This window comes from Phocoena sinus, chromosome 4, assembly GCF_008692025.1.
Source record: "Phocoena sinus isolate mPhoSin1 chromosome 4, mPhoSin1.pri, whole genome shotgun sequence".
Classification (NCBI taxonomy): domain Eukaryota; kingdom Metazoa; phylum Chordata; class Mammalia; order Artiodactyla; family Phocoenidae; genus Phocoena; species Phocoena sinus.
Genome location: NC_045766.1, coordinates 143,598,318 through 143,739,803, shown reverse-complemented (window position 1 = coordinate 143,739,803; position 141,486 = coordinate 143,598,318). Strand labels below are relative to the sequence as shown.

Genomic DNA, 141,486 nt, shown 5'->3' with positions numbered 1-141,486 from the left:
ATGTGGGGTGAGGGCTGCAGGGTGTGTGACTTCCTTCTGACTGGTTGGCGGCGAGGTAAGGGGGGTTGGTGGTGGGGGTGATCCAGGGATCTTGTGCTCAGCCTGAAGTTACCATCCTCCACCTGGGTTGGGGCCTTCGTTCCCGCAGAAGAACTCAAAGGTACTGTCCCTTGAGGAGAAACCAGGATCCTGCTTCAATCCTGCACTATAGTTTCTTGATTTTCCTCCTTTGTCTCTGTATTCATTACTTCCCTGATTAGCAACTGTCTGAATCTGCTCTTTGAGATTCAGGAAGGTCTAGGAGGCCGAACGAAGCCTATTTCCTACAAACCAGAAATGGGGGACACAGAAAAGATTTGTGCCTGGGAGGACCCCACAGGGTCCTGCTGGGTTTCAAGCGCCGTGGTCATGACCCTGCCCTTTATCTCTCACTCCCAACCTGTTGCCTCTGGGGTTTCACCCTTGCAGACACAGTGAATTCTGTCACTCTGGTGACCCAAGTCAGCAAGTTTAAACCTCTCTAGCCTGGTGAGAACAGTGGATGCAGTGACCCGGCTTCTGCCTGGGACAGTGAGGAAGGGGGCAGGGTCTTAGCCATCCAGATTTTAAAGAGGAAGCACATCATAGTTAATAATAATTAATTGTTGATTAATAATAGCTAAGGGGATTCCCTGGCGGTCCAGTGGTTAGGACACGGCACTTTCACTGCCAAGGGCCCGGGTTCGATCCCTGGTTGGGGAACAAAGATCCCACAGGCTGCGCAGCAGCGTGGTCAAAACATAAAAATAATAACTTTTAAAAAGATCAAGGGACTTCCCTGGTGGCGCCGTGGTTAAGAATCCGCCCGCCAATGCAGGGGACACAGGTTCGATCCCTGGTCCGGGAAGATCCCCACATGCCACGGACCATCTAAGCCTGAGCACCACAAGTACTGAGCCTGTTCTCTAGAGCCCGCAAGCCACAACTACCGAGCTCGCGTGCCTAGAGCCCGTGCTCCACAACAAAAGAAGCCACCGCAATGAGAAGGCTGTGCACCGCAACGAAGAGTAGCCCCCGCTCACCGCAGCTAGAGAAAGCCTGTGAGCTGCAACAAAGACCCAAAGCAGCCCAAAAAAAAAGTAGGCTGTATTATTATTCAGATAGGGTGAGGTCGACAGATCAGGAGACACTTGCCACTAAAGACAGTTTGTTACTCACGGTTCCTAAGAGGTGGGGGCATACTGTAAGCAGGCGGGGCGGGGGGGGGGGTTCCCCAGAGAAAGAGAATCAGGCACAGCTTTCTGGACACCAGAGAAGCCATTTTTGGTCTAAACCATTTCGTAACAAAAGCCTGGTCAGAGTGCTTGCCCTTGAACAGGTCTCAGCAAGTAATGATCTTAATGGAACAAAAGAATGCAGGAACAAACCATTATTAAGCAAGAGACGTAACAGTAGCAAAGGTAACAAATCAGTTGTACCTTTTCTGACCCCCGTGACTTTAATCAGCTAAAGCTTGGACTCTGTCAGCCTTGACCCCAGTTCTAAGCTGAACTCCTCTACCCAAGCCCCTTCATGAATATGCATGTACCCTTAGCTTAAAACGTCCCCAGTTTTGCCGTTCAGGGATACAGTGCTTTGGGGAGATCCGCTGTGTTCTCCTTACTTGCTGCAAGTCATAATAAATCCTTCCTTCTCTCTAGCTCTGCCTTGGTTGTGTCTTTTGACTCCACACGTTCCAAGAGGTGAACCCAGTTTTTCGGGTGACAATGCCACACCAGGCAGGGCCACGTGGGGAAGCACCGGGTTGGGTCAGGAAGCAGAAGGGGGCGGGGGGGAAACCCCAGGCAGGAATCTTCATTGCTGTTTCTATGAGAAAGCCAAGGCGAGGCAGGTAAGCAGGCTGAATATTGACTCGTTTGAATGACTGTGGCCAGCTCTGGGGCATCGGGGCTGTGTCTGGTTGTGCGGTTCCTGGCCCTGGGACGGTCACAGCAGAGAGACAGTGCCTCCCACCATGTAAGCCAGGCAGAGGAGTGGTTTGGAGCCTGGGCTCTGGATTGGTGAGTTAGCAGGTGGAAGGCACGTTTGCCATCTCTAAGAATGGGCTGGCACTGGGAGGAGGGTCTCTCCCCCATTCAGCGAGGCCCAGATGCTGCAGCATCAAGAATACAGAACCTGGGCTTCCCTGGTGGCACAGTGGTTAAGAATTCGCCTGCCAATGCAGGGGACACAGGTTCGAGCCCTGGTCGGGGAAGATCCCACATGCCGTGGAGCAACGAAGCCCGTTCGCCACAACTACTGAGCCTGCGCTCCAGAGCCCGCGAGCCACATCTGCTGAGCCCACACACCGCAACTACTGAAGCCCGCGTGCCTAGAGCCCGTGCTCCACAAGGAGAGAAGCCACCGTGATGAGAAGCCCGCACACGCACAGAAGAGCAGCCCCCGCTCTTCGCAACTAGAGAAAGCCCACGTGCAGCAATGAAGACCCAAAGCAGCCAAAAAAAAAAAAAAGAAGAAGAATACAGAACCTAAGAAAGCGTAGTTAATACACTAGGGTGAGCTCTGGACTCTGGAGCTGAAACAGGAGGGAAGGGGGCAGGGCACAACCTCTAAAAGAATGACATAGCCCTTGAGGTTCGACATAACCCGTCTAGAACCAACTAGGTCCAAGACGGCGGAAGATTTGACTTCCAGTAGACCTTGAGCCTCATCTTAAACTGACTGTAATGCGTTAGCGTATGCTAAATGACACAACTACAGGCACCACGATAGGTCCGAGGCCAACCATAAAAGGTCAAAAAGTGGGCGGTGGCCCAATTCCTGGAAATCTCCACCCATTCCCCCAAATAGTTGGAATAATCCTCCCACTCGTTAGCCTATGAAATTATCCAACCCATAAAAACTAACCACCCCATATTTCAGGGTCTGTCGACTTCTGAGATGGCCCACCCTCCGTCTGTCGAGAGTGTTTCTCCCAGGGCTGCTCTCACTTGCCAGATGACCCCATGCCCAGGCATCACTCTTGCCTTTTGAGACAGACTGCATTCTGTCTATGCATTGTGTATCTCTCTAAATAAAACCACTTCTTACCTATCACTTTGTCTCTCACCGAATTCTTTCTGTGACCAGACATAAAGACCCTGAGCTTCATTAAGTCCTGAGACCAGGTGTGTGATCTCAATTAAAAGACAGTGGGTTCGAGGTCCAATCTGGATTGTGGGTTTCAGGACCACACATCCGGGTTGGATCCCAGCACCTCTGATGGGCGTATCACCTCAGAGTGACAAGTTAGATCAACCCTTGGATTCAGTTTTCCCCATTTCCTCAGGCAGAGCTGTGATCATAGTAACCATGTCCAAGTGATGTTATGGGGAGTCAGCAAATTGGCCCACATGGAGCTGAGAACAGGGCCTGGCGTGCGTGAGTGTTCACTAAGAATTTCCTCTTTGATACTTATCCAGGATTCCCCTGGCCCTGCTGGAACAGAAGCTGGTGGAAAAGTCCGCTTGCTCTCATGACTAATGGACTCCGGGAGCCATTTTTATGGGATGAAGAATCTAGTTTGAAATCCTTCCGTATTTACAAAATTGCTCCATCCTTTTGGGAACAGTCTTTGGGATGTTTCCCAGTTTCAGAATGTCTTAAGAGACAACAGCTGAACTGAAGCCTAGATTACAAGTTTTGTTTTTTTTTGTTTTCTTTTCATTAGAGTAGGTTATTTACTTATTTTTTGCTTAATCTTGGGAATAGCCAAGATTTTCTGAACCTTTAAAACACTTCGGGCTAGTGTCTTCAAAACACTAGAAAATCCCCTAGATTCTTTCCTGGGCTGTCCGGGTGTCGTCGTCTTCGGGTCACTGAGCTGACCCCTCTGACAGCCTCTCAGGCTCCACCTGAGACAGCTGCAGGCCACCTGGACAGTCCTCCCCCAGGAGATCATGGATGTGTGTGCTAAGTTTCAGTGCTAGTCTGGGAGGGGTTATCACGGTTCAGCGTCCCCACCCACAGAAATAACTTCAAGCCTTACCCTCTTCCCAGCCAGCCTTCATGGGAAGTATTTCCTCTCTCTCCCTAGTGATACTCTAATTAAGAAAAGATTCAAAATCTGGGCCAAAACCCAAGAATTTTAGATCCTCAAGGGGCCTCTTGGGGCAAATGGTTCACCAAGAAAGAAAAGAGAGAGAGCAAGGGGATTCTCTCTTCTACTGTGAATTCATCTTGCACGGGCGTTTGGATTTTCCTGCCATCTAACTGGAAGCAAAGTTTGCTGTCCTAGATGGTTTAGGATTAACTTTGCTGCAACGGCTGCTTTTCTTTCTATGCACTGTGCCCCACAGAGTTTCTTAAACATCATTCACTGTGTCTCTAGTTATAAGAGAAACTTGTGTTGTAGAAAGCTGGGGGAGATTACACACACTACAAAGAAGAAACCCCAAACTCCTCAGAGCCCCATTCTCTTGAGGGTGTGTAGCTTTCTGCCTATTTCTATGCATATCTGCCTGGTTTACACGATACCTGGTAAGTATCTGATACATGGTAAGTGCTCAAGAAACATATTGATGTTAGATATTTTAATCATTGGGACTGTAATGTACTATGTGTATATGTAATATTATCTTTTCTTTTTCTTTTTTTCTTTTAATAGATCTTTATTGAGTATAATTGCTTCACATGACTCTGTTAGTTTCTTTTGCACAGCCAAGTGAATCAGCCATATTTCATGCTATCAGTGGTGTCCTCCAATATTTCTCCGTAGTCTTTCATGGCTACGTTATTTCCATCATATGGAGTTACAAGAATTTCTTTAATCCTCTATTATTTGATAGGTTGTCTCCAGCTTTTCAGTATTATAAATATTTCATTGGACTTACTTGTAAGTAAATCTTTGTGTGAATTTCTGGTTACTTTTTAAAAAAGATTTATCAATTTATTATTTTTTAAATTTTATTGAAGTATAGTTGATTTACAACGTTGTGCTAATTTCCGCTGTACAGTAAAGTTACTCAGTTATACATATTCTTTTTCAGATTCTTTTCCATTACGGTTTATCACAGGATATTGAATATAGTTCCCTGTCCTGTGCAGTAGGACCTTGTTGTCTCATTACTTTCTTAGCATAGATTCCTTGAAGTGGAATGACAGGTAAAAGGGTAGCTTTTCTCAGATTACTAATATATATTGCCAAATTATACTCTAGGAAGGTGTGTAATTGACACTCCTGTCAGCAGCTGATGATAATTAGCACAGACTCGTCAGGACTAGGCATCTGTATTTTTCAAGAATCCTTGAAAATTGGAAAATAAAAAACACGTGAGACATTTTTAGATAAGAACTTGTGTAACGTCTCCCTAGAGTTTTATAGAAGTTATATATGCAAGTAAAAGGGATTGATCTAATTGTAGAAGCTGGATTTTTAGAGTGCTAACCAAGAATTCCAAGAATGGAGACATGGTTGAAAATAAAGAGGCGTTTATTTGGGCTTTGCTAGGACTGCAGCCCGGGAGACACCAGATTCAAGAAGCGCTTGAACTGCACTCTGCAGGACTACAAAACGGGTGAGGCTTGTAAGGTCCCCAAACCGCAAGGTTACAAAACTTGTTTGCCAAGAACTAGGACTGGCATCTGGCTAGAAGTAAGGGTGCTTGTTAAACAGTAATTGGTTGGGGGGCTTCCCTGGTGGCACAGTGGTTAAGAATCCATATGCCGATGCAGGGCACACGGGTTCGAGCCCTGGTCCGGGAAGATCCCACGTGCCGCAGAACAACTAAGCCCTGTACCGCAACTACTGAGCCTGCGCTCTAGAGCCCGCGAGCTACAACTACTGAGCCCACGTGCCACAACTACTGAAACCCATGCTCCTAGAGCCCGTGCTCTGCAACAAGAGAAGCCACTGCAACGAGAAGCCTGAGCACCGCAACAAAGAGTAGCCCCCGCTCGCCACAACTAGAGAAAGTCCCGCGCGCAGCAACGAATGACCCAGCGCAGCCATAAATAAATAAATAGATCACTAGGTAAAAAACTCAAATCATCTTAAAAAAATAATTGGCTGGGGTTCCAGACGATCGCACAGTTGAGGAATGGGGGACTTTTAACGACAAGGTTGCCGGTGGCAGCTGCCGGCAGCTTTTGTTTTGGAAATGGTTTGTGGTGTGCTTGAGTTTCATAGAGTTCGAAAATTCAAGTTCTCAGTGATGCAGGAATGTTTCTGAAGCCACACCCCACAATGGCCAACCAGCTCCATTTTGGTTGCCTGAACCATAGTTACTCCATTTAAATTTATTTTATTTATTATGGCTGCATTGGGTCTTCATTGCTGCACACAGGCTTTCTCTAGTTGTGGCAAGCGGGGGCTACTCTTTGTTGCGGTGCGTGGGCTTCTCATTGCAGTGGCTTCTCTTGCTGCGGAGCACGGGCTCTAGGCAGGCAGGCTTCAGTAGTTGTGGCACACGGGCTCAGTAGTTGTGGCTCACGGGCTCTACAGCACAGGCTCAGTAGTTGTGGCACACGGGCTTAGCCATTCCATGGCATGTGGGATCTTCCCGGACCAGGGCTCGAACCCGTGTCTCCTGCATTGTCAGCCAGATTCTTAACCACTGCACCACCAGGGAAGTCCCAGCAGTCTTTTTCTTTCTTTCTTCCTTCTTACTGCACTGGCTTCTCTTGTTGTGGAGCACGGACTCTAGGCACGCGGGATCAGTAGTTGTGGCACACGGGCTTAGCCATTCCGTGCATGTGGGATCTTCCGGACCAGGGCTCGAACCCGTGTCTCCTGCATTGCCAGCCAGATTCTTAACCACTGCACCACCAGGGAAGTCCCAGCAGTCTTTTTCTTTCTTTCTTCCTTCTTACTGCACTGGCTTCTCTTGTTGTGGAGCACGGACTCTAGGCACGCGGGATCAGTAGTTGTGGCACACGGGCTTAGCCATTCCGTGGCATGTGGGATCTTCCCGGACCAGGGCTCGAACCCGTGTCTCCTGCATTGCCAGCCAGATTCTTAACCACTGCGTCACCAGAGAAGTCCAGTTACTCCATTTAAATGGATTTTTAAATGATCTTAAATGTGTCATCAAAACGTACAGGGTCTTCTGTTTGCTTCTGAGATTGTGCCCAACAGGCCAGTCCTCCTCAGCCCAGGGCTGACCCAGACCTGGTCACGCAGCATCAGAGCCCACTAGAGCCACTGGCTCACACAACTGCCGTCCTTTATTAAGGTCTGCTCTGGCCAAGGTACACCCTCAGCTCTGTAGTACCTCATCTGGAAAACTGGGGTAATAACAGCATCTCTCACACATATTTCCTGGGGAATCACATGGGGGCACACGATAAAGGCTGGTGGTTAATAAAATCAGCTTCCCCCACTTGACTGTTAACTCCATTAAGGCAGGGGCCAGTGCTGTCTTACACCACAACATCCATACTGTGCGTGGCCGGTGGTAGTCAATAAACGTTGGATGCAGGGAGCGAAGGAGGGAGGAGTGGAAGGGTGGATGGATAAATCAACCAACTGGTAATAAAAAAGGCAAGTCTCAAAAAATTAAATATAAAATTACCATACAACCAGCAATCCCATGTCTGGGTATATGCCCCAAAGAACTGAAAGCAGAGACTCACACAGATATTTGCACATCCATGTTCCATAACAGCATTATTTACAAAGCCAAACAGTGGAAACAACTCAGATATCCATCAAGCCATGAATGGGTAAACTAAATGTGGTGTATCCATAGAATGGAATACTATTCAGCCTTAAAAAAGAAGGAAATCCTGACGTACGCAGCATGGATGAAACTTGAGGACATTATGCTCGGTGACATAAACCAGTCACAAGACGACAAATACTGTATGATTCCTCGTACGTGAGGTACTCTACAGAAAGTAGAGTGGTGGGTGCCGGGGTGGGTGGGAATGGGGAGGGAGCGTGTAATGGGTTTAGGAGATGAAAAGAGTTACAGAGGAGCAGTGGCCATGGTTGTGCAACATTATGACTCTATTTAATATCACCGAACTGTATGCTTAAAAATGGTTAAAGTGGTAAATCTACTTTCTGTATACTTTACTGCAAAATAAAAGGAAAAGGCAAGCAAGCTCACTGCGTTATCAAACGTCATGAAAGCAAATTCTCCACTCTAGGAGCTGACACATCAAAATTAAGCAGAACAAACCCAGGGACAAGCCAAGGGTGGTAAAACATAACGTTCATTTAGAACAAAACACAAAGCTAGAGGTGTGGCCGGGGGTTCTGATTCATTCCAGACACTGGGAAGCTGAGGCGGGGCCTGGACACCTCCCGCCAAGCAGTGGGCCCCCGAGCGCCTGGGGTGGCCTGGTGCTCAGACCTGTGCTCCCTCCTCTTGGGCAGCCAGTCTCCAGAGGGTCTCCCCAGCCGTGAGGCCCCCGATGCAGGGGGACCCAGGATGCTGTCTCTGGTGCTGCATCCTCAGCCTCCCTCCCCTTCGTCTTCCCCAGCCTCTTCCCAGTGACTTTCCTCCTTTCTCGGAAGCTCCAGCCTGGCCTCCTTCCTCCTCTGACCCGTGCTGACTCTCCTGCTGTCCAGCTCCCGGGGCACCAACACAGGGCGCCCGTCGGACAAGAGGCAGGCGCGGCCCCCCGGGCGGGGCATCCGCACTGGCCCGCAGGCTCCTCGACACGGGAACAGCACCCGGCAGCACCCCCGTGGCCCACGCGTCTGTGACTGGGGCTCTCAGGCTCCGTGGGACGCTGCCCAGGCCCCGCCCTTCGGAGCAGACGGGAGGGGAGGAGGTAGAGGAGTTTTTTCCCCAGACGACACTGGTGCCCGTCACAAGGTCACAGACTGTAGGCTGCGTTTCTACGAAACGTCCAGAATAGGCAACTCTACAGACCCACAGAGACAGAAAGCAGATCGGTGGTTGCTCACGGCTGAGGTTTGGACAGAGAATGGGAGTGATGGCTAAATATGGACACGATTGTGAAGGGTTATGCCGAAAATGTTCTAAAATTAGATTATTCTACGGATGCACAATTCTGTCAATATACTAAAAATCATCAAAATGTACATTTTTTAAATTTATAAACATTTATTTATTTTTGGCTGCGTTGGGTCTTTGTTGCTGCGTGCGGGCTTTCTCTAGTAGCAGCGAGCAGGGGCTACTCTTCGGTGCGGTGCGCGGGCTTCTCATTGCGGTGGCTTCTCTTGTTGCGGAGCACGGACTCTAGGTGTGCGGGCTTCAGTAGTTGTGACACGTGGGCTCAGTAGTTGCGGCTCGTGGGCTCTAGGGCGCAGGCTCAGCAGTTGTGGCGCACGGGCTTAGTTGCTCCGCAGCACGTGGGATCTTCCCGGACCAGGGCTCGAACCCGGTCCGCTGCATTGGCAGGCGGATTCTTAACCACTGCACCACCAGGGCAGTCCCAAAATGTACATTTTCAATGGTTGAACTCTGTCATTTGAATTATATTTCAATAAAGCTGTTTTTAAATTTTTTAAGAAAAGGACATTCAAAGCAAAACAAAAAGAAAAAAGAAAACTGAATTCTTCAAGGAAAAATCCAAACTTAGAAAAGAGATGCACAGGGAGGTCATTCTTTCAAAACTGTTTCTTTCTTTTTCCTCCCTCCCTCCCTCCCTTTCTTGTTTTCTTTCCTCCCTCCTTCCTTCCCTCCCCACTTCCTTCCTCTTTCTTTCTTCCTTTCTTTCTTTGTCCCTTTCTTCCTCTTTCTTTCTCTTTCTTTCTTTCTTTCTTTCTTCTTTCTTTCTTTCTTTCTTTCTTCCTCCCTCCCTCCCGTCTTCCTACCTTCCCTCCTTCCTTCCTTCCTTCCTCTCTCTCTCTGTCTCTCTTTCTCTCTCTCTCTCTCCTTCCTTCCCTGATCCTGCCTGACCAAGGGGGAGGGCAGCCCCCAGCTTGCTGTCCCAAGTGAGGGGAGGAAGAAAAGACCCAGAAGTGCTTCTGAGTGGATACCCAGAGAACTCCTCTTAACACTTCTTGCAAGGCAGATCTACCAGCAACAAATGCCCTCAGGTTTTGTTTGTCAGAGAAAGTCTTTATTCCTCCTTCACTTTTGAAGGAAGAGTTCACTGGATACGGAATCTCGTTGGTGGTTTTATCTTTGAGCACATTGGATGTTTCACTCCACCCTCTTGCTTGCGTGGTTTCTGAGGACACGTCAGATGTAATCCCTATCCTTGTGCCTCTGTAGGTAGGGTGGTTTTTCCCTCTGACCTCTTCTAACGTTTTCTCTGTCTTTGATTCCCTGCAGTTTGAATATGATATGCCTGGGTGTCGTTTTTTTCTGGCATTTATCCTGTTTGGTGTTCTCTCAGCTTCCTGGATCTGTGGTTTGGTGTCTGTTATTGATTTTGGAAAAGTATCAGCCATCGTTACTTCAGTTATTTCATCTGTTCCTTTCTTTTGTCTCCTGGTGTTTCCACTGTGTGTGTGCTACAGCTTTTGCAATTGTCCCACGGTTCTTGGATCTTCTGTTCAATGTTTTTCATTCCTTTTTCTCTCTGCATTTGAGTTGGTTTCTACTGACATATCTTCAAGCTCACTGAGTCTTTCCTTGGTCACGTCAGTCTACTGATGTCCCCAGGTGCAACCTCTGTGTGGCCCTGTGTGGCAGCCTACTCCTCTTTGGACCACTAAGTAATGGAGAATCCTGCCTTTCATCTGCCTGAGTGTCAGCGTGTTGTGTCCCAGCATCAAAGAAAATCTTTAAATCTTACAAAACACTGATAAAGGACCAGTGTCCAAAATACACAAAGAATTCTTAAAACTCAATAATAAGAAAACAAACACTCCAATTAAAAATAAGCAAGGGAATTCTCTGGCGGTCCAGTGGTTAGGACTCCACACTTCCACTGCAAGGCGCGCAGGTCTGATCCCTGGTCAGGGAACTGGGATCGTGGTGTGGCCAGTAAATAAGTAAATAAAATACAATGGGCAAAAGATCTGAACAGAAACCTCACCCAAGAAGGTACGCGTGTGAAAATTTCTCAACATTGTATGTCATCAGGGAAATGCAAATTAAAACAACGATATCACCTTTTAGAATCGTTGAAGTCCAGAACCCTGACAACACCAAATACTGACGAGGGTGTAGAGCAACAGGAACTCTCATTCATTGCTGGTGGGAATCTAAAATGGTACAGCCACTTTGGAACACTGTTTGTCTAATAAAGCTTAATAAAGCTACACATAGTTTTACCATACAATCTAGCAATTGTGTTCCTTGATATTTACCTAATAAGTTGAAGATTTATGTCCACACAGAAACCTGTACACAGACTTTATAGCCACCTTTTTTTCTCTGGCCATGCCACACAGCATGTGGGATCCCAGTTCCCCGACCAGGGATCAGACCCAGACCCTCTGCATTGGAAGTGTAGAGTCTTAATCACCAGACCACCAGGGAAGTCCCTATAGCAGCTTTATTCACAATTGCCAGGAATGGAAACAACCAAGACACCCCTCAGTAGACGAGTGGATAAAAAAACCAAGGTATGTCTACAGAGTGGACTGTTATTTAGAAGTTAAATAAATAAGCTATCAAAACACGAAAAGACAAGACATGCAGGAAACTTGAATGCATGGCTGAGTGGCAAAAGCCAATCTGAGAAGTCTACAGACTGTATGATTCCAACTGTGTGACATCTGGAGAGGGTAAGACTACACAGGTAGTAAAAGAGAATCAGTGGTTGCCAACGGGGAGGGCAGGGAGGGATGAATAGGCAGAGTGCAGAGGAATTTTAGGGCAGAGAAACTACTCTATGTGAGACTGTAAATGGTGGGTGTGTGTCATCACCCATTTGTCCAAATCCACAGAATGTACAACACCAAGAGTGAACCCTATTGTGACCTATGGACTTCACTTAAAAACAACGTTATAATGCTGGTTCGTTAATTGTAACAAATGTGCTACACTAATTCCAGAGGTTAATAATAGGGGAGACTGTGTACGTGAGAGGTGGTGGATCAAAATTCTCTGTACTATCTGCTCAATTCTTCTACAAACTTAGAGCTATTCTAAAAAAATAAGATCTATGAATTAAAACGATACAAGTTTATAAATAAAAATCGTGTGTAACTCTGTGACCCATCGGTAACATTTTGATTTAAATCTAGAAGTTTTATGTTTTTTTTAAGAGTTGAAGAGTCCGATCTCTCGTGCTGTTTTATAACCATTTTCATTAATGCATGATTGTGTGCATCTTTCCATGTCGATAATTTTTTTTTTTTTTTTTTTTTTTTTTGTGGTACGCGGGCCTCTCACTGCTGTGGCCCCTCCCGTTGCGGAGCACAGGCTCCGGACGCGCAGGCCCAACGGCCATGGCTCACGGGCCCAGCCGCTCCGCGGCATGTGGGATCCTCCCGGACCGGGGCACGAACCCGCGTCCCCTGCATCGGCAGGCGGACTCTCAACCACTGCGCCACCAGGGAAGCCCCGATAATTATTTTATATCATCATTTTTCATGACTGTATTTTACTCACATAGATGGTTTTTTCTTCAGCACATCCTTGTCTCAGTTAATGGATGTTTAGGTTGTCACTTCTTCACAAGAGTAGAGTCTCATTTAAGCTGCGTGAATTCAACTCCAAGTGCTCAGCCTAAGAAAAGAGAGCGAAACCACCTATTAAAGAAAGGAAAGGCAAGACACGGAAACAACCTAAATGTCCTTCAACAGATGAATGGATAAAGATGTGGTACAGGGACTTCCCTCGTGGTCCAGTGGTTAAGAGTCCTCCTTCCAATGCAGGGGACGCGTGTTTAACCCTTGGTCCAGGAACTAAGATCCCACATGCCTCAGGGCAACTAAACCCACGCGCTGCAACTAGAGAGCCCGCATACTGCTACTACTGAGCCTGTGGGCTCTCGCCACAACTAGAGAGGAGCCTGCGACGAAGAGCTCGCGCACCACAATGAAGACCCAGCATAGCCAAAATTAAAATAATAATAATAATAATAAAAAGAAGATGTGCTACATGCATGCAATGGAATATTACTCAACTATAAAAAAGAATGAAATAATGCCATTTACAGCATCGTGGATGGACCTAGGGATTATCATACTAAGTGAAGTAAGTCAGACAAAGACAAATATCATATGATGTCGCTCATGTGTGGAATCTAACAGAAAAAAATACAAATGAACTTATTTACAAAAGAGGAACAGACTCACGGACATAGAAAACAGACTTGTGGTTGCCAGGGCGAGTGCCGTGGGGGAGGAATGGAGTGGGAGTTTGGGATTAGCAGACGCAAACTCTTACGTATAGGATGGATAAACAACAAGGTCCTACTGTATAACACAGGGAGCTATAATCAATATCCTGGGATAAACCATAATGGAATGCACTATAGATAAACATGTATAATGGAATCGCTTTGCTGTACAGCATGAATTATCACAACATTGTAAATCAGCTATACTTCAGTTAAAAAAAAAAAAAGTAAAGGCAGTGGGTGTGGGTGTGGCTGGTAGTCTGGGCCAGGGCCGGTGTCCCTGTGAGAAGGGGGCCGCCTCCCCCCACCCCACCCCCAAGCTCCTCTCCCTTCCCCCGATTGCCCAGGGGGAGCGCAGGCCAGCTGAGCCGGTCTCTTGTGTCCTTTCTGAGCAGTGTGGCCTGGAAACACAAGTCAGACATTTCTTCTGGCCACTGAGCAGAGTGACAGTGCCCTGTCCCAACATTAGAGGGACAGCCTTCGTGGAACTCCCAGGCCAATTTCGGTTCCGCCCAAGTTTCGCCAGTGAGGTAACTATGGACTCAGCCCCTGAGTTGTGAACAGCTCTGGGAGTGCAAACTTGCACAGCCTTTGCACACACTCCTAAGTATTGCCTAATGTCAAATTCCAAACAGTGGAATTTGGGGGTTAAAAGGTGTGCACATGTGTGAGAATCTGCACGCATATTGCCACACCATACTTGTATAAATGTGTGCCAAGGAAATGACTACCAGCTGGGTATGAGAACCATGTGGGAAAGAGGCAACATCTGAAACGAAGTCAGCGGGGGATTTGATGGGAGATTGGACACGGGCATATGATGAACGAACGGGAAGCCAAGCACACAGAGAAAACAGAGCTTTTAAAAACCACAGGTGGGACTTCCCTGGTGGCGTGGTGGTTAGGAATCCGCCCGCCAATGCAGAGGACATGTGTTCGAGCCCTGGTCTGGGAAGATCCCACATGCCGTGGAGCAACTAAGCCCGTGAGCCACAGCTACTGAGCCTGCGCTCTAGAGCCCTCGAGCCACAACAACTGAAACCCGCATGCCCGGAGCCCGAGCTCCACAGCAAGAGAAGCCACCGCAATGAGAAGCCCGTGCACTGCAACGAAGAGTAGCCCCCGCTCGCCACAACTAGAGAAAGCCCGTGCACAGCAATGAAGACCCAAAGCAGCCAAAAATAAATAAATGAAATATACTTATAAAAACCAACCAACCAACCAAACAAACAAAAATCATAGGGGGACTTCCCTGGCAGTCCACTGGGCAAGACTCTGTGCTCCCAAGGCAGGGAGCTGGGCACAATCCCTGATGGGGGAACTAGATCCTGCATGCCGCAACTAAGACCCAGGGCAGCTTAAATAAATAAATATTAAAAAACAAAAAACAAAAAACCATAGAAGCTAATGAGAACCTACTGTATAGCACAGGGAACTCTACTCAGTGCTCTGTGGTGACCTAAGTGGGAAGGAAATTCAGAAAAGAGGGGATATGTGTATATGTATAGCTGATTCACTTTGCTGTACAGTAGAAACTAACACAACATTGTAAAGCAACTATATTCCAATAATATTTAATTATAAATAAATAAATAAAAACCATAGGAGGAGCTTAAACGACACGTGGAGGGTAGTGAGAAGGCCCAGTACATGAGTAAATAGTCCTACATGGACAGGAGAGAGAATGGGGTGGGAACAATTTTTGAAGCAACAGTAGCTGAGAAGCTCCCAAAAGACACCAACCCATTAACTGAAGAAACACGGTGATCCCCAGGCAGGACCAATAAAAAGAAAACTACCCCCATGTCCACCCTAGAAAAATCCTCCGCACCCCACGACCTCCCAACAGAAGGGTCTTCCGTGACTTCCTGTGGACGGTGGTGCTTGGTTGTGCGAACCCAGCTCGGGGTGCTTTCTACCCAGCAAAGTGCAGGGTGGTCTCACAGACACAAAAGATCCTGGCACATTTTCAAGTGTGCAAAATTTTTAAAATTATGAGCCTCATCTAGCTTCTAAGTGTGTTTTACATCTAAACACTGTATGGGCTGAACTGTGTCTCCCCAGATCCATATGTTGAGGTCCTGAAACTCCAGTGTGCTGTATTTGCACCAGGGAAATAGTTAAGGTTAAATGAGGTCATAAGGGTGGGGGCCCTGATCCTATGGGATTAGTGTCCTTATAACACTGGAGAGCTCTCCCCCCTCCCTCCACCATGTGAGGTCACAGTGAGAAGATGGCCATCCATAAGCCAGGAAGAGGGGCTTACAAAGAACCCATCTGTGCTGGCACCCAGATCCTGGACGTCCAGCCTCCAAAACCGTGAGAAATGAATGTCTGTGGTTTAAACTGCCCCGTGTGTGGTATTCTGTTCTGGCCGCCTGAGCTGACCAATATAAACACAAAGACATTTTTGCATGGCTTTACCATAATTTTCCAGGAGTACAAATGCCATGCAAATTGACAGATTACATTTTGTTTTGTTTTGACCTTTCCCTAGAGCTGCTCACCATTTCATGAAATCATGTTTCCAATGGCAACGTCAGATGGGACCTGAGTGGTCCATTCCGTGCATCTGTATCTGTGTCTGTGGTAATTGTTCGTTTTGATGGCTCTGTGTGTCAGCCCAAGCATGGCCCTCACCCATGCATGTACATGTCGAAATCAGTTGACGGAGATATAAATGTATTTCTCCTTTATATTATAGTCAGGACATAATATTGATTTTTAAAATATATGAATGTAGCAGGTTCATTTCAGGATGGAGGTGTTCAGTTTTTGTTATAAACGGGGACTTGGGTCTGACAGGAGGAAATATTTTATTCGGGAATGACCTCCTCCCCTCAGACACAGGATCCTGAGAAGCTCACCTCCCAAACCTGGCTCCATCCCTGCGCTCAAAACCAGCCTTACACGACCTTTCTCTGCCACAGTCTCCTCAGTTGTAAAATTGGGGTCTATAGTTCTGAGGGCTGCTATAACAAACTGGGTGGCTGAAACAACAGAGATTTGTTCTCTCTCAGTTTTGGAGGCTTGGAGCCTTTGGATCTTGGAAGTCCAAGATCGAGGTGTGGGCAGGGCTGGTTCCTTCTGAGGCCTCTGAGGGAGAATTTGTTCCAGGCTTCTCCCCCAGCTTCTGGTGGTGTGCTGGCAATCTCGGGGTTTTTTGGCTTGTGGAAGCATCACTCTGATCTCTGCCTGTGTTTTTTTTTTTTTAATTTAATTTTTTATTTTTGGCCGCATTGGGTCTGTGTTGCTGCGTGCAGGCTTTCTCTAGTGGCGGCGAGCAGGGGCTACCCTTCATTGCGGTGCACGGGCTTCTCATTATGGTGGCTTCTCTTGTTGCAGAGCACGGGCTCTAGGCACGCGGGCTTCAGTGGTTGCAGCGGGCAGGCTCAGTAGTTGTGGCGCACGGGCTTAGTTGCTCTGCGGCACGTGGGATCTTCCCAGACCAGGGATCGAACCCGTGTCCCCTGCATCGGCAGGTAGATTCTTAACCACTGCGCCACCAGGGAAGTCCCTCTGCCTTTGTTTTTACATGGCGGTCTCCCTGTGTGCCTTGTCTGTGTCCACAGGTTCCCTTTGTATAAGGACACGGTCGTGATGGAGTAGGGCCCTCCCTAATGATCTCATCTTACCTTGATCATCTGCAAAGACCCTGTCTCCACATAAGGTCACAAACACAGGTGCTGGGGGTTAGGACTTCAGCATTATTTTGAGGACACGATTCAATGCATAACATGGGTTTAATAATACGGGGGATGAAAGCTATTCGTGACGTGTATCACAGCTTGCTTTCAGTCTACCGCTGAAAGCACACATACAATGTTTGTGTGATAACTGGCTATGATTGATAATGTGTATAGCCTATAAAATTCTTCCTTGACGACATACACAACTGTGTTTGTCAACTACCTCAATCAATTACCCCAAACAAGGCTAACTAGGCAAATCTGTTCCTATTAAAAAAAAAAAAAAGGAAGGAAGAAAGAAAGAGAGAGAGAGAAAGGAAGAAGATAGAAAGAAGCAGTCATAACATCAAGGGACATCATGGAGCAGGTCAGGCTACAACCGCCCTAGCATCAGGGGACAAATATAATTATCAATGCTTTCTATCAAAAGATTTATGCCCCAAGGGGGGAAATGATAGAAGGAATGTTCACACATAGATGTATGGGAAGTCACTCTGCCTTATACATGAGTTGACTTGAAGTTTATGCTAACTAGAATAGCCTATTTGTGGCCTAAAACATATATTGTACATCTGCTTTAATCATTAAAGAAAAGGGCACAGTGCCCAGGAGTAAAGACTATCCGTATTAAAAAATAAAGATTCAATGCCTTCCTTCCTGGAAAGCCAAAGCCGGTCCTCCTTCCATGATAAGATTCCCTTCCCAGGTGCCAAGGCGATACTGACTCGCTGTGTACGTGCTGATGACCTACTTTTTTTTTGAAGACTTCAAGGAACGTATCCCTGACTCATTTGATGTTCTGTGCTCTGAGAGGAAACCATGCTTCTCCAGAGCAGTTCCTCAGCGTTATCCGAGAGACTGTCTTCTGGGCTAGAGTCCTCACTTTGGCTCAGATGAAACTTTTCTATTCCTAAACAACAACAACAGCAATAATAATAATTAATAATATGGGGGATGAAATGCGATGATTTGAGGTTGATTTCATGGACTCACTGGGCTTCCAGAAGTCATCTCAGATGCACCTATTCAAACAGTTCACGGAAGCTGGAGGCAAGGGTGGGGGTCTTCACTCATCTGGGAGGTGCCCATGGAACCCACAGCACATTCCCAAGTGGTCCCAGGATTCAGAACTGGCCAGGAAGAGCGGGAAAGCCTTCCAGCCACGGGATCCCCAGGAACCCGGTGGGTAAAGAGCACAGCGTGTTTGGGGAACAGAAGGTGAGCTGTGTAGTTAAAACGGGGTAGGGGAGGCTGTGGTTGAGCGTGGGGAGCTCGATGGCTCCGAAGGCAAAGAAGGGGGACTCTGTCCAGCACCTTAGGAAAAAAACTGTGGCATAACACACCTGAGTGCCATCCGCTCTCATCCCCATTCTTTGCAGCGTTTTCACTGGCAGATTTCACGACGTATTTATGCAACCATCATTTATGATAAAGCTGCCAACTTAACTGTGTTAAAAGTAAGTAGCGTTGGGACTTCCCTGGTGGCGCAGTGGTTAAGAATCCGCCTGCCAATGCAGGGGGCACGGGTTTGAGCCCTGGTCCGGGAAGATCCTGCAGAGCAGCTGAGCCCGTGTGCCACAACTACTGAGCCCTCGCACTACAACTACTGAAGCCCGCGTGCCTAGGGCCCATGTTCCGCAACAAGAGAAGCCCGCGCACCGCAACAAAGAGTAGCCTCCACTTGCTGCAACTAGAGAAAGCCCGTGCACAGCAACAAAGACCCAATGCAACCAAAAATAAATAAATTAAAAAAAAAAAGTAAATAGCATTGGCAGAATTCCTCCTGGGGAAGAAAGAGCAATGTCTCCTCTCACGGACAGGAAGCCAGTTATTGGGGGAAAGTCTGAGCGTAGAATCTGCTATCGTTTCGGAGTCACTGTCAGTGTGAGCCACGGGCCAGGCTACCAGTTGCGCCCGAGGGAAGGTGCCTATAAAACAGGCTTCAAACCCGTGAGCTGCCAGCTGAGTATATTGTCAACTTTTATTCTTAAAACCCTAGGTTGAGAAGTACTAATAGGATTTCAAGATTGACGGCCTTGGAGAGGGTGTGGAGAAAAGGGAACCCTCTTGCACTGTTGGTGGGAATGTAAATTGATGATACAGCCACTATGGAGAACAGTATGGAGGTTCCTTAAAAAACTAAAAATAGAACTGCCATATGACCCAGCAATCCCACTACTGGGCGTATACCCTGAGAAAACCATAATTCAAAAAGGGTCATGTACCACAATGTTCACTGCAGCTCTATTTACAATAGCCAGGACATGGAAGCAAAACTAAGTGTCCATCAAAAGATGAATGGATAAAGGAGATTTGGCACATATATACAATGGAATATTACTCAGCCATAAAAAGAAACGAAATTGAGTTATTTGTAGTGAGGTGGATGGACCTAGAGTCTGTCATACAGAGTGAAGTAAGTCAGAAAGAGAAAAACAAATACCATGTGCTAACACATATATATGGAATCAAAAAAATCGTTCTGAAGAACCTGGGGGCAGGACAGGAATAAAGATGCAGACGTAGAGAATGGACTTGAGGACGCGGGGAGGGGGAAGGGTAAGCTGGGACGAAGTGAGAGAGTGGCACGGACATATATACACTACCAAATGTAAAACAGATAGCTAGTGGGAAGCAGCCACATAGCACAGGGAGATCAGCTCGGTGCTCTGTGACCACCTAGAGGGGTGGGATAGGGAGGGTGGGAGGGAGATGCAAGCGGGAGGGGATATGGGGACATATGTATATGTATAGCCGACTCACTTTGTTATACAGCAGAAACTAACACACCATTGTAAAGCAATTATACTCCAATAAAGATGTTTAAAAAAAAAAAAAAGATTGATGGCCTGAAGCCTTAGTCAGCAGGCAGTGACTAATGCCAGGAAGAATCGCAGTCGTTTTTAGATGGGGCCTCAGAGGCCATGAGTCCTGGGAACAAAGGGTTGTCCAGGCATCTGATGGACACGAGGCTGAACTGAGTCAAAACGCAGGCGGCCCCGTCCCCCTGCCACTTGCTTCCATGGGCTGAGTTTGGGGCTCAGTGCGAGCTGCTTCCCCAAAGGGAAACGTACCGTCAGATCCCGCAGAGGGGGGGCGGCTGAGTCAACCAGAGTCTCGCCCACCTGCAGCCCCTGCCGTCGGGACTAGAGCAAGCCCCCCTGCCACGCACACAGCAGGCCCCGGCTCCTGCCCTCGCCAGCCCCCGGCAGCCACGCCCGTCCTCGTGGGCAGTGTGCGGACAGCCCTCTTCGGGCAGCTGTTCCCAGAGAAAGGTCAGAGGGCACCAAGGTGCGTACACCCGCTGGTCCTGAAGGGGATCCCCCTCCGGAAGCCCCTCACCTCTCACCTCCCCCCAAATCCTGCCGCCAAAAAAGTTAATCAGTCGATCTAAGAAAGACATGGAAAGTTTTGAGCCAAATTTGAGGATTCTAACCCGGGAAGAGCATCTCAGAAAGCTCTGAGGACTGTTCCGCCCATTAGAAGTCAAGACACAGATATGTAAGGTTTTTGAGACAGAGGGATTATTGACAGTTTACATAACCCAGGTCTAAGTGGCATCGTGGTGGGTCACGCGGTCCCTTACAAGACCAAGAAGGAACGTTATCTTTAAGGGGTTGTCCTGTAGATGCTGGGAAAATGTTGCTCTTCTTGGCTGAGCAGGAATTTCTGTCGACGGGGAGCTTTGGTCGACTCCCAACGTGGATACACGAGGCACGGTGCGGGGGAGAGGACGCCAAAGGGCAGAATTTTTTGTTTAAATTTTTCTTGTCTTACCATAAAATATGAGTTTGATCTAACAAGCCCCACAGGGAGTGGCCTCGGGCCTGCTCCTCGACCAGGCTGGGAGCCGACGTGCCGGTTGAAAGGCCAGTCCGTTTTGTAAGTCAAGTAAGGACGAGGCCCGCCTGCCGCCTGGCTCCCAGCTCTTGCGGAAGGAAGGGCGAGGTGGTCTTGGGGGAGACAGAGGGCCCTCCCCTCTTCCAGCCTCTGCGGGGCCCTTTCTTCCGCGAGGGAGCTCGGGGGCCATCTTGAGCTTCTGCACGTGGCCGGGGGTGGTGATGGCGCAGGGTGGAAGCTGGGCCTTCTCCCACCTTCCGAACCCCCAGCAGGGTCACCACCCGAGTGTGCAGACCCGGCTCCAGCAGGCTCTGCAGGCTCAGAAAACAGAGCTGAGCCTTGCCACTTCTCTGCGGTCCTGTTGTGCTTGTAAACAGAACTGACTTGGCTTATGTTTCATGTATTTAGTCAGGGTGCTGGTACAATAATCAAGTTTATTCCAGGGTTCCGTCGACTCCTTGCACAATCCGGCCACGTCCGGGCCTGCTGCCCCGTGTGCTAAGCCCAGATTTATCCGACGTCCTAGGTGGATCCACAGCTTAAAGATGAGAATCAGGTGATAATCTGTGCATGTGGAGGGAGGACCTCTTGGGGAGATGATGTTCTTTGGGGTCTGCCATGTCCCCACGGTGCCTGGTTCAGCGCCTGGCCAGGTGAGAACTGGCCTCCTCGTTGGGTTTGTTTCCCCAGAGATAGAGAACTGGGCCAGACCGTGCGCCAGTCCTGGGCTGCCCCTGGGCCCAGGTCTCAGAGAAAACCAGCCTGTGCTCCGGGGACCCAGTCCTGACTCTGGGCTGGGGGAACTCATCCTTTCCCAGAGTTGAAAATAAAGCCTTTCGCTGTATCAGCTTCCTGAGAAAGCTGGAAGGCTGATGTTGGAGATCACGGCAACCGGCCCATCCATCCAAGGCTTCACCTGGCCGGCGATGCCGGGGGCGTCAGACTGCTGGGCTTCCCACCCTGGGGTCCCGAGACCAAGCAGAGAGGTCACAACCCCTGCGAGACCATCCCCAGAGCAATCACAGTCTACCTGGGAGGTGTAGGGTCAAGGTTAGACACACTCTCCCCAAATGCAATGTCGTGAGAGAGAAGTAAGGGAGGAGATGCTGCAGCATAAGAACCTTCATGGCACGATGAGCAAGAGCCACGTGTGGTCCTTGATTTCCTGTTGGAAAAAGCATGTCTGGGGACAACTGGGGCGAAATTTGACCGTGGGCTTGTGAGAGAGGATGCTGGGGATCTCATTTGGGTTGGCGGGGACTGCGGTGATGTGGTTACAGAGAACGTCACTCCTCCGGTGGGGCAGGCTGGGGTGTTGGGGATATCATCCGAGAGGGTTCAGTCTAGAAGAGCATAAACAAAGCCCGTGGCCGATGTCAGCATCACTTCACTCCAAGACGGCGGCTCTCGGGGAGCTTGTGGGGTTATTTGTTCTGCTCTCATGTAGCTCAGAAACTTCAAGGCTGAGGGGAGGGCTGAGGCCCAGGGCTCTGGCGAGGTTTCCCTAGCTCGGACCTGGTGGATGCAGAGCAGAGCAAACCCCTCTGCTTCTGTGGGTTTGCAGCTGGGGTCGACTCAGGTCAGCGTGTTTGCCGAGGAGCCTCCTGCGTCGCGAGCCCTGCGCTGACACTGCTCTTGGCACCAGGGCTCCTCCCCACTGTGGTGTGCCCTAATCCCCCGGTACGGATTCACCGGGCCTGGGGGCGACTGACCCCTAACTGCCGGCTGGGGTCCACACGGAGGAGTCAGGGTTTGGCGGCGTGCGGGACAGGTGAGCTGGGATCAGAGCCCTGCTCTGCACGTGTGTCCCCAGGCCTCATTTCCTTGTCTGTGACGGGGACTCATCACAATGTACCTGCCGGGACGCTGAGGACCGGATGCAGGGATATCTGTAAGGCACAGAGCCTTGCAGGAAAGAGGGCCCCCTGGGAGAAGGTCCTACACCTCCTGGGGCCGGAGGGAGACCCAGGCTTTTGCCCCGAGTGGCAGAGTCCCCCTCTGTCCGAGGTTTAGAAGGTGCTACCCCGCAGAGCCCCTACAACCAGCACGCCAGCAGCCCTGGCCCTCCCTGTGCTCCCTGGAGCTGTGGAAGCAGCGAAGGTAAAGGTTACTCTCCAGCTGCCGAGTCTCCCAGGAAAAGCTCCTCCACCCCAGGGCGGCAGGGAGGTGGGAACTGCCAGGCGGCTGCCGACACACTGAAGCCATCCCTGTGAGGCGTGGGTACGGCCCCAGCTCCAGCGCCACGGCTTCCAGTGTTCTCACGAGCTTCTGTACGTATTATCAAACAAACGCTTCTCACTTTGTCCTAAGCCCTTTGATCAATCTCCAGGGACTCTGAATGGTTCTTTGCTAAGTGTGACCAGCTTGTCAGGTCTCTCCTGGGGGCGGCTTCCCCGAGCTCCTGGCATGACTGTTCTACAGGTCCCGGCTGTCCTGGCTGCTCTTTCAATTCCCTGCATGTGCACCTGCCCCGGGGCCTCTGTACGGGCTGTTCCTTCTGCTGGCTATACTTTCTTCACATACCACGGCTCACTTTTCAATCTCTTTTGGTCTCTGTTCAAATGTTTCCTTCTTCCTAGCAGAGTCAGGTAAATTAAGAAAAAGACGGTTTTATCTTTTTGGCTGTGTTGGGTCTTCATTGCTGTGCGTGGGCTTTCTCTAGTTGTGGCGAGCGGGGGCTACTCTTCGTTGCGGTGCACAGGCTTCTCTTGTTGCAGAGCACGGGCTCTAGGCGCATGGGCTTCAGTAGTTGTGTCACGCTGGCTCAGTAGTTGTGGCTCGCGGGCCCTAGAGCGCAGGCTCAGTAGTTGTGGCGCACGGGCTTAGTTGCTCCGCGGCGTGTGGGATCTTCGCGAAGCAGGGCTTGAACCTGCACTGGCAGGCGGATTCTCAACCACCGCGCCACCAGGGAAGTCCCACATGCTTTATTTTTATTCCCTGCTTTATTTTTTTCCACATGGAGCTCTTGTCCCCAGGTGACAGGCGTGCATTTTATCTGTTTGCTCACCCCCCTCACCCCGGCCCCTGGGTCAGCACCGTCAGGCGCCGACTTGGTCTGTGTTGACTGTTGCCGCTGTAGCATGTAGCACAGAACACGGCCTGGCACACGGCAGGCACTCAGCATTTGCTGAATGAATGAGTGATCTCTATAGAGGATACACACTGTTAGTACCGGAGGGAAAGATACCCATTTCGCGGTCTTCTTTTTTGGGCCGCGTTGCCTGACTCGCGGGATTCTAGTTCCCTGCCCAGGCGTCAAATCCTAACCACTGGACCGCCAGGGAACTTCCGAAGTCTGTCTTCTAAGGAGGGTGGCTCCTGCAAGGCTATCGTCTGCCACGTAGGAAAGGGGAGGGCACTGAGCATGCCCAGGGGGTGCTGAAAGGAGCTGAACAGATGGATGAGTCTGTGGGTGAGGGCATGGAAACGGTGAGAGATCCCCAGGAACCCCACTCTGAGAACTGCCGTGTTTCAAGGTGATTTTAGGTAGTGGTGGCTGAGTGACATAACCCTGCCCCTAACCCCGAACCTTCAGGAACAGGTTGGCCCCCTGGTGCCTGCAGCATCTCAGGAGGGGTGGGCCGGGCTCAGGTCCCTTGCCCACACTCAGGTAAAGGGATAGGGAACCAGACGCTGGCAGAGGCGGACAGCGGGTGTGGGCGCCCGAGGACACAGACCCTGCTGAGACTTCGCATTCACCTCGGGGAGGAGTCCCAGCTGGCACCAGGCAGACTGGAAAGCTTGGCTGACATCTGAGCTCCGCTTATATCAGCAAGAGCCTGGCACCAAACGCCCGTCGCTGGAGGAACAGGTGGATACAGGCATCTCGTGGTCCTGCTGCTGAGACGGGGGTCGGGGAGGACGTATGAGGGCGTGGGGGGTCTCACGGGTGTCCCAGGTGTTATCTTATGGGTTAAGTCACCCTCTGTGGACGTGTCTGGGATCCAAACCGCGAGCGAGGAGCGTCTGTTCGGGGAACACGTGTGTATCAAGGCCAAGAGCCGGTGGCGGTGCTCCGCTTGCCCGGCGAGACGGGGCCGTGTACCTTTCCCCTCGGGGAAGATGAACAGCGGCAGGCACCTCTCTGCGGTGCAGATGGGGGGCCCCGCCCAGGACACCGGCGCCCCCTGCAACCATCCTCACAGGCCGAGGCCTGAGGAGCAGGTGCTTCAGGCCTGGCAGTGGGGGTGTCCGTGAGCAGCCGCAGGGCGAGCCTCGCCACAAACCCCCTTGCCGGCTCCGGGCAGGGGACGCCCAACAGAAGGACGGGTGCCCAAAGACGCCTGTTCTCAAACACTTAACACTGTCCCCAACGTCAGCGAACCCCTGCTGCATTATAATAGCTCCCAAAGAGGCGTATTTTTACGTACGCTGACAGTCAAGATCAAGTACACATCTGAGGGCAAAGACTGACGTTTTATTGGATTTGGCTTTGACGAGCGCTGACAAACCCTGCAGACACGGGTACAAAACGATTGTAAATGAACAGGCCTTGCCAGCAGTCAGGAAAATTCAGAGAAAACGCACACACACCAGTCAAAAGACAGATTCACTTCCACATTCCTTCCAACACCGGCAACTGCTTCCCGATTTTCTTTATGCTTTTCTTTGTGCTTTCAGTTCAGCAAAAGTTAGAAAGGATAATACATTTGCAAAGTGTGATACCAAATTGTACAAAACTGATCAGTCCTATGGGGAAGAGGCAAGATGATCACTTTACAAAAGACCGTAAGATCACCAGCATTAATTTAAATTATTTCCCTTTCTGGACTTCCAAGTCCCCCTGGCAACTTTAGCTAAGAAAATAGCATGCATCCATAGAAAACTGGTATTGTAAAGACATTTTCCTTATGTGATACATTCTTGGAGTGTATGGAATGAGAATTTTAAAAAAACTGTATTTTTCTTTCTTTGTTGCCAACACTTAGGCGTTAGAAATAAGCCCCAGTAAACCTACTGAGCTTACCCACAAAATGGAGTAAGTCAGGACAGATTCAGAGAAGGAGAGATGGAATCCAAGACACACTGTCACTCCTGGGCTCCGGGCCCCAGGCAGGACGTGTCCAGGACACCCCACTGGGGCCTCAGGAGCGACAGATGACATATCAGAGCGAGGAAGAAAGCCCCCGCCCTCAACTGCAGGACAAACGAGCCATTTTTGCCGTTGGATGTCTTGCTAAGACATCTTAACATCGTTGGATTATACGGCCCATTGGGCTACATGACCCATCCTGAACGCTGAAATAAAAATTGTTAGAAAAATAATCTGACCAAGGATAACGAAACCATTTTTTTTAAAAAACAAAAAGTTAAAAATATCTGCGTATTCAAATCTAACCTTTTCACACTATCAGTTTTGGTTTCGATGGATTCTATCAAAGGCAGCACACTGAAAACCACGCAACCACCACAAGGGTACAACGACTACTTAACTGCATGGTGCTGATGCCTGCTTTGCTCGTGGCCTGATTACGATTTATTAGAGAGCGGGCCAGGAGCAAAGCTCGCACGCCCTCCTTCCTCACCAGGCCCCCCGCAGGCCGGCCCACCTGACCTGCAAGTTGTCAGCTGTGGTCTTTGCAGAGGACCCCACCCTGATCACGTGATTGAGGAAACCAAAGTCACATCAGCCCTGCAACACCAGTGAGGCCCTGTCAACCCAAGTCACAGCTGGGACCGCCAAGGCAATGCTGGGGTCCTGTGCTGGGGAGTAGCGAAGGGGGCTGGCTTGGGCTGTGGTGAGAAACTGGGGCTCCTGCACAGGGGGAGGGAGAAGGCCCGAGGTCCCCTGAGCCAAGAGCTGAAACTACGTTCCCCGCAAATTCTGCACCACCTTCTTAGGGCTGTAAACTCCAGACAGAGCCGGGAGGGGCCCCAGGGGCTTCTCTAAGGTTTCGGGGTCTGTGTCCCACCTGCCACTCAGGCTCGAGGGACAGACACACAGCTTCCCAAGACAGTCAATCACCTAGCCAGCACTGCTCTGAGCTGCATTTCTGTTTTTCCAACTGAAGTCTGAGCGCCTCCCACCCGATTGCTGTAATTAACCAAAATTAGAGCTTTATGAAAATCTGTAAGTGCAAGCTTCGACATTTGAAAAAAGGGAGCTACGAACAAATAAATAAGCAGAGACAATTCTTAAAGGCTGCTTCTTTTGCCTTCTAGCAGGAACCCACGTTTCAGACACGGCGGCCGCGCCTCTGAAGACGTGAGTTGGGAGTGAAGATGGGGAAGCTGCTCTTGGGGCCGCCAGCCATGGAGGGTGTCGGCTCACACAGCACGAGGACCCGGGCGCCCAGGGAGGACACCCTAGGCTGGCCCAGAGGTAGGAAACCAGGCCAAGGCAGAGGGAAGGAAGTGTCTGACCCCCGAGGGCAGAGGCTCTTCTCTCCCGCCCCAGCGCCCCCAACTCGCAGGGTCGCCCCGGCTGAGCACGCACCGCGAGCGCGTGGGAAAAGCGCGGTATTGCCGATGTGGTTACTAGTCACCTCTACCCCAAACTGCCGAGCACCCCCAGAACACGGGAACAAAGCCCTACATGCTTTGAAAGAGAAAAGAGACAGACTGTTAGACCCAAGACCAGCAGAAAACCAGCCTCGCTTGGCGGTTCCACACGCGCTGGGCGGGGCCGGCGAGGAACTGAGCCCCGGGATGCCACCGGGCAGCGTGCTCTCAGCCCATGGGCCTCGCCGCCACAGCCGGAGGCCCTGAGGTCACCCACAGCTGGGAACACCCGGGGAGCGGAGAGCTCGAGCATGAACGGCGTCTGCAGCAGAAGCTCAACGTCTGCCCGTGGCCCCGCGGCTCACCCAGAACCTCGTACACACAACTCACGGGAATTTATAAAACAATAAAAAGGCCCCACTTTCAAACGTTATAATTTATAGAATACTCTGTACAAAAGCAGTCTGTGAAAGGAATGACTACCCTAGAAGAAGTCTATAGCCGTCGGCCTCCTCTTTGGCGTGCTGGTCAGCGGCTTCTTGGTCCCCAGGGGCGTGCTGGCCGGCGAGCTGCTGGGGGTCTTCAGCACTCCGTGGAGGGGTCTCTGCTCAGGGTTGAAGGCCACCCGGGAGGGGCCCGTGGGACTGACCAAGATGCTCTTGTCCGTCTTCTTGAATTCTGCCCCGGATGAAAGCAAGGCCACAGGTTAACAGGGTGCACGCACCTCCCTCTGTGCTGCCGGCAGCGCGGGCTCCCGCAGGCCCCCGCGGGCCCCGAGCTGTGTGCTCACTCCCAGGCAGGGTGGCGCCCTCGCCAGGCCCGCAGAGAGGGCCCGAGAGCCCGGGAGGAAACGGAGTCACCAGTGAGGCTCCTTCCCTCGGACGACTTTCATCCTCCTCGGAAAACGCCCTGAGGCCGCCTGCACGGACGTGGGGGGAGCGCCAGGCGGGCCAGGTCGCGTGGGGGGGTTACGGAACATGGGCACTCGGTGAACCCCCGGTTTGGGTCTGGGATGAACCCCAGGTTTAGATAGTTGAAGGAGCCTTTCCTTCCTGGTGGATTTGTTCCCCCCATTTGCTCCAGCGCTGAAGATGAGAGCTTCACAGGTCCTCTCCAGACAGCCCCTCCCTTCTGCACGCGTGCGTGCGCACACACACACGTTTCCTTGTGGTCCTTAAAAACAGCCAGGACCTAAACTCATTGTGTACTTGTAAAAACCTTGGTTTCCTCCTTTGAAAGACAAAGCAAGGCAAGTGAATCACACCCGTATTGAAAGCGGTAAGACAAGTGTGCCCCTCTTCCCCTCTCCCCGGGCAGGCAGCCTGCAGACCTTCGCGAGACAGGACAGGCCGTCAGATGGCGGGCCGACAGGGCTTCAGAATCAGGGCAGGCAGGCCTGGAAGCCGAGGCCCTCCCGGCCGCCCCGGGAGCAGCCCAGCGACGAGCCCAGGCCCTCCCCGCCCCGCAGAGTGGACGCCAACTCACCCGCCGTCGTGTTCCTGTTCAGCCCGAACGTCACCTTCTTGGAGCTGGACGGCGTCCTGTGTGGCTGCAGAAGAAAACGACACTGAAAGGAGCAAAGGACCGGCCCAGCCGCCCCGAGAGCCCACGGTGGCCGTGTCGCAGGCCCAGCACTGGAGGGCCAGCCCCGCTCTGCAGTAACCGCCTGTTTCTGGGTTCCCAGGGAGGAGAGCAGAGCAAAATTACGGTGTTTGAAACCTCCCGGGAACAAGAGGAAGCTCACCATTAACTCCATCCACCTCGTCCCAGAGCCCCGCCGTGACCTCGTAAGGGGAGCGATGGGCCCGCTCCTGTCACGGAACCTCACTTCTGGGGGCAACGGACGGGCACTTCCCAACTTCTCGTGCAGGAGGACTCCAAGCGGATTGGATGTTCTAACAATTCATCAAAATTAAGTAACTGCTTCCTATCTGACAAATTCCTAGAAGCGTCCCCACTCTGCATTATGAAGCACTTTATCGAACCCTTCTTAGAATCCCAAATCTGTGTGAATCCCATGATTCTACTTTATACCATTTTTGCTTTAATAGCAACATTTTAAGAGAGGGACTTCGCTTGTGTGAGTCTTGAGTCATTGAACCAATATCCCTAAGATACCTTAAAAGAAACACAGGCAGCGGTCACCCTGCCAGTTTGAGTGGGTGCTATTTAAATGTGAGCTCGCCAGAGGTGTCCACAGCAGGCCAGCTCAGCCCGCCCGCCACAAGGGCTCCGCCAGGACCTCTGTCTCCTGGAGGTGGACTGGACGCACCCCCAGCAGCCCGGCCTGGGCACCCGGCACGGCTGGCCCTGCCTTCCTGAGCCCTGAAACAGTGACCACCCTCTCCCACCACCGCAACTCGCTCTGACCGCTCCCCTTGTGTCCCAGGCAGATCTGTGGACCCAGACTCCCCAGAGCTTCCGTCCCCCCCTTCGCTGCCTAGTCCTGCGATTTCTCGGACACGGCACCCCAGTCCCGCCGACGCGGAACGGTGTCACCTCAAGCTCCCCGCTGAGCCCTCGGGCTGCCCGGGGCCGGAATGGCTGCCTGAACAAGGCTGGCACGCCGCGAGAAGCGGCAGAGGCCAGAAGTGGGGCCCGAGGCCAGCGCGCAGAGCCCCTGTCTGCACCTCGGGTGGCTGTGGTGGGCCGGGGGCCAGAGGGACAGCGGGCGGCGGGGCGGGGGTCGGGTACCTGCAGCCCGGGGCCTGGCGAGGTGGCGGCCCCGCTGCCCTTGGCCTTCCTGAAGAACAGGGGCTTCGGGGAGGAGGAGGCGTCAAACTTCACGAAGTCCCTCTGGGTCCTCAGCTGCTTCCTCAAAGGGCTGAGCGCCCCACCGCTCCCCTGTGTGCAGAGGGGCGAGACGGGGGTCACATCCCCCCGTGAATGCAGGAAGCGAGCGGACACAAGGCGGGACCCACTTACCAGCTCACCCCAAGCCCCCCGTTTCCTGTTCCAGGTGTGCAAACACCTCGCTTCCTGAGCAGACGCCACACACACACGAATGTCCGCCTCCCCATGCTGGCACCATGCCGACGGCCAGATGTCTACCTTCTCAGCCACGAGAACCCATTTTTACCTTATGCCCATGTTCTGAAGATCTCTGCCTTTCAGAGACCATCTACTACGTGGTAATTCACTCTCTCATTTCTGATCAGACATCACTGCCCACGGACAGTTTGGCACGGGAGGGAGAGTGTGAGGCTACCAGGTTCTGTGGGTCTGTGACAGGCAGACGGGATGTCCCCTGGATGTTTCACACTGACAACCCCATGGCAGGCCCCGTTCTATTCCTGGGGTCTCAGGGGTCTGGGAAGCCCAAGGCAGCCCACTGGTGGTTTCGGCAAGTCCCTGGGGTTCCTGGTCCACGGTGCCGCACACATGGACAAGACACTCCACCCCTTGGGGAGGAAAACCTCCCCCGACCCTGTGACTCATTTAGCAGCCCCTCCAATCCTCTCCGAGGAGGGCTACCAGGGGCAGAGAAACGAGACCCAAAGAAGGAAATCCCTCTGATATTCTTAGTGAAGAAAGGGCATCAGTGATAGTGGGTGAAGGGCAGAGGCCGCAGAGCCCAGAGAAGGCGACACAGCTGACACGGCAGTCAGGGAAGGTCTGAGGTGAGAAGAGACTTCCTGAATCCCAGCTGCGCGCCCTGTTTCCCTGGCTCAGACTGGCTACGGACCCACTTAGGGATCCTGCACCATGAGGCCTGGAAGCAGTGTGTAACCCAGTCCACACAAGCTCTGCAGACGAGGGCCTTGATGTTGTAACTGCTGCAAAGCAGGAGATGCAGATACGCACGCTGGGCAGGGGTCAGCCAGCCTGTTCTGGAAAGGGCCAGGGAGTAAACGATTCCGGCTCTGCAGGCCGCGAGGTCTCCGTCGCACTCCTCAGCTGTGCCGCGAGAGGCAGAAGCAGCCAGGCCGGCGTGGGCGCCGCTGGCGGGCTGTGTGCCAGGGAGGCGATGCCTGCCGACCACTGGCACAGACGCACTGCACGTCCAGAGAGGAGGGTGTGAGACGCAGACCTAGAGCCCAGGTCCCCGTCTATAGGTGGCTCTAGAGATCCAAGTGGACAAAAAGTTTTTTCATTGAAAACATCAGTGAGATAAGAGAATTTGGGGCTTCTGCCTTTGCCAGGACTGGCCACGAATTGAAAAAGAAAAATGAGATCAGCGTGTGATGGAGATACACACCTGCCTGTTTATCTGCTGGGACTGGCCACGGGGACAGTTCCCCAGACTGAGGCTGGCCCTGCCCTGGCCTCTGCGGAGCCAGAGGGGTGGGGGCTGGGGGGGGCGCAGAGGAAGCCACCGAGGGGTCACTGCTTGCTCCTTGGTAGAGGTTGTCCGGAGCCATGACCGCTCCCTGGGCCCGGGGCTGGCTGTCCCCTGCCCTGCCCATGCACGTGGCTGAGCAGGTAGGACCCTGACACTCCTGCCCGGGAGCTCCAGCCCCCTGCCCTGGGCCCGGCCGCCTTACCAGGGCCTGCACAAGCTTGACCCCTCTGTGCTCCGCCCACTTTGACATCTCTTTCACTTTCTTCCTCTTTTTCAAAACGGCAGCTTTCTGAGCAGACAGGTCGTGGAGGTCATGGCCGCCAGACTCCCTCCTCCTTTTCTTCAGCTTCCCGCCCTGGGGCAGGATGGCAGGGCAGTCCCCTCTGTCTGCTGGGCTCGCTGGAGGGGGCAGGGGCCAGGCCAGCGTGGGCGGGCCGCCGCCGTTGACCAGGAGGGCGCCGAGCTCGCGCGTCCTCTTCAGGACCGGGGCGCCGCCAGCCAGGGCCGCTGCCTCTGGGCTCTCCACCTGGACCTTCAGGCTTCTCTTCCTCAGTCGTCTCCTCCTGCTGTGCACGGAGGCGGGCTCGGAGCCGCTCTGCTCCCGGGGGCAGGACGTGGCCACCGTCCCCAGCTCAGCCACACTCGCCTCCTGGGCTCTTCCGGGACCGGCCTCCGGCTGTCGGCTGCCATTCTGCTCCAGGCACGTGGCCTCACCACCCGGCCCCAAGTGTTCAGGCCGGAGGTGGTTCTTCTTCTTCTTTTTCCTTTTTCTCTTTGGAACACTGCCTGCGCTCTCCTCTTCCTCGGCAGGAGAGAACTTGGCTCCTAGAGACACAAACCGGTCAGAGAGCGCCCCGGTGCCCAGGTCACCTGGCCGGCCTCGTGGGGGAGCGCAGGGCACGTCCCCACGGTCTCCCAACAGGTCCTCCTCTGCGCCCTCGGGCCCCACGAGCTTCCTCACCCGGCCCCACCTCTTCCCTGCCCCGGCTGTGGCCGGAAACCTTCCTAAGCCCTGCTTTGATATAAATGCATCTGAAATAGTATTCTGATTTCTACTAATTTGCAGGCCCAGGCCCAGTAATAAGACAAATGTTCCGAAGGGCAGTGTCCACCCAGCATCCCCCTGTCCCCACCCACTTTCTCCACTAGGAGTCAGTAAATGCCTTTACTTTAGGGAGGCTGCAACGTGGTTCCACAGGAAACGGCAAAACACTCGGACAGACTTTCTGTCTCAGCCCCTCAGAGCGACGGCTTCCGCTCTGTGATGACCCGTGTGGACGGCAAAGGCAGTCCCCGCGCCGCCCCCCTTTCACCCCCGCCCTCACAGACTGCGGTCTTTGCCGCTCACCTTTCCCTCTTTCCATGTCCGTTTCCTCCAGAAGTTTGTTCCCTTTCTTCTTATGCCTCCCTTGACTGAGGCTTTGGTCATCTTCGTCAGCAGAAGCGTCCTCAGCAAAACTGAGGTGAGAGAGACTGCCTGCTGGACACCAAAGCCCCTTCTGGTCAGCTTTCTGAGACCGGCACCGCTCTGTCCCCAGGGCCTCCGAGCCATGCCCCCCCCCACGTCACGTGGGTAGAGTTTTAACACTGATTTCTGCCATAAGGCCCTCACTACTCCTCCGACCAAAACCCGAAAGCTGGGACACAGGAAGTACAGACTTAAAAACGCTTTGTGGGGTGTTCCCTGGTGGTGCTGTGGCTAAGAATTCACCTGCCAAAGAAGGCGACACGGGTTCGAGCCCTGGTCCGGGAAGATCCCACATGCCGCGGAGCAACTAAGCCCGTGCACCACAGCTGCTGAGCCTGCGTTCTAGAGCCCGTGAGCCACAACTACTGAGCCCACGTGCCACAACTACTGAAGCCTGCGCTCTGCAACAGGAAGCCACCGCGATGAGAAGCCCGTGCACCGCAACGAAGAGTAGCCCCCCGCTCGCCGCAACTAGAGAAAGCCCGCGCGCAGCAACGAAGACCTAATGCAGCCAAAAATAACTAAATAAATAAATAAAAATTTAAAAAAAAGCTTTGTGGATCTCTCAGCTGAGGCAAGGGACTGCAGACCTGGGGTGACACCCTCCACACCTCAGCCAGGTCTGCAAGGCCCTCCAATTCTAAGCTCCCCGTGTGCACGAGGGACGGGGCAGCAGACCATCCACTCGGCTCAATGTAACCAAGCTCACAGGCGGCAGCTTCCCCTGGGGGACGACTGATCACACAGCAAATGAAAGGGACCCTGAGAGATCAGCTTGTCTTCATGAAGAATCCACCCCGCCCCACGGGCTCGCGCCCGCGTCTGGCTCCGCGCGGGTCTGGACGGGGTGGGCGGCGGGCTGGAAGAGGCCCAACGCCGGGTTCCTGCGAGGGCCTCTGCTCAGCTGAGCAGGCTAATTTCTCATGCTTTCAATTCATGTCTCTCAGTCCTGTTTGTCAATATTTGGCACAACCGCCCTCTGTGGGGTCCACGCTTATTAAGAACATCACCAATTAAAATCTTCTCATTTTCCTCACCTTCAGAAAGATCCTGGAATCTGAAACAGAACACAAGAACGCTTCCTAGAGAAACCCTGTCTTTCATTCTCCTGTAAACATATGCACTAACCTTTTAAAATATAAGTGATACTTGCCTTTCCTTAAAATAAAATCTTTGTTGAGATATAATTCACATACTAAACAATTCACCCATTTAAAGTGTACAGCTGAATGTTTTACTATCAATATACTTTGATTGAAGTATAGTTGATTGACGTTACTAGTTTCTGCTACACAGCAAAGTTATTCAATTATACACACACACGTTCTTTTCTTACATTCTTTACCACTACAGTTTATAATACGATGCTGAGTATAGTTCCCTGTGCTACACAGTAGGACCCTGTTGTTTTCCATTTTACATACAGAAGCTTAAAGGGTAAAGCAACATTGGGGGTTTGTTAACTCCGCTTCCTTCTTTCCTAGAAGGGGAGGTGGAAGAGGAAGGTGGTGTGAGGCAAGGGCGAGAAACAAAGGACAAAACCCCCTCAAGTGTCATCATATCATCAACGACACAAGGATCTAAAGACGTGTCTTGGCACATCCAAATGAAACGGAGAAATCAAAATCTTCTTCTTGTTTCTTAAGGCTGAAAAAGCTTACATCTCTACTTACATTGCATTCTCTGCTTTGTTACCAAGTGGAGACAGCCTAGCCGTGTTTTGCTCTACACGACTAATGTATTAGAACAAAAAGAAGTGTGAGCCCTGTGCCGTGAGGGCCGTGTGCCGTGAGGGGGCGTGTGCCGTGAGGGGCGTGTGCCGTGAGGGGGCGTGTGCCGTGAGGGCCGTGTGCCGTGAGGCGCGTGTGCCGTGAGGGGCGTGTGCTGTGCGGTGCGTGTGCTGTGAGGGGCGTGTGCTGTGCGGTGCGTGTGCCGTGAGGGCCGTGTGCCGTGAGGGCCGCGTGCTGTGAGGGGCGTGTGCAGTGCGGTGCGTGTGCTGTGCGGTGCGTGTGCTGTGCGGTGCGTGTGCCGTGAGGGCCGCGTGCTGTGAGGGGCGTGTGCTGTGCGGTGCGTGTGCTGTGAGGGGCGTGTGCCATGAGGGGGCGTGTGCCGTGAGGGCCGTGTGCCGTGAGGGGGCGTGTGCCGTGAGGGCCGTGTGCCGTGAGGCGCGTGTGCTGTGAGGGGGCGTGTGCTGTGAGGGGCGTGTGCTGTGCGGTGCGTGTGCTGTGAGGGGCGTGTGCTGTGCGGTGCGTGTGCCGTGAGGGCCGTGTGCTGTGAGGGGCGTGTGCTGTGCGGTGCGTGTGCTGTGAGGGGGCGTGTGCAGTGAGGGGGCGTGTGCTGTGAGGGGCGTGTGCTGTGAGGGGGTGAGTGCTGTGAGGGGCGTGTGCTGAGGGGCGTGTGCTGTGCGGTGCGTGTGCTGTGAGGGGCGTGTGCTGTGCGGTGCGTGTGCTGTGAGGGGCGTGTGCTGTGCGGTGCGTGTGCCGTGAGGGCCGTGTGCCGTGAGGGCCGCGTGCTGTGAGGGGCGTGTGCTGTGCGGTGCGTGTGCCGTGAGGGGCGTGTGCCGTGAGGGGGCGTGTGCCGTGAGGGGCGTGTGCCGTGAGGGCCGCGTGCTGTGAGGGGCGTGTGCTGTGCGGTGCGTGTGCTGTGAGGGGCGTGTGCTGTGAGGGGGCGTGTGCCGTGAGGGCCGTGTGCCGTGAGGGGGCGTGTGCCGTGAGGGCCGTGTGCCGTGAGGCGCGTGTGCTGTGAGGGGCGTGTGCTGTGAGGGGCGTGTGCCGTGCGGTGCGTGTGCCGTGAGGGCCGTGTGCCGTGAGGGCCGCGTGCTGTGAGGGGCGTGTGCTGTGCGGTGCGTGTGCTGTGAGGGGCGTGTGCTGTGAGGGGGCGTGTGCCGTGAGGGCCGTGTGCCGAGAGGGGGCGTGTGCCGTGAGGGCCGTGTGCCGTGAGGCGCGTGTGCTGTGAGGGGGCGTGTGCTGTGAGGGGCGTGTGCTGTGCGGTGCGTGTGCTGTGAGGGGCGTGTGCTGTGCGGTGCGTGTGCCGTGAGGGCCGTGTGCTGTGAGGGGCGTGTGCTGTGCGGTGCGTGTGCAGTGAGGGGGCGTGTGCTGTGAGGGGCGTGTGCTGTGAGGGGGTGAGTGCTGTGAGGGGCGTGTGCTGAGGGGCGTGTGCTGTGCGGTGCGTGTGCTGTGAGGGGCGTGTGCTGTGCGGTGCGTGTGCTGTGAGGGGCGTGTGCTGTGCGGTGCGTGTGCCATGAGGGCCGTGTGCCGTGAGGGCCGCGTGCCGTGAGGGGCGTGTGCTGTGCGGTGCGTGTGCCGTGAGGGGCGTGTGCCGTGAGGGGGCGTGTGCCGTGAGGGCCGTGTGCCGTGAGGCGCGTGTGCCGTGAGGGCCGTGTGCCGTGAGGGGGCGTGTGCCGTGAGGGCCGTGTGCCGTGAGGGCCGTGTGCCGTGAGGCGCGTGTGCCGTGAGGGGCGTGTGCTGTACGGTGCGTGTGCTGTGAGGGGCATGTGCTGTGAGGGGCGTGTGCTGTGCGGTGCGTGTGCTGTGAGGGGCGTGTGCCGTGAGGGGGCGTGTGCCGTGAGGGCCGTGTGCCGTGAGGGGGCGTGTGCTGTGAGGGGCGTGTGCCGTGCGGTGCGTGTGCCGTGAGGGCCGTGTGCCGTGAGGGCCGTGTGCCGTGAGGGGCGTGTGCCGTGAGGGCCGTGTGCCGTGAGGGGGCGTGTGCCGTGAGGGCCGTGTGCCGTGAGGGGGCGTGTGCCGTGAGGGCCGTGTGCCGTGAGGGCCGTGTGCCGTGAGGCGCGTGTGCCGTGAGGGGCGTGTGCCGTGCGGTGCGTGTGCCGTGAGGGGCGTGTGCCGTGCGGTGCGTGTGCCGTGAGGGCCGTGTGCCGTGAGGGCCGTGTGCCGTGAGGGGCGTGTGCCGTGAGGGCCGTGTGCCGTGAGGGGGCGTGTGCCGTGAGGGCCGTGTGCCGTGAGGGGGCGTGTGCCGTGAGGGCCGTGTGCCGTGAGGGCCGTGTGCCGTGAGGCGCGTGTGCCGTGAGGGGGCGTGTGCTGTGAGGGGCGTGTGCTGTGAGGGGGCGTGTGCTGTGAGGGCCGTGTGCCGTGAGGGGGCGTGTGCTGTGAGGCGCGTGTGCTGTGAGGGGGCGTGTGCTGTGAGGGGCGTGTGCTGTGCGGTGCGTGTGCCGTGAGGGCCGTGTGCTGTGAGGGGCGTGTGCCGTGCGGTGCGTGTGCCGTGAGGGCCGTGTGCCGTGAGGGCCGCGTGCTGTGAGGGGCGTGTGCTGTGCGGTGCGTGTGCTGTGCGGTGCGTGTGCTGTGAGGGGCGTGTGCTGTGAGGGGGCGTGTGCTGTGAGGGCCGTGTGCAGTGAGGGGGCGTGTGCTGTGAGGGGCGTGTGCCGTGCGGTGCGTGTGCCGTGAGGGCCGTGTGCCGTGAGGGCCGCGTGCTGTGAGGGCCGCGTGCCGTGCGGTGCGTGTGCCGTGAGGGCCGTGTGCCGTGAGGCGCGCGTGCTGTGAGGGGCGTGTGCCCGTGCGGTGCGTGTGCCGTGAGGGCCGTGTGCCGTGAGGGCCGCGTGCTGTGAGGGCCGCGTGCTGTGCGGTGCGTGTGCCGTGAGGGCCGTGTGCCGTGAGGGCCGCGTGCTGTGAGGGGCGTGTGCTGTGAGGGGCGTGTGCTGTGCGGTGCGTGTGCCGTGAGGGCCGTGTGCTGTGAGGGGCGTGTGCCGTGCGGTGCGTGTGCCGTGAGGGCCGTGTGCCGTGAGGGCCGCGTGCTGTGAGGGGCGTGTGCTGTGCGGTGCGTGTGCTGTGCGGTGCGTGTGCTGTGAGGGGCGTGTGCTGTGAGGGGGCGTGTGCTGTGAGGGCCGTGTGCCGTGAGGGGGCGTGTGCTGTGAGGGGCGTGTGCCGTGCGGTGCGTGTGCCGTGAGGGCCGTGTGCCGTGAGGGCCGCGTGCTGTGAGGGGCGTGTGCTGTGCGGTGCGTGTGCTGTGCGGTGCGTGTGCTGTGAGGGGCGTGTGCTGTGAGGGGGCGTGTGCCGTGAGGGCCGTGTGCCGTGAGGGGGCGTGTGCTGTGAGGGGCGTGTGCTGTGCGGTGCGTGTGCCGTGAGGGCCGTGTGCCGTGAGGGCCGCGTGCTGTGAGGGCCGCGTGCCGTGCGGTGCGTGTGCCGTGAGGGCCGTGTGCCGTGAGGGCCGCGTGCTGTGAGGGGCGTGTGCTGTGCGGTGCGTGTGCTGTGCGGTGCGTGTGCTGTGAGGGGCGTGTGCCGTGAGGGGGCGTGTGCCGTGAGGGCCGTGTGCCGTGAGGGGGCGTGTGCTGTGAGGGGCGTGTGCCGTGCGGTGCGTGTGCCGTGAGGGCCGCGTGCCGTGAGGGCCGCGTGCTGTGCGGTGCGTGTGCCGTGAGGGCCGTGTGCCGTGAGGGCCGCGTGCCGTGAGGGGCGTGTGCTGTGAGGGGCGTGTGCCGTGCGGTGCGTGTGCCGTGAGGGCCGTGTGCCGTGAGGGCCGCGTGCTGTGAGGGCCGCGTGCTGTGCGGTGCGTGTGCCGTGAGGGCCGTGTGCCGTGAGGGCCGCGTGCTGTGAGGGGCGTGTGCTGTGAGGGGCGTGTGCCGTGCGGTGCGTGTGCCGTGAGGGCCGTGTGCTGTGAGGGGCGTGTGCTGTGCGGTGCGTGTGCTGTGAGGGGGCGTGTGCTGTGAGGGGCGTGTGCTGTGAGGGGGTGAGTGCTGTGAGGGGCGTGTGCTGAGGGGCGTGTGCTGTGCGGTGCGTGTGCTGTGAGGGGCGTGTGCTGTGAGGGGCCGTGTGCTGTGAGGGGCGTGTGCTGTGCGGTGCGTGTGCTGTGAGGGGCGTGTGCCGTGCGGTGCGTGTGCTGTGAGGGGACGAGTGCTGTGAGGTGGCAGGTGCTGTGAGGAGGTGTGTGTGTGGACGGCGCGTGGGCTGCATGGCAGCGCTGGGCAGCAGACAGGCCCGTGTCCAGCTGCGTCCGGCAGCTGGGAGCCCGGGCCATCGGTCGCCTCCCCGTGCCCCGGCTAACTCATCCGTAAGTGAGGAGTGACAGAAGCCGCCCTGTGGCGCCCTCCTGAACATGAAATGATGTACGTGCAGCGCTCAGAACGGGGCCGGCTCACAGTGTGTGATCAAGTTCAGCTGTTACCTGTCGTGAGTCACAAGCCCCGGGGCTGCGCAGTGAATTACCTGAAAGGCTGTAATGGTGTCACAACCACACTTCTGGCAGGCAGAGTGGGAGCTGGGGGGCGGGGAGGGGAAGTAGCTGAACCGCTATCCCAACCACACTGCAATTTCTTGATCAGTAGACTTTACACGTTCTCCACAGGCTTCCTTCTACATCATCACGAACCAGCTAAGAGGCGGGTTTAGCTGCCTCTGCAGAATGAACTTGAGGGGCAGGGGAGCGGCTGCTTTTACAGAATCTTTCAGTTTACGTGTGGGTACTGCAGGACTATGAGTAATAATACTACAGGACCGAGAAAAAAGGGAAGCATGGTGACAGCTCATCTCATGGCAAGAAACAAAGGGGCCGGACTTGAACACGAACGATGATCAGGTGAGACCTTCTTCCCCGATCACTTACTTTTTGACTAGCTTGGAGAGACGTTTCCTGTTGAAGGGAGGGGTGTTCTTCCTGCTGGTTATTTCCAGGAGTCGGTCGGCAACTGCCTTGTAGTCAAACTACGCGAGAAGAAAAGCCAAACATCAGCCCAAAGCACAGCGCTGCCTGACTTGGAGATCACATCGACCAGAGACAGGAAAGCCAGAGCTCGGGGCTCCGGAAGCATCCCCGACAGGACGGGGCACACGGCACGCCTCAGGCCTGCCAGCCAGAAGCTAGGCGCTGCCCTTGAAAACCTCCTTCTATCTGTTCTCAGCAGAAGCTGGTCTGTATTTGTTCTATTTCTTCTTTCTGAAAATGCAGCTGGGTACGCTATGCTGTTCTGTAAATTGAATCTAGACGTTCCATTTGGACTTGGTATCGTAGTAAGCCTCCTTTACTTGAAAAGTACCACTGGGCTCCCTTTGTTGGATGGAACAGAGCAGATCTTAGTAATTCAGGCCAAAACGAAGACTGACATCTTTCAAACTGCCGTCATACTTAAATCTCTTTGTCTCCAATAAGCTCATTACAAGAAAGGCACCAGTGACTGAGGGATTTAAAAAAACCTTACGCATTAGGCATGTGGTTTAATCAGCTCTGACCCTAATTCCCCAGCAGCCAGGCGGCTCCACAGCAAACCCATATTCTACAAAAAGCAACACCTGCTACCAACCTGGAGAAGCAGCCCGGCGTCCTCCACGCCTCCGCAGCCGCCCCGTCTGCCTTCCTCAGCGACTCCCTCTTTCCTGCAGTGATATCTGCCCAGTGCTATCAAGGAACACATCCACAGACACAACTCAAACACATGGCCATGGCTACCCCCAAAGGAGCCACCCACCATCCAATTAGGTGCCTCTTAGTGAAAAACCACATTTCTTTTTCTTTTCTTTAAAAAAAATTTTATTTATTTATTTATTTGGCTGCGCCAGATCTTAGCTGAGGCACTTGGGATCTAGCTCCCCGACCAGGGATGGAACCTGGGGCCCCTGCATTGGGAGCTCGGAGCCTTATCCACTGGACCACCAGGGAAGTCCCAAAAAGAACATTTCTTTACAGACAAAACCCTGCAAGTACATTTATAAAATCTCCTAAAGATGTTTTGGATTTTTAGTCCTGGGACATTAAAAAAAACAAAACAAAAAACACCTGGGAGAATTCACACATTTTGCCTTTTAATTACCTCGTAGACAAAACCTCACTGTGGAGTGCAGTGGAGGTGGACAGGAAACCTGTGGGCCGGGGCTCGGGCCAGTGGGAGCAGGGCAGACAGGGTCCGTCCCCGGTCTCAGGAAAGCTGAGGCCGTGGTGAACTCTCTACAGTAGCACACTGACTCTCGGGGCAGCCTCAGGAAACACAACAGGCTGATGTTGACGTGACTCTGGCATTTAAGAAATAATCCAAAGAGCATTATAGCTCATGGAGAAGCAGGTAGAAATTACTATTGGAATCACACAAGCTCTCAGAGGTGTCCCGTCTCTGGAATCCTACCAGCTCCTGAGCGGTGTGGCCTCAGGGCAGAGCCCGGAGAAGACTTGGCGGGCCCCACGAGCATCTGATGAAGAACCTGGGGGGGAATCTTGGGAAGCGCTCAGGGAAGAGGGGGAACGGCTCTAGTTCAGACACAGACGTGGCGGAAGGAGAGGGCCAGGGCCAAGTCAAAACGTGCTCAAGGCCATTCAGTGAGTTGTCACTCGTGCTGAGCTTACAATCAGAATATCTTATCTTTTCTTTTTCAAAGATTTGTCTTTTCCTGACTAAACAATATATGATCATTGAAGAAAAGTTAGAAAAAACAGACAAAAGTACAAAGAAAATAGAAATCACCCACAATTTTGCCACGCAGGGCTAGCTCTTACCGCCTTGGTGTATATCCTTCCAGAGGCATACGTACGTGTTTATATGCATATGTCTAAATACACAAATCAGGCACCTTCTACACAGAGTTTTTTGGTCCTGCTATAAAAAACTTTTTAAAATTATATTTTCTCTATTAGTTTTTGAAAACTTTCCTTTCCAGTGGCTCTAGAACATTCCAAAAGCATGGGTACAACCTGAACTAGCCCTTTACCTGACACCGTGGCACCAAGATGCTGAAAACCAGCGTGAGTTCTGATGAGGCCGCATTTTAAATGCCCCACGCAATTCCCACGGACACAAACAGCGCTGAGAACAGGGTCCATCCACAGTGGTTATTTATACACCCGAAGAAAAAGAACCCTGGAGGAACTCGGAGACAGAAAGGAGAACTGCAGAAACAACCATGCGTTCCCAATGCAACAGTAAATCAGGTCTCCCGTCAGGGACCCTCTTACAGACACAAGACCACATTAAGATTTTTAAACACATCAAAAAAGCCGAAGGAACTCCCTGGCAGTCAAGTGGTTAAGACTGGTTAAGACTCAGTGGTTTCACTGCCGAGGGCCTGGGTTCAATCCTGTTCGGGGAACGAAGATCCCACAAGCCTTGCTACGCAGCCAAAAAAAACAAAAAAAAGCTGAAACAACAAAAACACACAAAGCCCAAAGCAACGGCAACGAAAATGACAAAACCCTCAAAGACAGCCCTGCGACCCTGGGAACTGCAGAACTGTGCCTGAGCCCCAGTGTAACCAGGGGCCCTGGACCCGAGTGTGTAAACACAGCCCCACTTCCTTTCTCAGGTGGGGGCCAAGGCAGAGGCACCTCTGATGAATTCCGGGGTGTAGTCAGTGAGCTGGCAACAAACGTATTAGAAAGTGTTCCTCTGAGTGAACCTTACCTAAGAAAGACTCTTCAAGTAAATTCTGTTACCTGTTTTCTTTCTACTGATTGCTTTTCTCCACGTCATCTCATTTCCAGACGTCTCTTCCTCAGAGAGGTCACTGTCACCCACTTTGGTTTTCTGTTCCTCGACCGTCTCTTCAGGTGCAAAAGGAGACTGATCTACAATGACTTCAAAAACACCCCTAGCTATAGTCTGTACCAGAGTCTGGCTGAGGGCGGAAGCACAGCAGAGAGAGTGTGGTTAACAGTCGGCCTGGACTTGGTTCCCTAAAGGAGCACAGAGGGCCGGGAAGTGGAGGAAGTCACCACACACCCCGTCCAGCCCCCCGGGGACCCGCTGGGCCCAGCGGCCGGCACCCGCGTTTCTAACCACACCCCCGTGCCAACCAGCTGCAGCCGCCAGGGGCCAGCTCGGCGCCATGTGCCAGGCGGAGGGACCGGGGGTGGGAGGAAGCCCGGGCGATGGGAGGGCGAGGTTCCTGGAGCCGCTGGGGGGCCCAGCCACGACTCAGAGCTTCCTTCCAACGCCGCGCAGCTGTTCTTAGCTTTGGAGGGCCTGTGCGCCATGCTTCACCTACAATTTTACCACCACCTCCCATAATGAAGCACAACCGAAGCAGTAAAATCACACGTGGACCACTTACTCCTTAGTCTTGGCGGCCACCTTGCAGAATGGGTCAATAAACTTGAGGTTCTGATCGGCCAGCAGCTGTAATTTAGAAAGAGGAAAAACAATGAGGGGGGAAAAAAGAGCCTTTCTCCTTTCTGATGTGTCCTCGAGAAAGGAACCATTCACGCTTCTCACACAGACTGCATCAGGCCAACACGTATCTCACAACACCCGAAACACACTCCGCTGAAGGTCACGGCTGCCATCCAGCCAGCTGGGCATCTCGGCGCAGTGAGCAGAGAACACTGCCCCTCCCAGCATTCCCAACACATACTCCTTCCTCCACAGAGAAGTCCTACTCAGACACTCCCAGACACCAAGGTGAAGGAATTAAAAATCAAATGTTCACCACAGAACCCTCGTGGAAGAAGAGTAAACCCCTGCTCCTAATCCCACTTCAGATCGTCACCGGCGTGCTAAAAATTGTGTATTTCCCTTCTAGCCCTTTGTCTGTTCACAGATGAATATATACTTAAAAAGCCACCCCATTTGCCCAGCTTTGTCTGTGGCCTTTTCTCCCTACTGCTTCTTATTTTTATTTTTTGGCTGCACCTCGTGGCTTGCGGGACCTTAGCTCCCCGACCAGGGATGGAACCCGTGCCCCCTGCAGTTGGAGATGCCAAGTCCTAACCACTGGACCACCAGGGAAGTCTCCCTACTGACTTTTTAAAAATAATTAATTAACTAATTTATTTTTGGCCGCGTTGGGTCTTCGTTGCTGCCCGCGGGCTTTCTCTAGTTGCGGTGAGCGGGGGCTGCTCTTCGTTGCGGGGCGCAGGCTTCTCACTGCGGTGGCTTCTCTTGTGGAGCACGGGCTCTAGGGGTGCGGGCTTCAGTAGTTGTGGCTCACGGGCTCTAGAGCACAGGCTCAGCAGTCGTGGCGCACGGGCTTAGTTGCTCCACGGCATGTGGGATCTTCCCGGAGCAGGGCTCGAACCCGTGTCCCCTGCATTGGCAGGCGGATCCTTAACCACTGCGCCACCAGGGAAGTCCCCCCTCAATGCTTTTTAAAAACTCGACATCACAAGCATTTCCTCATGTTACAGAAACCTTCGCTGGACTGCATAAGCTGTTCTCAGTTCTGTTGTATAGACTGCCGCGTACACCCTTACTGCATAAATCTTTATCCACATGACCCATCACCTTATGGCACATTCCTAGATGCGCGAAGAACTACGTCAGAAGAAAGGCTGACCCATCCACGCTGCTACTGTGGCTGGTGACCCTGAGCGCCAGCCAACAGCATTCCCACCCCCAGCTCACAGAACATTCGGGCAGGGCCAAGGCCCTGCCTGTCCGGGGCAGCTGTGGCCACGTTACACTGCCGCAGGGCGTCTGCCCACTTCTTACCTCTTTCCCTCCCACCTTGGACAGTTCATCCAGATAGATATCAATGAAGTGGAATTTCACTCCGTTCGGAGACTGACTCTCAGGATGTAGGATCTCCTTCATCAAGACGTCCAGGAAAAGCTTGATTCGGCTACAGGAAACAACACACACGGTTCTGTTAACCCCAGCTGCCAACATCCTCTCTTCCCCCAGAGAAAATGGCAACGCTCTCGTGCCCCCTGCTTAACAAGCAACGCGAGGTGGAAAAAGTTTGACAACCACCGAAACAAGTGTGATGCTAACTGCCACGTGTGCTCAGATCTGCTGGATTTGAAGCTCTTCACGCGTGAGGATGTTTTGCTCTTGGTACGCAGGGTGGAAGGCGTGGATCAGGCGATGCAAACTTGTTAATTGAAAGACCTGAAACCACACTATTGCCTTCAAAGTTTGAAGGCCCCCAAACGCTAACCCGTATAGTTTACCAACCTTTCTTCCCAGCCGTTTCGCTTCAGAACTTCAAAGGACTGCCTCAGGACCAGACGGATCAGCTACAGAGACAGACAACTTTCGTTACAAAGAAAGGGGAAGTGAGAAATACTCATCCGCTGAGCGGGATGACCGGGTAGAGCCTGCATCCCCAAAGTGAAAAAGTTTCCGCAATAATCATATTTAGCTTCTAGAACAAAAACTGTTAACTAAGGATGCCCAAACAAAACAGACGGCTCTGAGCGCATCTTCCAATGCGCTCCACTGGTCGCCTTACCGTGCGCTGCACCAACCAACCCTGGCACGGTCCGCCAGCTGCCGCCCGCCCCCAGCCCCGAGTAAAGGGGCTGTGGCCCCGCCCTCACCATGTGGTACTTGTCCAGACGCAGCCCGTCGATGTCCGGCCACTCCCGGTTCACAGTTTGCCAGAAGGTCTGGATGAACAGGTGCTCTGCAGTGAACAAGAGGCTCTGAACGCTTGGTTTACAGGGTACCATGTTACCACACAGCAAGAAGTAACGAAGGGAGACAGACTAGGATTGTTTATTCACTCTTCTCAAGAATTCTTGGGCAGCTAGAAAATCTGGTCAGTAACTAAGTATGCTCAATAACTTCTTTTACATTTACATAAAAGCTTATTTTAGTAACGGGAAGGCTGGCGATATCTTAATGTTCAACTCAAATGCTGTCTGGAGAGTGTTTCATTATCCACTGCCAAGCCACGTTTCTGTTAAAAATCAAAAGCTTTCCTGAGCCACAGCTACTGGCCCTTTTTCAAAGCCCATCTCTACCTGTCAATCCAAAGCCATGAATTCTGGTGAACACTTGGACGATCCATGTAGAAACTCGGCCTTTTGTTTTTTCATGTTCAGTGTCAGCTGGGTGAGGTCTAACAAAACATTCTATTTTTCTCTTCTGAGCCATGAAATTGGCACTTTTTCACCCCAAAATAAGTTGTTTTTTTTGCTTTACTTCTTTTTGCACAATTCTCTCTTGATACATGAAAAGCTACAGTATACTCCATGTGTAGAGTTTTGGTCCTTACGAGGTCAGCTGAGACCCTGCCAAAATCCAGAGAACCACTGAGGGTTAATAAGGCCAGTGGATGGCTGTGTTCTGAGGAGGGCTGAGCAAAAGAAGCGAATTCTGCTTTCTCTTCCTCTGTAACTTATCAAAGCCTGAATGTCTCAGAAGTAATTAATTCCTCCCTTTGTTTATTCTTTTTGGTCAAGAGGGGTTACTTTACAGCTTGTTACCAGTGATGACCTTAAATGGCTCTAGTCTTAAGGAGGAAAAGCCATCCTCTACATCCCGAGGTTACTGCAAACACCAGCATATTCACACACAGTCTCTAAGAGTGCTAAAGGAACTCAGGATTTGGAAACTCTGGAGGACTGCTATTTCTTAAAATATTTTTTTGAAATTTCTGAGATGCCAAATGTGGTGTCCCACAGGACACCTCCTTCGTCACCCTCTCAGTGTGTTTAACAGTTTCCCCATGGGATGGTTTCTCGCCTGACATTTACACACTAGCAGCCCAGGTTCACGTGAAGCTAGCCCATTGGAAAACGGAAACTTTGAAGGAAGGAGAAGAAACAATATTGACTAGATTTCTTAGGCAAGTTACCAAATCTGATGAACAAGGAAGTTTTGAAAGTCATGAAAATATCAGGACTTACGAGCCTCTGAGTTGTTAACAACATGGATGAGTTGGGATATAGTGTTCGCTAGCTCCTCCTGCAAAGGTGGGGTTGGGGAAAAACATCGGGGTTATTACGTGGTACCACTGAGATGACAGCATCACGGCCTGAGGGGAGGGGCGTCTCTAGCTCTTGTTCTCAATGTCACTTCCACTAAGAAGAGTGTATCTGGATATCTGGATTTCATCAAATGTGAAATTCCCAATTTCGACAGACCACTGTGCCAACTCAACATGCCTTTGAGAACTGTCTAAGCCGCACGCTTACATAAGTCATCTCCAGCTATGCGCTCAAATGACCTACAGAAGAAACACACTAGCTGTCAACAAGTCCTGGCTGTCAAAATACAACTTGAATTGAGATTCCATCCAAACCCCCAAGTAATGGAAACACAGGTGTCAACGAGGGGGAGTGGCCGGCAGGCAGACACCGGGACTGTCATTCCACGAGGCTCCGTGTGGAACCAGGAAGTCCTCTCGTTGGCTTGCTCAGAAACAGGCTGCAAAGGCAGGGTGGTGGGAAAGGTTAAGGGCATCCAATGCCACGGGAAGAGCCCGTCCTGCTGAGCCACACAAGCTCGCTGGGGAGAATTTGGTGTCTCGGTCTATGAAGAAACCTGCCTTGAGGAGTGTCAACAAAATAACTGTTTATGAGTTACAGAAGGAAAGAACAATCCCGGTCGATGCTACCTGGACTCAAGTCGTTCTTACGCATTTTAAATGAACTCCCAGACTTGCAAGCGATATTCCCTTTTATCTGTTTTCATCTGTTTTCTTCCTCCACTAAAGCTGTTGGTTACTGTTACTTTGAATGTAACTTAAAAATATTTTGCTCTGCTATCCTACTCAAAACATGTTCAGTGGAATAAAGGCAATAAATCAAAGTGAGTCATCACACAGCTTAGGGGAAGTGGCAAAGCTGCATGGTAAAACCCAGCCGAGTAAAACCTACCCACGACGTGTCAGGAGGCTGCAAACAGCGTTTCCTAAGGCTGACCCTCTACTGCTACAAAGGCAGGCCTGCGTTTACACGTCAGAACAGAGCTCTTAAAGAGCCTAAACCATTTTCTTGGATAGTTTTGGTGGCGGGGCTTGGTGTGCTCAGCAGACAGGGGTCCAGGTGGGCACGCACACCAGTGACAAGTCTCCACTGCCTCTGCGGGTGAGGCCATCAGATCTGGGGCCGCTGCTCACTCTACAAAGACCCTGCCCGCAGCACGGGGGCCGCCCAGTCCCGGGCACCCACTTAGCTGTGGCAGAGGTGGGCCTGGAGCCGGGGTAGCTCACACGATCTTAGACTAGTGCCATGCTGTTTTTGACCACAAATAATAAAAGATATAACAGAAACTTTAAAATAAGTAATGTAAATAAAACCTACCGTGGAACCTACGAAACTGTGACAGAGAAATAATAAATCTAATTTATGTGTCTTCTTTGCTCTTTGAAGAGTTAATTAACCTCACTGCTTGCATCCCTTTCTATATGGACAAGAGGTCAGAAAGTGATCCCTTGAAGCAATGGTTTTCAGTTTGTTTCCGTACATTAGGGATGGATACAGCATAAAATGGGCAGGTCTCTTATCCACCTGTGCCAAAAATCCAGTCACATGACAAAGGGAACTGTAGGTTACCTGTAGAAGGGGTTCATCCTGCACCCACATGCAATAGAAGAGCCCTTTCCATATTTTTAGAAGTTCTTCTTGGCTGAAACCTCCTAGAGGGTAAAACAGCATAAAAATCTTATTTTAGAGTCCAAACATTTCCTTTCTAAGTTTAGAACTGCCACGTAAGCCGTGAAAATAATGCTGCATACGTTTTCATTCTTTCACTTGCAAATGTCTTTTTAAATCTGAAGCATACATTTTCTTGCTGTTACAAAACAAACACACATAAATTAGGCAGTTTTATCAGCTATGGGGCAGGGCGGTAGTGGTGGTGTGTTCTTATTATCTGAGGAAAGAAGCAAATGTCATCACGACAAAACATTAACTAATTAAGTGGTCATTTACGAGTTCCCCCAAGTGGCCCTCTGCCTAAAACTAGCACCTCACCCTGCACACCAACATTTTCACTGGTCTTGCAAAGCAAAATGGCAAATCCTACAAAAGATGAGGGATTTGCTGAAGTCCCGTACAACCAGCCCAAGGACACTGGCAAAGCTTTGGGATATTTTTGCAAAGATGACCCTTTTAAGGATCGTACGTTCGGCTGTACCTTGATCTCCCTCTCTCCTGGTTACAGTTTTCATTTACTGGGCAAGCACAGTCTTAAGTGGCATCACCCTGGTCAGCCTTGTTCTCACTCATTATTCAAGACCCCCACCTCTGCCTGAACCGCCTATGACGAAGCCACACGTTGCACACAGACTTCTGTCTCCTGCGTGGACCCCAGGTGTCTGGGAACAATTGCTGAGTAACATAACAACCCACAAAATCAGGTAAGTGTACACCCTTGCAGTTTCCAAGCCTATGGAGAACAAACAGAATCCTCAAGCCTTGATGCCTGTTACAAATGGTCATTATTAATATTTCACTAGAAGGTACTAGGAAGAATCTTTTGGAGCAGCAAAGGATAAACTAGGTGGATGTAAACAACTATGTATTTGGAATCAATGTGATTTCAGTACTCCAAAGCGTAATGAAGTTAAAAGTGACAAAGAGACCCCTTTCGATAGAATGAGGTTTATTTATTTTATTCAGAGTATGTTTTAGAGCTTTGTAGGTATTGCTTTCCAAGTTACTAAGGACCTTTCTCATACCAACAATTTCATTATAGTGCATTTTGATTCTCTGTGATGGGCTCTCACTTCACCAGAAACTATGGTAACGTTGGTTTATTAAAGTGTCTTTCCTTTAGGGGTCGGGCAAATGATGTGCCAACTGGTTTCCTCCCCATCTTGTAATAAATAAGCCACAGCTGACTGCACGGCTACAGTGTAAGTGATAATAAGTTCCACCAGCGCAGAGCCAACTGCAGTCACGACCAGAGTAACTTTGTCATAGTCACCTGTGTTTACAACCAATCATGTTAAGACTGATGAATTAGTGGATCCGGGCAAGGGTCATCAATGGCTGCTAAAACATCAGGTGAAAGAATATGGAGGAGCGCTACAATGGATGAATCAGACCAACAACACCCAGGCCCATCAGGCGTCCCACGTGATGCAGTACGAAGAACACGGCATCACTTGTTCCGTATTCCCCCGAAAACGAAAAGGCTCAGCTACACCACTTCAAATCTTAACCATTAATACCAGTTTGCAGGAAATACAGGGGCCAGAGGAACATGTCAAATGAGACCATGGGATGCAGCCAGCAAAACCCCAGGTGTCGGAAACTCTATAGGACAAACGACCCGGTTCCCCCAATGAATAAACTGCAAGGGAGAAAAAGGTGGATAAGCCTGCTGGAATTTAAGATCAAACGCAATGGGTGGGTCTTGTCTGGATTCTGATTTGCCATAAAGAATCTATGGAATGATGGGAAAAACTCAACAGATAAGGTGTGATAATGGTGCTGTGGTTAGGTTAGAAGGGTCCCTATCTTAGAGATACACACTGAGGTGTCAGGAGATGAAACCAGATGCTGGGGATTTGCTTCCCAAGAATCTCGTGGGAAGGAGGAAGTGGGCCGATTAGACAACCCGGCCAGGTAATTAATAAATACTGAAGCAAAGTACTGATATTTGAAATTATGTACTTGAAATATTCCTTAATTAAAAGAAGAGAAAAAGCACTGCATGAGATTATCAAAACGCTATCACGGGCTGTTTTCTTTCTTCTTTTTACTGTTTAGAAAACCCACCATAATGAAACTGGAAAAGCAGGGCCACTGATGAAACAGGACTTAAATGACACTAGTTCCTGCGTGAGGCTTGGGACTGGGCATCCTTGTTTTTGCCAAGCAGCTACACGGTCTCCCCCTCCAGGGCTGCCCCCCTTCAAGGCAGGGCTGGGCAGGGCTCACCTACGTGGCGGCAAGCAGCCAGCTGGGCTTATGCCAAAGCAGCAGGAATCCCCTTGCCCACGGGGCTGGCGCGAGAATGGGCTGGTCATCCCACTGCTGGTCTTGTTCAGGCCTTAGGAAAGACTCTTGATCTCTCCCGGGAGACTTGAAGAGAAGACACGGTTTGGACCCTGCCACACGGCTGGGAGCCTGTCTGAGAATGGAAACATCAGGGGGCAGCAGAGTTGTCTGCAGAGAAGCTGGGCTCTGGTGCCATCAGTGGAGCTCCTGCATAAAGCTGTGCTTTGGTTTTTTTTCCCCTGAAAACTAGTGTGGCTTGGATATTCTGTCAAGTTCCAACTGAAAAAGAGTCCTAACCAATAAGAACATTTATGGCAAAAAAGTCATATACTATACCAGAGTACACAGCTGAAAGTGGCTTATTCACTGCTTCCCACACCCAGTCCCCCCCCCCCCCCCCGCCCCCGCCGGCATCATTGCTCTCTGCCTGGTGGCATCTTTCCCGTGTGTGTTTACACGACACTCATGTGCGATACAGAAACGCACAGGTGTGTGTGCTCAAGCTCAGAAGCCTTCTCACTTAAAAAGAGCACAGTGTGTACTCATCTCCAGATGGCTTCTCTAAGGGCAGCGGCAGGTCAGACCACCTCTAAGTGATCATGTGAGGCGCTCAAGCATCTCTGGATAACCCACACCTGTACCAGGCAAAGGTGTGCTAGGATGCACTACAGAGGCCTTTGTGAGGGAAAACGGCAGATTTCGACAAAGTAACAGGTGAGAGCAGACCCTGGACAGCGGGCGGGAAAGGGGCTTGGACGTGAACGCGTATTCTGACTTGCGTCCTACGTGGAGCAACGAAGTACAGCGGGAACAAAGCACTGGGCAGGCCCTGGTCCGCTCCTTCCCGGCTGTCCCTCCCAGAAAGGCCTTGAGCCTCCTGTTCGTCACCTGTGACACGTCAGGTTCATGCTTAGGGTCAAAACTAAGTGTACAAACGAGAAGCACGATGTAAGAGCAAAGCACTACGTGGTGGGTGGGTATCACTGTGATCGTCCCATGTTCTCTACCCATAGCCTAGTAGAGCTCGTCTCCCTTAAAAAACACCTGTTTCCAACATTATATATATATATATATATATATATATATATATATATATATATATATATATCCCTCATTTTCACCCAGGAATTTAACTGGTAAAGACAAGGTACCAATCTTTGAAGCATGTAAAGCAAAACACAGAAATGCTCATCATCTAATTTCCTTCAAGACCCTGAAGATGAAGTACGACAATATCTGAAGCAGTTTGTCCCACAATTGCTTTTGGATTTGTCTTTTCTTCTTGGGGGTTGAGTTTCTTAAACTTAATACAACTAAGTTTCTAACAATAATATAGGTTTACTTGCTTCAGAATGAATGAGGTGAACATGAAAGTGAGACGTGGATACAGCAAGTCCAACAGCTCCTCTCATCACGAATCAGCCCAGGAGGCAGCTTAGACGGTAACACGTGACCCCACACCTGTGTGGAAACAGCCATAGCTCCCCGTTTCTCTAACTACTGAGTTGAGAGACCCCAACCCTGACAGTATGAAGAAACTCTTGTTTCCCCCATTACTGCCATTGGCTCTAAGACACCATCAACTATAAGATGTACTGTTATCTTATGTGCTGCCAAGAGAAAGCAGGAACGCAAACGAAACTGTCACAAGGTTGATTTTAAAATTTATCCCAATTTTGGATGTTAAATGCTTAAAGCTGCAGAATGGATAAAAGAGGCAGAGATGCTTGTCTGTTCTGTTCATCGCTGCACTCCCAGCGCCAAGAGTAGTGCACGAAATAGTAATAGCACAGAGGAGGCGCTCCACACGTTTGCTGAATATATGAACGAATAAACAGGGACGAAATGAGCCCTTGTGAATAAAACCATGGTTATTCTACAACTGAGAGTGATCAACAGGAACACTTAAAGTAGCAGAGCAACACTGAGTTGCTTTAAGTTCTACAAAGATTTTCAATGTGTTTTTGAAATCACGAAGCTCTCTATGTTGCTAACAGACAGCAAGAGTAAAATTTCAGACTGCCTTTACTATGCCGAAGACGACACAGAAAACTTGGGTCTGTCAGTGAGATTCACTGTCAGGCCAAGTTATTTCCAAACTTGTGTTTCTATTCTGACGAGCACAGCTGTGGCAGATAGTTTTATTTTGTCCCATCATCACTGTCTAGACATTCTCTTTGCAGTTACTTTTTGGAAGGCCCGCTACATTCCCTGCAGTGTGGGCGTGGTGGTGAAAAGGAGTACAGGACAAGTAACTCAGGTGGGATGGCACTAACGAGACCGGACCCCGGGCACTGGTACATACCCCCCGCCTCCTCCCCCAGCATCACCTTGGCATTTCGGACCCTGAGCCTGTTCACCAAAGGGGCTTGAGCACCAGGCTCTGTCTGGCTGCCTCAGCCCGAATGTACTGCATCTGGCCCCTCTTCTGTTCCTGTACACAGGAAGGCCCTCGTATGTCTGGATGTGCGCCCACTTCCGGCTAGGAAAACAGACGGAAGCTTACAGTGTTTTGGGGGGAGAGTGGCACATCTACTGATAATGCGAGACAGTGTAGCTAAGTGCCACAACAGAGACATACTGGATATCTGCAAATCCTAGAGGAGCAGGGCGAGGGGATAGGTAAGGAATTTGGGGGCAAGCGATGCTGAACTGAACGCTGGGAGTGGATCAAGGCTGGGAACCTTTTCTGAGTGAACAGGAGAAGCGAAGGTAGAGGTGATAAATGGTGTACTGTACACCAGGAATCAGTGTGGAGCAGTCACATAGGGGCTGAGGTGGGGAGAAAGAGAGGACAGATCACGGTCCGCAGACCTGGAATTCCAGAAAGGTGGTGATGTGATCCAGCTGTTTTAGGAAGACGAGCCCAGGCTGGTTTGTGGAGCATGGGTTCGAGGGGGGCATAAATGGAGTTGTTAGATCAGCCAGGAAGTAAGCAAGTGCATACGTCTAGATGAGATGGAGGGGCCATCTCAGGGCAGAGTAATTCAGGAGAGGAGACAGGGAAGACCAAAGGACAGTGGATGCAGGGTGCAGGGAGAGGATGAGGAAGAGTAGTCCAGGCCATGCACGTGTCCAGCTGGAGTCTGAGTGGAGGATGGAAACTGGCAACCAAAAGAAAAGAGCACGAGAGACTTCCCCGGCAGTCCAGTGGTTAAGACTCCGCCTTCCAATGCAGGGGGTGTGGGTTTGATCCCTGGTCAGGGAACTAAGATTCCGCATGCCGTGCAGTGCGGCCAAAAATTAAAAAGACCACGGGCAGCAGAGAAGCACCAGAAGAGAAGGTTTTGGAGGGAAGAAAATGAGTCACTTTTGGGCATTCTGAGTTTGGGGACATGCAGGTGGAGACGTCAGGTGAGTAGGGCATATCTGAGCTGAAAACAGCAAAGGTCTGGGATAGAAGGTTAAGGTTAGGAACCTCTAGCATACATGGGATAAGAATAACTTAAATCTTTCGGGGAGACCCCTAACAGAATCGAAGTCAGAAAGCTTGGCTTCATTCCTCTTTCTAGCAGACTTCCCATGAAACTGTATTTTTTCCTGGGTAGTCTTTCGTGATTTCTTGTCAAAATAAAACAAACTAAGGATGTCAGTACAGGGATAAATGATATAAATTCTTTCAAATAGACTCAAAGTATTAATACTAGCAATAAACAAGTCAGACTTTATCTTAGTGCAATAAAAACGTCCACTGCGTACAGCAGTTCATTCCTTCAAGGTTTTACACATGAGGTAACAAAATCCGTCAATGGCTCCCCACTGAAGTTAAAATCCAAACCACAAAAGCCCCGTGTGACCTGGCCACTGCCTGCTTTTCCAACTTCATCTGTTAACACCCTCACCCTCTGTTACCTTCCAGCTCTTCCCTCTCGCCTCCTCTCAGACCTGTTGAACGCCACCCCGAGAGCCCTGTGGAACAGCCTGTATAGAGGAGCTCTCTCTTTCCTTGGTTTTCGTTTTCTTTACCTCACTTATACGAGCTCTGTTTCAGTTATCTATTCCTCCCTGGATTTCCCGGGACAATTTCCTCGAGGGTAGGGTTTCTATCTTCTCTCCTGTAACCCCAGCACCTAAAGGTATTGGTCAAGTGAGGACGTAACTCAATGAAGAGCGCACCAGAAGCAAGCAGGAGAGTCCACTGATCCAACATGGGATCGGTCAGAACGGGTCTAATTCTCAGCTTCCCCACTCGCTGTGACTTTCGGCAGACCACCTAACCCTGTCGGCCGCAGTCCCTCAACCGTAGAACCGGACGAGACCCGGCAGGAAGCGGACACAGAAGCACATGCAGGAGTGCGAATCGGTGCCGCACGCCCCCCCCCCGCCCCCCACTCCGCCGGCGGCTCCCCCGGACCGGCCCCCCTGCCCGCACGCCCCGGCCCAGCCGGGGCTCCCCAGCCCCCGCCGCCATGTGCGCGGCGGACCGCCGGGCGCCCACCTGTCTCCCTCTGCGTCTTCACGCTGATATACTGGCGCAGCTTCTTCACCGCCCGATCCCGGATGCCCTTCTCGTGGGACGCCAGGCGCTGAGCGAACTGGATCTCGGCCGGCTGCATGGCGGGGGCCATCGCACCCACTGGAGCATCCCCGGCCGCAGCCCGCCGCCGCCGAGCGCCAGCCGCCGTGCTGCCTGGGCCGCGACTGCGCAGAAAGCAGCGGGGCTGGCGGCGGCGCGCGGGTTGATGGCATCACAAAGGCGCCGGACGCCGCTCGCAACGCGTTCTCAGAGCAAGCGCGGCTGCCTGGGCAGGGGGCGGACCCCCGCAGCTCAGGTTCGCGTCGCGCCTGCCCGGTTCCGCAGTCTCTCGGTCGCCAAAGTTCAGGGCCGTTGACTGCGAGGTTAGCCGGCGTTGGGTGTTGGCCAGGAAGAGACGGATGGCCAGTGTTACGTCGTCTAGCATTTTTGCGCCCACTCCACGAAGTCCCCATCCGATCGGCAGCTGTTCCCCGGGATACGCGGCACCGAGTCTTTAATCGCATTGGACTCCTCGGGCCGCCTGGGCGGTGTGGAGGCGGGGGAGAGAGGCCGCCCTTGGGGATTTTGGCGGGATGTTGCGGCAGCTCTTTCTCCGGCCGCCCTAGCGGCGGCCGGGCTTCACCTCTCCGACCGGCGACCGCCAGTGCCCGTGTGCCTGCCGCGAGGATTGGGAGCGTGAGCTTGTGAGTCCGCCCGCGGGCCTGGAGGGCACGCACGCCGGGGACTCGGCGGTGTCGGCTCGCGGCCGGCTTCAGACAGACGAAGTCGTAGTCGTGCGGGAACCGGTACCTTTGAACGCACAGGCTGCGCCTTGTTTTGCGAACTCTGTGGGCGTGTAGGGGCAGGGCAATGGACTAGGTGATGTCTCCCAGTTCATGGCGGTCGTCTCAGTTACGAAGCAGCCGGCTGCACGAAGGCCCCCTACCGGGGCAGACCTCCCGAGCAGCCTGTGGTCGGAAAGCCTCGGCCTTTGCTCATGGAGCTTGGGCTGAGCGCGGGTGCCGGGCCAACAGCCGCTGGTCCCCTTGAACGCATCGCTCCTTGGTCTGACATACCCCACCAGACAGGAGAGGCCTGATTCGATTTATTTCGCAGGACACTTACACGTGGGTCTCACTGTTCTTTTACTTTGCAGTTAACAAGTTTGCAATCCCGGCTAAGCCAGAGGAACCAACGCGGGATCTTGCCGACCGAGCACCCGGGTTTCCCGCCGAGAACGCTGCCCAATCTCTGCGAGGCCTAAGCCTCGCGGTTCTGCGTGCCCGACTCTCGGCGTGGACGCGTTCCCGCGCTTTCTGACGTGACGGTCAGAGGGCGCGCCGCCGCGCAGGCGCACTGAGCCGAGGCTGCGGCGGCCATGGGGGAGGCGGGCGGCGCTGAGGAGACCTGCCGGGTCAGTGTGGGCGCCGGGTCGCCCGCCTTCCGCGGGCCTGGGCTGTGGCGCCCTCCGCTCCCCCACGCTGAGCCGCACCGCAGCCCGCCTCGGCCTTGCGCAGTGTGCCCGGGAGGGCCCAGGGCGTCGTCTGCGGACAGCATGGCCTGGACCGGGGATGGGGGGCGGCGACCCCAGGCCCGGAAACCGCGCGTGCGGGTCTGGGAGGCTGAGCGGTGGGCGGTGGGCGTGCTCCTGTGCCTCCTGTGTCCCCGCCCGCGAGGCCCTGTCGCCGGGTCGGGCTTGTCCGGCCTCACGGTTGCCCGGCTGTCACAGCCGCCGCACGTGGTGGCGCCCGAGCGGGGGGTGGGGGTGGGGAGGGATGGACTTTGGAGCCGCATCCGGGTTCAGATCCTGCTGGTGTCCCCTGGTCCTGGGGTTCCTGAGAGTCACCTAGCCCGCCTGTGTCCCCGTTTCCCAGCGGGACAGCCTTGAGGGCTGTGGTGAACACGAAGCGCGCTGGCCAGCAAGGGGTTTGGCGCACCCAGAAGGAATCCAGTCAGATTCATTTTCCTTGTGATTAGCGTGGCGCTGGCGGAGCGTTAAGAAAAAGTTGCTGGCGTTTCCCTGGGCTTTCAGCAGTAGGGCCTCGTTTGCGCTTGGAAAAACTGGCTCGTCCCTTGAAGGCTGGGGCTTCACCGCTCTAGCTGTAATGTACATAGTGGAGGGCACGTTAGGTGAAGACGTGCTTTTGACACAGTTGTGAACCCAGGAGGTGTTAAAGAGAAGGAGGCAAGCTCACTTGGGCTGCCGGTTTTAGTCGTCTGAGGACAAGTGTAGTCATCTTAAGGTGTGCTTGTTCTTTTAGCATATGGGAACCAAAGAAGAATTTGTTAAAGTCAGAAAGAAGGACCTGGAACGACTGACGACTGAAGTGATGCAAATACGGGACTTCTTACCCAGAATACTAAACGGGGAAGTGCTGGAAAGCTTCCAGAAATTAAAGACTGTAGAAAAAAGTGAGTGTTACTTCATCTGTAGCAGTGTCTGATGGTGACAGCAGTTTGTTTCAGCAGGTTTGCCTTCCGTAGCTGTGAAGTGACTATAAATAAACTTTAAGGTACTGTTACGGTCTTTGTAATTACGTTTGGGAGAGTCTGATAAGGCACAAGGGAGGGAGGCGCCCACGATGAGCGACTTGGCTGTGTGCAAATTTGTGTTGGAGGAAAGGGCTGCCAACTTTCTGAGTATCTGCTACCAGCTCTCCTTTCTCTCCCTTTCATCTTTGGCGGAAAAATTTTATGCTTTATCATTTAAAAGCTCTGTTCCAAAACGTAAGTCTTTTTTGTGTCACTTAAGGATCTTGCCGTGCAGCAACCTTGCAGGGGGTCAGATGTGTCTACAGAGATACTTCTGTCGATGGAGGAACGGGTCAGCTTTGGCCCTGATTTAAGTTGCTAGGACTCGTGCACTCAGATTCTGAGATTTGAGCTCAGCCATTGTGTCAGGTATCAGTCTGGGAGCCCAGCTGAAGCTCTTGGAGCTGTTTCGGATCGATTCAGCACTTGCCTGACTGAGGCCGAGTTACTATCAAATCAGCCTCCAGGGGTTAAGGCTAACTTACCGCTGTGTTTGGTTGTTTGCCATCACTGCCTAGCCTCTAGAAGAGGTGTATCAGGGAGGCCCAGGTCATGTCTTTAGCGCTAGTCCAGGCGAGAAGGTATCTGGACTCAACAGTTCACGTTTCTGGTGTGTGGAAAAGTATCTGGTCAAGGGGGCAGCCACGTCCAGTTAGAGGGGAGAACGCTCATGGTTGCCATGGCTCCCTGCCTGTTTATTCTCTCTTGGAATCCTCAGATCCGCTCTCGGCCCTGTGGTGTGCCCTGCGAGGTGGGCTCCTGCAGGCTGCGTGCCTCTTGCCTCCTTGCTGGCTGCCAGGGGCGCTCACCGATAGAAGGCGTCAGCAGGCAGAAGGAGTGGGGTGTTTGCTCCCGCTTCCTCCACAGCTGTGACTCGCACCCGGGAGCCACCCGCAGCTCTCGCTGGGCTCCAGGAGCGCTGTCTCCCCCCCTCGTTCTTTCAGCTGGAGGGCTGCTGCTAGTCCCTGGGTGCCTTATCATCCCTTTTGGGTCTCTGACCCCTGCTGTCCCCCCTGTAAGTAGTCCTTTCCATAAAGGCCACACCAGGGTTCCCTTGTTTCCCGCTGGGACGCTGCCAGGTATGCCCCCTGGCACTGGTTACCATAGCTCCAGGTCGTTGTCTTCTTAATTTTCTTAGTCCTGCTCTCATGCTCATTTCGGGAAGGAAAGTGCCGATCGCAGCTGAGTATGTCAGCCTGCTGGGTAGTTGTATTTCTCACTGAAAATTAGTGAACTGGCATTCTGAAGAATACATCAGGGTCTTCTCATGAGTTGGTGAGCGCAAGTCAATTTTTGGAGATTAGTCCTCTGTCAAAATCAGGCTGGTGGTTACAAAAACGAGGCCCACAGATGAGTCCGTGGCGACTTGATCAGAGTTAGGCTTTAGGAGATCTTGCCTCACAGCCCTTGGTCTTCCCCGGCCACACCATCACCTCTTTTCCGTTGATGTTCTCGGTGTGCTTTGCTGAGTCAGCCTTCTTTGCAGCAGCATTTCAGCTCGTGGAGGTGCTCGAGGCTCAGGCCTAGGCCCCCTTCTCTCCTCACTCCGTGGCCTCTCCGTGGGCAGTCTCTGCACACACATAGCTTTAGTTGCCATCTTGATACCAGTGTCTCATAGGTTTTTATCTAGCCTGACTTTTCCAGGCTCAGGGCCCTGTATCTAACTCCTACTTGGCATTTCTTCTCGCTTGTTTCACATTCATTTCAAATTCTAAGTGTTTGGGGCTTCCCTAGTGACACAGTCGTTGAGAGTCCGCCTGCCGATGCAGGGGTCGCGGGTTCGTGCCCCGGTCCGGGAAGATCCCACATGTCGCGGAGCGGCTGGGCCCGTGAGCCATGGCCGCTGAGCCTGCGCGTCCGGAGCCTGTGCTCCGCAACGGGAGAGGCCACGACAGTGAGAGGCCCGCGTACCGCAAAAAAAAAAAAAAAAAAAAAAAAAATTCTAAGTGTTTGTCTTAGTGTAATCAGCCTGCAGCCATCAGGAAGGACCTGTGTTCTGACAAGGGCAGATTATTGGCTCGTTGCAGTGAGGGAGACCACACACCAGAGGGACTGTGGGCATTTTGCCAACAAAGGAAAGGACAGAGTTGCCGTAGGATTTGAGGCAGGGCCGAGTTTAGGTGGAGTGCACATGGAGCTGTGATTTCATGGGCTCCAAGCAGAGTAGGTCTGTGTGTGAAGGGGTCAGCATCAGGTCTCACTGCAGTGGCCCCAGGTCCTGCTTCGTTGAAAACTACAAAATTTAGGTAGATGGTGGCACATCAGGTCTAGAAATCCTTTATTTGAAGCTCTGCAGCTAGCTGGCTATCAAGGCTCTGCTCTGTGTCACAGTGACTGCAACCCTGCAGGCGAGAGTGGATGTCTCCTCCTCCTTACTAGTGTGATTCCAAACAGCACAATTTCTGATAGTCTAGGATTTTAAAGAGTAAACTTTCCCTGAAGAAGAAATCAGTAGCCACTGAAAGAAGGGTTCATCATGACCCTTTACTCTTGCAGTGTGTCCTTGGGGGAAATGCTGTTTCCTGTTAACCTGGCAGCCAGCTTTCTGTGTCTGTTATCCCAGCCTAGCAAATTGCAGGACAGATTTTCGCTTTCTCAGAGCAGGCTAATTTTACTTTCTCACGTCTGACTCATGCTATCCTGCCCCTACCCCACTGGACACCAGGCTTTCCCAGCCTCCCCAGGGCACCACCATCCAGACAGAGACCTGGGATCCTCCTTGTTGCCCACCTCTCCTCTCACTGTTCTCTCCCCTTCCAGCCCCGGCCTGTCTCCCCGTAAGTCCTGTACGTTTCCCCTCATCGATGCATCCAGAATTCATCAGCCACCTCCATCACCACTGCCTCCACCGAGTCCAGGCCCCGTCATTGGGCCTGAATCTCTGCTCCTGACAGCATTATCTCATTGCCACTTGCCAGTCCACTTTGTATACTGTAGCCTAGTTTTTAACAATTCAGTCTGATTATGTCATTCCCCTGCTTAAGTCAGTTTTCAGTGGCTTCTCTTTGCTCTTAGGATAAAGACCAAAAAACAAACAAAACCCTGGCCCCAACCCCCTACCACCCCAAACCTTAAAACTGTACCATGGCTTGAAAGGATTTGTGTTATTGGACTTAGCCTCCGGCCCAGACTCATTTCCTTATCTGACTGCCTAGACAAGATTTGTCTTCCTGTTGGCTGTTGTCATAGCATCCTGTACTTTTCCTTCAGACAGAATGGTTTTAGTCCCATCTTACAGTATAAATTGGTGGAAGGGCAGGGTCTCCCATTATATTCTCTGTGCCTGGCTGAGTATTTGGTCCTAAGGGACCACCCAGCCTCCCGTTCCTGCACGCTCTTTTTTTAAATTTGCAGTGGTATCTCGTGAGGCTAGTGTGTGCTGCAGGTCACCGGGTGTATAGGAAGGGAGGGTTGAAGTGGACCGCAGTGCTTGTGGTCGGCTTCACTGTGAACCTTGAACACAAGCTGGCCCTTGAAGACTTCTGCTTCTCTGGTCTGAGGCCTGGCCTAGAAGATGGCCTCCTAAGAGGCATCTTTCACTTAATTTTGGCTCCTGAATTCTTTTTTTTTCTTCTTTTGGCTGCACTGCACAGCTTGTGGGATCTTAGTTCCCAGACCAGGGATCGAACCTAGGCCCTTGGCAGTGAAAGTGTGGAGTCCTAACCACTGGGCCGCCAGGGAATTCCTTGGCTCTTACCACTCAGGTGACGTGAAAGAAAACAAAAATCACACCCCCCCTGCCCCTTTATCTCTTTGTGAGGACTAGGTCTGATGGCCCTTCCTCGGCCTTCCCGAGGGCCTGTCTTCCCAGAGGGATCACATGAGCCATCGCTTTGAAAATGGGTCCCTTAGAGTCAATCTAAGAATCACATGGTGACAGCAAGAGCTGTTTGACATGTGGGTTCATCCACCCTCTCACTGGCCTGTGGTCCAGGACAGTTCTTGGCTTTGACCAGTATCAGAGTTGCTGTGTGCCTCCCGTCTTAAGCAATGAGAAAGGGCAACGTAGGAGTGGATGCGGGCAGGGAGGAAGGAGAGGGAAGCCACACACCTGACTTTAGGGCAAGTTTCTTTAGGAGAATAGGTGTGGATCTTTGGATGGTTTGGATGGGCTCAGGCTGTACAAGCCAACCAGAGGGCTTAGTGTGATGGGTGTCAGGTCGTGAATGGGACTTAATTCTGCCTCTAGCACGGTAGCTTAGTTTCTTTTGGGAAACTGGGCAGTAGGTGGTGGAGTTCGGAATAATCCTACAAGGGTGTTGCCTGAGACTCTTTGGGGAATAGATGAGCATTGAGGGCAGAGGCGTGATTTATTAGAAGGGAAGTGGGGCGATGTTTTAGGCTAGGGTAAGGCATGTGTGAAAGTCACAGACGGGAGTGAGCAGGATTGTTCGTGGGTAAATCGGCTAGCTTCTCTGCTTGACACGTGGAGCAGAGATCAGGGTATAGCAGATGTCAGTAAATGTGAGCAGTTTAAGGAAGGCAGAATAACCACGGATTATTGTTTTAACTTTGAAAGCAGAGGCCGTTGGAAACTAGCACATGGAAATGACTTCAAAATAGTGATGAAAATGACATTTTCAGGGGAATGATTTTTGCATCTAAGTTAGGATAGGTTGAGGACTTGGTTGGAAGGTGAAGAAAAATTAACGGTAAAGTGCTCATCAAGGAAGGTCTGGACTTGACGTTAGAGTGTGGACTGTGGCTGCATGGATGGAGTGGACAGGACGTGAGAAGAAATGGTTGGTCTGGTTAGGCTCCGTAGGTGGGCGCAGAGCTCAGCGGGGGGGATACGGGGATGCAGGAGTGGTCTGTGCACTGCTGCTGTGGGCCGTCTCCGCTGTTTCCCTGTCTAGAACGAGGACAGCCGCGCTTGCCTCACTGGAGGCCTCAAGCGTTACAGTGAGCCCCCCTTTGGCACGTGCTTGGTAAGGCGGGGCTGGGGCGCCCTCCACGGAGAGGACGAGGACGTCCTCAGGGGGAGGGGCCCTGGACACTCGCGTAGTAAACGGGTCCCCGTGATGCTGCGGCGCCGCACAGCCCTCCTCGCGGCGGGTGTGGAGGGCCGATGCAGAGCTGTACTTTGGGGGGTGGGGTGGGGTCAGCACTCATAACTCCCGTGTTGTTCAGGGCTCAGCTGTACTCAGTAAAAGTCAGCTCACCCCCCTTTTCTGTCGTCCCTTCTGGTGCACGTTCTTCCAACAGTGAAGGAGGTATCACTACATCAGCGCATGGCACGAATTTGTTTTAAACTGGGAGAATCCTGCTTTTTTAAAAAAATAAAATTTTATATAGTATATGGTTGTTCAATATGTAAAATAAATGAATGTTGTATTTCCTGCATAATTATTTTAAAAATTCAGTTTTATAACGTTTACTTTTAAAATCAGTGGGTGCAATGAAGGTGTTTTTTTAGAATTTATTTATTTATTTTTGGCTGTGTTGGGTCTTGGTTGCTGCGCGCAGGCTTTCTCTAGTTGTGGCGAGCGGGGGCTACCCTTCATTGCGGTGCGCGGGCTTCTCATTATGGTGGCTTCTCTTGTTGCGGAGCACGGACTCTAGGCGTGCGGGCTTCAGTAGTTGTGGCACGTGGGCTCAGTAGTTGTGGCTCATGGGCTGTAGAGCACAGGCTCAGTAATTGTGGCACACGGGCTTAGTTGCTCCGCGGCATATGGGATCTTCCTGGACCAGGGCTCGAACCCGTGTCCCCTGCATTGGCAGACGGATTCTTAGCCACTGTGCCACCAGGGAAGTCCCCAATGAAGGTGTTTTGATGAAAACAAAAATTTAATGTGAGACATTTTGGAAGACGGTTGCAGTACCATCCTCAGTGTCCAGTTTCTATTTTTAATTGTGGTTGTTAAGTAGCAAGAAAAAGACAAATCCCAGAGATAAGGAATTGCAAATGAGAAATGTTTTAAACAGCTCACCTTGTAACATGAGGACAGTTTTCAATTAAACTGATCTTGAAGCTTGAAATCAGAGGGGTCAGATACTTTTGTTTCACAATTAAGCCACTAAGTCTAAGAATTTCTTGCGTTTCTTGGTTGGTAGGTGTTCATTTTGGAGAGAGATGATGGAAAAGCCACTCAGCCTGTTTAAATTTTCATTGTCTTATAGAAGACACTTTCCAAATGAATTGTGTTGCATTTGAGATGTTAAATGCTATAATTTAACAGCAACTTGCCACCTTAGTGGCAGTCTGTCAGATATTCACTCAGAGTCTCAGAGGCGTTGGAATTATTTAATTTTACGTGTTGACGCCGAACATAAGCTACAGTGTCGTTACTGACATTTTAAAATTTGCAACATTAGTTTTAACTTAAAAATTTTATTTGTTTAAATAAATATATTTAAACGTTAGTAGAGTGCATATCCGCAATGAATGCAAAGAAGTGCAGCCATGATATACTGGAGAGGCATTTGACTAGGTTTTTAGCAGAGAGAAAAAGTTACTTTGTGTAATTTGAAATCTGTACAGCAGCACCTTACCTCTGTGAGCATAGTCCAGTAGAACCTTCTGTGGTGATGAAGGTGTTGTATGATCTATGCTGTCTACGTCTGTTTTAGAAATAGCCACTAGCGGGCTTCCCTGGTGGCGCAGTGGTCGAGAGTCCGCCTGCCGATGCAGGGGACATGGGTTCGTGCCCCGGTCCGGGAAGATCCCACATGCCGCGGAGCGGCTGGGCCCGTGAGCCATGGCCGCTGAGCCTGCGTGTCCGGAGCCTGTGCTCCGCAACGGGAGAGGCCCCAAAAGTGAGAGGCCCGCGTACCGCAAAAAATAAATAAATAAAAATAGCCACTAGCCATCTGTGCCAACTGACCCAATGCCATTTATTGAAAGGGCAGTCTTTCCCTCCTGTGCTACAATGTCTTTTGTCATAGTAGCTAGTTTTATGTGGGTCTGATTCTCAATTCTTTATTAGCTCTGTTACTTATTTTAAAATTATTTTTAAATGCTAGTATTTATTAGTTTTTGTGTTGATTTTCTACCAGGTTGTTGTTTATTCTAGCTCCCTGATGAAACTCTCTTGTTGTCTATTTCTGGAACATATCAGTCACAGTTATTTCAGAGTCTGAGTCTGATAAATCCATTGTCTGGATCACCCGTTGATCTGCTTGTGTTGTCTGTTTTTCCTGTTGGTAGTTCTGGTAATTTTTTTTATTGATTAATGGATTTTAAAGAATGAAGTGTGTAGAGGCTCTGGATTTGATATTTTTCTCCAGCAAGGACTTTTTCCCCCGGCTTCTCTCAGTCAGTTAGAATGGAGTCAGAGTAGTTCACCTAAATCCAGTTAGGCATTGAGCTGGTTCACGGCTGGTTTCAGTCTTAGTTCGAGGTGGCCTGTGTCTAGTTCATTCTCCCTCTTAGGGTTTTAGCTCTTCAGGGGGGTCTAACTGAGAGCTTGAGTCATTTCCCAGAGTCCTTCCATCTAGGCGGACCCTGCCTGACCTTCAGTTCTTTTCTCTTTTTAAAATATTTATTTATTTATTTGGCTGCACCAGGTCTTAGCTGCAGTATGCGTGTGGGATCTAGTTCCCCGACCACGGATCAAACCCAGGCCCCCTGCACTGGGAGCGCAGAGTCTTACCCGCTGGAGCACCAGGGAAGTGCGCTGACCTTCCGTTCTGACCTCTCCAGCGCCATGAGGTTGATGACAGCTCCGCCTGGCCTCCTGGCCTCTCTCCACTCACCGCCCGCCCGCCTCCCTCTGCAGCCCCTCTGCGCTTTCCCTGTGCTTCCCTCTCCTCCAGGATCACGGCCTGCCCTAGGTCTCGGCTGCCTAGTGGCTCTGTACTCCGTGGCGAGATGCTCTGCTTAGCTCTGCTGCCTCTTTGCCTGTGCTGCTTTTGAATATGCAGGTGCCTTGGGGAAGAGTGGGCTGGGAAGTTGGGCTTGCTCACTTCAGTGCACCTCGCTCTTCTCTAGGTCTCGGCTCTCAAGGCCTACACGATTTGGTAACTCCCAGATACTTTGAAACAACTTTTTTCTGGTTTGTTCAAATTCTGCTTTCCTGCGTATTCGTGGGGGGGAAGATGGGTCTGCTGCATCACCGTGCTAGCTGGAAATGGTTCTTCCGTGTACGTTGTTACGAGTTTTACATTGTTAAAGATGTGGAGCCACACACATAGCACAGGCTGTGGAGATGTTCCAAATTAACGGAGACTAAAGACACATGACGGTTAAATGCAAAACCTGATCCTAGACTAGAAGCTGTACCTTGAAGGAAGAAAATGCTGTAAAGGGCAATTTTAGATCATTTGACAAAATTCTAGTGTCTGTGGTAGATTAGGTAAAGGTATGTTAATTTTTCTCAAGTTGACAACCGTGTATACTGGGTAACTAGGACATTATCCCTATGCTTGGAAAATGTTCACTGAAGTATTCAGAAGTAAAGGACCATGAGATATGTAACTTACTCTAAACTGGCTGAAAAAATGTACTGTGTGTATGCTTGTGTATGGTCCAAATGATGAGCAAACGTGGTGAAATGTTAACAGTATGTACGTGTGGGTAAAGGGTATGTGGGTATTCGTTGTATTATTCTTATTCATGCAGCATTTTGTAAGTTTGAAATTATTTCCAAATAAAACAGCGAAAAACATATTGTAAAATGGAAATACTAATTAAATGTTTACAGAACCATAAGCATCCCTGAGGCACTTGGGTTCTTAGCAGTGGGGTTTGAAAAGCACTGCACTACGTGATTTCTAAAGCATTTGTGGGGTGTTTTGAGATTAATTGCCCAAGAGTTTGATATTAATGAGAAGAGAGGAGGGGGCCTCTGTTTCAACTCAGAGAAGAATTATTCTGGCCCATAGAAATATGAGCTAGGGACTTCCCTGGCAGTCCAGTGGTTAGGACTCCGCGCTTTCGCTGCTGAGTGCCGAGGATGTGGGTTCGATCCCTGGTCGGGGAACTAAGATCCCACAAGCTGCGTGGTGCAGCCACCAAAAAGAAAAGAAAAAGAAGAAATATCAACTAGAGAGAGAACCATTAGAGAGTGAGTGCCAAGAAGATATTATTTGATTTGACCAAAGGTTTATTGTGGCCCATATGAGATAATAAATACCAGAGTGTATCAAGTCCAGCTCCTCGCAGGAAACAGAAGGGGTAAACAGAGCATATCATGAAGCGATGACAGACCAAGGTGGGCAGGGTTTGGGGAACCAGCACAAGGGAGGCGAAGGCCCAGAACCTGGAAGAGTGGGGCGCCGTGGCCTCCCAGCGAGCGGCCAGACTGGCAGGAGGGTGGGTGCTGGGCAGGACCATGCCTCAGCTCGGAGGAGGAAACCACTGCTGCTCGAACCTGGCAGGGGTAATGCAGTGGGTAAGTCGATGTCCCACCCTGCCCCCTGTCCTTGTTTCCTGTGGGGACCCACTGTCCAAATCCAGCAGGCAGGGGAGCCGGTCGCTGTGGAGGTTGGGTTCAACCTTTTACCTCTTGGGACAGAGCAGGTTGGAGAGTGGATCTGAAGGGCGCGTGGAGACTGTCCAGAATGCAGGGGACTGGGAAAGGAGAAGATGGACTGCTGTTTGGGGCTCAGTGGACTGAGGAGCAGAAAGGTAGCCAAGGTGGAGGGGTGGAGACATGTGTTGCTTGGACAGATCACTATCGACCACCCAGTTGTTAACATTGTATTTTATGCCAGTGAATGAAAAGCAGAAGTCCCTGACTCTTTGGTTTGGGAAGTTACTTTAACAGAATTCGTTTGAGTCCAGCAAGGTTGATCTTAGTTTTCTGCGCTAGAACGCAGTTGAAAGTCAGTCAGGTAGGTATTCACCGTATGCCTGGTATGTGTCAAGCTCTGCTAGGTGATGTGGGGGTATAAAAAGGATAGGATCAGATCCTTTTCCTTGATAATTCTCGGGCAGACTGAGGAGCTGCAACGTGGAGGTGTGAAAAGGTAGAGCCAAGTACATTGGCGGTGCCAGCACAGGACAGATTCCTATTAGTCACACGTTTCCTTCCTCTTAGGAAAGAGTGCTCCGGTGGCCTTTACGTTAGGAAAAGAAGCAGATTTTTGGCAGCGCAGGAAAAAAAATTTCTATTTCCATATTCTGGTTCCAACTCTCCTCCCCCACTCCTTTCGGTTTGTTTTAAAAATTTGACAGCTAATTAAAGTGTCGTTTGGCTGGAAATGCATTTAAACTCTTTAACTGAGGGGTTTTTTTGTGTTTAAATGAATCCCGGAATATTCTCATCTTTTCACTTTTTCAACTTACATTTTTTGACAGGCCGATTAAGTTAAAATGAGGTCTTTAGGGTGGGCCCTAATCCAGTATGACTGGTATCCTTCTTAAAAGAGGGAATTTGGACACAAGAGACAGAAGTACATGGAGGGAAGATAATGTGAAGAGACAGGGAGGAGGCCAGACAAAGGCAGAGGCAGGTTGGGGTTACACTGCTGCAAGCCCAGGGACGTCTGGGGCCACCAGAAGGTGGAAGAGACGGGGAAGGATCCTTCATCCGCAGATTTCAGAGGGAGCGTGTCCTTGCCAACAGCTTGATTTCAAACTGTAGCCTCCAGAATGATGAGAGAATACATTTCTGTTCTAAGCCACCCAGTTTGTGGTACTTTGTTATGGCAGATCTAGGAAACTAACATACCCTCCAAATCTCAGCTCATAGTAAAGATGGATTCCATCAGTAGCTAATTCTAAATTCTTTTCTAAACCTATTAGTGAGAAGAATGTAAAAGTTGATGGCTATTAAAAAGCCCTTAGTTTGGATTTGAGACTCTTTACTGAGCTATTTTGATTAAAAACATATTTTTTTCTTATTACATGAAATAGCTGATAATTTATTAAACATTACAATTAATAATGTATTATAAACATGCCAGGTGGTAAAGGGTAGGAGAAATCGATCCCTTTTTTTACAGTTTACATTTCTTTGGCTGGGTTTTAGTCACCCCGCTTTTCATTTATGGCTCTCTGTACCCTTCCTGTGGATAAGCTGACAGTCATTCTCATGTTGTTAAAGCTATCAAAAAAGGATTCTAAGTTTCAGAACTTAGAATGTTGAAATGACCTGTGATTTAGGTTGTTTCTATATACTGATAGTCTGTCTAGGCCACCCTTTTACTCAGTTAGATTTCTCCTTCATTCTGAATGCTAAAGCTTAGCAGTTGAAATACAGTCTAGGCTGGGTGGCAGCCTCTTCCTTGTTCTAATGCTGAGGCTGGGTAAGGTAATGTCTTGACCATGTATAATGTACTGCATATGTATTATTTCTGTCCCTGATTTTTAAAACAAATTGCAAAAGCAATATATCCTCTTGTAGAAGAATAAGACATACAATCAAAATAGCTGAGTTTTTTTCTTTATCCAAGGATTAGCTGGACTGTATGAAGAAGTGAAATTCATTTACATGACAAGTATTTATAAAGTGCCTGATCGGTGCCGTGTACTATTCTAGGCTCGTGAGATGCATCAGAACGCGTGAAGATCCCTGCCCTTGTGTTTCAGGCGGCAGGCATGCTGCCGTGTGGGCCAAGTTGAAAATGCAGGGAGGTGGCGGCAGTGCTCCCTTCTCGCCACAAGGCGGTGGCCTTGTACAGCACAAAGCCACCACCTGCCTCCTGGAGAGCCTGGGGTGGGTGGGTTGACACCCCTGATACTGCCTTTGAACTCTGGGGGGTAGAGTGGGATGGTTTAACCCCGTCCCTTTGTTATGTTAACTTACAGTGAGGTCATAAGCAGCTATATAGAGTGAGAGATTATGAAATTACCATAGTGAGTCTTTTGGGTGGTCATAATTAATTCCTACATATTTTTACACGTGAGCCATGTTATTTCCTGTCGTCTTTACCATGTTTGAGTAATATACAGTTTAGTAATAGAAGAAAAAAATTAAAAATTAACTGCAAAGAAAAAGTTTTATGCCACCAATGGTTTTATCTCAGTTTTTGTTCATTTTGTTTCTTTTTGTCTGTGACCGTTTGCAGTTCACATTTCATTCATAAGTTTAACATCGTTACAAAAGGCAGATATGTATTTTTCAGAGTATAGCACTTGATTGATATAGTTGGTTTCTTGGGTGGCCAGGATTAGTGGGACAAAATTAAGAATTCCAGTGAAAGTCATGTTGTGGCATAATACATCCCACCCCAGTTTCTAAGAAACCCGTTTTAAGAGAAGCTTTGCCAGCTGTTTCACAATCGTTAACTGAATATTTAGCTTTAGGTTTTAATCTCCCTTCTAGGGCAAAGGGTCTCTAGAAAATGTAGGCCTCCCTTTATTTTTCCAGAGCTTTTGGAATGCCTGCATTGTTCTTGGCACTGATCCCAGCCCCCCACCCCCACCGCCAGTGTCTCGTCTGGGCTTTCCTTGCTATCCCAGACCCCTAGGTCATAAAGCCACACCCCTTCTCTTTTGTCCGTTGGAGGAAGTGTCTGGGAGCCACTTCTCTAGGGTGGAGTGATGCTCCATTTTCCAGCATCGGCCCTATGAGGCCCTATGAGGCGCTCTCAGGGCAGTCTGCCTTGTACTGCCCTCCATTTTTCCCGCTAGTTTACATCCCTAGGGCTGGGCTCCGTTGTTTGCTCTGCTGGCTGTGTGTTGATCTCATTTTGTTGGTGGTGAGAGATGTAGCTGTTGCCCTGAAGCAGTCACTCTCAAACTCTGTTCCCAGGCCAGCTGTATCAACCTCACTGGGAACTTGTTAGAAATGCAGATCCTCAGGCCTACTTCAGAGGCAGAAACTGAGGATGGGGCCCGGCAGGCTGTGCTTGGACAAGTCTTCCAGGGGATTCTGATGCACAGTAAAGTTTGAGAATCACTGTCCCCAAGCAGCGCTACTTTAATTAAGAAGTTACACCAGTAGCTCTGAGCACAAGCCCGTGCTCAGATCTTGGTATATGTTAGCATGAAAACGGATGATATCTTGGTCCTTGAAGTCAAGGCACTTAAAACTTTAAAGCACCTGTTTCTTTGCTTTTTGAATGTCAGTATTTCTGTAGCATAATATTTTTTATTTAGAGTGGACAATACGGTTGATTTCAGAGTTATTAACACGGATGTCTTTGGGGATTTCTGTTGGCCCTTTGAGTCATCACCTGAACGAACGTGGTAGAGAGGGAGCGTTCCCTACCTCCCACTTTTCCCTGTGGCCACCTCTTGTCTCCATTGCCGCTGCTTTCACTTCTCCATTGACTGCGGCAGCAGCTGTTCCTGGGCAGTCAGTCTGCCCGTGGTGAGACGAGCTTTGTGAATCAGCCCGGCTGGCACCGTCTCCTCACTGAGCTGCCTTCTGCTTTTTATGGAGCAGATGCAAGTCTGTGCCATGAGACAGTCGGGCTGCTCAGCCCTGCCTTCAATCCTTTAAATAACACGCTTTCTTAAAACCTTGAGTGCAAGTCTGGCAGTAAAGTGAAGTCTCAGAAACAGAAAACAGAAAACAAAAAGGTGCTTTCTGCCATGGGCAAAAAACGGACAAAACCTTAAAAAGCAGGACTGTTAGAATATTGGTTATTCAAGGACTGGTTATGTGAATAATCCTACCTAAGAGATCAGGTTTTCCTAAGAGGAGATTAAGCAAAATGGATGCTCAGGAGAGATTAGTGATTTGAAATACTGAATATTCTTCTGTCTCTTCTAGATCTGGAAAGGAAAGAGCAAGAGTTAGAGCAACTGAGAATGGATTGTGAGCACTTCAAAGCCCGCCTGGAATCTGTGCAAGAGGACAGCGTGAGAGAGAAGAAGGTACGACGCCCACAGGGTCCCTGCGAAGTGCCAGCGCCGCGGCCGTGACCGCAAAGTGGCGCCGGCCACAGCCCAGCCCGGAGGCCTCAAGACGCTGCATTTTTACATGTCTTTATTCTGAACGGGCTGGAAAATAGTTGATCGTTTGGATTTTACAACCATTTAATGTGGGGGATTATTTACTTGGTGCCTTGATAGTCACTTACTGTTAATTCAGTGTTTAAAAGCCGGATCCAAGTTATTAAAACTCATAATAATCTTGAAAAAATCATGCATACAATGATTTATAATCAGAGATAGATATATTAAATAGAAGTATTTGTAATTAACTTCACACATCATTTCCTGATATTTTAGAAATAACCAATTATATTTCATTTTAATATTTGGGGAGACTAACAATATTTCTTGAAAATTATACATTTTTTTGCGTGGAATAAGTTATTTCCTTTTCTGTAAAACTAGAACTCTTCTGCCACTTCTGCTGAAATTCGGAGCTTGAATTTTTATGTTGGAATAGTAAAGGAGTAATAGTACTAGTGACAGAAGCCAGGATGTGTTGTTAACTGTGTGCTGGCAGGCGGTCAGCAGCTGTCCATGCATCTCACTTGTTTCTCCCAGCACAGCTGGATCAGCAGGTGCTGTTAACCTGCCGGAGTGAGAGGAGGCTGGTCCCAGGCCCCACTGCCGTGTGCTAAGCTTTGTGTCACACTACCTCCTTGTGTGGAGGAGTTCTGAAGGTTTGTGGCTGCAGTGGAGGTTTTCTAAAACCGATGGATTTTGTATGGCCTTTATTTTTCGCCCACGTATTTGTTAATTGTTTATTTATCAAGAAAAACTATTCCTTAACCCAGATATTCATAGTTCTTAGTTTCTTAGTTTAGGAACACAGGTAAGTGACAAACTGCCATGGAAATCAACCCAAAGACATTCTTTACATTCCAAAATCATTTTACACTCTGAGAGACAGTAGCTTTCCTCATCGCCTCAAAATCTTTTATGGAATCATTAATTCTGTAGAAATCTGCATATGCCTTCTTTCTTGGTTCAGCCACAGCAAACTTACAGAAAGCTGCAGCTCCCAGAGATACAGTGAATGCTCCAGCAATATGAAATTGCAGACACTTGGCCAGAAGGCCATTGCATCTGAGGTTTCATCAAAGAACTGGAAGCCACGGTTGTTTTTCTCCTTGAAAAAGATGGCTCAACTACATCTTTCCAGACGGATGGAGAAATGGACTGTATAGACTTTAATACTGAGCACGTAGAGAAGCACGTAGAGAAGACCAGGGAAAGAGTTTTAGTCTCAAAACTGAGTTAGATTGAGTGTCACACATTGAAAGCTCAGTCATTTCTGTTCAGATCACGATACACTAGGACGGACGCATGGTTAATTTGTCTGGACCTAAAAGTTTCATCGTCTGAAGGAAGTTGACCAGCAGGCGAGAAGGAATTTGATAAATGTGAACAGTGCAATCCATTGGTTCTGTACTCCTTAAAATACCAAGACGTCCTTGTTAAGGTTGAAGCCCAAATTGGGCAGAATCTTAGATTTCCTATATTTTAAATTGATAAGCATAGGAAAAAATGCATGTTTGGCTGGCATTTTAGATGTAATGCTTAAAAATAAGCCACTCAGGGAAGGTGCCAGAATAGAGGAGGGAATGGCTGTGGTAAAGTAGTGTCAGATCATCAGCATGTTATTGCCCAGACACTTTGACCTTAGTTCAAATGTGGGAATATTTTAGGTTAAACCATTACCTATTTCCAGTTAGGTCTCCTGCTTAATAGTCCCGCCAATTTAATACAGGTTGGAGCCCCTGCAAGTTTGCTGTGACAAGGCCCTGTCTCTGCCTGCTGTAGGGAACTGGCAGTTTCCTTTCCTGTGGCCTTTTCTGCCCAGGTCTGTACAGACCGTGAGGCTGGACTCTGGAAGCTTATCTTAGAGTTGAGGAACTAGGAAAGAATCCAGGGCTAGATACTAAATTACAGTATTTCTAGTAAGTACTTCAGTTGGGGTAAAAGTCATTAAGGAGAAAGCAGACATCACTGAATCCAGCATGTAAGGAAAGATCAGAAAACAAAGTGTGGACTCAAAATTGTAAAGGAGATGCTGGGTGAGAAGCAGCGCCTAACCTTCTAGAGGTTCGTCACTGGGACAAGAAAAGCTTCGTTCGTGCCCTCCGTTGAGGTGTTTCCTCAGTGACAGTCTAATGGGGTCAATTTGGGCCTGGTTGGGCCTTGTTGTGATCTAAGGGGTGGGCCGGGAGAGTCCTGGCAATAGCAGCCTTTGAACTCAAGGGAAGAAAGCACCAGTGAAGCTGTTGGAGGATGTCTGAATTATTATTTGAAGGACTGTGCTGCTACTGTAGGGTTAGCTGAGGCCTTCCACAACGTCTCTGCTGGCACAGCATTTAGTGCCTGGCCTGCTTCCCCGTGCGCGTGGACTTGTTTCAGACAACGGGCAGAGTCAGCGTTCTCTCTAAGGAGCCATGGTTCCCCGGCTTACCTATGGCTTCATCCTCTCTGTGTGTTTTCTTAGGGCAGCATCTTTCATAGTCAGTAAACTAACTTAAATATGGACTGCTATTTTTTCATTATCTATATTTTTAATTTGTTAGGAAAGAGTTGCTGCTTTTGTGATGATAAATGGGAAGTTGTTGCAAACGTTGTATATTATTTCAGGAAAGTTTTTAAAGAAAAAGTAACTGATAGGATGGTGCAGTTATTATAATCAGAAATGAACTACACGAAGATTTTAAAGGAATCTTGAAAATTTTGTGCTTGCTACCCTGTTATGTATGAGTATTCGCTTTAGGTAAATATATCAGAGTTTGATTATTGTTTCTTTTTAGAATACAGCTTTATTGAGGTGTATTTTGTATACCATAAAATTCAGCTGTTGTAAAAGCCTAGTTTGATAATTTTTAGTAGATTTATGCAGTTGTACAGCTGTCACCCGAACCAGTTTGTGTTTTAGTTAAGACAGTTTTTGAAATAATTATAGATTCACAGAAAGTGGCAGAAAGTCCAGGGAAGCCCAATACCCTTTACCCAGTTTCCTCCAGCGGTAAGTAGCTTTCACAGCTACAGTTTAGGGAAACCAGGAGACTGACATCGGTGCCATCCACAGTGCTTGTGCAGGTTTCACCAGTTTTACCTAGACTTGTTTGAAGTTCACCAGTTCTGCCTGCACTTGCTTATGTGTGCGAGCATAGTTCTGTGCAGTTTTATCACGTGTAGATTCATGAACTCACCTCTGCACTCAACGTACAGCACCGTTGCATCACCACAGAGACCCCGTCGCGCTACCCCGACGCGTATAAAATGTGAACTTAACGTTGAGGTTCATTATTTTCTTTTTCTTTTCTTTTTCTTTTTTCGCCTATGATTGTCCATGGTATTTTTGGTCTTTTAGATTTTAGCCATTTTAGTGGGTGTAATGGTATCTCATTGTGGTTTTAATTTGCGTTTTCCTCATGACTAATTTTCTTGAACATTTTTTCGTGTGTTTATTATCCATTCATATATTTTCTTTGGTTAAATGTTTATTTAAATCTTTTGCCTTTTTTAAAAAAATTTTCTTTGTCTGAGTTGGGTCTTCGTTGCTGCGTGCGGGTTTTCTCTAGTTGCAGCGAGCGGGGGCTACTCATTGTGGTGGCTTGTTGCAAAGCACGGGCTCTAGGCGTGCGGGCTTCAGTAGTTGTGGTACACGGGCCTAGTTGCTCCGTGGCGTGTGGGATCTTCCCAGACCAGGGCTCAAACCTGTTTTCCCTGCATTGGCAGGCGGATTCTTAGCCACTGCGCCACCAGGGAAGTCCTGCCTATTTTTAATTTAATTTGTCTTATTTTTGAGTTGTAAGAGTTCTTTATATATTCTTCATACAAGTCTTTTTTTTAGATATAGAAATATTTTCTTTTAGTCCATGGCTTGTCTTTCTACCTTCTTACTCGTGTCTTTTGAAGAGTAAAAGTTTTAAATTTTGAGGAAGTTCAATTTATAATTTTTTTTTTTTTTGGCTGCACTGTGCTGCTTGCGGGATCTTAGTTCCCGGATGCTGGCGGTGAAAGCACTGAGTCCTAACCACTGGACCACCAGGGAATTCCCATCAATTTATAATTTTTTAATGGTTTTAATTTTTTAATGGTATGATTTTGTTGTGATAGCTAATAAACATTTGCCTAACACAAGGTCACAGAGGTTTTCTTCTCGAAATTTTACATTTAGGTCTATGATTCATTTTGAGGTTTTTTTTTTCACGTATGAATATCCAGTTGTTTCAGCATCATTTGCTGAAAATACTACTTTTTCCCTTGAATTGCCTTGGCAGCTTTTAAAAAATCAGTAGCCATACGTGTCAGTGTTTCATTGATCTGTATGTTTATCCTTATGCCGTTACCACAGTGGTTTGATTTCTGTAGATTTGTTTTGTTTTGTTTTGAAATCAGGTGGTGTTAGTCCTCTAACATTGCTTTTCTTTTTCAAACTTTTTTTTTTTGCATTTCCATATGAATTTTAGAATCAGATGATCACTTTGTGCAAATAAGCCTGCTGAAATTTTGATCGGGATTGTGTTGAATCTGTAGATCAGTTTGGGGAGAATTACCCTCTTACCAATATCGAACCTTCCAACCCTTGAGCATGGTAACTCCTTCCATTTATTGGGATCTTTACTTTTTCTCAATAATGCTTCGTAGTTTTTCCTGTACAGGGCTTGAACTAATTTTCTTAAATTTGTTCCTAAGTATACTCTCCTTTTTGGTGTTATTGTGAATGGAATTATTTTCTTTGAGTTCCTCTTGATATCATTGTACTGTTTGTGCAGCCCTGTGTCAGGGCATATCTGCCTGTAACCACCAAATGTGACCGTAGAAGACAGTTCTGACGGCTACTCTCAACAGTTCTTGTTGATCTTAGAGAAGAGCCACCGTAACCAGACTAATCAGAATGCAGCCTGCTTCAACTGTGAGAAAAGCCAGAATTCTGAAGGAAATGCTGCGATACAGTTTTTGCATATGTCACCTTGGCTTGAGTGGCTGAAGCGCAAATCTAGGAATCTAGGCAACTGTTGTGATGAAGCCAGATATTAAAAACCCAGAGTTAATAAATCACGTAAAGCGGTGTTAGCATGTGTCATAGGCTCAGTGACCATTTTTCTCCTAAAGTAAATGTGACTATATGTATGAAGGTGTATGAAGCTCTGATTACCAAATGCATTGTCCCCAGGTAGATATGAATGCCACCCTAGGCCAAGTTACAAAGTCAACAAAGTTCGATTTGTGGTCCGCTGCTCCCTTTTCTCCACTAGGCGAAAAGCCCCCTCTAATTGTCCTGCACTCACCTCTGTAGAAGAAAAAGCTAAAACATCTCATATGCTTTAACTTTGTGGGCTGTTGAGCTAATTATACTTCAGTATAAATGAAGTTAGGTTTTTGTTTTTTGTTTTTTTTAAGGCCATAGGCACGGTTACAGGAGAGGGATAGCTCTTTCTTTTTTAAAAAATTAATTAGTTTATTTTTGGCTGCATTGGGTCTTTGTTGCTGCGTGCAAGCTTTCTCTAGTTGCGGTGAGCGGGGGCTACTCCTCGTTGCGGTGCGCGGGCTTCTCATTACGGTGGCTTCTCTTGTTGCGGAGCACGGGCTCTAGGCATGCGGGCTCAGTAGTTGTGGCATGAGGGCTTAGTAGTTGTGGCTGGCGGGCTCTAGAGCGCAGGCTCAGTAGTTGTGGTACACGGGCTTAGCTGCTCTGCGGTGTGTGGGATCTCCCCGGACCAGGGCTTGAACCCAGGTCCCCTGCATTGGCAGGCAGATTCTTAACCACTGTGCCACCAGGGAACTACCAGGTTTTTGTATTTTTGAGTTTATCTATTATTAAGTAAGGAAATGCTCTCCTCTTTTAAGGGAACTTCAGGTAACAAGGAATAGTGAAACTGGTGTTGACAGTTGGGATGGGCAGGAAGCCCCACATCACCCAAGACCCACCTGAAGGTGAACCTGTAGGAGTGCTGTGTGGTCAGAGGTGACATCAGGGGGACAGTTCACTTGTTCAGAGCCCTGGCCTCAGAAGCCCAGTGCTGGTGGGAGGCTGAGAAATCGTGCCTGGCCTCCGTTCTCGTTACGCTGGTGCTCAGCTTGCTGGTTCAGGGCACGCCAGGGAGGCCCTTCCTTCTCACTCCTCTCCTGCCTCTGCTCCTGTCTTTCCTGCCTGGTCTTGGCTGTGTCACATGGCATTTTTATAGTGGAGTGAGCCACTTGGCGGCGGCAGGCACCTTTATTAGAAATACTGCTCTATGTAGGGACTGCTGTGTTAGCTTGTTACTTTCTTCGGGTGTCCTAGTTGGTGCTGTCCTGGGCATAGCCACGGGGGACCTGAGATGCCTCGTCATCCATCTTACTTAAAAGAAGATGAATTCAAGTCTTCGGCAGTATTTATAAACTCTAATGCGGTAGTATGTTCTTTTCTGTGGCTGTTCTTTTTGCCTCTGAAGTTTTTAAAAAACTTATGCATTATGCCTCTCTAAGGGCTAGTTTACGTTTACCAACTGTTTACTATATTCTGTGTGCATCTTTTCTTTAAAAATACCTTTGAAAGAGGAAACACAATAGAGGGATTTTGAGGTTGAAAGCTGTGCATTTTTCTGATTTTATTTTGTTTCGATTTCAGGAGAAACTGGCTCTTCGACAGCAGCTGAATGAAGCAAAGCAGCAACTCCTGCAGCAGGCAGAGTACTGCACAGGAATGGGCGCAGCAGCCTGTACCATTTTGTGGGGCGTCTCCAGCAGTGAGGAGGTGGTCAAAGCCATCCTGGGAGGAGTAAGCACGCCCGCGGGCTGCCTGGACATTGCTGAGTAGTGCTTGTGCGACTTAGAGGACACAGTGCAGCCATTAAGGCGCCTACAGACTAAATCCATTTCTTTTGTTCATCAGATAGTTCTGGAATACCATCTGTGTAGGGCCCACTGTAACTGGTCTCCCGGGGGGTATGTAAAATGAACGAAATAAGATCCCTTCTCTCCTGGAATCTGTATGCTGTTTATGGAGATAGTTCCACTTCAGTATTATTACTTGACATTGTATGCATTTAACAAAGTTTAAAGTGCTTTTACGTATGTTATTCCAGGGGTAATATAATATTTAATTGCCTGAATGTTATATGTTAATAGCATGTGAGTGCACACAGACGTCAAGGAACTTCACAGAGGAAGAGAGATTTGAAATGAACCTTGATTAACCTGCACAGGCAGCAGTGGCAGGAAGTGAAGAGGGTCCCTCAGGAGGGGAGAAGTAGAGCAGTCAGAGACCTGGAGTGAGACATAGGGACAGTGTGTGGGTCATCTGACACAGGGTGGAGGGTCAGTGTGGTTGATGATTTGTCCAGTGGGTGCTAGGACGGGATTCCTTAAGGCTTTTTGATTGAAAAAGTGATAGGACAGGAGGGGAATTTGGGCAGCTCAACCTGACAGTGAGTGAGGATGGAGGGAGGGTGGGGTTGTGGGTGTGGAGACTGGCCAGGAAGACTACGTGGAAGGTGGAAGGCCTCCCCCCAGTAGAATAGGGGATGGGAAGTGGAGAGCTGTGTGGGTGAGGCAGGACTTGTGACAGGGTGGTGTCCATGGCGGAGAGGACAGAAGGAGCCCGGGAGGACTGTTATCTGACTCTGGGAGAATCGAGTGGTCCTGAATGGCAAACCATCCGTCAAGGGCGGATGGTTGGCGGGAGGCCAGTAGTATGTCACTCATCATTTGCAGAAATAAAAACAGTGGAGGGACTAAATGTATTTTAAAGTTTACTGAGCTTTCTTAAGGTATAACTTACGTGTCGTAAAATTCATCTATTTGTAAGTGTACAGCTTAGTGTTTTCTAGCTAAGTTTTGGAGGTGTGTAGTCATCCCCACAATCCAGTCTTAGGATATTTATATCACCCCATGCAGTTCCCTTGTGACATGTGTAAATGCATTGGTTTTCAAACTATTCCTTAGAACCCTGCCCCCGCCAAGGAAGTGCTTTCAAGGTTCTGGGAACTTGGAAACTCTTTCTGCCGAGTAATGAAGACTGAAACTGTCAGATGAGCCCGTTGCTGTCTTTTACATGTTGTGGTTTCAGTTAAGATTTTATTTGAAAAACAATTTCTGCCAAAGGTTTGAAAACCTCTGGTTTCATGCCTAGAATAGAGAACATATTTTTCTACTATATTTCTAGTATGTTTTTGGGTGAATTCAACCCAGTACTTCTATCATTGTATAAATTTGAACTGTTTCCCTCATGTATTTTACTATGTCAGTCTTCAGGGTAATTTTTCTACATGCCCCAAACTTCTTTTTTTCTCATCTTTTCATTGGGAAGTTTTAATGAGGGAATAGATTTAAAAATATTGCTTCTGTAATTAAAACCAGAGTCTTTCCTCTGTGTCCTGCACTTTGAAAGTGTTTTCCTACTGGTATTTGTGAAAGGGTGTGACATTTCCATTTCTGAACTTTCAGGGTAAAGCTTTGAAGTTTTTCAACATCACCGGTCAAACAATGGAGAGTTTTGTGAAGTCACTGGATGGGGATGTCAAGGAGCTGGATTCTGATGAAAATCAGTTTGTTTTTGCTTTGGCTGGAATCGTAACAAGTGAGTAATTCTCTTCAAACGTAGTGACTTTCAGAAGTGAGTTCCAGAGCAGTGATCACAGTCGGGGTGTGTGTGCATAAACACCTCTCAGGAACATTTCAAATAGGCTCCTGCCCTGGAGAGTCTGACTCGGTAAATTGGGGGTAGGGACCAGGTGTATGTTGTGGAACATCACTCCAAGGGATTCTGATAGGTATCGGTGAGTAGCAACAAGTAGTCTTAGGAGCACAGGGTGAGTTTGCACGTTCTGGTCAGTTCTCTACGTGGACAGAAGTCAAAACTGTAAGTTTAGCTACTTGTTGTTTGGAATCATCATCATTTACTGATGTCTAGCTAAAGTAAAAGCCTTAAGCAGAGCTTAAGTTAAACTCTTGCTGTTGTTTTGGTGTTGTAACTAAAGAATTCCAAAACCCTAAATTGTCTCTTTAGTAAAATTTTCCCAAAGATTATAGTTAGATAGAATTCTGTGGCAAAACTGCTGTAAAGGATAAAGCCAGATGGCTATATAATTAACACTAATATCTTCAAATAGTAGGAGGTGGTATATACTAGGGAGTATTAAGGCTTTTTGTTCTAAGTCAATGAAATGGTTAAATATAGAGCTATGACTTACTTTTTTACATTGCTTTTTCGCCTCTGCTGTATGCTATGCTGTTCTCTGCTGTTAATGAGAGGGGAAGTGTTACATTTCTTCATCTACTGAAATCCTCACGAAGTAGATCTCATGTAGATGATTTCTTCATAATCCGTTAGAAATTGGTGCTATTCTTCTGGGGCAGACGTTGAGACCCGGACGGTGTTCAGCCAGTCCTGATTCAGGCCGGCACTTTATCCGCTGGAGGACTGCAGAATGCACTTTCATCATAGCGCCTTCAGCTGGTGGAGGCTTGCACTGCTCCACCTTTCAATATTCCTTTAAGGTCTCTTTTTTAGCAGAAGGTATTTGCAGATTTGATGGTTAGATTTTCTGCTATTTGTACGTGACCTCAAAGGTCTATGATGTATGTGACTTTTCATTCTGCTGAGTTGTGAGTTTGAGCTGCTTGAATTGCCAGCCTGTTGCCCAGCAGACAAGCTCAACCTGGCTTTGTTTTTCCCTGCCTGGTTGTGGGCGTGTCCACATTCCCCTTACGCGCTGGTGAATCGTACGGGATGATTACGTACTATGTTCCTGCTGCTCTGCAGAGGTGTTGGGGCCTTATGTGTGTCAGATACCAAGACTCTGCCCCACGCACGGGGAGTAGGCAGTACAGCAGACGCCTTGGTTAGCTGTCAGATAGATCCTCTGCCTTCTAAAACAACGATTCTTCTTTTAAGTTTACCTACGGTAAACTCACCCATTAGTTTTTTTCTCACCTTTTTGCAGTCCTGTGAGTTTTGACAAATGCATGCAGTCACGTCACCACCACAGTGAAGACCTGGAACAGTTCCACTACCTCCGCCTCATCTCCCTATCTGCCCTCCCCTTCCTTTTGTAGCCAGCCCCTCTGCCGGCCAGCAGCCCAGGCAGCCGCTCGCCTGGCAATTTGCTACACCTCTTAGCTGATGTTTCTGGCTGGCTTATCTGGCCTCCAGCGTCTGCCCCAGGTGAGCAAGTGCTTGCCTCACAGCTCTCCTTGCAGCACCTGCCTTTTCTTATTTTTCATATCAGTTGGTTGACCTTCAGCCTCAACTCTGATGTGTTCGAGATAAGTTGTGATTTTTTGAATTATCTAAACTGCCCCTTTTAAAGAATGGAGGTGTAGCTCTCTTCAGTTTACTGTATCCTAAACAAAAACTGGATGTCAAGGATTTGTTTAAACATTGAAATTATGAAATTTCTTACTCATCCATAGTCACTGTTCTTACTAATAGACTAAAATAGTATAAAGCGTCTGGATTTTCAGGCCCAGCTAGTCCACTTCCCAGGATGTAAATTCTCTGGACTTTATTTTCCTTATCTGCGAAGTGGAATAGTAATACCTGCTCTGACTACCTTACACATTGTTGTGAATGTTACTGAGCTATGGTGAAGTGGTAACACATCGTAAACCAAGGTCCTGTTTCACATGGGGGGGCGATTGTTTCCAACAACTCTTTTGTAAAAAATTTATTTATTTATGGCTGCATTGGGTCTTTGTTGTTGGGTCTTCATTGCTGCGTGCAGGCTTTCCCTAGTTGCGGCAAGTGGGGTCCGCTCTTCGTTGTGGTGCGTGGGCTTCTCATTGTGGTGGCTTCTCTTGTTGCAGAGCTCGGGCTGTAGGCACACGGGCTTCAGTAGTTGTGGCACACAGGCTCAGTAGTTGTGGCTCGCGGGCTCTAGAGTGCAGGCTCAGTAGTTGTGGCGCACGGGCTTAGTTGCTCCACGGCATGTGGGATCTTCCCAGACCAGGGCTCGAACCCCTGTCGCCTGCGTTGGCAGGCGGATTCTTAGCCACTGTGCCACCAGGGAAGTCCCTCCAACAACTTTTATAAGTGGACAAATATAGAACTTAAAAGAAGATGGCAAATTATTATCACAGCCCTGTGAAGATTGACTTGCTTAGCTTGCAAGTGGAAAACTTATTTTTCGAACTACTTTTTGACTATTTGAAAGTCATAATTGCACTCGTTGCCTCTTAATTCTGGGTTTCTTCATTCAAACAATGTTAGGTAATGATTACAGAATCAAAATTACCTTTTTTTCTTTTCTTTTTTGCCACTCTGCGTGGCTTGCAGGATCTTAGTTCCCTGACCAGGATGGAACCCAGACCCTGGCAGTGAAAGCACCGAGTCCTAACCACGGGACCGCCAGGGAACTCCCCCAAATTGCTTCTTGATTGTTGATAATTTATGGCAGGACTGGATCCAGCTTATCTTCTGTGGACGTAACAGTCCCACAGAGTTGACAGCAGAGCGCCCTGGGTCAGCAAGCAGCACTGCTCCTGGCTCCTCCACCTCAGGGGAGCAGTGCGGAGGGTGGGCGGGATTGAGGCCCAGTGTCCAGTTCTGCTTCTACCACCAGCCAGCCCTGTGTTCTTGACTCTGTGACCCTCAGCTTCATCTTCTGAGAAAAGAGTCTTAGACCCCAGATGATGACTAAGGTCTGCCCCAGCCCTGGACTTGTGCGGCTGCTTTGAGAAAAGGGGGCCGTGAGCCTTGCCTCCTGGATCAGGTGACAGGCTCTGAGCGGCAGTGGGTCTTTGGTGTGTGCAGTGTCATTGAGGTAATGTCCCTAGAGCAGAGCTTCTCAGCCTCGGCAGTAGAATTCTCTGTTTTGGGGAGTGTTCTGTGCATTGTAGGAGTTCAGAAACATCCCTAGACTCTACCCGTTAGAGGCCAGAAGCAACCCCTAGGTGTGACAACTGAGAATGTCTCCAGATGTTGCCAGTTGTGTCCTGGGGGCAAAATCATCCTCCCTTGCCGCTTGGAGACCACTGCCCTAGAGCACCACCTTAACCCATCATGTACATAGACAGAAAGGTTTATGATACTCCTGGATGTTAGAGGTAATTGTTGAGAGAGATTTTGAGATTGCTGAAGGCTGTTTTGGCTTCTCTGTCCCCTGGGCATGCTTCTGACATGTTTGATTTAGTCTAGTCATATAACTGGTCTTGCCAATTCAGGGGAATTTGGTATCTGTCATCTACAATATCCAGTTAATCACAGAAATTCTCTTCATCGTCTTTCAGTGGTTTGTCTTGGATAATTTGGGTTACTGTGTAATCTTTCCTTAGATAATGCCCTTCCTTCAGTTGCCAGAGTATGGCCTAGATAATGAGCTGTTGTTTTGCGGAATTGGAGTGTTTCTTTGGAAGCTCATCTCCCTTCTTCGCAACCTCAGTGAGGAGATAAACACAGTCAGCCTTAGAGTTTTCCAGACTAATGGAATGTAAGAGGAGGTTAGGTATGTGTTGGATCAGAAGGACCCCACAAAGAGCTCCACTGTATCCTTAAGATCTGGGATTAAGACTTGAGAGAAGCAGGATAGAACTTCAGTGAATCCCTGGGGACATAACTTTCAGGGTGAATTGTTGATTTTTCTAGGTGAAGGCAAGTAAATTGGCCAATTTTATAGAATGTGACACTAAAGAGACCTGAGCATTAATCTTTTCCTGTAAAGAAGTGGCTCCAGGCAGGACGGAGAAGAGGAATTGTTCACAGATTTTGGACAAATCCATATCCTCAACCATTAGAGTTTTTTTTAAGCAGGTAGCATTAAGCGATTGTGGGGCTGGTACAAGGCATTACTAGTCCTTTTTCTATTAAGCTGGTCATTGGTGGCCTATGGCCTTCCGTGGCTTCAGCTCTAGAGAAGATGAGGTAAAGGTGAGAAGAATCATCTGGAGTCTTTTGGCTTTTGCCCCAGTTGTTTAACTCTGTCCATAGAACTGGGATTCTGGGACTATTGTTAATTCTTTGGTTATTTCTTGAATATTACATAGTATATGGGCAAATAATATTCAGATCGGCTCTAATTTGTGTATAGGAGAATTTTCTGGGACTTCTAAAAATTATCCTTCTGTAGTGCCTTTTCTTTATCTGTTCCATTTACAAAATAAACATCTGTCCATTAAACTTTGCAGGGGCTGTGTCCCAGAGAAGGGAGGAGTATCTTTCTGATGATGGTCCCAGAGTCACAGTTACGGGTTGGGAGAAGCAGAAGATGCCGGGAGTCTTTCTTTCCTGAGAGTGCAGTTGCGTGTTGAGGGAAAGAATGTGAGCAAATGGAAAGAACAGGAATTATGCTTGTAGATGTGCCGTAGGAAAGTTGGGGGTTCTGCTTGGAGCTGTTTCCTTCATGGTGGGTCAACAGGCGATAGCGTTTGGCTGGCAGTGGCACTCTGTCACCATAGGCCTTGCCCTTGATTTTTTCTGTGACTGGGCGTCCTGACGGTCAGAGCACGCTCACTCCATGGTGGAAACTTATCCAGCCTGGTGAGGCAGGTTTGGCAGGTGAAAGCGCGAGGAGGTTATAAGAGGTATGGGAACATTTCCTGGGAGTCATATTGACACTGCAGACTGACAGCAGCAAACAGGGAAGGACAGTAGACTCACCCCTCTCAGCTGGCCCTCAGGTTACAGGGCGTTTCTCTCTAGCCTGACTTCTCACCACAGAAGCCAGGTCACGCAAGTGGGAGAGAAACTGGCTTCTGGGAGCCACTTCCCAGCGGGACTGGGCATTCCCTCCAGCTCTAAGGGGGTTTCCATACATAGTGTACAGAGGCAGTTTCCAGACTGAGGTTACCCATGGCCTTTGGCCCACTCCCACACCCTGAGAGCCAAATCATTGACTTGATAAGAAAGTACCACAGCAAATGCAAAGAAACAAAAAGCAAACAGTAAGTCAGTCACAGTATTCATAGAGGAAACTTTATGATGTTTCTTTCAAGAAACGTGATGTAGTGTTAGTGCTTCAGAAGAGCAGTTTATGGAGAACAAGTCCAGGATGAGCAGTAGAGACTGAGTAATCCACTGAACATGCCAGTCATATCCCAACTGTTATTATTGCTATATTTACTTTTTAACAGCTTTATTGAGATAAAAGTATACCATACACTTTGCCAACTTAAAGTATGTAACTCGATGGCTTTAGTACATTCATATAATGTGCATCCATCTCCACAGTCGATTTTTAAACATTTTCATCACCCAAGGAGAAGCTTGCTAACCTCAGCCATCATTCCCCAATCCTGCCATTCTTCTAGCTTTAGGCAGCCAATCTACTTTTTGTCTCTCTAGATTCGCCTGTGCTGGACATTTCATACAATGGGATCATATAACATGGGGTCCTTTGTGACTGACTTCTTTCATTTAGCATAGTGTTCTCAAGGTGTCCATGTCATAGCGTGTACCAGTACTTCATTCCTTTCTGTGGCTGAATAATATTCCATTGTTTGGCCATACCACATTTATCCATTCATCAATCGATGGACATTTGGGTGGTTTCTGCTTTTTGGTTATTATAAATAATGATGTGAAAATTTGTGTAAAAGTTTTTGTGTAGATATATGTTTTCATTTCTCTTGGATATACAGCTAGGAGTGGAATTGCTGGGTCATATGATATGGCTTTTAGCATTTGAGGAACTGTCAGACCATTTTTTGACAGTTGCTGTACCATTTTACATTCTCACCAGCAGTGCATGAGGTTTCTCCACATACTTGCCAACACTTTAAAGTTATTTTTTGGTTATAGCCATCCCTAGTGGGTATGAAGTAGTATTTTGTCATGGTTTTGATTTGCATATCCCTGATGGCTAATGATATTGAGCATCTTTTCATGTATTCATTGGCCATTTGTGTATCTTCTTTGGAGAAATGTCTATTCAAGTCCTTTGCCCATTTCAAAATTAAGTCATTTGAGGGACTTCCCTGGTGGTGCAGTGGGCAAGACTCCCCGCTCCCAATGCGGGGGGCCTGGGTTCAATTCCTGGTCAGGGAACTAGATCCCACATGCATGCTGCAACTGAGAGTTTGCATGCCACAACTAAGGAGCCCGCGAGCTGCAAATAAGACCCAGTGCAACCAAATGAAAAGAAAAAAAATTGTCTGATACAGCCACTATGGAGAACAGTATGGAGGTTCCTTAAAAAACTAAAAATAGAACTACCGTACGACCCAGCAATCCCACTACTGGGCATATACCCTGAGAAAACCATAATTCAAAAAGAGTCATGTACCAAAGTGTTCATTGCAGCTCTATTTACAATAGCCAGGACATGGAAGCAACCTAGGTATCCATCGATAGATGAATGGATAAAGAAGATGTGGCACATATATACAGTGGAATATTACTCAGCCATAAAAAGAAACGAATTTGAGTTATTTGTAGTGAGGTGGATGGACCTAGAGTCTGTCATACAGAGTGAAGTAAGTCAGAAAGAGAAAGACAGATACCATATGCTAACACATATATATGGAATCTAAAAAAAAAAAAAAATGGTCATGAAGAACCTAGGGGCAAGACGGGAATAAAGACACAGATCTACTAGAGCATGGACTTGAGGACATGGGGTGGGAGAAGAGTAAGCCGTGACAAAGTGAGAGAGTGGCACGGACATATATACACTGCCAAACATAAAATAGATAGCTAGTGGGAAGCAGCCGCATAGCACAGGGAGATCGGCTCGGTGCTTTGTGACCACCTAGAGGGGTGGGATAGGGAGGGTGGGGGGGAGATGCAAGAGGGAGGAGATATGGGGACATATTTATATGTATAACTGATTCACTTTGTTATACAGCAGAAACTAACACACCATTGTAAAGCAATTATACTCCGATAAAGATGTTAAAAAAATTGTCATTTGTCTTTTTTTATTGAGTTATAAGAGTTCTTTGTATATTCTAGATACCAGTCCCTTATCAGGCATATGATTTGCAAAACTTTTCTCATTCTGTAGTTGTCTTTTCACTTTCTTGATAGTGTCTTTTGAAGCAAAAAAGTTTTAATTTTTGATGATATCCAGTGTGTTTTTTCTTTAGTTGCTTGTGTTTTTGTTGTCATATCTAAGAAACCATTGTCTAATTCAAGGACATGAAGATTTACTCCTGTGTTTTCTTCTGAGTTTTATAATTTTAGCTCATACATTTAGGTCTTTGATCTATTTTGAGTTAATTTTTATGTATGGTGTGAGGCAGGGGTCCAGTTTTTATTTCTTTGCATGTGAATACTCAGTTGTCCCAGCACCATTGGTTAAAAAGATTACTTTTTTATCCTTTCTCCATTCAATTGTCCTGATCCCCTTCTTGAAACTCAGTTGATCATAAATTTGAGTGTTTATTTCTGGTCTCTCAGTTCTACCATTGATCTGTATGACTGTCATTATGCCAGTACCTTATTATTATTTCTATTGTCGAAAATGAGACAGAATTGTTACAACCTAAAGCAAAGCTATCAGACATAATCTGCCTCAACTCTTTGTATTTTTATCAGCCTACATAATTCACACTAGTTTCCTTCCTTAAATTATATAATTACTATGGTAGCTTCTAGAAATATTTATAAACTTTAAAGAAAAATGAACCTAGGAAAAAAAGAGTACATTTTAACAGAAAATTAGACCAGCAGTCCTTTGTAGTCCTATGGTTGACTCATAAGCATCCCAGACAGACTGACAAATGCTGGAGCTATCTGAGCAGGAATGTATTCACGTTTATTTTACTTCATAGTTTGCTTGGAATGCAGCATTGGCATTTGCTATTATAATACTGAATACATGATAGGGGGCTTCATTTACCAGTATATTTGTTGTGTTTTGTTGGGTGTTGTCGCCTGCTCTGATACAGTGTACTTTTTTCCTTCAGTGATGTATTAGTGATGTTCCTGTTATCTGTTGCTAGGCAACAAACTGCCCCCAAACTTTGTCTTTAAACAACAGTAGTCATTTATTTTGCTCCGGAACCTGCAACTTTCTCAGAGCTTGGCAGGGAGGATTTGCTGCTACTTTGCTGTCTGGGGCCTCAGCTGGGGTGACTCAAATTGCTGAGGGATGGAACAGCTGGGGGCTAGTGGGACATCTTCCTATCCTAGTGTAGTCCCAGGCTTCTCCAGCTGTGTGCTTTTTCTGTAGTCTGCATCACGGCAGCCTCAGGAGAGTCAGATTTCTTTCCTAGCGACCCAGGGCTCCTAGAGCACGTGACGAGGGGCGGAGCTGGAAGCTGCCAGGCTCTTTCTATCTTGCCTTGAAAGTCCTGCAGCAGCTGCGCTGCATTCTGCTGGTCACACTGGAGTCTTAGGGCAGGAACAACCCAAGGTCTGCAGGCAAGAGCCGTGGTTTGCTGGGATGTCGTCTCTGGAAACTACTAAAGTATGTAGCTAGAATGTATGTTTCACTGGGGAGTTCCCGTATGTAGTCATAACATGAAGAATGTCTTCCCCAAAAAACTACCTTAAAATGACTTTGAGTTTATGATGCCAAATGCTTCATTCCCCCCCAAGTATTTCTTTAGTAAAACTAGAGTGTTTCGTATGGTAGAAAATAGAGTCATCAGGTTCAAATTCATTGAACACAGAAGGCTACATTTGTATCAGTTAAGGGTCCTGTCTTCAGTAAAGTTATAGCTGTCATGAAATTATATACCAAATAGCACCAATGCAAGGAAAGAGGCAAAAAGTGCTGGAAGGACAAGCAGAAATGGGGAAAAAAATCTGTTAGGTTTAGGAAACTTTAATATATCTCTTTTGATCCTCCTCAGCTCAGACAAACAAAAATAAATAGGAATGTCCAGGATCTGATTTCATAAAGTTGTTCTGGTAGCATAGATGAAATTTTATATTCTGCCATTAGGGTACCGTTAATCAAAGCAGAACAAATCAGTGATAAAATTAGTCTTCCATTCTCGATAGTTATTAGCAAACTAAAAATAGAAGAACACTTCCTTAAACTGGTAGAGGATCTCTGCCGGAGACTCACTTAGCTGTGGATTACTGGAAGCATCTCCACTGAAGTCAGGAGACCGAGGATGCCGCGGCCCTTCTTGTCTCCACCCTGGCCGGCTCACTTAGGTTAGAAACTTTAGTCACTTTGAATCATGCTTTATTGTTAGACCTAGCTAAAGAAAAATCTTACCGACACATGCATAAATAATCTGGATCACTGACGTGTCCTCACGGGTATCCGGGAATGTGACGGAGACAGTGTTATCTGCAGTGGTGTCCATGGGAGTCCGTGTAGTGACCTGGTCTGGTCCCCGTGCTGGTTCTGCGGGGCCTCAAGCATGAAGAAACGTGATACTTGCTGACCCACAGCAGGATGTACAATTTAGAAAAATTTCTTTTTGGAATCAGTTTTTGTATTCTCTCCTGACCTCATGATCTCAGTTTGGTATTCTGGTTTAGAGTCATTAGGATTTCACTCCCAGGGTTGAAAGTGGATTTTAGTGTCCTTGGTCCCAGATAAATAATCAGCCCCTACCTTCTGTTTGGACCCTGATGGCCCATAGCTGTTTAATCCAGTATTCTGGAGCCTGGTGTCCGCTTGCTGTGCTGTGGTCAGGCTGCAGACGTATTTAGACCCAGTGCTCTGTTCCACTACCGAGGCATTTGCTAATCACAGCGGACGTCACTCACCGTTTCAGTAATGGCTGTGGTTGTCAGTTACCCTATCTGGGCTGTCAGCTCTGTGGATAACCATTCTGTGTGTTCATTAAGTCTGCTAGGAGAAGGACAGCAACACATCCTCTATCTTGGACAGACTTCTGACGCTTTGTTTCATCCTTATGTTGCAGATGTAGCTGCCGTGGCAAGTGGTCGTGAATTCCTGGTTAACTCAAGTCAGGTGCTCTTGGACACCATACTGCAGCTTCTGGGAGACTTGAAGCCGGGACAGTGCACCAAACTCAAAGTGTACGGTGGATGGTAGTTAAAAGTTCACGTTTATTTCCATAGTAGTTAGAATTTGCTGATTGGGCCCCCTTTTCAAGCAAATGCACTTAATTTGGCTATAGTTCTAAAAAATAGAAGAAACAAATTTCCCGGAGAATTAAGGGATACACTCTCTATTCAATACTATTTTCGGAAAATAATATAAACAAAATGAATGTTCCCACCTTGGGGCAATCACTGAGTCCCAAATGCTATCATGGGTGAACTTCAGGGTGAACTTAGAATAGGTGATGGTGTTGACAGCACCCCGCTTCCAGGAGCCGGAATCCGGACTTCTTTTCCACTGGTGCTTAACAAATTACCACAGACTTATTGGCTGAAACAACACCTACTTCAAGGTCTGTAGGTCAGAGGTCTGAGTGGGCTTGGTTGGGTTACCTACAGGGTCTCAAGTGGCCCAAATCGAGGGTTGTCCAGGCAGGGCTCCTTTCCGGAGGCTCTGCACAAGAATCTCTTCCACGTGCATCCAGGTTGCTGGAAGAATCCAGTTCCCTGCGTTGACAGGACTCCGGTCCCTGTTTCCTTGCTGGCTGTCAGGCGGGGCCACGTTTAGCTTCCAGGGCTGACTGAATTCCTCATCACGTAACCTCACCCCATCTTCAAGTCACAACGGCTTGCCGAACCTTTCTTACACTTCAGAACCTCTTGGATTTCCTCCTCTTTTGCCCGCCAGAGAAAACTCACTGTCTTTTTTTTGGTTTTTTTTTTGCGGTACACGGGCCTCTCACTGTTGTGGCCTCTCCCGTTGCGGAGCACAGGCTCCGGACACCCAGGTCCAGCGGCCATGGCTCACGGGCCCAGCCGCTCCGCGGCATGTGGGATCTTCCCGGACCGGGGCACGAACCCGTGTCCCCTGCATCGGCAGGCGGACTCTCAACCACTGCGCCACCAGGGAAGCCCAGCTCAGTTTTTGATGGGGTCACGGGTTTATATTTGGCATAACTGGATAAACTCCCTTTTGATTAACTCAGAGTCAGCTGATTGGTAACCTTAATTGTATCTGCAGAGTCTCACTGCCTTGACCAGGCAACTTAATGTGACCAGGGTGTTATATGTCGGTCTCGGGGATTAGGGCAGGAAACGTTGACCCATTTTAGTATTCTGCTACCACACCATTTATTTCAAGTGTTTGCTTTTACTTCTTGAGCACTTCATTAAATAGCTTCTCTAAGTCTTTGTAAGTTACTTCTCGCATCTGTGTCATCTTGGCCTTGGAATCTCTTGGTTGTCTTGTCCCACGTGAGTTGGGATTTTTCCTGTTTCTTTGTAGGCTGAGTAATTTTTGGATTGTATTGTGGACATTTGAATATTGTGTTTTGAGACCCTGGGTCTTGCTTAAATCTTATGGGAGGTGTTGATGTTTTGCTTCAGCAGTGGTCAGCCTGGTTGGGTTCAGGTCACAGGTTCTGACCTGCCTTCTCTGTTTGTGGCTTCCATGTCAGTTCCATTTTTTTTTTTTTTTTTTTTGGCCATGTTGCACAGCTTTTGGGATCTCAGTTCCCTGACCAGGGATTGAACCCCAGCCACGGCAGTGAACGTGCTGAATCCTAACCACTAGGCAACCAGGGAACTCCTTTCAGTTCCATTTTTAAGAAGCTTTTGCAGTGCTGTTGCTGTGAGGCTGATCCCTCACCATCGTCTCCTGATGCTCTGCCCCTCATGTATGTCCCTGTTTGGGACCTGGATGATAGTTGATATTTTAGTTTTCAGAGTCTTAGATATGCTGTTTATGATCAGATCCACACATGCATAACTTGGGGTGAGGCCAGGAGTCTGTAGACGACCTTGTGGGGTCACATTCCTGAGCCTTTTTTTTTTTTTTTTTTTTTTGCGGTACGCAGGCCTCTCACTGTTGTGGCCTCCCCCGTTGCGAGCACAGGCTCCGGACATGCAGACTCAGCGGCCGTGGCTCACGGGCCCAGCCGCTCCGCGGCATGTGGGATCTTCCCGGACTGGGGCACGAACCCACGTCCCCCGCATCAGCAGGCGGACTCTCAACCACTGCGCCACCAGGGAAGCCCAATGCTGAGGTTTTATATGCCCTGAGGTCACATGTTTCTGCAGCTAGGCCCAGTCCAGGGCAAGAAGCAGGAGTTCAGAGGATCACATTTCCTTTCCACAGAGTTTGAGTTACCCGAGGACTCCCACTGCCAGCACGGTCACTGATGCGAGATCCCGCTGCTACTCCTCGAGCCTGAGCAGAGGGCTTCTCCTGGTGCTCTCTCTGTGTGGTTCGTGCCACCCTGGGTTTGGGGGCTGAGTGGTAAACTCTTGGTTTGGTGGTTCTTAAAATTCTGGTCTTCTTCCCAATCCACCTGCAGAGACATTTACTTGACAGTCTTCCATCTGACCCCCAAGCACAGCCAGGAGCAGGCTGTCAGCCTCAGACCCCTCTTGGGATCCCTGTGCAAAGCGGCCTGAGGCAGGTCTTGCTGCTCCGTTCTCTGTGGCCACCTTCTGATATGCACACTGTATACCCACTTTCTCCATCGCTGCTAACGTCCAGCCTGAGTCCTCCAGAACTAGGACCCTTCCTGTACTGCAAGCAAACCTCCTGTTCCGTTTGGCCTCTCCACACCTTGACTGTAGTTTGCCTTTTTCTTGGGGGTTTTGCTTTCCTCGCCACCTTCATGGTCAAAGGCTGCCCATTTTCAGCAGCTTGGGTGCCTCAGACCCAGAGATGGGGATTTTTACAAATAATTATTTAGAGCAGTTGTAACTTCACAACAAAACTGAGAGGAAGATGCAAAGATTTCCCATATACCCCTGTCCCCCCCGCCCCCCATGCGTAGCCTTCCCTGTTATCACCATCACTCACCAGAATGGTGCATTTTCTACCGAGGGTGAACCTACTTTGGCATGTCAGTCACCCAAAGACCATAGTCTACCTAAGAGTTTACTCTGGGTGTTGTCCATTCAGTGGATTTGGACAGATACGTTATGACAGACATTCATTGTTACAACGGCATACCGAGGGCCCTGGGTTTATCATCACATGGGTTTCCGGCCTCTGAGGTGGAGAGCCCGTTGTGGTCCTTAGACACATGCTCTCTTGCTCAGCTCCCTCCTCCCATCACTCCCCGAACCTCGCTGAGACTCCTGCTGCTTACTGCTTCTCTTTCCTCCACAGCCTCCCCTCCGTCCAGCTAACCTGGACCCTCAGCGTCATCCCCTGATGCTCTGACCTTGGACCAGCCATCCACCTTCTCCCTTCCTAGCTGTGGTGATGCTTGAGGAGAAGGTTCCAAATGCACGGGCATGCCGTTTCACCCTCACCCGGTCCTGAGTCCCCCTGGAATCCTCCTCTGCGTCCTTATTGGTGCCACTTGCATCTCCGCCGTGGCTGGGTCAGGCTCAGACTCTCTCTGTGACGCCGACCCCTGCGCTGCTCTTCGGCCCTCTGTGGGGCAGGGGCACTTATCCCAGCAGGTGGCTGTCCTTCCTGCTCCCCAGGGAGAGCTGAGGGCTGTGGGCCTGAGCTTTCTCGTCTCTCTGCCTCACTTGTTTATACCCTCTCACCCTCACTTTCTTCTCTCATGTGACCTTTTGGGGTTTCCACCTCTGGCTTTGATTAGCTGTGCTTTTGATTAGTTGCCTTCTGGGATTTTGCTCAATTAGCTGTCATCTCTTGCTTAGGCATTTCCAAGTTCTCCCTTCCACTGGCTCCTTTTCAGCCGACTTTCTCCCAGCTGTGCTGTGATCACCTTCAGCGGCGCCCTAGGGTCCATATCAGAGTATTTCCAGCTCTGCTAGGATTTGGGTGGCTTTGGATTTTCCACGACATGACACATTTTCCCAGAATGAAGGGCTGGCTTATGTTGCCCTGTTCCTTTTGCTTCCCTTGAAGTCCCCATGGGCCCTTGGGGTTAGTGGCCCTTTATAACAGACTTGATTCTACCGAGGGACCCCAGGGCCACCTCTTTGGTGACAAGTGGGACATTGTTGTGACTTGGCCTCTGTGAGTTCTTTCAGGGTTACGTCTTCTCAGGCCATTTAATTTCTCGATAGCTCCAGTTTATCTGCCTTTTTTTTTGGAAGACCCTTTTTTAACTCTCCAAATCTAGAAACTTCCAACATCTGGTGGTGAGACACCAGCTGGCCCTGAGGGCCTCTCAAGGTGCTTTTTGCTGCCAGCGGGAGGGCTGGGTTGCTGCTTGCTGTGGTGGTGTATCTTTTAAGCCTTGGCTTCCATAGCTTTAAGGGGATGACCTTCTTGCTACACCAACCAGGTCTGTGTTCTCTGTTGATAATTTTTAACATTCATATCAGCCTCTCAGGTGTCTGCTCCATATGGCCACTTGATAGGACTGTGGGCAACCCCAGGCTGGCCCTAGACCAGGCTCTGTCTGCCAAGGCTAGGGAAGTCAGTGCTGCCTGGCAGGGCCTCTTGTCCACCTCTTCTCTGTGCATTTCTTCTTACTTAGCCAGCACTCGGGGTGTGAAGTGTCCGGAGATTCCCCATCCTCACCAGCATCGGTCCTTTTCCTTCCACCTCCAACCACGGGGCATCAGCCTGGCGCACAGAGCGTCTGGTACAGGCAGTTTCTGTGCGTGTCTGGGGTTGTACCCTGACCTTGGGATTCTGAGGGCCACCAGGTGGTGTGCTGGCCTTGAGCCTGGTACGATGGACCCTCAGAAACTCCTGGTTGTGGCTTGTTTCCCCACTGCTGTCGTGTGACACTGGCATTGCCGTTCTCCTTGACACTCAGTAAGAGCTGGACAAACACAATTTTTGTTTCTCATCGGAGATCTGGGTTTCAGGAGTTAGGATTACTTCCAGCCTTTAAGTTCTCCCTGGTTTCTTTTGCACTTAACTTTTTCATTAACTTTGTCTCATTGCCCATCCTTCATTATGATTTTACCAGTCCTTATTGACACAGGCCTGGGACAGGTAACCCACTTCTGCATACTTACTCCAGGGAAAGTTCTACCCATAAACCCCAGGACACGTGTGCAGAAATGTCATAGCAGCTGTGTTTGTTATAGCACACGCTAGGAACCGACCTAAACCTCTGTCAGCTGGAGAATAGAGAAATAAATTGTGATCAGTATGTTGGGACGCATCAGTGAAAATACGTTTGAGCTATACAGATCAACGCGGACAGACCTCTCGCGGTGGTGGGGAAGATTACTGCGGTATGCGCTGCTGATACGAGCATGGAGAACAGGATCGTCAGGCTCTGTATATTTGCTGTAAAGGTATATGGAGATGCACGCCTCTCTCCCGTAGCAAATGAGATAGTGGTTCCCACCTGCCTGAAGTCCGAGTTCAGATAGAGTTCATGAAGGGGATTTGACTATGGTGAGGAGGTTTCTTTCTTAACCCGGGAGGTGGGTGTCGTGTTCTGTCTTTTTGTGTGTCTTCTCTGTTAAGTAGTAGATAAAAATTAATCTAAGGTACTTGATTAGGATTACGTATGGTACATACAGGCCACAGATTTTTAAGCTCTGACTTGACTTGGGAGGGGGCCTGAGTCTAAAACAAGCATGTTCACTGGTCAGTTACTATATCCTTTTTAAAAATTGGTGGGGGGCTTCCCTGGTGGCGCAGTGGTTGAGAGTCCGCCTGCCGATGCAGGGGACGTGGGTTCGTGCCCCGGTCCGGGAAGATCCCACATGCTGCGGCGCGGCTGGGCCCGTGAGCCATGGCCGCCGAGCCTGCACGTCCGGAGCCTGTGCTCCACGACGGGAGAGGCCACAGCAGTGAGAGGCCTGCGTACCGCAAAAAAAAAAAAAAATTGGTGGGCCTCTAACTGCGAGTTTCCGTCCGTCATTTGGTCTGAAGTATCTGACTGTATTGCTCTGCCAATTGCTTCTTTCCCATGTAACGTGCAGCCTTCTCTAAGAATTGTATCACTCTTTGTTCCTTAAAATTACTTGATGGTGCTAATTTGGCTACTTTAGATTTTAGTCAGTTTTGGATGACTGATTTGTGGGTTTTGTTTCAGGCCAGTAGACATCACAAGTCATGCCTTTTGGTTTATTTTTATGGTTGGCTTGTTTTGAAGTACTGGGTGTGTTTATTCTTTGTTGCTTCTAGGTTACAAGTTATAATTTCTTTTACAAGGAAGAACAAGGTAACTCACTCGCATCACCTTTACTTTGAGCACCTCAGCCTTGGACGTCAGACTGTCTGGGGGGTGGCTTTCTGACGTCTCACCAGGAGAGCCCGCTCAGCCTCCAGGCGCAGGCCTCGTGTATCTAGGTGGAGAGAGGGCCTTGTCATTCAAGGAGAGTTACTTGCGTAGCATTTTAAGTTTACTACTACCTTTGTTTTAGCATTGCTTTCAGTCCTTCTATTATCAATGTCAGATGCCTCTCAAATTCTCAAGACTGCAGAGATGGGGAGATTGCTCTTTTGCAGCCCATGAATCCATTTATAATGTATCTTCTGCTTAGGTTCATGGTAGGAAGCAGAATTTACCTACTTTTTTGTCATTGGAAGAAACAAATGACTCCTAGTACTACAGTAGTTTGGGAAATGACATTTCCTTTTAATACTGAAGTAGCAGAAGAGTGAATTGAATGGGCGGTCTCTTTTGACCTGACAGTTGGAACTTTGATACATTATTTACAGAGTGCTTTTTTTTTTTTAAAGGGCATATGTTGAACTCATACTTTGTTTTTTTAATTAATTAATTAATTAATTTATGGCTGTGTTGGATCTTCGTTTCTGTGCGAGGGCTTTCTCCAGTTGTGGCAAGCGGGGGCCACTCTTCATCACGGTGCGTGGGCCTCTCACTATCGCGGCCTCTCTTGTTGCGGAGCAAAGGCTCCAGATTCGCGGGCTCAGTAGTTGTGGCTCACGGGCCCAGCCACTCCGCGGCATGTGGGATCTTCCGGACCGGGGCACGAACCCATGTGCCCTGCATCGGCAGGCAGATTCTCAACCACTGCGCCACCAGGGAAGCCCTACAGAGTGCTTTTGGTTGGAGTAGAAATGTTGGAATAGAAAGTATTTGCATAAGAAACAGGAAGTGGTTCAGGGTTTGTTGTTTGCTAAGTCGTGGTGTGACCTTGGAGGATTCTCTGGTCTTCCGAAAGATGTAGCCTGGCAGTAACATGAGGTCAGGTGGCACCATGGCCGTGGCAATTAGTTTTGTTCCATTTTAGCTTCTTCTTTTTTTTTTTTTTTAAATATTTATTTATTTATTTAGGCTGCGCCGGGTTTTAGTTGTGGCACACGGAATCTTAGTTGCAGCATGTAGGATCTAGTTTCCTGACCACGGATCAAACCCGGGCCCCCTGCACTGGGAGCGCAGAATCACCCATTGGACCACCAGGGAAGTCCCTCATTTTAGCTTCTTAATGTTGGCTGATTGTGACCAAATATGAAATTTTAGAGACATTTGTCAATTTGTGTTTTTGCCACCTCAAAGTTAAACAGCAGTCAATGAAGAATTTCAACTAGACATATTATCTGGAGTTTGCCCCATATTTCAGTCATCACCCAGATATTAACTTTGCCTCTTAAGATCTAGAGAATATTGGCTTATTTTCTTTTCATTCTCTAAAGCAGGGGTTGACAAGCTTTCCTCTAAAGGGGCACATAGAATATTTTAGGCTCTGTGGACCATGCGATCTCTGTTGCAGTGACTCACTCCTGCTGTTGTAGCCTGAAAGCAGCATAGGAAATACATTGAATTTTGAGGGATTCCAACTATCTGTGTTGGTGATCTGAGCTTTTCTCTTCTTGAGATCCTGGATTAGAGATCTCAGAAAATTCTAGTTAATGTGTTGAATTTTCCTCATGAATATGACATTTGAACATCCCTTAATAACTCATTAAATGGTTACTAGTGCATAGATTCTGGATATCTGTAAGAATTGTCAGGAAAACTTGAGAGCATTTGTAATTTTGGCTCGTTTTGTGGCCTGTGGCGAGGTTGAAAATCGTAATTTGAGACCTGGGCATTACTGTTCTCAAGGGCACTAGTCTGGTGTTCTCTTCTTGGACGGCAGCATTGCCTTGACTTTGAAAATGCCCATGGAAATAGGAGGAGAGACAGACCGTCTCCGCACGCTGCCCTGCTGAGGCTCTCAATCGCTGGGAGCTGGTTCACTTTCCATATTGAACCCGAGCGCTTATCATGTCCCAGGTACTGTACCAGCCTATGTGTCTGTAAAGACAAATCAGCCGTGGAGCTTGCTTTTGACAAACAAAGCTTAGTGGGGAAACCAGCTATTTTTTTTTTTTTTTTGCGGTACGCGGGCCTCTCACTGCTGTGGCCTCTCCCGTTGTGGAGCACAGCCTCCGGACGCGCAGGCTCAGCGGCCATGGCTCACGGGCCCAGCCACTCCGCGGCATGTGGGATCTTCCCAGACCGGGGCACGAACCTGCATCCCCTGCATCGGCAGGCGGACTCTCAACCGCTGAGCCACCAGGGAAGCCCGAAACCAGCTATTTTAACAGAAAACTGTAATAAACATTTTCCATGGCATGCATGTATGTGTGTACCATAATTTAATCGATCCCTTATTAATGGACTAAATCGCTATTATTGATTTTCCTTTTGCCTCAGGCTCTAATATGTCTTGGCATAGTACTGTTACTGATCCCATCTTGATTTTAAATTTTGATATATTGCTTATTATGGAATTTTTGCAGTAGTTCTGATTTTTAAAAGTTGCTTTACAATATATTTTAAAAACCTTGGTTACTAAGCTTTTTTGGCACCCCTTAAATTTGCAACCAAAGCAAGTGCCTTGTTCTCCTCACCCTCGCCAGCCCTGCTGGTTAAATGTTCAGTTGTGCACACATAGGACACTGCAGGAGATGGGCTGTGGGCTCTGGGCTCTGGTACCTTTTCCTGAAGAGAACTGGTGTTTGTCCTGACAGGCAGTTAGCTCTTCCTGACTCCTAAACCCTGGCCCCCCCGAGGTGGTCAATGCCAAATCTGTGCCTCGTTCCGTGGTTTCTTCTCACTCTCTGCTGGGCTCAGTAGTGTCTGCCTCGTCCAGTGGCTGGGTCAGAGCCAGCCGCAGCCTGGGCAGATTCTGCATGCTCGCTAGTGCCCCCCTTGTCTGGTAGCTACCTTTCTGGGCTTCCTCCTCCCTAGCTTTGCTCCATTTCCTGCAATTTCTTTAGCTCTCTTTTTAAAAAGTTTATTTAATTTATTCTGTTTTGGCTGCATTGGGTCTTCATTGCTGTGCACGGGCTTTCTCTAGTTGCGGCAAGCAGGGGCTACTCTTCGTTGTGGTGCGTGGGCTTCTCATTGCAGCGGCTTCTCTTGTTGCAGAGCATGGGCTGTAGGAACCTGGGCTTCAGGAGTTGTGGCTTGTGGGCTTCGGAGTTGTGGCTCGCGGGCTCTAGAGTTCAGGCTCAGTAGTTGTGGCGCACGGGCTTAGTTGATCTGTGGCATGTGAGATCTTCCCGGACCAGGGCTCGAACCCATGTCCCCTGCTTTGGCAGGCGATTCTTAACCACTGTGCCCCCAGGGAAGCCCTTCTTTAGCTCTCTTTTCAGTTTAGTATTTCTCCTTTCCCAGGTGTCAATTACCCTTGAGTTTTACAGTTTGATTATTAAAGTTTTCATTCTTGTAAGTTCTACTGGGTTCTTTTTTGAGCTGCCTGGTTATTTATAATACTCAGTAGCTCCTTGATGATGTTTTAAATTTCTTTTTTGAATTATTTATACCTATTAAACATAGCTGTTTTCTATTTGGTAATTGATACTTGCAGTATCTGATAATTTTTTTTATGCTGACTCTGTCATTGGTTCTTTGTGCTGTTACTTTAAGGTCTTATTTTTCATGTGTTTTGTGATTTTTATTATGAACTTAAAATTGTTAGCACTGTATTTGTGAGAATTCTTTGAGGACCCAGTTGAGGGTGCTTTCCTTTAAGAGAATGTTTCTTGTGGCCGGGTGGCGGGAGCAGCTCCCATCCCAGGTCTACTTTCTTATTAAAATTATTGGCTTGTGGATTTTCAGGCAATACTGAAAGTATGCAATCATGCCACGCTTGACAGTTCACTCTTGCCTGGCTTTCTGAAGGGGTCTGTGCTCTGAAGTCCTGTCTTGTGTTGGTCTGAGGCTTTTCTTTCTGTCCCTCTGCTCAAAGGCACTAACACTGACCTTCTGTGTCTCTGGAATCTGTCATCTTTAGGGCTCACCTTTCTGAATTTGAGCTCTCACTAAGTTCCTGATTAGAGATGTTTTCCCTTCATTTCTTACAAGGTCATTCATTTTTTTCAAGACTTTGCAGAATATTTGTGTAGCCTTTTCTGTTACTGTACAGCATGAGGTTTTGGGGGTCTCTGTATTCAGCAGTATTATCAGAAACCAGTCCTATAGTTTTCCAGTTTTTAATAATATTCGACTCTGTATTACTAGTTGTGGTCAGTTCCCAAGACCACTTGTAAGACCCTATTTAACTCCAGGTCAGTAGGATCGTTGGTTGTTAGGGGCGGTTGGATTGTGGTGCTCTCCATCCCTTTGCCGTGGATTAAACAGGATGGTACGGCCTGACCTGGCCACCCAGGCATCATGGGTAACATTCACTGAATGAAAGGTAGGATTAAATTTTAAACAGTGAATTGAACTTTTAGAGTACAGTATACTTATGAATGGAGGGTTATCTGTCTATAAATGCAGGATTGGAACTAAAAGGGATTACTCAATGAATATGGTTTTGAGGTTCCCTGTGCCCACTTTGCATATGTGTCTCTTGATTATGTGAACTTATAAGAGGTGGTGTTACGTGGCAGTATTGCTGAAGTTTCCCATTTTCAGGTAGCCTCACAGAGACAAATATTTTACATACTTCTGCTTACTATACCTGTCATCCAGATTGTGTTAGAGTTGGACATCTGAAGTGTAAGGGCATAAGGGCACCCCTAAATATGTTAAGGTCCTATGAACCAGGAGATATATTTAGGGTGACGCAGTATGGAGGGGCAGCATGTCAACACCATTTTCTTTTACATTTCAGGTTAATGCTGATGTCCCTGTACAACGTGAGCATCAATTTGAAAGGCTTGAAGTACATTAGTGAGAGTCCAGGATTCATCCCTTTGTTGTGGTGGCTTCTGAGCGGTAAGGATGGGCTTTACCTGTGCGTTTCCTTATACACCTGTTCCCCTGTGGCAGGAGGAGATCGTAAAGTATTAGAGATGAGGGTTGTTCATCCCAAGGTGTTCTCATGCCTTCCTATAAAAAGATTTCAAATTATAGAAAACTCACTGGTATGCTGTTATTTCTAGTTCTGTTTATGAAGTATCGCTTTCAATTTAGTTATGATTCTGTGACACAAAGAAAAATTATCTAATAAAACAGCTAATAAGTGGCTTTAACCTGTCCCTTTCACTGTGAACGATTCAGCACTATGTATGCTGTCTGTGGCTCTGAACATCAGGTATAGGGAAATCCCGTCGTTAAGCAACGTGGGGAAAAAAGAAATCTGAGAGATTGCAGCTCTGAAGTTCCATCTGTCTATCTATCCATCCATCTGATGTGTTTTTTTGTTTTCTTTGGAATAAAAAGCTGTCTTTACTGTTTCTCCGGCTTTTCTCCCTAACCACCAATTTAACCTAAAATTTTGTCCCAATCTGTTCATCATACTTTTTTTTAATATAAATTTATTTGTTTATTTTTGGCTGCATTGGGTCTTCATTGCTGCACGTGGGCTTTCTCTAGTTGTGGCGAGCAGGGGCTACTCTTTGTTGCGATGCACGGACTTCTCATTGTGGTGGCTTCTCTTGTTGTGGAGCACGGGCTCTAGGCGCACGGGCTCAGTAGTTGTGGCTTGCGGGCTTCAGTAGTTGTGGCACGCAGGCTCAGTAGTTGTGGCTCACGGGTTCTAGAGCGTAGGCTCAGTGGTTGTGGCTCATGGGCTTAGTTGCTCTGCGACATGTGGGATCTTCCTGGACCAGGGATCGAACCCGTGTGCCCTGCATTGGCAGGCGGATTCTTAACCACTGTGCCATCAGGGGAATCCTGTTTATCATACTTTTTAATACCATGTCTTCAGTAGGAACATTTCATTCAAGCGTGCAAAAAAATTACCTTTCCTTATTTTTTTGTAATTCAGATCAATCTCTGTTTTTGAGCTTCAGTTCCATTTGGTGGTAAATGCTTATTTTTTGTAACAGGTTTTTTGAGGTATAATTGGCATGCAATAAACTGTACACATTTAAGGCAAACAACTGGTAAGTTTTGACGTAAGTTATACACCCGTAGAATCATCATCACAGTCAAGATAATGAGCACACCTGTCACTCTCGAGAGGTGCCTTGTGCTTCTTGGATCCCTCCTTCCCGTCCCTCTGTTCCCCTCTTCCCAGAAAATCGCTTGCCTCCTTTCTGTATTACAGGTTAGTTTTCATTTTCTACAGGTTTATATAAATGGAACCATGCACTGTGTATTCTTTTTTGCCTCTCTTCTTTCACTCGGCATAATTATTTCGAGATCTCTCCATGCTGTGTGTATTAATAGTTGATTCCTTATTACTCAGTAGTATTCTGTTATGTGGAGAGACTGCAGTTGCCTTATGTATTCGGCTGTCGATGGACATTTGGGCTGTCTTCAGGTTTTGGCTCTTGTAAATAAAGCTGCTGTGAACATTCTTGTATGTTTTTGCCTGGACACCGGCTTTCATTTCTCTTGGGTCAGCACCTGGGAGTGGACTGTCTAGCTCGCGTAGTAGGTATTTTTGTGGCACTGCCAAGCTGTGCTGCAAAGTGTCGGCACTGCTTTGCACCCCGCAGCCCCCGCCCCAGCAGAGAGTTACCGCCTCTGTTGTGTATATCCTCGTCAGTGTTCGGCATGGTCCTTCTTCTTAATTTTGGATATTCCGGGAGTGATGTGATATACCTCACTCACTTTGGTCTTAACTTGCATTTATGTTATGACTAGTGATGTTGAGCATTTTTTCCTGTATTTATTTGCCCATCCATATATCTTTTATGATTAAATGTCTGTTCACACCTTTTTGCCCATTAAAAAAAATTGGGTTATTACTCAGCCATAAGAAGGAACAAAACTGGGTCATTTGTAGAGACGTGGATGGATCTAGAGACTGTCATACAGAGTGAAGTAAGTCAGAAGGAGAAAAACAAATATCGAATATTAACGCATATATGTGGAACTAGAAAAATGGTACAGATGAACCAGTTTGCAGGGCAGAAATAGAGACACAGATGTAGAGAACAAACGTATGGACACCAAGGGGGGAAAGTGGGGGCGGTGGTGGTGGTGGAATGAATTGGGCGATTGGGATTGACATGTATACACTGATGTGTATAAAATGGATGACTAATAAGAACCTGCTGTATAAACAAAAATTGGGTTGTTTCAATTGAGTATTGAGGTTCTTTGTATATTCTGCTTACAAATCTTTTGTCAGATACGTAGTTTGCAAATAATTGCTCTCAGTTTGTTGCTTGTCTTTTCATTCTCTTAAGAGCATCTTTAAAGAACAGAAGTTCTTAATTTTTTTGGTGAGGTTTAATTTATTCTTTTTCTTCTACGAATCATGCTTTTGGTATAGAAATTTTTGCCACATGGATTTTTTAAATGTGTTTTCTTCTATTAGTTTTATAGTTTTGCATTTTACGTTTAGGTCTGTGATCCATTTTGAGTTAATATTTATATATGTTGAGTGGTATACTCAAAGTTGGGTTTTTTTGTTTTTGTTTTTTTTGCATAAAGCCACCTAGTTGATCTAACACCATTTGTTTGGAAGACTCTCCTTTCTCCACAGAATTGCCCTTGGACCTTTGTTGAAAATCAAATGACATTATATGAGAGGGTGTAGTTTTTGGACTCTATTCGTTTGTTCTGTGGATCCATTTTTGTAGCATTACGCCAATACCATACTTTATAATAAATATTAAAGTCAGGTAGTGTAAATCCTCCAACTTTGTCCTTATTTTTCAAAGTTGTTTTGACTCTTTCTAAGTCCTTTGCATCTCCATACGAATTTGAGGATCAGCTTGTCACTTTCTAACAACAAAAAATCCTGTTGGGATTTTTATTAGGATTGTGTTGGATCAACAGTTCACCTTGGGGAGGATTGACATTTTAGCAATACCGAGTCTTCCAGCCAATGAAATAGTATACGTATGTCTGTTTATTTAGATATTGTTGGGAGAGCAGAGGAGCTGACCTCCTTTGTTTCTGGCTATCTTTTCAAGGCTGCTTATGTAGTAAATCCCCATGAAGATAGAGATACTGTCTCTGTCCAGAACAAAGGGTGGGTTTGTTTACACTCATGCAATAGGGATAATGCTTCCCTCTGGGGAGAAGGTCTGGCAGGATTACTCCCATTATGAACGATTTGGGTTCCCTGAGTTCGGGGTTTCTCTTCTGTAGTGCAGCCCATGGCATATGCCTGGCGCTGTGGAATTGGGTCTCATTGAACTGTGCTGATCCTCTGGATATGGCTGTTGCCGTGGAGGAATACTGTTCTTTGCCTTGGACACAGGGGTGTTGTCTCTCCTGCCAGCATCCGTGAGACCCTCGCATGCTGGCTTATTAACTTGCAGGTAGGGTAAAACCCCAGATCTTCCAAAGCTGTAAGGAGGTGGCCGAGAGGGCTGTGTTTGTATTTTAGGAGGTCTCCTGCCCACGAGGGCTGGGTATTTGACCAGACAGCTTTTTTCTCTTGAGAACGTGAGCCAAGGAACCCATGGAATCAGAGGTGGGTCTTGGGCTAGAGGTGGGCAGCTATCCCGGCTGGTCGCTGTGGGCCACGTGCCAGCAGATGGTGTCAGTCGGCAGGGGCGGGGGTGGGGAGAGGGCGAGGATAATTAAATAAGGGTCCCTAACACTCCTGGAGTGCCAGGCAATGTGTATTTACAGATTTACTTCTCTAAATACCCTTATAAGGCAAATATTACAATTTATGTTTTATATATGAGGAAACTGGAGCACGCAGGGGTGAAGTGACTTCCTCGAGGTCATACAGCTTCTGGGTGGAAGTCCGGGCAGTTGGGTTCTAGGTCCCTTCTCCCAGCCACTCTGTGGACCTCCGCTCCGCAGGAAGTGCCTCTGAGATGGATGCTTAGTTCCCGGTGACCTCTCTCCCTTCCTTGTCTCCTGGTGTGGTGTGGCTCAGCCTTAGAGATAGATGTCCTGAAACCTTACGCCCCTCTCTGCTAGCTTGCAGCCAGTGATCCGCCAGCGCCTTTTGCCAGTTGTTTACTTTCGCATAAAAAGAGGGCCTTAGGCTGCATGTTCTCTAGGGCCTTTTCTAGCTCTGGTGCTCCAGAAACGTTCCAGGGCCGAGTGACAGTCCTTACAGTTTCATTTTAATTTAGGCAGCTCTCTAGGTTGCCAGCAACCCAAGAGTGTCGGTTCCTGACCCTCACCAGAGATGGCGCGCTTTGACCAGGGTGGATTGTTCCTGCTTGAATTTCAGGTCCTGTACAGTTGGGGCTGGGGTGAAGTTGCCTTAATGCCACTTTTTGCCCAGGGGCCATCAGGCTTTCTTGCTCATGAAGACAGTTACTGGTTCTTTTGACAGTGTGCACAGCCCAAAGCCTAATAAATCTTTTGAAATGTCATCTTGATGTTATTTGCTATCACAGTCAAATAAAGACAAGGTCTACCAAGCCCAGCATGTTGTCCCCTGATTTATCCATGGAATTAATTTAACTTAACAATTGAAATTTGCTATAGAATTTGGTGTGTCTTTTAGGAAGGTGAATATATATTTTATTATAGAATAGGAAAACAGAAACAAAAGTAGTTCTTTGAAAAAAGTATGTGCATCTTGGTGCCTGGCGGTGGTGGTGTGATTGTTTTCATAATTCTAGACTGTCATAACTGCTTAGGACTAAGAGAATTTAAAAACTGGGGCTTCCCTGGTGGCGCAGTGGTTGAGAGTCCGCCTGCCAATGCAGGGGACACGGGTTCGTGCCCCGGTCCGGGAAGATCCCACATGCCGCGGAGCGGCTGGGCCCATGAGCCATGGCCGCTGAGCCTGTGTTTCCGGAGCCTGTGCTCCGCAACGGGATAGGCCACAACAATGAGAGACCCGTGTACCGCAAAAAAAAAAAACAAAACAAAAAAACTGGATTATTCTTCTTTGCTTTTAGGTAGATCTGCTTTATGAAAATATACTAGAAAATAAGAATCTCTCTTAACTTTTAGAAGATCTAGGAGAAAAGATTCCATTACTTCTTTCAATAATTGGTTCCTACATTTGTCAGTTTTCATGTTAGGAAATTTGATATGTTTTAAAGAACATGGACTTTGGATTCATTAGAGCCAGATTGAAATTACAGCTTGTCTACTTGGGAACTTACCTCTTAGGATCCCTCTTTTCTGCTCTGCAAAATGGGGATTTCTACCTCAAGGGTCTTCGTGTATATTAAAATTCAGTAGTGCCTGGGCCAATACCTAACATAGTAGGTGTTAAAGAGGTGTTAGTTTCACTTTTTATTTATAATCTAAATCTTTTATGCCACAATGAAAGCTCATTTCCTTTTAATTCTTTGACCTAAAGGTGGCAAGTTGCTTTCAAGTATCCGGACTTCTTTGATCCAGAGTACAGGACCAGTTGCTGTTAATCATCCCTGACTAAATAATCTCATTTCCTTTAACCTTTGCTGGGTTTCATTTTCCTTCCCTTTATTCAATTTGTTGCTGGCTTTTTCCCAGGCTTTCTCCAAATTCTTCACATTCCTCTTAAGCCGAAGAACTGGCACGGAACTCTAGCAAATAGCTGATGAGGACAGAGTGTTTTTGGGAGGACGGCCATTAACGGTTATGTAACCGTTAATGCAAACTGGCGTTCAGATCACACCTGTAACTTTTTAGTGCTGCATTTCCTACTCACATTTACAATGTTGAACAGCCACATAGGCATTTGCTTCCCATCTTACATTTATTTGGTTTATCTAAGTAATATGAAACATTGATCGTTCTACCCAATTTGTATTAATATCTTGAGCCCAGACCTCTCTCCTGAACCCCAGACCCATATATCTGACTATCTACTTGACATCTCCACATGGACAGCTAGTAGACATTCAAACTCAGTGTGTTCAGGCTAAATTCCTAATCTTCCTCCATTTAACTCTACCCACGGCCTTCCCAGGCTCAGTTGATGGCAGCTCTATTTTTCCAGTTTCCCAGGCCTGTAAAGACCTTGGAGTGATTCTTGTCTCCTTCTTCTCTGATACCCACGTGCAGTCTGTAAGGAAATTCTCATGGCCCTGCTTTCAAAATACATCCATAATCTGACCACAGTCTGCCACTACCACCAGGTTTTGAGCCTCCCTCATCTTCTGTTTAAAAACTTCAGGTCACCTCCTGCAGATCTCCCATCAGCCCATCCTTGTAGACCATGAATTGGGAGGCAGCGGTATAATGGCCTAGATCCTGGACAAGTCTCCGTACTGAAAACACTCAAAATGCCTGGTGAGATATAAAAAACACTTTAAAAGCCCTCCTTTGAGCTAGAAAAATAGTAATTACACCCAGAGCACAAAAACCAAGTGAAAGTGAGATGCCAGAGAGGTTAACAGAGACCTGAGCTAACTCCTGTTCTGAAGGCATTTGTCAAGATGACCTTTAGTTTCCGTGTCCTAACAGGGTGTGGGGACAGGAAACAAAGCTCAGTTACCACCCTAAATGAGTAGCCGGGTAGGGGACTCCCAAAGGTACTTACCAGCATTGTCAGGGTAGACTGAAGGTACTCTTCCTGCCCTTGGAGACTACAGGAAGGTGGCCTGTTTGACCTTAGGGACTGAACACAGTGGGAAAATCTCTTCTGAGAATAACCATAGGCTGTAGTGGAGGAAAAATGTCCTCTGAGAATTAATCACTGTAGACTGGTTTTCATGCAGCTTCGAAGCCTGAATTCAAACCACCCAGGCAGTCCTTGTTTAGAGAACAATGCACATCCTTTCTGGAGGATTCTTTGACTTCAACCGGTTCATACAGATAAGGTTCCAAGAGTCAGAGCTCACATATTAAAAATTACAAAAAGCATGGGAAGTATCATTAGTGAAATAACGTGACATAGACCCGAAAGAAGATTTCAGGTCTAAGAGTTATCAAATCAATATAAAATAAGTGTGTTTACTGTGTTTACAGAAAAAAAGAAAGGATTAATATATGAGTAAAGAGTGAGAGATTGTGCAAGTGACTGGGCAGATCTGAAAAAGGGTCAAATAATATTTCTGGAAGTGAACAATATAATGATTGCAATTATAAATTTAATAGACAGCTTTAACAGCAGATTAGACGTAGTTGAAGGGATAATTAGATTGATGCAGACAGTTCTGAAGAAATTATCTGGAATGAAGCACAGAGAGACAGAGATGGAAAATTGGAGTGGGCAAGAGACAGAGGAGAGACTGGGCACTGGACGGTCAGCGTTCTGGGCAGGGAGGGGAGGGCGAGTGGGACAGAAGCAGCGTTACAGGGATAATGCCAGAGAAGCTCCCCACCCTTGTTTGCACTGAATTTGAGAAGTCCACCTGATTGTAAGCAGGATGAAGGACAAGGATTTTGCACTAAGACACATTGTCATGAAAACCAGAACATTAGAGAGAGGAGCTCTTAGAAGCAGGCAGACAGAAAAGATGTATACCTTTAAAGGATTGACACTTTGACTGACAGTTGACCCCTTCACAGCAATAGTGCAGTATCTTGGCACGGAGAGAAAATAACTGTGAACACGAATTTGTATGCTTCTTTCCCCCCGCCAACAAATAGCTTTCAGAGCAAGGGTGAAATAAAGACATTTCAGACAAACAAGAACTGAGAGAGTCTGTCACCAGTAGACCTTCCCAGTAGGAGCTTCTAAAGGGTGTATATATACATATATACATATATATATATATATATATACATATACATAAAGGGTGTATATATACATATACATATACATATAAATATATATATACACACTTCAGGAGGAGCTTGATCTCGGATGGAAAGTGTGAGATGCAAGTGAGAGCAATGATCAGAGGTGGTAGCACATGTATCAATGAGTCAAAATAAACACCGACGAACAGAAAAGCCAAACAGTAGAATACCAAGAGCAGAGTGATAGCATGCGCACTGGGAGGAGGATAGGCAGAGCGGCAGCATTGTGAGGTCCAGCCCCGTTCAAAACCGAGAGCCGGAACAGTGGCTAATTTCAGACCTTGATAGTTTGCAGGTGAAAATTTCTAGGATCACGTGGAGATAATAGAAAGACTCTATGCCTATAACGTTAATACAGGATAAAATGCGATGTGAAAAATAATTCAAAAGGTGGCAAAAAAGAGAAAAAATGAAAAAATAAGATGGAAGCAATAAATCCCAAAATATGTACAGTTACAACTATAAATGGACCAAATGACCCAGTTAAGAGATAGTCATGTCAGACTGGATTTAAAATAATCATCCAGTTATATGTTGTTTATAAGAGATTCATTTAAAACATAAGAATACATAAATGTTGAGAATAAAAGGAAAACGTACTAGGCAGATTCTCATCACCAGATTCTGTATCACCAGGTTATAACATTTTGAACTTATATAAACACTTCCTAATATAGTCTCAAAAATGAAAAAACTGAAAACAGCATAAGAAGGAATTCATAAATCCCCCATGATCAGGGACATTTTAACCCACTTCACTCAATACTTGATAACTAAAAAACAACAAACAATAAGGATATGAATGGTTTGAAAAACACAATTAACCAGTCTGCCCCACTGGGCGCATAGAAGACTCCAGCTGTGTAGTTGTTTCAGTTACACATGGAAAATTTATGAAAGTGATCATTTTCTGGGGTTTGAAGCAAGTCTCACATTTCAGATGATAAGAATCGTATGGGATATCTTCTTTGACCACAATACAGTGAAGGTGGAAATTAATAACGAAAAGAGAATTAGTAAAATCCTGCATGTAGAAATTAAGTAACCCATGAGTAAAAGAAGAACTCATAATAGAAATCAGATGTTTTGAACTGCATAATGAAAATATTATGTATGAAAAATGATGAAATGCATTTAAATCAGTATTGAGTAGAAAGTTTATCAATTTAAAGAAGAAAGCGGAAAATGAATGAGCTGAACATCTACATAAGAGCTTAAGAAATGGGAACAACTCTGGGCAGCTCAGCAGCAGATTTGAGCTGGTAGGAAGAATCAGCAAACTTAATGCTAGGTAGAGGTTATCTGGTCTGAACAACAGAAACAAAAAAGGACGACGGAAAATGAGCAAAGCTCAGAGACCTCCGGGACGTCGTCAAGCATACCAGCAGAAGCACAGTATGAGTCCCTGAAGGAAATGCTCGAGAGAGGAAAGGGGCAGAAAAAATATTCGAGAAGAGAACATCTGAAAACATCCTAACTTTGATGAAAAACAGTCCATACGTCCAAGAATATACGTGAACTTCAAGTAGGATAAACACAAAGATCTACTTGTAGACATGTCACAGTCACACTGTTAAAACTTAGGACCAAGAGAACATTTCGGAATCAGTGAAACACGTACAAGGACACCACAGATTGACAGCTCACTGCTCATCAGAAACAGTAGTCCTAAAGCGGAGGGATGATGTGTCCAAAGTTCTGAAAGAAAAGACCTTCCTTCTACCAAGAATTCTGTGTCCAGCTAAACTAGTCTTCAAAATGAAGGCAAAATACATTCCTGAATACGCAAAGACTGAGAGATTTTATTGCTAGCAGACCTTCTTTACAAGAAAGGAAGTTCTTAAAGCTGGGAGAAAATGACCCCAATGCATAACTCCAATCCAGAGATATTGGTGGAGGCCACCTTGCCATGGGCTCAGTGTGATTCATGGGTAAGGCTGGTGTTTCAGAGGCACTCTCTGTTGAAACTGGGTGTTTTTTGGTTTTTTTTGGGTTTTTTTTTGCTGTACGCAGGCCTCTCACTGTTGTGGCCTCTCCTGTCGCGGAGCACAGGCTCCGGACGCGCAGGCTCAGCGGCCATGGCTCACGGGCCCAGCCGCTCCGCGGCATGTGGGATCTTCCCGGACCGGGGTATGAACCTGTGTCCCCTGCATCGGCAGGCGGACTCTCAACCACTGCGCCACCAGGGAAGCCCCGTGGTTTTTTTTTTAAAGACAAATACCACACCTGTTGCACTGACAATCTGAACACTGGGCTAATGCAAAGTGTTAGGAGAAATATTTAACCAACATAATAAAACAATTATATTGAAAATCTTTGTAAATAACCATCTTAAATGTTTTGCTTTCTGATCACATGGTTATCATCATTGTTCACATAATAAAGATGTAGCTTACTAGAATCATAACCCTTGCAAGGCCACCTATTTGGGCTAATAGGAATGCTGAAGATATGTAACTAAACTTTCATCTGCATGCAAACCTCTCAGCCTTTCTCTGTGCGTATGACCCAAATATATATAACCAAATGCCAAATATTCTCTGTGATATAACCAAAGTCCAAATAAGAGCGTTGCATCTCTGTGTGAGATGATGGACAGCTGCACACAAACTGAAGTGTTTCATTCATTCATTGGAGATGTGTTTTTGAGCACCTCCTACATGTTACAGGTGCTTGGGATCATCTGTGAGCCAAACGAGATCCCTGCCCTCTTGGAGCTTTCATTCCCGTGTGGAAGAGAGATAGTAAACAACAAGCAGACCAACCAGGGGAATTACACAGTATGTCAAAAGGTGACTGATGCCACGGGAAAAGAGAATGTGACACCACAGTGGGGTAGGGAGGTGTGAGTTAGAGGACGGAGGTACACTGTCCTCACTGAAAGGAAAATGATGCTTAAACTAACTTTGGAAAAACGAGAGGAGCTATTCACAGAAGATGCTGGAGTAACTCAAAATCTGAGAAAAATCTAAACAGCCAAGCTTTGGGAAGGGCGGGGTGAAGCCAACTGCAAGCTGGAGGATCCCTCTTTGCACCCTTGTGTCAGCACTCTGACCCGGCTTCAGTGACCGACAGCCAGAAGAACTTCCCCCAAGTGGCCAGCCACATAGCCACAGGCAGCTCTGGATCACACCTGATAGCTCTATGGCCCAGACTGGGGAAAATACTCCTCTTCGGCAGCTCCAGCCAGAACACACCTGGAGGATGACTCTGGCCTGGCGCAGGCCACGTGCCCTTCGCTGAGATCGTCACCATGGCACCACCAGGCCCCACGCTGACCAGTGAGGAGGGTAGAAGGCAGGAGCATGCCAAGCAGACCTAAGAACAGCCCCACGGAAACTGAGTCAAGGCTAACTTTCCTAGCCCAGGGTCCAATCACGCCACCGACAGTGAGTCTGGGGACCCCACCTCTGCCTAGGCTGGTGAACAGCCTGAGGAGTGTACAGAGCAGGGGGTGCGTCCAGGCAGTGTTGGGCCAGAGGTGGCCACTAACTTCTTACAGCTCGTGGCAAAAAGACCCAGACGCTTGGGCAAAGTGGTGGGGATTCAGAAGAGCCTCAGAGACCCTGTCAGGGCTCAGTTCAGTGAAGAATTGGAAAGCAAATCCAGAACAGAGGGCGGAGGCCACGGGGAGAGCTAGAGAACGCATAAATGGCCTGAGGGAAACCGGACACCGGCTCCTAACAGACGAGGAGCAGCAGAGGGGGCTCCTGCAGCGGGTGGAAGGGAGACCACGGCCAGGGGCAGGGCAGAGGCAGGCTTTCGACAGCAGGAATTGTGTGCAGATCTAAGATCTGGTTCCAACCAAAAGGAAATGTACGGTCTAGGTGGATACGACCGATATTTATGAAACAAGATACCAAGAAAACGTTAAATCAGTATGTCTCTAAGTAAAATGGGAAACCAAAGGCGACAGGACTCGACATGGGCTAGAGCAGCAGCAGAAAGCTCCTAAGAGGCGTGACCTGAGCTGAGCCTGAAGAGACAGCAGAACAGCGAGGGCGGACCGAGTGAGGCGGCGTTCAGAGTCGCTGGGTCTGATGGCTCTGCATGCCTCGCAGAAGGGGGATGGTGCAGCGTTTGTCTTTCTGTGACTGGCTTGTTTCACTCAGCTACCTCCATGTCCTCGAGGTTCAACCACGTTGTGGCAGGCTGAGAAATACTCCACTGTACGTATAGACCGCAGTTTCTTTATCCATTCGTCTGTCGATGGACATTTAGGTTGCTTCCTTATCTTGGCTATTGTGAATAATGCTGCAGTAAACATGGCTATGCAAATATCTCTTCAAGATCCTTTTTTCAGTTCTTCTTGGATGTGTACCCAGGGATGGGATAAAATCTTTCACTCTTACTAGAAGCCTTTCTAGTAAAAAAAAAAAAAAAAAAACCACGGAAAACTCTCAAATATTATTGACTTGACACTTGGCCTCCAGGTCCAACAGGACAAAGAAGTCAGCCTCCCCACAGGATGTTGCGGGGCCCCTTCTCTTTGATTGATCAAACCTTATGTAACCATTTTAACCAGAAACACAGTCTAAGTGTTTGATTTTTAGCTGTTGATAGAATTGAGTGGTCAAATGACTGCTTCATATCTTGAAGGATGTCAGAAAACATTTGGCTTACGTATGTCAAATCCAGCAAGCTGAGAACAATCGAAAATTTACTCTAGTCTGATAGAGGTATAATTAATTCATGGTCACAATTTAGAAAGGGGAGGTAGTTTATATGGAAGGATGAGTTTGGTGTGGGACATGCTCAGTTCGGGGTAACAGTAAAAAAAGGAAAATATCTGAAGGGAGCTATCCAACAGGCCCTTGGAGATGAGAAGCTTGGAGTTCACGCGATAGGCCAGAGGCGTGGGTTTAGGAGTCATTATTAGAGAAGTAACAGAACAGAGGACTGGGAGTGTGGAGGCTGTCATGCAGCGGAGCTGGCCCTCCCAGGGCCATGGGGAGAGGCCTGAGCCCTGAGGAGGGGTCTCCGGGAGCCCGGAGTGAGGAGAGGCAGGGCGAGGGCAGAGCTGGGCCTGGCCCCCCTCTGGCAGTTCCCTGGTTTGTGGTTCTGGGCGAGTCCTTTAGATTATATGACAGTCAGGCTTGTCATCTACAAAGTAGAACTGCAAATGTGTCTCTGCTTTCCTCAAAGGGAGGCCACGAGAATTTAGTGTAGCAGTAAATGGAAATGGTTTATAAATTTAAAAAAAGGAGAAAATAGTCATTTGTGAAGACAGGAGTCTAATAGTGTCAGATATATGTTGAAGATCAAGAAAACAGGAATGGAGAAAAGGCTTTGGTGATCTTTGAAAAGATTTTCTGTAGAGTACAGAATTAAGGACAAAGGAGATTGAAGGAGGGGATGGGGAAAGGACAGCAGTAGTGAGGGTAATGCTGCTTGGGCGGGAGTTTGTTAGTGAAAGGGGGCTTCGTGTGTTGGTATTAAGGGTATTAAGGGTAATCAGGTCCTAATTTTCAGGTTTTGAATTTCAAATAGAAAGGAAATACTTAAAAATAAGAATTAGGGACTTCCCTGGCGGGCCAGTGGTTAAGACTCTGCGCTTCCACTGCAGGGGGCGCGGGTTCCATCCCTGGTCGGGGAACTAAGAATCCTGTGTGACGAGCGCTCAGCCAAACAACAACAACAAAAAAACAAAACAAAAACCCCCAAGCATTAATATATCTTACTTTACAACACACTGTGACCATAACATTTTCTTGAGCAAGGAGTTATTTTCTCTTGCAGTTCATCTTCAAACGGTGAGTTCTTTTCTGGCATAAAAGTAGTTACTAAAATGTGATACTTGCTTCATTTTTGGTGGTTTGTTTTAATATAGTCTGCTAATATTAGAATAGTTTTTATAATCATTCTGTATGAATTCTGCATTATTCTTTAAGGAAAGACATCATTAAGTGTTTTTCACTAATTCACTGATGGAAGATCCAACGCTTAGGATTATGGTTCTTTATGAGATTATCCAGCCTCAGCTAATGAAATTTCCCATATGGTTTGTAAACGTTCCAGCTGTGAACACACTCTACTGATAACACGAGTTATGTAACATCTTGGAAGCCAGTTTATTCAGGAATCAAAAGAAAGCCTCTAGAAGGTGAAAATTGGGAAGTTAGTGTTTATCATATATTTGCTGGGCTATATTTTGTGGAAATATATTTTAGCATTTTAAGTGCTAAAATTATAGAGAAAAACTTGCATGTCCCAAGATCATATGGCTCCAGGAGAGAGCCTGGCTAGAACTTGAAGGTACACGACCTGAGCATCTTCTAATCTTGCCTGCGTTACCCTCCCAGCCAGAATGTCCACCAGGCCACAGAGGCTTCTGCAGAGCAGGGGCAATGCCAGGGCACCAGGAGGCCACCGGGACTTCAGCTCGGGAGCAGCACAGAAGGCAGGGACCCCTGACCCCACTTAGCACGGGAAGGTGCCCGTCAGAGCTCTGCTTACGTTACGTGCAAGGCACAGGGTTCTTGAGTCATCTCTTACAGTTGGATCAGATCGTAACACGCAAAGATTATAGCCCCTGTTTTACAAGATGTGAAACTGTGCACTCCACAGCGCTGAGAGTGACGCAGTCCCTGAGCTTGTAGCACGTGGGGTCGGAACCACTTTGCCTTTCTCCCATGGTTTCTCTGGTTGTGTCTGTATATTCTGGACACCGTGCGTGACTTATCCAGCACCCCATGTCGTGTCCCTCGTATCTGTTACTCAGGGCTTCACTCTCCCTTTCATGGACCATATGACCCCGGGAAAGAGATTCTAAGCTCCAGTAGGGGCTTTTGTGGGAAAAAAAAGAATATACACACGCACAAACCTACCTGTGCCCTAATATTCAAGCTTGGGTCCCCATCCATAGAGGTTGTAATTTAATTGATTGGGAGCGGAACCCAGATGTTGAGGTTTTCACACCTTCTCGGTGACTCTGATGTGTAGGACAGGGTTGAGGGTTAGTGGTCTGAGGCGGTCATGGCAGTCCTGTCATCGTGCCAGTGACTGGTTTAGGATTCAGGGCTTATTCCACTCAGTGCGTGGCGTCCTTCTGCCCACGGTCACCGGTCCGGAAGGGGATGCATGAGCTACGTTAGGCCCGTCCAGACCCCAAGGATGGTGGAGAGGTCTTTCCCTCACCGGCTGTGAACCAGGAAGCACGTAGCCCCGCGTGCTGCTTGCACCTCCCTGTGATTGAGTGCGCCAGCCTTACGGCGACGCTGTGCAGGGTGGAGTGGGGGGAAGAGGGGACCCAGGTCTTGATAGCATGATTGAGCCACTGAACCCAGCTCTATAATGGACGTGATATGACGTCATAAATGGTATTAGTGCTTAAGCCAGTTTGAGTCGTAGTTTTGTATTTTTTGCGAAGTATTCTGACTCACTGTTTCTGGAGTAAAATTCAGTAGAATTTCCTAAATCAGTTCCAAGTTTCTCGATATGCAGAATGAAGGGATGCAAAGAAGGTGTGATAGTCGGAGGTAACATCTGCATTGCCTTGGAAGCGTACCCTGCCAGCATCAACGTGCCTGCTTTGCTCTTCTTGACAAAATATGAAGATTTAGCAGAGTTCTTTGCCTGTGGTTCAGAAGTGCTGGTCGTAGGTTAGGGGTGCAAATCCTACGTACTAGTTGTTGATCTTGAGCAAATTCGTTGACCAGCCTCTGCCCCCACTCTTCACCTGTAAAATGGTGACAGTGACATCTGCTTCGGAGCGGTCATAGGGATTCAGTTAGTCCACCCATGGGCACAGGGCACCAGCACAGTGCGTGGGGCTGGGGCTAGGCTGAGCCACGTGGAATTGCCAGTATTTGTCCATTTTGGACCTATAAAAATGACAGTTTCACATGGTTCAGCTGAACACATTTTTAATAATAAGTGAAAATTGGGAACTGAGGATGTCATCAGGATAATTAAAAGCATTATTTTGGCCTCAAATAATGTTCAGTGAAAGTTGTTTTTTTTTTAAATGGAGTTAGCCATGTTTCACTTTACTTCATAGGATTTAAAACCTCAGCCAAAGAAGTAACTTACATGTTTAATTTTCAAGGCTGTGCGCAGAGTACTTAATTCTTAGGAAGACAGATTATAATTATACCATTCTTTAAAAGGTTCAGCATCGCCACGGCAGGGTTTTCATCTGTGAGACGTGATAGTGGAGGGTTGCCTTCTATGTACTGTTTTGTCAGATATATGTGACTGGCTTCTTTTCAATCCAGGGGCCCACACCCACGGTGCTTCCGTGGTGAGCAGCAATGGAGCACACGTGGGTACCGCACGTTCTCTGCGCACTCGCTGCGTGACGGCCACGGGACCAAAGTCTGTGCTTACTGTGCCTTGTGTAGTCTTTACAGCAGGTATATTTTATACACAAAAATGCTAAGGCTCATGGAAGCGTAGGGTTCTCTGAGGCCACACAGCTAGGAGTGTGGTGCTTTAGAATGCAAGTTTAATGCTGTGGATGGTCACAAAGGCGTAGAACAAACAGCAGAACCTTCACTGCTTCTCCACTTGGAAATTTAAGTCACTGAGCTCTGGACCCAGGAGGGCGGTGGCTCTGTCTGAGGTTGGTCTCCTTACGCACGATTGCACGTGGGGACCTGGAAGTGACTTTTGAGTTCGGATTTGAATATCCTTAGGACCTGCCACTGCCTTTCAGTGGGCCCCAGTCTTGGCCACTGTTCACCACAGGTAGGAAGAAAGCTCCTTAAGGAGTTTTCTTATTCTGTGGCGGGACCCTAGCAGTCCGCTCCAGCCTCCTGCGTCACGGAGGAAGGACATCTGACTCTGGCAGGCTGACTTGACTGCAGACGGTAAAGAGATGTTGCCCCAGAATAAAAAGGCAGTAACGGGTGTGAAAGCACTTTGTAAGGGGTGAACTGCTCGTCAGGTGTAAGTTGTTTTTATCATTATCTCCTGGAAAGCATCAGGCCCGCACAGGGTGGCCAGTACTCCACTTGGTCCTGCAGCAGTTGGGGTTCAGTTCCTCCCACCTCACGGCTGGAGAGAGCCAGTGTTTTCTTGATTCCTGAAGGAAGCCTGAGAGCCCAGGTGAACGATGGAGTTCTTGCGGCAGGCTTACGGCTTCTCCATGGAAACACGCGGGCTTTGAAAGAAGTTGCTCTTATTTTCAGGGTAAAGGGTTAGTTCTCTAGCACCTAGAATGATGAGGTACCCGTGGGTCTGACCGAAGCTTTGTATTTTCATATGCTGTGAACTTTGTCAGTGGCTGATGGCCTGTTACCAGCATTGTGATATAAACACTGTAACATTTGAAAACTACCAAACCCTGGAGGATCAAATATCTTGAGTCCGATTTTTTTTTTTTTTTTTTGCGGTACGCGGGCCTCTCACTGTTGTGGCCTCTCCCGTTGCGGAGCACAGGCTCCGGAAGTACAGGCTCAGTGGCCATGGCTCACGGGCCCAGCCGCTCCGCGGCACGTGGGATCTTCCCGAACCAGGGCACGAACCCGTGTCCCCTGCATTAGCAGGCAGACTCCCAACCACTGCACCACCAGGGAAGCCGCTATTTCTCTTTTTAACAAAGTATTTCTTTCAGTGGTTACTCTAGGGTATAAGATACACATGTTAACTTATCACAGTCCACCTTCAAAATATACCCCTCATGTGTAGTGTAAGAAGCTTACAGCAGTGGACTTCTTTTTCCCCTTTCTGTTCTCTTACAATTGTCATATGTGTGTTGAAAACCTCAAAATACATTTTTATTATTTTTGCTTTAAACAGCTACCTTTTAAAGAGATTGAAAAGATATGAAGAAAAAGGTCCATGATTTACCGTTTCTGCTGCTCTCATTCCTTTGTGTAGATCTCAGTTTCCACCTGGTATCACTTTAACATTTCTTGGGGTGCAGGTCTGCTGGTGTAGAATTCTCTCAGTTTCTGTTTGTCTTACAAAGGTTTGCTCACCGTTAATTCTGAAAGATATTTTTGCTGGGTATGGGACTTGAGGTTTCATTACTCTAAATATGTTGCCCCCTGTTCTCTGGTCCACATGGTTTCTTACCAGGAGTCTGCTGTCATTCTTACCTTTTCTTTCTACCTCATGTTGTTTTTCCCCTCATGTTGCCTCTAAGAATTTCCCTTTATCAGTGGTTTTCAGACATTTGATTGTGATGTGCCTTTACCTGCTTGGATCTGTAGGTTTGTGGCTTACCTCAAATTTGAATATTTTAGGCCATCATTTCTTCAAAATATTTTTATGTCTTCCCCTTCCTCTCCTTCTAGGACTCCAGTAACAAGCTTGATATTGTTCCACGGGTCACTGGTGCTTTTTGCTTTTTTTTTTCTTTCAATATTGTTTCCTCTTTGTGTGAGGGCAAAAGTTCATTGAAGAAAATTACAGTATGAGGGAATTTGGTAGCTTTATGTTCTCCCTCGGGCTTGCGGCCATCCTCCTCCTCAAGAAGTACTGAGGAGCAGGCTGTCCTGGCATCCAGCTCACAGCCTCCTCTTCAAGTCCCTGCCACTGCTTCTCCCCACACTGCATCATCACAGGAAACAGAAACAGCTGCTGGCACAAACCCTTATGTTTAAAATTTACTTTCCATAAACTAATCTTTCCAGAAAAATAACCCAAAAGGTAACTCTTGGAAAGATCTTTCAGATCAGATGCCTAAATTCTGTCAGGCCATAGGTGTGTGATACTCCTCATGGCTGAAGGCAGTGCAACAGCCAGTCAGAGTTCTAGCAGCTACACGTACTGAGCCCTTACTCTGGCCAGCACGTGCTTACGTGCGTTCTCTGGTGCGTTCTCTCAAACCCTTTGATGTGGTGTGTGTCCTGATTTACTGACCAGGAAACCAAGGCTCAGAGACTGTGAAATCCTTACTTGCCAAGGCTGGGCAGTTAGGAAGGTACCATATTTGGTGTTCATATCCTGGCCCTCTGACTCCAAACCCTGAGCTTGTGTGTTTTCTCCTGGGCTATGCTGGCTTTATGATTTAAACCTACATTTAACTTGAAATGTGAAAATTGTGTGTGGCCTCCATTGAATGGATTATATACCATTTTGAGAAGTCTGTTTTCCAGTGGTATTGCTGTTATGGTTACTAACATCTGCTTATTTTCATGTATTTTGACATGTGTCGAAGTGGGACTCATTTGGTTGTGATTCAGGCTCTGCATATGTGTCAGAGTTGACCCATCTGCCATGCAAGTATATTTTAGAAAAGGAGCAAATTCCTAGCTGGGCTAAGTAACCCTTTTTCCACTTTCTTCTGTGTGTGATCTGTTGTCTAAAGTATTGTGTCGAGAAAGTTGAGAAGTGATTTTGGAAAGAAGGAGATGAGGAATCTGTGTTGGAGTGTGATCCAGAAACAGATGAGCTGATGGAAGAAGCCAAGATGCTCACATCCATTTGGAGGGAGTTTTAATTGGCAAAGGTTGAAGTTATAACATGATTTTGGAAAGAAAAAATTAGAAATGTGATAAATGATTAGACCCATTACGTTCCCAGATCTTTAAAATCCAACTAGAAGCCACTCTCTAGGGAGCCTTTCCAGACGTCCCACCCCCAAGATTGACCATTCCTTCCTTAGGGTCTCATGGTGGATGTTACAGACAGACTCATATTCGTACTTTCCTAATCTACTGCTTGTTAATAGCCTGGAGCTATTGTATTGAAAAAAATCCCAGAGTAGTTGAGAGAGTAGAGACTAGAGGTTGTATTTCTTTTGTTTCCCACAAAGTACGCTGCTGGGGCTTGGCATCCCCTCTGCAGACTCTGCCGCTGAGCTGGGGGCGTTTCCTGCCCCTCTGGCGGCTGGCACCGCGGGCAGGGTGCACTGAAGCTTGGAGCACCCGGGAAGCTCGTAGTTTACAGGTGTTCCTCGAGCGCCGAGCCTGCCCTAGGACCTGGACGTTCAGAAGTGAACAAGACGGAGCTCTTCCCTTGTGGAACTTATATTCAGGTGAAAGACTTGACAACCGGCAGAATGGCGGAGATCGTGTAATACAGAGAAAGATGGGGTGGTGTGAGGGCCTCGAGGCACAAGGTGGGGCTGCTCTGTGGGCGTGTGAGTGCAGACCTGAGTGAAGTGGGGGACAAGCCATCAGAGTTCTGCGAACAGAGCGGCCCGGGCCGCAGAGGGGCAGTGGGAAGGCCCTGCGGTGGCCGTGGCCGTGAGAATATAGGGGTGAAGCGGCGGTGTGGTGGAGAGGTGCAGGGAAGTGCCAGGAAGGAGGTCAGGGAGCCCGTCGGGCCGGGTCCCCTGGGGCCTGGAGTGGGCTGTGAAGGTAGAGCAGGGCAGCCCTGGTCTGAGGGGCGGTCACGGGGCTCCATCTGGCTGCCGTGGCCCGGGGCCGGGGGCTGGGGGGCAGGTTCAGGGTGTGGGTGGGAGGTGCGGCGGCTGCGGGTAGCAGCAGCGGCGACGGTGATTGACGTGCGTGGATTCAGGGTCCATTTGGGGGAGAGGGGATATGAGGGAGGGCGGGCTGGGGTGATGCTTGAGTTTGGGGCTGAGTAGCTCCGTCCCTGGTGGTGCTATTAGGAGGACTTGGGGAGGAACCAGTAGTTTGGTGCGTGTGAAATTCGAGATGCTTGTTTGACCTTCAAAGGGGGGGTGCGAAGTGCACGGTTGGGTTTCTGAGTCGAGTTCATGCAGAGGCTGGGGCTGGAGACCACTCTGTGAGCCGTCATGGTGTAGGAAGCGCGTGTGGCCCTAGCCGTGGACCGCGTCATCCCGGGAGTGAGAGGGCTCTGAGGACAGGCCTGGGCCGCTCCAGAGTTTTCAGTGCAGGAGGAAGAGGAGGGGGAAGCAAAGGAGACGCTGAGGGAGCATGACGGAAGTGGGTCGAGGGGGGAGAACCCGGAGGACGTGGTGTCCTCGAGGTCCCTGAAGACCGTGAACCCGGAGCGACTGTGTCACACGCCCCTGAGCAGCCGAGCTGCAGTCAGGGTAGCCTGCAGGCCAGGAGGGGAGAGGGCCCGGCTGGGGGGCGCTCAGGGGGAGCCTGAGGCTGGGTCGTCAGCAGCTCCTCAACAGGGCTCACGATGAGCAGCCAGGTCAGTGCGGCCTGACTCAGTACACCCCGGGTGTCAGAGTCCTTATGCGGACGTGGCGTCGGCGTCTAAGGCGGTGACACCGATGTTTGGGAATGGCTCACAGATCGGCTCTGAAGGCAATTCCAGGAGGCATTCCAGAAACCTTCTGAACAGTGACGGTATTTCTGGAACGAAGCTGAAGCCCTCCCGGCTGACTGCTTCGGTGGAGAGCAGGCTCTGGGTTGTGAGAGTTCTGGAACTTGGTAGAATGGTTCCTCTCCTTGCTCTGAAGTGCCCTGGAGATGCCCTGTCTGGGAGGGAGAGCCAGCTCTTGGAGCCAGGGAGTGGGCAGCTGCCGACCCCCAGCCTCTCCTGCCATGTTGAACTGTATTGACGGAGGGACGGGTTTCCTTCTGTTTGGTTTTGTTGCATTCAGTAGATTAGATTTTCGTGGAGAGGAATTAAAAATCAAATTATATTTTAATTGTTCTTGTAATTTAACAGGATTCTGTGGTCAAACCTTTTGTAGTCACCTTGAAATTCATGTCTTATCAAGCTCTCTTTTTATAGTTGACTCCAAACAAGCCACAGCACGCTCGCCCTCCCTTTTTCCCTGCTCGCTCATCCAGACGACTGCTCATTTCCCCAGGCTCCCCAGGCGTGTAGGCTTGTCGTTCACCCGCTGTCTGAGGGAAGACAGGGCAAGGTGCTGGGCTCTCAGAGCTCATGCGCGGGTGGAGCCAGGCGGCAGGAGGGTGCTGCAGCTGGAGGGTGCTGAGATGCCCGCCAGGAGGAGAAGTGTTTGCTCGCTGGTTTATGTTAGAGTGCTAAAGGGACTCAAATGCTGTTTCAGGATGAGGCTTCTGTGGCGATATTAAATGTCATGAATCTGATCTGTCTTAACCGTTAAGGCTCAATAACTATCTCCTGGTTAGAGAATCAGAGAATAAGTTTTGGTTGATTTGTGAAGTTGGATTTCATTTAATTTTGATGGGATTTATTCCTTGATCCAGTGAAGGATCAAGGTAAAAATCCTTTACCACAGAGAAGTAATTGTAGAGAAACCCTCAGTGTCGTTTCTCTTAAGAGTTGCATACGTTTGCATTTAGGTGAGGGCTGCTGGCGCTGTGAGCACCGAGAGATGTCATCAGCTGACGCTGGGGGCGCAGTGCAGGGACGGCCAGAAAGATTCATAGAGGACATGAAACAGTAAAAGAGTTTCTAAAGTGCTCACTTGTCCCTTGGAACAAATAGTGTACACGGCACGAATTGAGTGACTCCTGCTTAGATTTTAGTTGGTGACACTGGTGGCCTTAGAGATGTTTGTACCTAACGGTTTAATATTTGTACCTAATGGTTTAATATTCAAGGCACCTATTTCTTTAACTTAAGGAAAAAAGGCCTACAAGCAACAAAGGAAAACCAAGTAAGTATTTCATTTCTTGGCTGGCTGAGCTGCTGTGTGGCGTGTAGCTTATTTTGAAGGCATGTTTGGCATTATTTCTTCTCAGAATCCCACGGTCAGACTTGGGTCTAACAGACAGTCAGTCTGGGCCATGCTCCCAGGAGCAGAGGCCCCTCTGCAGGGTATGAAGCACGGCTCTCCTGCCTGCCTGGGAAACTGGATGCACTTTGCATACAATGGGACTCGTGGTGCAGGTGCATCTCTGCGGACCAGCAGGCTTTGCACAGCACACGTGCCGGGTGTCAGGGCGCAGTGTCAGCCGGTCTGCAGAGACTCCCAGTGAGCATCCGGGGTGCGCATAGCCCTGGCTCTGGTTCTCTGAGGGTTACTGCCTTGTCTCCCACGTTCAAGAACTTGAAATTTGCAGGGAACGTGTATTAGGGTTCTCCAGAGCAATGGAACCAGTAGGATAGACAGATCGATAGATATGAGGAGATTTATATGGGGGCCGAGAAGTCCCATGATCTGCTGTCCGCAATCCAGAGAACGAGGAAAGCCAGTGCTGTAGTTCAGTCCCAAGTGCAAAGGCCCAAGAACCAGCAGCGCCATGTCCAAGGGCAGGAGAAGATGGACGTCCCACTCAAGCAGACAGAGCGAATTCACCCTTCCTCTCTGCCTTTTTGTTCTATTCAGGCCTTCAGTGAATTGTCGATGCCACCCACACTGGGGAGAGTGACCTTCTTTACTTGGTCTGTGGATTCAAACGCTGATTTCTTCCAAGGAAACCCTTACAGACACACTCAGAAATGATGTTTTGCCAGCTCTGGGCATCTCCTAGCCTAGTCGATTTGACACATAGAATTGACCATCACAGAAGGCAAGACTTAAAAGAACTAATTTGAGATGGTCCAGAGTACTTAATGAGATGCTGATGATAACTAACATTTCTGAGTGCTTGCTCTGTGCCAGGCCTTATCCTGAGCTTGTTACATGCATTTCACTATATCATCCCCTCACTGGCCCTGTGAGGTCACTACTAATGCCACCCAGGGGGCAAGTGGTCAGGCTGGGACCTGAGCCAGGCAGGGGCACTCCCAGCAGAGCAGGGGTCCAGGGAGGAGAGACATCCGTGTGGGCCCGAGTGGGTAGGCGGGGTGCACCGCGGGAGCTGAGGGGCCTGGGAAGAGCGTCTCTGGATTGACTTTGGCAAGTTGTTATTTTTCTTTCTCTCCCCCTCCTTGCCTTCTCCCCTTTCTTCCTCTTTCCCTTCCTTCCTTTATCAAAATAAGTTTAACAAGTGTAACATATTTAGAGAAGAGTACACGAGACATACAGGCCAAGCTGGGAGAACTGTTGCAAGGAGCACTTATTAAAACCACCAGGCTGAGGAGTGGGAAGTCACCAGCACGCGGGGATCCCTTTGTCCCTCCTGACCCCTGCTGCTCCCTCCTGCACTGAACCTGACGTCAGGGGAGTCTCATGTTTTGTGTCGACGTCCTCATTTATATTTTGTTTGTAGGTTCCTGGTGCTGTTGCCTGTTCATTGCCATATCACCACTAGGTGCCTGTAGCACCCCCGCCCCCAGTTGTGACAACCAGACATGTTCCCTGCAGGGCTAAGTGCCCCACCCTGGTTGAGAACCACTGCTGTATATTTCATTATATGAGTTTATCCATTTACCATTTGGATTGGACACTTGACTTGTTTCAGGTTTGTGGGTTTTACAAATAATGCTGCACCAGAAATTCCTGTACCTGTCTATGGTAAACATGCGTATTTTCCTGTTGGGTGTCTGTTTAAAAAAATTGAAGTTTCTTGACTTCCTTGGTGGTCCAGTGGTAAAGAATCCACCTTCCAATGCAGGGGACACGGGTTTGATCCCTGGTTGGAGAACTAAGATTCCACGTGCCACGGGACCCCTAAGCCCGCGTGCCACAACTACTGAGCTCGCACGCCTCAACGAGAGAGCCTGCGTGCCACAAACTACAGAGCCCACGTGCTCCGGAGTCTGCATGCTACAGCTACAGAGCCCATGTGCCCTGGTCCCATGCACCACAACTAGAGAGAGAAAACCCACACGCCACAGCTAGAGAGAAGCCCGAGTGCTGCTCAGAAGAGGCCGTGTGCCATAAGGAGAAGTCCCGCAGGCCACAGCTAAGACCCGACGCAGCCAAAACAATAAGGAAAATAGATAAATAAAATAAATAAATATATTTTTAAAAAGTAATGGAGGGCTTCCCTGGTGGCGCAGTGGTTGAGAGTCCGCCTGCCGATGCAGGGGACGCGGGTTCGTGCCCTGGTCCGGGAAGATCCCACGTGCCGCGGAGCGGCTGGGCCCGTGACCCATGGCCGCTGGGCCTGCGCGTCCGGAGCCTGTGCTCCGTGGCGGGAGAGGCCGCAGCAGTGAGAGGCCCGCGTACCACACACACACACACACACACACACAAAAAAAAAAAAAAAATCATAAAAAAAAAAAAAAAAAAAAATGTAATGGAAGTTTTGATCTATGGAAGTGTGTCTTCAACTCTATAGCTTGTGCGGGGCTGTTTTCCAAGATGGTTGTACCCAGTGTAAATTTGACCGACAGCATGTTAGCCTTCTGCCTCCTTTCCATTCTCACCACCCCGGCTACTGTCAGCCTTCTTCACCTTAGCCCGTCTGACGGGGGTTATTTTATCGTGGGGTTTTTTTTTTTCTTTGTAAATTTATTTATTTTAGGCTGTGTTGGGTCTTCGTTGCCGTGCACAGGCTTTCTCTAGTTGTGGTGAGCAGGGGCTACTCTTCGTTGCGGTGCGTGGGCTTCTCATTGCAGTGGCTTCTCTTGTTGCGGAGCACGGGCTCTAGGCGCACAGTCTTCAGTAGTTGTGGCACGTGGGCTCAATAGTTATGGCTCTCGGGCTCTAGAGCGCAGGCTCAGTAGTTGTGGCTCACTGGCTTAGTTGCTCCGCAGCATGTGGGATCTTCCCAGACCAGGTCTCAAACCTGTGTTCCCTGCATTAGCAGGCGGATTCTTAACCACTGTGCCACCAGGGAAGCCCTATTTTATTTTATTTTTTTAATTAAAAAATTTTATTCCAGTTTTATTAAGATGTAGTTGACATACAGCGCTATATAAGTTTAAGGTATACAGCATAATGATTTGACTTACATCCATCATGAAATGATTACAGTAAGTGTAGTGAACATCCATCATCTCATACAGATACAGAATTAAAGAAATAGAAAAAAATTTTTTTTCCTTAGGATGAGAACTCAGGAATTTCCCTCTTAACTTCCATATATAGCATACAGCAGTATAAATTATACTTATCATGTTGTACATTATATCCCTAGTACTTATTTATCCTATAACTGGACATTTGTTCTTTTGGCCACCTTCATCCAATTCCCCCTTCCTGTACTCCCTGCCTCTGGTAACCACAAATCTGATCTTTTTCTATGAGTTTGTTTGTTTTTGAAGTATAATTGAGGAGGCAAAATTTCTAAGATATCTTATATCTGAAATGTCTTTCTTTTACCTCACATATAATAGTCAGAGTTTGGCTAGGTATAGAATTCCAGGTTAGAATTACTTTTTATTTCTGAATTTTGAAAGGAACATTCCATTATCTTCTAATGTCCAGTGTTGAGAAGTTTTGATTCTTGATTCTTTGTATATGATGTGTTTTCCCTCTAGAAACTTGTAGAATTTTCTCTTTGTTTCATTTTCTGCACTTAAATTTTATGTTGATACGCCTGGTGTATTAGATGTAACTTTTATCAATTTTTCTGGAAACTGAAAGGGACCTTTCAGTTTAGAAACATATCTTTTGATTCTAGGAATCTTTAAAAAATTATTTTGAATTACTGAATCATTATAGAGTGATCTCCTCCTATCTGCTGACACAGTTTTCTCTTTTTGGAATATCTAATATTTGGTGTTGGGCCTCTCTTCTTTTTCTCCTATTGTTCATCTCTTTGCTTATTTTTTTTAAATCTTTTATTGAAAATTCTATTGATGAAGATAAACAAACTTGAATAAATGGAAAGATAAATCCTTTTTTGGCTGAGAAGATTCTATATTGTTAAGCTGACACTTTTCCCCAGTATGTCAAATAAAAATACTGATTGGGGAAGTCCTAGCCAGCCACAGCGATCAGATAGGAAAAAGAAATGAAAGGAATCCAAATTGGAAAGGAAGAAGTAAAACTGTCACTGTTTGCAGATACATGATGCATGTACACAGAAAAGACACCACCAAAAAACCACTAGAACTCATCAGTGAATTTGGTAATGTTGCAGGATACGAAATTAATATACAGAAATCTATTACATTTCTATACAAGGAACTGTAGGAAAGAGAAATTAAGGGAACAATCTCATTTACAATCACAGCAAAAAGAATAAAATACTTAGGAATAAAATGAAGGAGGTAAAAGACCAGTACACTGAAAACTGTAAGACACTAATGAAAGAAATTGATGATGACACAAACAGTTGGGAATGATATACCATGTTAATGGATTGGAAGAATTAATATCGTTAAAATTTCCATGCTACCCAAGGCAAGCTACAGATTCAGTGCAATCCCCATCAAAATTGCTGATGGCATTTGTCACAAAACTAGAACAAATAACTTTTAAATTTGTATGGAAACAGAAAGACCCTGAATAGCCAAAACAATCTTGAGAAAGAAGAATGGAGCTGGAGGAATCATACTCCCTGACTTCAGACTATATTACGAATCTACTGTAATCAAAACAGTATGGTACTGGCACAAAAAGAGACGCATCAATGGAACAGAATAGAGAACCCAGAAGTAAAGCCACACACTTATGGTCAATTTATCTATGACAAAGGAAGCAAGAATATACAATGGCGAAAAGACAATCTCTTGAATAAGTAGTGCTGGGAAAACTGGACAGCTACATGTAAAAGAATGAAATTAGAATATTTTCTTATACCATATACAAAAATAAACTCAAAATGGGTTAAAAACCTAAATGTAAGACTGGAAACCATAAAACCCCTTGAAGAAAACATAGGCAGAACTCTCTTTGACATAAATAATAGTAATATGTTTTTGGATCTGTCTCCTAAGGCAAAGGAAACAAAAGCACAAAAACCCCGAATGGTACCTAATTAAACTTAAAAGCTTTTGCTCAGCAAAGGAAACTGTTGACAAAATGAAAAGACAACCTATTGAATGGGAGAAAATATTTGCAAATGATATAATAAGGGATTAAATCCGAAATATATAAACAGCTCATACAACTCAATATCAAAACACAAAGAACCCAATTAAAAAATGGGCAGAAGACCTGAATAGACATTTTTCCAAAGAAGACATACAGATGGCCAATAGGCCCATGCAAAGATACTCAGCATTGCTAATCATCAGAGAAGTGCAAACCAAACCACAGTGAGCTATCACCTCACACCTGTCAGAACAGCTATTATCAAAAAGACCACCAATAACAGATGTTGGTGGGGATGTGGAGAAAGGCGAATTCTTGTATGCTTGCTGGGAATATAAATTGGTGCAGCCACTGTGGAAAACAGTATGGAGGTGCCTCAAAGCTAAAGATATTGGGTTGGCCAGAAAGTTCGTTCAAACAAGCGAAGGAACTTTTTGGCCAACCTAATAGAACCAGCCCATGATCCAGCCATTCCACTCCTGAGTATATACCTGAAGAAAACAAAAATACTAATTCAAAAAGATATATGTATCCCAATGTTCATATCATCATTATTTACAGTAGCCAAGATATGGAAGCAACGTAAGTGTCCATCAACAGATGAATGGATAACGAAGATGTGGCATATATATATATATATATATACATATATACATATATATATATATACATACATACATATACACACACACACAAAATGGAATGAAATTTTGCCATTTGCAAAAACATGGATGGACCTGGAGGGCATTATGCTTAGTGAAGTAAGTCAGCCAGAGAAAGACAAATACTGTTTTATCACTTATATGTGGAGTCTAAAAAGTACAACGAATGAATGAATATGGCAAAACAGAAACAGACTCACAGATATATAGAAAAGAATAGTGGTTGCTAGTGGGGAGAGGGGCAGGTTAGGGGCAAGATAGGCATAGGGATTAAAAGGTACAAACTACTATGTATAAAATAAATAAGCTACAAGGATATATTTTACATCACAGGGAATATAGCCAATATTTTATAATAACTTTAAATTAAGCATAATCTATAAAAATTTGAATCACTATGTTGTACACCTGAAACTAATATTGTAAATCAACTATACCTCAATTAAAAAAATTCTTTAAATTTTTAAATTTTTTTAAAAAATGACAAACACTGGAAAAAATGCCAATAGAAATTTTTTTCTCTAAAAGAGATTTAGTTATTTATTTTTATGGGTTTATAACATTATATGTTTCACGTGTACAAATTTGTATTTTGACTTCTGCATACGCTACAGCATGCCCACCACTGAAAGTTTAGTTTCCATCTGTCACCATACAGTTGACCCTCTTTACCCATTTTTCTCTTCCCCACCCACTTCCCCTCTGATAACCACTACTCTGTTCTCTGTATCTATGTGTTTGTTTTTGTTTGGCTTGGTTTGTTCATTTAAAAAATTGCACATATGAGAGAAATTGTACAGTATTTGTCTTTGTCTGACTTATTTCACTTAGCATAATACCCTAAAGGTCCATCTATATTGTCTCAGATGGCAAGATTTCATCTTTTTTTATGGTTGGGTAGTGTTCCATTGTGTGTGTGTGTGTATATTTATATATACACACATATATATATTATACACACACACACACACACACACACACACACACACACCACATCTTATTTATCCATTCATCCATCAATGGACACTTAGGTTTCCATATCTTGGCTAATGTAAATAATTCTGTGATGAACATAGGAGATCAGATATCTTTTCAACTTAGTGTTTTCCTATTCTTTGGATAAATACCCAGGAGTGGACTAGCTGGGTCATTTGGTCTATTCTTAATTTTTTCAGGAACCTCCATACTGTTTTCCAGAGTGGCTGCACCAGTTTATATTCCCACCAACAGTGCATGAGAGTTACTTTTCTCCACATCCTCACCAACACTTACTTCTTGCCTTTTTGATAATAACCATTCTAACAGGCACGAGGTGCTATCTCATTTTGGTTTTGATTTGCGTTACCCTAATAATTAGTGATGTTGAACATCTTTTCATGTGCCTACTGGCCATCTGTATGTCTTCTTTGGAAAAATGTCTGTTCAGCTCCTCTGCCTATTTTTAAATCAGGTTTTTATGTGTGTGAGTATGTGTGTTATATTCAGTTGTATGAGTTCTTTATATATGTTGGATATTAACCACTTATCAGATATATGCTTTGCAAATATCTTCTCCATTTGGTTGGTTGCCTTTTCTTTTTGTTGATGGTTTCCTTTGCTATGCCTAAGTTTTTAGTTTGATGTAGTCCCATTTGTTTATTTTAGCTTTTGTTCCTTTTGCCTGAGGAGACATATTCAGAAAGATATTGCTAAGGCCAATGTCAAAGAATGTACTGTGTTTTTTTTTTCTAGGAGTTTTGTGGTTTGAGGTCTTACATTCAAATCTTTAAGCCATTTTGAATTGATTGTTGTGTGTTGTGTGAGACAGTGGTCTAGTTTCATTCTTTTGCATATGGCTGTCCAATTTTCCTAACGCTACTTATTGAAGAGGCTATCCTTTCTCCATTTTATGTTTCTTGCTCCTTTGTTGTAAATTAATTTTCCATATTATGTGTGGGTTTATTTCTGGCCTCTCAATTCTGTTCCATTGATCTATCTATCCATTGATTTTCTGCCCAAACCATACTGTTGTGATTACTATAGCTTTGTAGCATAATTTGAAATCAGGGAATGTGATACCTCCAGCTATTTTCTTTTTCTCAGGATTGCTTTAGCTATTCAGGGTCTTTTGTGTTTCCATATAAGTTTTAGGATTGTTTGTTCTATTAATGTGAAAAATGTCATTGGAATTTTGATAGGAATTGCTTTAGGTAATATGGACATTTTAACAATGTATAGCATTCCAATACATGAGCATGGGATATCTTTCCACTTCTTTGTGTCTTCTTCAGTTTCTTTCAACGGTGTCTTATAGTTTTCAGTGGACAGGTCTTTCATCTCCTTGGTTAAATTTATTTCTAGGTATTTTATTCTTTTTGTTGCAATTGCAGATGGGATTGTTTTCTTAATTTTTCTTTCTGATAGTTTGTTCTTAGTGTAAAGACATCCAACAGATCTTTTAATATTGATTTTATACCCTGGAACTATACTATATTTGTTTATTATTTCTAACAGTTTTTTGTGTGTGTGTGTGTGTGTGTGTGTGGAATCTTTAGGGTTTTCTCTATGTAAAATCATTTTTCTGCAAACAGTGACAGTTTTATTTCTTCCTTTGCAAACTGGATGCCTTTTATTTTCTTTTACTTGCCTAATTGCTCTGGCTAGGACTTCCAATAGTATGTTGAATAAGAGTGGTGAGAGTGGGCATCCTTGTCTTTTTCCTGATCTTAGAGAGGGATAGCTTTTGGTTTTTCACCGATGAGTATGATGTTAGCTATGGGTTTGTCATAGGCCTTTGTTATGTTGAGTTATGCTCCTTCTCTACCCATTTTATTGAGAGTTATTATCATAAGTAACGTTGAATCTTGTCAAGTGCTTTTTCTGCATCTACTGAAATGATCATATGATCTGTACCTTTCATTTTATTAACGTCATGTAACACATTGATTGATTTGCAGATGTTGCACCATTCTTGCACCCCTGGAATAAATCCCACTTGATTGTGGTGTATGATCCTTTTAATGTATTTTTTGTATTTAGTTTGTTAATATTTTATAGAGGATCTTTGCATCTGTGTTTATCAGAGAATATTGGCTTGCAGTTTTCTTTTTTGTGTTGTCCTTGCCTGGTTTTGGTATCAGGGTAATATAGGCTTCATAAAATCAGTTAGGAGGCATTCCCTCCTCCTCAGTTTTTTTGGAAGTGTTTGCATCCCTTTGTCTTTCGTACCGCTTTAGAGAGATTTCCTCTACTTTATTTTCCATGCTGCCTATTGAAGTCTTCATCTCTACTATCGTGCACTTAATTTCCAGCTGCCTTTTTTTTTTTTTTTTTGGAATTAAAAAACTAGCATCCCATTCTTGCTTAATGGATAATACAACGTTTTAAAAAATCTCCTTGAGGAGGAGATTAATAAAGTTTAAAAAAAGTTTTCTTCTCATTGCATAGTCTTTCTTTTGTCCTCCTTTTGTTTTTGTTGAAAATGATAATTATCTTCTTCTCAGGTGTCTGGTAATGCATCGTTTTGCGCTTGTGTTTAAGGGTGGGATTTATAATGCCGATTGGAAGCCCTGAGCATGTGAGTGGGGCTTGTGAACTTCACTGTAGTGTGAGCTGGCTCAGCCATTCTCAGCCATTCACTGGGAACCCACAGGTCAGTATCTTTAGATGTTTCCTCTTGGGTTGCTCAGATTGCCGAGAGAAGACTCATCCAAATCTAGGAACAGAGAAGGGGAAGAAGGGGCATCTTAGAATTTGTGGGTGTGTTTTAGCTTAATCCAATGTGTTTTCCAGACAGAACCTCCATCTTCAATTGTGCCTAATGTCCCCTGCTCCAGAGATTCTTTTTTTGAACGAATCTTAGTAGTTTATGTCTTCCAAGCAGTTTGTCCATTCCATCCAAGTTGCAAAATTTATGGGCACAACTTTCTTCATAATATTCCCTTATTATTCCTTTAATATCTGTAGGTTCTATAGTGATTTCTCCTCTTTCATTCCCCAAATTTGTAATCTGTTTCTGTCCTTTCTTCCTTCCCCCTTTCCTTGTGTAGCCTGGCTAGAGTTTTATCAATTTTATACATTTTTTTTAACAGGGTCACCTTTTGGGTTTACTGTTTTCTCCCCAGTTGTTTTTTATTTGTCCTCATTTGTATTGATTTCTGCTCTTTATTATTACCTTCCTTTGGCATGTTTTGGGTTTGATTTTTTTTTTTTTAATAGATGAAAGCTAAGGTAACTAATTTGAGACCTTTGTTCTTTTCCAATATGAGCATTCAGTGCTATAATTTCCCCTGATAAGCGATGATTTAACTGCATCTATAAATTATGATACTGTGTTTTCATTTTCATTTCGTTCAAAGTATTTCCTAGTTTTCCTTATGACTTCCTTCTTGATCCATACATTATTTAGAAGTATGTTGTTTTATTTCCAAATATTTGGAGATCTTTTCACATATTTTTCTGTTATTTATTTTGTATTTCTGTTATTTTCTGTTATTTATTATATATTTCTGTTATTTCTAACTTAATTCCTTGTGATCACAGAACGTACTTTGAATCCTTTTGAATGTATATTTGGTCAAGTTGGTTGATAGTGTTGTTCAGGGATTCTGTATCTTCACTGATTTTCTTTCTTTTTTAAAATCAGTAATGGAAATAAAAGTGTTAAAGTTTCCAACCTCTGATTGTGAATTTATTTGCACTTGGATTTCTAGCATATTGTGCTTTGTTTATCTTGAAACTCTGTTGTTAGGTACATACCTAATTAAGACTGTCATGTCTTTTTGATGCATTAACTTCTTTATAATTATACAATTATAATTATACAATTATAATCCCTCCTTATCCATGGTAATATTTTTTGTTCTGAAGTCCACCTTGTCTGATAATAATATAGGCTCTGCAGACTTCTTTTAATTAGTGTTTGCATATGGCATGATTTTATTCTTTTATTTTTAACCTGTGTCTTTATATTTATCTTGGGTGTCTTGTAGACAATGTATAATTGGGTCTTGATGTTTTGTGCATTCTCTGTCTTTTAATCAGTGTGTTTATACAGTTTTCATCTAATGTATATAGAAATACAGAAATATTTCTAGTTGTTTCTTTTTTCCTCTTTTTTATCCACTGTTGGATTATTTAATATTCTATTTTATCTGCACTGTTGGCTTATCATTTACATTTTAAAAACTCTTTTTAGTATTTTCCCTAGGGTTTACAATACGATCTTTAATTAACTGTGATTAATTAATTATATTAATTAATCACAGTTAGTTGAAGATTTTCAATTGAAACATTAAAAATCTTTAAATAATATTGTACTGCTTCAGGTATACTGCAAGAACCCTAAAAAAGGGCTTTCCCATCTATTAATCATATTTATTTCAGATTCCTTTTCTAATTGTTTCTAAATCTGGGTTATCTCTGAGTCTGGCTCTGCTGATTACTTTATTACTGCAGTGGGGTTTTGTTTCCCTTGCTTTGTCCCTGTAACCTCTGATTGAGTGCTGGGCGTCATGTGGAGGGCAGCAGAGCAGAGGCCGGCAGGCTTTCCCTGTAATGAGCTAGCTATTAAATACTTTGAGCTTTGAGCGTCATGTGTGGTTTCCGTTGCACATTATTCCTCTGTTTTGTTTTCTTTTCAGATAACTCTTTAAAATGTAAGAACCAACCTTGGCTCACAGCCTGTGCAGAAACAGGTCCTGGGCTGGATTTGGCCCTTGGGCCACAGTGCACCAACCTCTGCAGGAGAGAATGAAGTACACAGAGGGTGTTTACACCTCCTGTTCTGCGCGGCTGTCGGTGTGGGCGTTGGGCTGGTGTGGGTTTTGTCACTGTGGTGACCTCTGTGCCGCTGGTTTCCAGTCTTCTCCTTCCCTGTGCTGCGGGTGAGGACTGAGTTGCCAGTCCTTTGTCAGTCTCCACCCCCAGCTGCGGGCCTTCCCTTTGGGTCTGTGCCTCAGGAGGGGTCTCCTTCCATCCTCTTGCCCCTCCCGCTGCTGCCATAGACTGCTTTTGCTGGGCCGCTGGAGGACGCAGGGGAGTCCTCTGTTGTTTTGGTTCGGCTCCCATCCACCTGCATCTGAGTGGCGCCTTCCCCATGATCCTGTCCTCCTCCCTGTGGCAGCCGCTTTGCCTGTGTCTTTGGCAGTTTTTGTGCCAGAGCAAGTTTCCTTCCCCTTCCCCCGAATAGGAGCACTTCAACGGTCTGAGCCCAGGGTAGGACAGGGTTTTTTTCCGCTTCCCAACACAGCAGTCTTCACTGAGCCCTGGTAGCTCTCGTTCAGTGGGGAAGGGCTCCGGGGGCCTTGGTGCTGTGGCAGTTCCCACTGAGAGTTTGCTCAGTCTACTCTCTCAGTCCACTTACTTCTGAAAAGGTTTTTAAAGTGTAGTGCTAACAAGGAGGTACTGATTTTGAGTCTGGTTCCAATGACAATATCTAATCAAGAATCAGGGGCATGTTAAAGGCTCCCAGTAGAGAGACGTGGTGAGGAGAATTGGATCCCTGGTGGTTAAAGGTTATAACTTGTGTTGGGGTGTTGTTTCAGTCCAGCTGCTTTTTAGTGGTTGCTACAGTATACGCAGGGCTGCCAGGTTCTGTAACTCCAGAGAGCATTCACACGGGAAAGCGGAATTCACTTTGAGTGTTGCAGCTGTGACTTTGCGGAACTCAGTGGCCTGAAGTGATGCCATATCTGTATGTGGTCTCTCAGGGCTTTGCTGCACTTGGAGTGAAAAGGAAGTAATACCTCTTAAAGCAATCTTATAACTGGGCAGAATTACAGAAAACTACACGAAAAGCCCTCATGTTTTTAGTTCAGCATTTTAAAGTTACGTGACTGTGATATTTGAAGGTGGGATGTTACTAGAGGATGCCATTGTCATGCTCCTCTTATGAGCTAAGCTTTTACATCAGGAAGTGACACTGTTTGGGGTCAGCTCATAGTTTGCTAAACTGTCACATCCATCGTTCAGAGAGGCCAAGAACCCCTGAGGGGTGGATTCTGCCCCAAGGTCCCTGTAGAAGGTTTTGTTCTAACCAGAAGTGTTACCTCTTTCCCCCTAGACCCGGACACAGAGGTGTGTCTTCACGTGCTGCGCCTTGTCCAGTCTGTGGTGCTGGAGCCAGAAGTCTTCTCCAGGACGGCCTCGGAGATCCGCAGCTCCCTGCCCCTGCAGCGCATCCTGGCCATGGCCAAGAGCCGCAACCCTCACCTGCAGGCCGTGGCCCAGGAGCTCCTGGAGGACCTGCGCACTCTGGAGCGTGATGCGTAGGGGTGCTCAGCGCCGGCATCCTCTCCCTGGGTCCCCACTTTGTCTTCTAAAGCCACCAGCCGTGTGCCATGTGTTACAGATAGCAAATGTGATGCCTAGAGACGGCTGTGTCCTGAGATGTGCCCACCTGACTTGCTCCTGGAAGTGAACGTGCTTGTGGGTGGTGGGTTAATCTTGCCGGAGGTGAGCCTGAGAAAGGGTCTGTTCTTCCGTGAAGACCCACATCAGCTGCATCCGGAAGAGGGCCTTCTCAGAGTGGCTCCTGCTGCCCAGGAGACCCTGAGACCTGTCGGTTCCCCCTAAAAGCGGAAGGTTGAATAACCGCCTACCCCGTTGGTCAGCGTTTTCCTGAGATACCTTTCTTGAAAAACAGTTCATTCGGCTCTCTAATAATTATAATTAATTCCCCCCCCCAGTTCAAGTTTACCTTTAAATCTTTTGGTGAACCTGCTATTTCAGATGATGTTGGACATTTTAGTTCTATATGTTTGTGCCTTTTTTATTTTTGAGTAAAGAAAGTCGGAAGAATCATCGGTGTGCTACAATTATTGTTTTCTGAAATATTATAAACTTGACGTTAGGAAGGTATATATTACAATGAATACGCGTGGTTGGTGGAAAAATCTCTCCTTACATTGTTCTGGGTCCTTCAGCTATAAGCTCAGGAGTCCAGTTTTTCCGTAACAGTATCATGACAAGGGCCTCAGAGATTAGAGCACATGCAGCTGCTTGGAGTTCTTTAAACAATGTGCACGGGTATGTGTACCAGGTCCCCTCATCATGTGTCCTTCTCAACCGCAGAGAACAGAGGAGGATGTGCTCCATTTCTCACAGGTGTCACAACGTGTGAGTGCGGTTCCCTCTCTGGCACTCCTAGAGGCATAGCAGTGCATGCTGTGTCCCTCAGGATGACGCTGCAGGCCCGTGGTCTCTGGGCATCCTGTAGGAGCAAAAACACTTGCAGGCGTCCCATACACATTTGTATGCTGTTTCTGCTTGCGCGGCAGTTTGGAATAACTTCATGTTTCTTTTGTAGGCAATGTGCAGTTTATGGCTGAGGCTGAATGAAGGAGCTTACAGGAAGGCACAGTTGCTTGAATTTCACGAGCCGACATATTGTGGAACCTGGCTCATCAGAACCAGAGAAATGTTGTAAAAGGCAGTTTAAAATTCACGGAGGCAGAAATTGGTCCATCTGTGCTGTGTGGCTCTGTAGGTCCTGTTGATTGGCAAATAAAATTGAGAATGTTGTGTTTTTGTTCTTTTCTAGCATAGTATCATTTTCATTTTGGTTATTTGTTTGATAAGGTAACAGGAGATAAACTAGTATAATTAGTTATGCTGCCTCTAGAAATGCAGGGTCTTTTTCCTGCCAAAGATGGGATCAGTGGCTTATAGAGAAAAATGAAACCGGGCCAAACCCATGAATGTTGCATAGTTTAGGTAATTAGTAGATGGATGTGATTAAGAAGGATATGTTTTTCTTCCTCCTAATTTTAAAGTACTAAGGATAGCAAGAGTTCTTATGAAAACTCCTTAAGCAAGAAACATGTCATATATATGGAATCTAAAAAAAATGGTTCTGAAGAAGCTAGAGGCAGGACAGGAGCAAAGATGCAGATGTAGAAAATGGACTTGAAGACATAGGGAAGGGGAAGGGTAAGCTGGGACGAAGTGAGAGAGTAGCACTGACATATAAACACTACCAAATGTAAAATAGATAGCTAGTGGGAAGCGGCCGCATAGCACAGGGACATCAGCTCGGTGCCAGAGGGGTGGGATAAGGAGGGGGCGAGGGAGACACAAGAGGGAAGAGAAATGGTGATAAATGTATATGTATAGTGATTCACTTGGTTATACAGCAGAAACTAACACACCATTGTAAAGCAATTATACTCCAATAAAGATATGAAAAAAAAAGAAACATATGTCAAATACATGTTTTGAATGTATATCACAGGAAAAGTACTTAAGGCCAATTTTAAGGAGTGACTAGCCTTTCTAGTATTTTTGCTCTTCTTATGAAGGTCAAGGGGAAAATGTGTTCTTCGCTTTTTTTGCATCTAAAGCTCTAAAGAAAACTCAGTTTAAAAAGTATGCATAAAAGCATGTACATGGCAGTATCTGAGGTCTCTTGTGAATTTTAAAATCAGAAACAAAAATCAGGGACTTCTCTGGTGGTGCAGTGGTTAAGAATCTGCCTGCCAGTGCAGGGGACATGGGTTTGAGCCCTGCTCTGGGAAGATCCCACATGCCGCGGAGCATCTGGGCCCGTGTGCCACAGCTACTGAGCCTGCGCTCTAGAGCCCATGCTCTGCAACGAGACAAGCCAGCGCAATGGGAGGCCTGCGCACTGCAACAGGGAGTGGCCCTGCTCGCCACAACTAACGGAGGCCCATGCGCAGCAACAAAGACCCAGTGCAGCCAAAAATAAATACATTTATTAAAAAATAAACCCAAATCAATAAAATGGTACTTTTTTTTTATTCTTTTGCGGTACGCGGGCCTCTCACTGTTGTGGCCTCTCCCGTTGCGGAGCACAGGCTCCGGACGCGCAGGCTCAGCGGCCATGGCTCACGGGCCCAGCCGCTCCGTGGCATGTGGGATCTTCCCGGACCGGGGCACGAGCCCGCGTCCCCTGCATCGGCAGGCGGACTCTCAACCACTGCGCCACCAGGGAAGCCCCCATATACATTTTTTAATAGATCTCTGTCGGAGTATAACTGCTTCACAACACCGTGTTAGTTTCCGTTACACAGCAAAGCGAATCAGCCACGTGCACACACGTGTCCCCACATCCCCTCCCTCTTGAGCCTCCCTCCCACCCTCCCTATCCCACCCGATAGGTCATCGCAAAGCACCGAGCCGATCTCCCTGTGCTGTGCTGCTGCTTCCCACCAGCCAGCCAACTGTTTACATTCGGTAGTGTATATATGTCGATGCTACTCTCACTTCACCTCAGCTTCGCCCTCCCACCTGACCCAGCAATCCCACTGCTGGGCATATACCCTGAGAAAACCATAATTCCAAAAGGTACACATGTCTTTAAAGAATTCCCTTTCTATTTATTAAGTTAAGGAACTTTTTCTCCTTGGTGCTGTCAGTTTGTATGTAAAGGCATGACACCTGCCATGTCAACAGCCAGACTTCACCCCCACCCCCACCCCTCGGCTGGTGATCAGGGCAGTTTCTTGCTGTTCAGTTTCTCATTACCAATCTAGTCTGTCTTCTGTGACGTCTGAGAGGAGCCCATCCTGCTAGGATGCAGGTCACTGCGTCTGCTCGTGGCATGAACTGGGATAAGCCTAATGTTATAAGGAGTTCATCTCATCCCAGATAACGTATATAGCCCCATGTTTATCACTTATTCCAGAGAATTTTAAAATTAATTAGAGTAGCAAGCATGGCATCACAAGTCTGGGACTTGAAGAAAAGCAGCTGAGGCCTGGAGTCAGACGATGGGCAAAGGAGGAATTTTAATAATAGTTGTAAATGTGCCCATTCCACTGATTCTGTAGCTGTATTGCCATGACATGAATATGAATGGGAAAGGTTGGTCAGTACTTTTGTAGGCTTACTGATTTTCGGAGAAGCCCTGAAGTTGAAGTTCACTCTGTTTTCTTCCATGATGTAGATGCTTAGACAGCTTCAGAAGGGCCTCTCTGACCAGCGTAGGGTCTCCAGTATAGACCCTGATACAGTGTAGGAAACAGGATAAGATACAGCATTCTTTGGGGAGAGTGTGGCCTCAGAAGGTGGAGCCAATGAACCTGTTAGAAAGTCTTTGGATACTTTTCAAGTCCAGGCTCAGGTGGGCAAGGCAGGGGTCCATCTTTAAGGCCCACAGCTGTCTCTCTGCTCTGAGAATGTGCACATTGAAATTTGTCTCCAGCTGTAGAACGAATGTGCTACTGCATGTCACACAATGAAGACTTTCTGCCTTTTGTTGTTACTTGTAATCCTTCAGGTGTTTTGAATTGTGGTAAAATTTATCACAGAAATGTGGGCGGTGAACATAAAATTTACCATTTAAACCATTTTGAAGTGTAGAATTCAGTGGTATTAAATATATTCAGTGTTGTGGAACCATCACCACTGTCTGTTGCCAGAACTTTTTATCGTACCAAATAGAAACTGTACTTTAAACAGTAACTCCTTCTTTTCTTTTCTTTTTTTTTAAAAAAAATGTATTTATCTTATTTATTTGGTTGCACCAGGTCTTAGTTGCAGCAGGTGGGCTCCTTAGTTGTGGGTCGTGGGCTCCTTAGTTGTGGCTCACGTGTCACAGTGGTTAAGACTCTGCACTCCCAATGCAGGGCGCCTGGGTTCGATCCCTGGTCAGGGAACTAGATCCCACATGCATGCCACAACTAAGAGTTCGCATGCCACAACTAAGAGTTCGCATGCCGCAACTAAGGAGCCAGGTGAGCTGCAACTAAGGAGCCAGGAGAGCTGCAACTAAGGAGCCAGGCGAGCCACAACTAAATAACTCCTCATTTTATAACTGCCCTCCTCCCAGCCCTGATATCCTCTGTTCTACTTCTATCTCTATGAATTTGACTTCTCAAGTACCTCATATAAGTGAAATCAAATATTTGTCCTGGGTCTGGCTTATTTCACTCAGCATAATGTCTTCAGGGTTCATCCATGTTGAGCATTAGTCAGAACTTCATTACTTTTTATGGTGTATAAATAGTCCATTGTATCTTTGTAACACATTTTGTTTATCCATTTATCTGTTGATGGACACTTGTTTTAACCTTTGGCTATTGTGAATAATGCAGTGAATATTGGTATACAAGTATCTGTTTGAGTTCCTGCTTTCAGGTCTTTTGCATGAGTACCTAAATGTGAAATTGCTGTATCATATGGTTTAGGGTTTTCTCTCTATATAAAATCATGTCATCTCAAATAGTGATAATTTTACTTTTTCCTTTCCAATTTGGACGCCTTTTATTTCTTTTTTCGCCCGATGGCTCTGGCTAGGACTTTCAGTACTACGCTGAATAAGAGGGGTGAGACTGTGCACCTTTGTCTTGTTCCTTATATTAAGGGAAAAGGTTTTAATTTTTCACTGTTGAGTAT

General features: G+C 47.9%; 2 protein-coding genes across 10 annotated transcripts; one reads left to right on the top strand and one right to left on the bottom strand.

Moving 5' to 3' along the window:
• Positions 1 to 25,102: 25,102 nt before the first annotated feature.
• On the bottom strand, positions 25,103 to 55,087 carry RRP1B (ribosomal RNA processing 1B). 3 transcript variants are annotated; one of them, XM_032629927.1, is made up of 16 exons: positions 54,870 to 55,086; positions 48,038 to 48,120; positions 46,388 to 46,445; positions 45,074 to 45,159; positions 44,709 to 44,770; positions 44,244 to 44,373; positions 42,868 to 42,932; positions 42,251 to 42,432; positions 40,134 to 40,228; positions 39,440 to 39,537; positions 33,934 to 34,004; positions 32,777 to 32,905; positions 31,631 to 32,253; positions 29,841 to 29,990; positions 28,632 to 28,695; positions 25,103 to 27,824 (listed from the first exon to the last, which is right to left on the bottom strand). In XM_032629927.1, the coding sequence occupies exons 1-16, from the start codon at positions 54,997 to 54,999 to the stop codon at positions 27,631 to 27,633; spliced, it is 2,220 nt and encodes a 739-aa protein (XP_032485818.1). In that variant the 5' UTR covers positions 55,000 to 55,086; the 3' UTR covers positions 25,103 to 27,630. The 3 variants fall into 3 exon arrangements, 1 of the variants encoding a protein (XP_032485818.1); XR_004349611.1 differs by having other exon boundaries at positions 29,841 to 32,253; positions 32,777 to 32,908; positions 33,934 to 33,953; positions 54,870 to 55,087; XR_004349612.1 differs by having other exon boundaries at positions 29,841 to 32,253; positions 33,934 to 33,953.
• Positions 55,088 to 55,148: 61 nt separating this feature from the next.
• On the top strand, positions 55,149 to 136,932 carry HSF2BP (heat shock transcription factor 2 binding protein). Of its 7 annotated transcripts, none has more exons than XM_032629930.1 (9): positions 55,149 to 55,591; positions 56,044 to 56,301; positions 57,149 to 57,299; positions 71,024 to 71,127; positions 77,792 to 77,941; positions 79,609 to 79,741; positions 89,929 to 90,046; positions 101,018 to 101,121; positions 136,193 to 136,930. In XM_032629930.1, exons 2-9 carry the CDS (start codon positions 56,266 to 56,268, stop codon positions 136,399 to 136,401), a joined length of 1,005 nt encoding a protein of 334 aa, XP_032485821.1. In that variant the 5' UTR covers positions 55,149 to 55,591; positions 56,044 to 56,265; the 3' UTR covers positions 136,402 to 136,930. The 7 variants fall into 7 exon arrangements, with proteins under 7 accessions (XP_032485821.1, XP_032485822.1, XP_032485820.1 ...); XM_032629931.1 differs by having other exon boundaries at positions 55,163 to 55,270; positions 136,193 to 136,932; XM_032629929.1 differs by having other exon boundaries at positions 55,195 to 55,270; positions 89,929 to 90,058.
• Positions 136,933 to 141,486: the final 4,554 nt, after the last annotated feature.

What these genes read in the sequence shown, in the direction of transcription:
- RRP1B (XM_032629927.1), bottom strand. Translation starts at nt 54,999, where the DNA reads ATGGCCCCCGCCATGCAGCCGGCCGAGATCCAGTTCGCTCAGCGCCTG. An exon ending in TGTTAACAACTCAGAGGCTC is followed by an intron (nt 45,160 to 46,387) that starts GTAAGTCCTGAT and finishes TGTTCACTGCAG; the next exon opens with AGCACCTGTTCATCCAGACC. An exon ending in CGCCAGGCCCCGGGCTGCAG is followed by an intron (nt 28,696 to 29,840) that starts GTACCCGACCCC and finishes TTTCTTCTGCAG; the next exon opens with CCACACAGGACGCCGTCCAG.
- HSF2BP (XM_032629929.1), top strand. Translation starts at nt 56,266, where the DNA reads ATGGGGGAGGCGGGCGGCGCTGAGGAGACCTGCCGG. An exon ending in ACAGCGTGAGAGAGAAGAAG is followed by an intron (nt 71,128 to 77,791) that starts GTACGACGCCCA and finishes TTTCGATTTCAG; the next exon opens with GAGAAACTGGCTCTTCGACA. An exon ending in CTCAAAGTGTACGGTGGATG is followed by an intron (nt 90,059 to 101,017) that starts GTAGTTAAAAGT and finishes TTTACATTTCAG; the next exon opens with GTTAATGCTGATGTCCCTGT.